Source organism: Phyllobates terribilis, unplaced genomic scaffold (assembly GCF_046119375.1).
Source record: "Phyllobates terribilis strain yellow unplaced genomic scaffold, ASM4611937v1 Scaffold_7__3_contigs__length_470593459, whole genome shotgun sequence".
NCBI lineage: Eukaryota > Metazoa > Chordata > Amphibia > Anura > Dendrobatidae > Phyllobates > Phyllobates terribilis.
This window is the reverse complement of record NW_027362767.1, coordinates 35,548,626-35,692,804: the sequence shown is the minus strand read 5'-3', so window position 1 is coordinate 35,692,804 and position 144,179 is coordinate 35,548,626.

Genomic DNA, 144,179 nt, shown 5'->3' with positions numbered 1-144,179 from the left:
TGTACAAGTTAAATCTCTTTATACTTTTGTTCTAATATTGCCCCTGTCACCTGCAGCCTTGAACTCACTAACATTAGTATATTACTTAACAGGTCACTTTCTGCCAACAAAATCAGTGTGCTGATTCTGCCAACAAAATCAGCACACTTTATTCTGGAGATCCTGATCCTACCACTATGTAACTTAAAATTTGTTTCTCCTCTTTCTAATATTGCCTCTGTCACATGACTTTACTCATTAACATTATTTCTGAAAAGGTCACTCCCCCCACATCCAAAACATCAGCACACTCTTCTTCTGGAGACCTTGGTCATACTACTACAACCCCTGGCAAAAATTATGGAATCACCGGGCTCGGAGGATGTTCATTCAGTTGTTTAATGTTGTTGAAAAAAAGCAGATCACAGACATGGCACAAAACTAAAGTCATTTCAAATGGCAACTTTAGGGCTTTAAGAAACACTAAAAGAAATCAAGAAAAAAAATGTGGTACTCAGTAAGGGTAATTTTTTTCAGACAAAGCAGAGGGAAAAAATTATGGAATCACTCAATTCTGAGGAAAAAATTATGGAATCACCCTGTAAATTTTAATTTCCAAAACTAACCCCTTCATCAAATTAGATCTGCTCGTCAGTCTTCATCTAAAAAGGAGTGATCACACCTTGGAGAGCTGTTGCACCAAGTGGACTGACATGAATCATGGCTCCAACACGAGAGATGTCAATTGAAACAAAGGAGAGGATTATCAAACTCTTAAAAGAAGGTAAATCATCACGCAATGTTGCCAAAGATGTTGGTTGTTCACAGTCAGCTGTGTCTAAAATCTGAACCAAACACAAACAACATGGGAAGGTTGTTAAAGGCAAACATGCTGGTAGACCAAGGAAGACATCAAAGCATCAAGACCGGAAACTTAAAGCAATATGTCTCCAAAACAGGAAATGCACAACAAAACAAATGAGGAACAAATGGGAGGAAACTGGAGTCAATGTCTGTGACCGAACTGTAAGAAACCGCCTAAAGGAAATGGGATTTACATACAGAAAACCTAAACAAAAGCCATCATTAACACCTAAACAGAAAAAAACAAGGTTACAATGGGCTAAGGAAAAGCAATCGTGGACTGTGGATAACTGGATGAAAGTCATATTCAGTGATGAATCGAGAATCTGCATTGGGCAAGGTGATGATGCTGGAACTTTTGTTTGTTGCCGTTCCAATGAGATTTATAAAGATGACTGCATGAAGAGAACATGCAAATTTCCACAGTCATTGATGATATGGGGCTGCATGTCAGGTAAAGGCACTGGGGAGATGGCTGTCATTACATCTTCAATAAATTCCCAGGTTTACATTGATATTTTGGACAGTTTTCTTATCCCATCAATTGTAAGGATGTTTGGGGATGATGACATCATTTTTCAAGATGATAATGCATCCTGCCATAGAGCAAAAACTGTGAAAACATTCCTTGAAAGAAGACACATAAGGTCAACGTCATGGCCTGCAAATAGTCCGGATCTCAATCCAATTGAAAATCTTTGGTGGAAGTTGAAGAAAATGGTCCATGACAAGGCTCCAACCTGCAAAGCTGATCTGGCAACAGCAATCAGAGAAAGTTGGAGCCAGATTGACGAAGAGTACTGTTTGTCACTCATTAAGTCCATGCCTCAGAGACTGCAAGCTGTTATTAAAGCCAGAGGTGGTGCGACAAAATACTAGTGATGTATTGGAGTGTTCTTTTGTGTGTTTGTTTTTCATGATTCCACAATTTTTTCCTCAGAATTGAGTGATTCCATAATTTTTTCCCTCTGCTTGGTCTGAAAAAAATTACCCTTACTGAGTACCACATTTTTAATCTTGATTTCTTTTAGTGTTTCTTAAAGCCCTAAAGTTGCCATTTGAAATGACTTTAGTTTTGTGCCATGTCTGTGATCTGCTTTTTTTCAACAACATTAAACAACTGAATGAACATCCTCCGAGCCCGGTGATTCCATAATTTTTGCCAGGGGTTGTATGTATAACTTAAAATCTGTTTCTCATCATGTTCTGACCTTGCCCCTGTTATGCTTAACATTTGACTGAATAACATTAAAATATTACATATTACTCTCTCCCAACAAAATCAGCAAGATACTCTTCTGCAGATCCTGCCCCTATGTAACTTAAAGTCATTTTCTACTCATGTTATGGCATTTTCCTTGTCACATGCAGCCCTGTACATACTAATATATTTATACTACTGAACAGATCACTTACCCCCAACATAATCAACACTAAATTTTCTTGGGAAACTCTGCTCCTTTCACTAAGTAATGTAATCTGTTTATTTCATGCAATGACACTTCCCTCCATCACATACCCTCTCCTTACTAGTATTCTCTAAACGATTAGGTCACTGCCCTCGAAAACCCCAGTCACTCAGTGCCGCTAGGATACCTTGCTATTCCCCTTGTGGTGTAGCTATTAAACTGTGACCTTCCACAAGATCAGGTCACTCCTCCTTGAAATCTTTTACTTTTCTTGAGGATGACTTATATTTTTTACTGGCTTTTAGCTGTGGAAAACCCATGTAATAAATGGTCAAATTCTGGCCACCATAGTTGGATCTGCTCTTTCTAATGACTCTCTGCTTTGGCTAAAAGAGAGATACTTACTTTCTAATGGTAAAAAGCACAGTGTTGTCCCTCATGGGCTCCTTGCCTCTCTACTCAGGATACTGCTCTGTCATGATGTCATGATAATCGTTGTAGAGGTAGAAGTGATAATAGTATTTACATTTCTAAATTGATGTCTATTGAAAAAGTTGCACCAGATTCAAATAGTTACACAATCCCCCTTCCCCAACAAAAAATACAAAAAAATCCACTTACGCAACACTTATAACCACCATGGCCAAAATTATCCAACACCTTAACTAGATGATAACTAGTACTCACAACACTCGTTTACCAAAATCTCATCACAGGCCTCGCCCTTTCACTTGTTCCAAGTCCACTTATCCCTTATATTCAATGGTCTTATTTAGACCAGCATGCAAAAAATAAAAAAAGGAGAGCGAGTACCAAACTCCCACCATGAAGACTTTCCACCAAGCATCAAATAGCACTCATATTTGGTGGAGACTTTGCTTAATTGCAACCCCAACTCCAATTCATCTTCAATTGGTAACGACTGGTAACAACATGGACTCCCAGTATTGCACAACTGATCAAAGTGTACTTACTCATTTCCCAGTCTCCAGAGAAGAATACATCAAAAACTGTAAAAAATCATTAAAACATACACATCAATCGATCAGCGCCCTCCAGGGATCTCCCCCTTCACCACAATGAAATGTTACACAACATTTTCTGACGTAGATAACTTTGTGGCCACAATCTATCTTTTTATCTTACTTACAAGTATTTTGATGCCAAACTCTTTTTTTTAAAAAGTTGAAACAAAAGTTGTAATGAAATAAAATTTCCAATGGGACAGTAAATCAGAGACTTTATTTAGATGATTGACAACAAAGCAAAAAAGAAAGATTTCTTATCAATCTTACAAATTCAAGAAGTTTTCTCTAAGTCACAGTATCATCATGTGATCATCACTACTTACCAGTAATTTGGATTCCCAGAATTTTCTTATAAAAGTGTAAACTGGTTGACTTTTGCATACTCCAGTTTCTCTCTTTATAAAGTTTCTTTACAGCATATTGATGCTCCGAATGTGAGATGTTGTCCCCAAGCCAGTGTATTATCATAGTAGCATCACTGATATTTAGTATTTTTGGTTCACACTATATTTTTTTGTAAAAGTGGAAATTTTTTATGGATTTTCTTTACACTGCATGGATGTTCTGAATACAAGAAGATTTCTCCAACTCACAGTGCCATCATCTGATCATCATCAATGTTTTGGGTTCTGAAAAACGTTTTGTGAAATTGGAAACGGTCTTTCATTAATTCATCTTTTCTCTTTGTGCCATTTCTTTACACCATATGGATGTTCTAAATGTGAATTATCTCAAAATCTCACAATCATCTTCTTGTCATCACTGGTTTCTTATAATATGGGATCTCTAAACCTTCTATGCAAGTGGAAACCCATCAATGGGTAATGAAAAAATGTCTGGACTAATGAAATAATATTACCAGCAACACAATAAACTTTCTGGACTTTATAAAAATTAACACAAGCAAAAAGAAAGATATTTAGCAATGTTCTAAGTTTTAGACGTCATCTCTAAGTCCCGGAGTGACAATGTTTTCATCGTCGTAGTATGTTTGGTACTCCAAACTATTTGCAAAAGTGGAAATGATCTTATGAGCGATCTTGCTTCTCTCTTTATGACATTTCTTTACATCACATAGATATTCCGAATGTGATTTGTCTCCATGTCACAGTTTCATCATTTATTCATCACTGATTTCTAGAATTTTGACTTCCCAAATCTTTTTGTGAAAATTAAATATGCCTTTTCAGGAATCTGGCTTTTCTCTTAATGACATTTTTTTGTATTATATGAATACACTTAATGTAAGAAATTGTCTAGAAGTCACAGCATCATCATGCTATCATCACTGGTTTCCACTATTTGGGGTTCCTCAAACTCGTAGAAAAAGTGTAAACTGCTTTTTGCGTAATGTAACTTCTCTCTTTATATGATTTTTGTACACCATATGGCTTCTCTGAATGTGAAATATATCAAAGTCACAATATTATTATCATATTATCCTCACTGGCTCATAGAATTTGACAAATTTAGAGTTCTACTAACTTTTTTGGAAAAGTGGAAACCTATCAATGTTTAACGAAAAATATCTCATAAGTAATGAAATAGCACTACCAATTTGTGACGTTATGATATTAACAACAAAGCAAAACAAAAGATTTTCATCGATGTTCCAAATGTAAGAAGTTGTCTCCAAGTCAAAGCATCATCATGTTATCATTACTGGATACCAGTAATTTAGGTTTTCAGATTTTTTTTGTAAAACTGCAAAACTGGTTGGCGTTTGAATATTCCAGCTTCTTAGGCTATGTGTCCACGATGCAGAAATGCTCCGGATTTTTCCTGAGTGTTTCTGCATCTCCCTGGCAGAAAAAACACATGTGGATTGTACATGCGGATTGTACATGCAGATTGTACATGCGGATTGTACATGTGGATTGTACATACGGATTGTACATGTCGATTGTACATGCGGATTGTACATGCGGATTGTACATGCGTTTTTCCTGCCAGGGACATGCGGATGTGAAGCGTTCTTCACATGCATTTCCGAATGCGGGTTGACAAGCGCTTTCCAAGCGATTTTAGCATCACTTGGAAAAGTACTTGACAACTTGGTCACACTATATAAATCCATGCAACCGGCATGTATTTATATAGTGTGACTGTAAAGAATGGTAAAAAATAAAAAACAAATCTATACTTACCTTCTGATGGCCCCCCGGAGTCTTTAAACGATGCGACCTGGCTTGCCGGCAGCTCGCGGTAAACTGAAGAACCTGCCGATGTCAGCGGTCGCGTGACCCGTCACATGACTAAATGATGTCATGGCAGGTCCTTTTCAGACCATCGCGAGCTGCTGGCAAGCCAAGACAAGCACACCGTGGGCCATCAGAAGGTAAGTATAATATATATATATTTTTTTTTTATTCTTTTTTTTTTACAGGTACTATGGTACCCGGGTACGGAGGAGACTCTCCTCTTCTCCAAACCCGGGTACCATCCGCACATTGAAACGCATGGATTCTGCATGTACAGATGCAGTGATGCGGATTACATGCGTTCCAATGCAAGTCAATGGCGAGGAAAACGCAGCGCTTACGCAAAATAATTGGTAGTGCTGCGGATTTTTCCGCAATGATAATCCGCAGCATGTGCACAGCACATGCGGATTATCATTGGGGAACATGGCAGACCTTCTACCAAGCGTTTTTAAGTGTTTCTGCAGCGGAAATGCCGCTGCGGAAACGCTAAAAAAATGCATAGTGGGCACACAGCCTTACTTTATGGAATTTCTTTATAGCATAAATATTGTAAAAAAGTGGAAATTGTTTTTTGGAGCAATCTACATTTTCTTTTACAGAATTTCTTTACACCATTTGGATTTTCCGAATGTAACAAGTTGTCTTCAATTTACAGTATCATCCTCTTTTCAGCACATGTATTTCGAATTTTCCAAATTTTTTGTAAATGTGGAAAAATTGCCTTGTGTGTGCCTTGCTTCTCTCTTCATGACATTTCTTTACAACACATGAATGTTCCAAATTTGGGAAGTTGTCTACAAGTCAAAGTATCATCATTATATCATCACTGGTTACCAGTTTTTTGAGTTATCCAAACTTTTGAAAAAATGGAAACTTTCAAATTGGTAATAAAATACCATATTATTTGGACCATAAGACGCACTTTTTTCCCCCAATATTTGGGAGGAAAATGGTGGATGCATCTTATGGTCCGAACGTTACCTGCTGTAGTGGTGAAGTGGGATCACAGGGCCCTCCAGGAACGTGGTGGTGGTAGCGGCGGTGGCGGTAGCGGCAGTGGCGTCAGAGGCAGCAGAGGTGAGGTACAGCGGCTGGGGCCGGGACCTGTGTCTGGGCGGTATTGGGGCTGGGGTCGGTGTCGGGCTATGAGCGGCGTCGGGCGGTGAAGCAGTGTGACCTGCGCAGGTTTCCGGTGGTAGCGGCCATCTTACTAGATGTTATGATCTGCAACAAGAACTAAGGAAAGATAGGGGAAAGCTGTCCCTACAGTAAGACTAAGCTGAATCCCTACGATGTAGCGGGCTGCCTGTTCCTACTGAACAGACCCACCTTCGTCCTCGGCTAGTCTGAACGAAGACCTATAGAATTAAGGGAGGGGTCCCTAATAGAACTAAGGACTGGGACAAAAATGGGACATCTCCTAAACAGAAATTGTTGTAGAACACAAACTGACAAACTGACAAAAAGTAATAGAGGTCCCAGAAGACCAAGCAAACTGATAGAGAAAGGCACCGAAGCACCAGGCTAGCAAAACAGTCAAACAACACTGAAGTCCAGCAAAGCCAGAAGGGCGGAGCTGGAATATATAGGCAAATGGTCACGTGACCGCAAAACACAAGATAGCAAAAACTAACAGGAGGGTTCTAACAGTACCCCCTCTTTTATGAGGATCCTCCGGATCCTCCAGGCCCAGGCCTATCCGGAAACCTCCTGTGGAAAGCTTTAACAAGCCTAGGAGCAGAGACATCATCCGTCCTCACCCAGGAGTTGTCTTCGGGACCGAAACCCTTCCAGGAGACAAGATACTGTAATCTCCCTCTATGACATCTAGAATTCAAGATACGCAAAATTTCAAATTCACCGTCTTCCACCACAGGGGGAACTGTGACAGTGGCATCCCTATCAGATACGTCAGCCTTTTTCAACAAGGAAGCATGAAACACAGGATAAATCTTCCAGGAAGTAGAAGCATCCAACCTAACAGCAGACGGGTTAACAACCTGAAGCACTTTAAATGGACCCACAAACTTAGGACCCAGCTTTTTAGAGGGAATCCTCAACCGCAGGTTCTTCGAGGACAACCAAACCATGTCACCCACAGTAAACAAAACCTTTTTACGTTTCCTGTCAAAATACTTCTTGGACTTCTTGTTAGCCTCTTGAAGGTTGCAACGTACATTAGTCCAAACTCTCTCCAAATCACCGGAAAAATTCTCCTCCTTCGGCACCGCCGACCCTAATTTGGAGAACGAACCAAAAGACGGATGTCTCCCAGTACAACAAAAAAAAGGAGAACACCCATCAGAGGAGGATGTATGATTGTTAAGAGCAAATTCTGCGAGAGGCAGAAATTCAGACCACACCTCTTGATTGTCCACCAGAAAACAACGCAAAAACTGTTCAACATCCTGGTTCTTTCTTTCAGTCTGTCCATTAGACTCAGGATGATAACCAAACGAAAATGACAAATGGACTCCCAACCTGTCACAAAAAGCACGCCAAAAGCGAGCCACAAACTGAGGTCCTCTATCAGAAACAATATCTGTGGGAACGCCATGGAGTTTGACAATCTCCTTAACAAACGCCTTAGCGAGTGTCTTGGCGCAGGGCAACTTAATGAACGGAACCAAGTGACACATCTTACTAAAACGGTCCACGACCACCCAGATGACAGTAAAACCCTCGGACAAAGGAAGATCAGTAATAAAATCCATTGTGAGATGCGTCCAAGGCGCACTAGGAACTTCCAGAGGGCAAAGCAACCCCGCAGCAGGAGTATGTGAAGCCTTTGACCTAGCACACACAGTACATTGATGCACCCACTTGATGACTTCCCTCTGCCATCCAGGCCACCAAAAACTGCGACTGATAAGTCTCAGTTTCCCAAATTCCTGGATGACCTGCCAACCGAGACTCATGACACTCCACAAACAAATCTCTCCTAAAGGCTCTAGGCATGAACAACCTCCCATGGGGAGTGTTAGATGGAGCATCATCTTGAGCTTTCAGAATCCCATTCTCCAAAACGGAGTCCAAAGCCGCCACCACAACTCCTTTCTGTAAAATGCTCTCCTCCTCCTCTGCACCGACCGTAGGAGAGAAGCTGCGAGATAAAGCATCGGCTTTAACATTCTTAGTACCAGGGATATAGGTAACAGAAAAATTAAACCGAGGAAAAAAAAGTGCCCACCAAGCTTGATGGGCATTCAAGCGCTTGGCAGCATTCAGATAAATCAAATTCTTATGATCTGTGAAAACCTGAATAGGAAATCTAGCGCCTTCCCAAAAATGACACCAATGTTCAAACGCAAGTTTAATAGCCAGCAACTCCCAATTTCCAACATCATAATTCCGTCCGGTTTCCGAAAATTTCCTCGAAAAGAAGGCACAAGGATGCACTCCACCCTTGTTCTCCTGAGACAAAACTGCTCCAACCCCCACCGATGAAGCATCGACCTCGACCAAAAAAGGCTTGGTCTCATCAGGCTGCATAAGGATAGGGGCTGAACTGAACCTCTCTTTGAGATACTCAAACGCTTCAATGGCCTCAGTAATCCACTGAGCCATATTCGCTCCTTTCTTGGTGAGAACGGTTAGAGGTTTAACAATTACAGAAAAATTCTTAATGAATGTCCTGTAATAATTGGCAAAACCCAAAAATCTCTGTATAGATTTCAAACCAATAGGCCTAGGTCATTCCTGCACAGCCTGAACCTTCACATGGTCCATCTCAAAGCCCTCGCTGGAGACAGTGTAGCCCAAAAAGCTAATTTTCTGCACAGCGAACTCACATTTCTCCAGTTTAGCAAAGAGTGAATTATCACTCAATAACTGCAAAACTTCACGTACACTCTGCCAATGGGACTCCAGATCTGGCGAATAAATCAAAATGTCATCCAAATACACAACCACATTCTTACCAATCAAAGGTCTCAGGACGTCGTTAATAAGGTTCTGAAAAAATGTAGGTGCATTGGTAAGACCAAAAGGCATCACCAGATTTTCAAAATGACCTACCGGAGTGTTAAAAGCAGTTTTCCATTCATCACCCTCCTTCACTCGTAACAAATTGTATGCCCCCCCGAGATCAATTTTGGAGAACCACTTGGCTCCCACTAACTGGTTAAACAAGTCAGGAATTAACAGCAATGGGTAGGAATTGCATACAGTAATCTTATTAATTTCACGAAAATCCAGACATGGACGTAAACCGCTGTCTTTTTTTAACAAAGAAGAATCCAACTGCCACAGGCGACTTAGAAGGTCTAATGTGACCAGCAGCCATTCTAGTCTCTATGTACTCCTCCAAAGCCTTTCTTTCAGGGATAGTCAGATTAAACAAGCGACTTTTTGGATGAGTAGCACCCGGAACAAACTCAATGGCGCCATTATAATCCCTATGAGGAGGTAAAACTTGCGACTCCTCCTCCGAAAAAAACTTTCAAAAATCCTGAATAGGTACAGGTAATTCGCATTTTTCCACAGTCGCGATGCGACCATTACAACATTTATCATAGCACTTCGGACTCCAAGACTTAATCACATTAGTAGACCAGTCCAATAAAGGATTGTGCAGTTTTAACCAAGGCAATCCTAGAACAACTGGAGAGGGCAAATTCTCCAAAACAGCCAAGTCCAAAATTTCTTGGTGAACTCCATTGATAGTGAGGGGAAAATGCAGCAGTCTTGTGAGTAATACATTTCAAAGGAGTGTTATCAATTGCAACCACAGAAATAGGTGATGACAAAGGTTTGGATTTCAATTTAAGGTTTTCCAAAAACCCTTTATCAATCACATTAAGTGTTGAACACAAATACCTGAAATTCAATCAAATCTCCCTGCAGAGTAGTACTCCCAGAAAGAAATACTCCTGCAGAGCGTAAACAAGCTATACGGGCGTAACTGACCTTTTTTTTTTCCTTTACTTAAACGACGCTCACAATACTTAATCAAATGATCAGCTTTACCATAATAAAGACATAAACCCTCGGTGAAGTTCCGGTCTCTTTCCTGAGAGCGGAGTGACATTGCCCCCACCTCCATTGGTTCTCCGCTGTCAGAGAAGAATTTCTGGGAACTAGGACCTGACGTTACAGGAGTTTTTACATCATAGACCCTGGACCTCAGTCTCCTGTCCACACGAACAGCTAACTGCATAGCTTCCTGCAGAGTCTCAGGTGCAGGGAATGCAATTAGCATATCCTTAACCCTTTCACTCAGACCAGCAAGAAATAAACATCTCAGCGCAGAATCATTCCATTTAACTTCTAAGGCCCATCTCCTGAAGTGTGTGCAAAAATTTTCAACATCATCTGACCCCTGATTCAAACGTCTAAGTTCTGATTCAGCAGATGAGATTCGATCAGGATCGTCATATAATAGCCCCATAGCAGAAAAAAATTCCTCAACAGAACTTAAACACGGATCATTAGGCTGGAGAGAAAAGGCCCAACCCTGTGGTTCTTTGTGCAAAAATGACATAATAAAACCAATGTGCTGTGATTCATTCCCAGTGGATCTTGGTCTCAAACAAAATATAATAAACAAGCATTTTTAAAGGAAAAAAAATCTTGCTGATTACCATAAAAAACATCAGGCAGTCCTACCTTCGGTTCGACAAAATGCGCTCCGGGACAGCTACTCACGAGTTGCTGAAGCTCGACCACCTCCAGAAACAATCCCTGCAGGCGTTGAGCCAAATCCTGGACGGAAACCATACTGATCCCCGAATTTCTTTCCTTTAAGTTTTTTGGGCTGGACTTACTGTTATGATCTGCAACAAGAACTAAGGAAAGATAGGGGAAAGCTGTCCCTACAGTAAGACTAAGCTGAATCCCTACGATGTAGTGGGCTGCCTGTTCCTACTGAACAGACCCGCCTTCGTCCTTGGCTAGTCTGAACGAAGACCTATAGAATTAAGGGAGGGGTCCCTAAAAGAACTAAGGACTGGGATAAAAATGGGACACCTCCTAAACAGAAATTGATGTAGAACGCAAAAGACAAACTGACAAAAAGTACTAGAGGTCCCAGAGGATCAAGTAAACTGACAGAGAAAGGCACCGAAGCACCAGGCTAGCAAAACAGTCAAACAACACTGAAGTCCAGCAAAGCCAGAAGGGCGGAGCTGGAATATATAGGCAGATGGTCACATGACCGCAAAACACAAGATAGAAAAAACTAACAGGAGGGTTCTAACACTAGAGCTGTGATCTACAGGAAAATGGCTGCCCGAGCCGGTGCATGAGCAGACCGGTAGCTCCGGCGGCCATTTTTCAGAAGATCACAGCTCTAGGAAGATGGCTGCGCAAACCGGAAACCTGCGCAGGCTGACCTGCTTTGCCGCCTGATGCCGCTCACAGCCCTGCCCCGGCCTCAGCCCGGTACAGGCCCCGGCCCCAGCCTGGTACAGGACCCAGCCCGAGGCCCTGGCGTCAGCCCAGTACAGGCCCCAGCCTCAGCCCAGTACAGGCCCCAGCTCGAGGCCCCAGCCAGAGGCCCTGGCCTCAGCCCTAGCCAGAGGCCCTGGCCTCAGCCCCAGCCAGAGGCCTCAACCCCAGCCAGAGGCCTCAGCCCCAGCCAGAGGCCTTGACCTCAGCCCCAGCCAGAGGCCCCGGCCTCAGCCCCAGCCAGAGGCCTCAACCCCAGCCAGAGGCCTCAGCCCCAACCGCAGGCCCCAGCACAGGAACCGGCCAGGCTAAGAACCTCAACCAGACACAGGTCCCGGCCCGGCACAGGCTCCACAGCATCTGACCTCTTCTGCTGCAGCCGCCGACTTCCTGAGGGACCCTGCCTCCTGTGCCCCTCACTCCACTGCCCCCCAGGTAAGATACCGTACCTATTCAGACTATAAGATGGACCCCTATCTTATAAAAAAAAAATTTTTCTATTTTCCACCCCAAAATTTGCGGTGTGTCTTATGGTCCGAAAAATATGGTAATATTTAATAACTAACTATTTTTTGGAATGGGTGGGAAAAACAACGAAGCTTCATTTACAGGATAAGCAACTAAGCAAAACAAAAGATTTTTATCAATTTTACAAATGCAGGCAGTTGTCTACAAGTCATAGTATCATCATGTCCAGTAATTTAGGTTCCCAGAAGTTTTTGAGAAAGTGGAGAGTATTTGAGTTTGAAGTATTTCAGCTTCTCGCTTTAAGTCATTCCTTGATAGAATATGGATGTTCCGATTGCCTCCAAGCCAGAGTATCATTAAGGTATCATCCCTGATGTATACAGTTTTGGGTTTCACAAACCTCTTGTAAAAATACAAATTGTTTTTTGAGCAATCTACATTCTCTTTTATGGAATTTCTTTACACTATTAGGAATTTTCAAATGCAAGAAGTTGTCTCCAAATCACACTATCATCATCTTATCATCACTGGTGAGTTTCCCAAACTTTTTGTAAATGTGGAAACTGTCTTCTGAGTAACCTGGCTTCTCTCTTTATGAAATTTCTTTACAACATATGGATGTTCCAAATTTCTGAAGTTGTCTACAAGTCACAGTATCATCATGTTATCATCACTGGTTTCCAGCACTTTGGGTTCTCTAAACTTTTTGAAAAAGTGTAAACTGCCTTTAGAGTAATGTGACTTCCCTCTTTATATGATTTTTGTACACCATATGGCTGTCCCAAATACAAATTGTCTCCCAAGTCACTGTATCGTGTTTTCTTCACTGAATACCAGTATTTTTTGTTTGCAGAATATTTTTTTTGTGAAAGTGGAAACTTGTCTCTTTATGGAATTTCTTTACAGAATATGGACGTTCCGAATGTGAGATGTTGTCTCCAACCAGTATATCATGGTATCATCGCTGATGTATAATGTTATGGGATCCCCAAAATTTTTTGTAACAGTTGAAATTGTTTTATGAGCAGTCTACATTCTGGATGTTCCAGATGTTAGAAGTTGCCTTCAAGTCACAGTATCATCATCTCATCATCACTGGCTACCAGTTTTTTGGGTTTCCTAAACTTTTTGAAAATATGAAAACTTTCCAATGGGTAATATAATAATATTTAATGACTAATGAAATAATATTTGTAATGGGACTGTAAAACTCTGAATCTTCATTTACAGGATTAACAACAAAGCAAAAAGAAAGATTTTTTTTTGTAGTTAAGGCACGAGCCGGGGCGGATGAAGACGCAATCGCGAGGCCATCTAATGTCAGACACGAGAAGAGACAGACTCAAACAAAATGATCAATTCCCAGCTACTATTTTATTAATCTTGAATTAACGGAACAAAGACGTCATTTACATATCAAATCTCGCACATGTTTGGGTCACTTTTTGAAGTTGTCCTTGCTTTTTATTTCAAATGCCAGAAATGCATAAAGGGGAAGAAAAAAAAAATGTTGATAGAAAGAAATCCTCAAACTGAAGCTGACGGAAATGGTGCAATTAATTTAATTACGCGTTTGATCTGCTCTGTATGGGTCATACTATATTTAAATATATTAGTATAAGAAAGGCTATACACTCCATCATCTCTCCTTTTAAGTTTTTTTTTTTATTATTTCCTAGTCTAGTATTTTTTTGAATTATTATTATTATTTTATTTTTTTATCACATTTATTTCACTGGGGATTCTAAATACATTTAAAGTTTTTATTTAATTATTTATTTATTTTTCACAGCCTGTCAATATAAATCTATTTTTTTGTCCACGGTTTTACGATATATGTAAAAAAACAGACATACAGAAGCAATTCTCCGCACGGTCAAGAAAATTGTTCGCCTTCATTTCTGGACATTCAATCAAACGTGTTACTATAGCTTGTTATGTTCGCTTTGGTTCTCTAAGGGACATACATCAAGAATGAGTTATTATTACACAAAAGGAAATAAATACAATTACTGGTTGCCAGCATGCTATACTGGTCCCTGCCATCCTAAAAATAATACAGCAGAAATAGTCTAAATGTTCCTGCTGATAACAGACAATTGTATTATTATTATTATTATTATTAAATGATTATAGTATAGCAATAATAGCAGATGTATATTGCAGGCTAGTAGATTAGAGTAGTTGAAGTAGTGCATATAATTATGGTAATAAAAGAGTTGTTCACCCCCAAAATTTCTTTTTCAAATGCACATAGAATGTATAAAAAAAATGTATACTATTACTCACCTTTCCAATCCCCTATTAATATCCATCGGTACCCTACATTGCATCAAGTTAGGAAGAGGGGGAGCAATGGGCTTGTAGAATGGTGCAACTTCCCTTCAGACAGCTCATGCCTCTTTCAGAGATTGATAGTGGCACTAACAGGGTTAACAGAAAGCAGTAACCATCGCTGCTGCTAGAGGCAGATGGAGACTTTATAACACACCCATCATCTGCGGGATATAATGCAGGCTCAGCTCCTGAGCCTGCATCATACACAGAGACTGCTACATAAGCCATAGCAGTACATCCAACATCAGGAAGGGTTTTTTATTATTATTATTATTATTATTATTATTATTATTGTCTTTGGAGTTGCTAAGTTCCAAAAATTGCATTATTATTATTATCAATATTGCTACTATTATATTATTGTGTTACTATTGTTGTTGTTATTATTATCATTATCATTAGTTATATTCTTATAGTATTATTGTGGTTGTTGTTGCCATTTGTTTTTTACTTATTATTACTATTATTATTAATATTATTACATTTTCTATTTTTTATTATTGTGGTTACTATATAATAATAATAATAATAATAATAATAATACTAATAATAATTATTTATCTTATTTATTTATTATTGTGGTTACTAAATAATAATAATAATAATAATAATAATTATTATTATTATTATTCTTATTTCTTTATTATTGTTCTTGTTACTATTTTTTTTTTTGCTTATTATTATTATTAGAAAGAAGGAAAAAGGTAATTCATTGGCACATCCACCTAGAAGATAAAAGTAAAATAATGTTTCTTAGTGACCGACTATCCCATGAATAAGAGTGAACTTGTACACCAGAAATGCATCAGGTCTGAGGTTTCGGTTTTAACCTTTTTGCATGTAACCAATAAACATTTTTTACTTATATCTTCTGGATGGATGTGCCGATGAATTGCCTTTTTCCTTCTTCCCCATATGGCCTCAATCACCGGCAGGTAAGGCACATCCCAGATGAACTCCTAACAGTACTGAAGTTACTGCTTCCAACGTGGTGAGCTCCAAAAAATCCTCCCTCCCCTTACTGTGATTCTTCTTCTTCTTCTTCTTCTTCTTATTATTATTATTATTATTATTAATAATAATAATTGTTATTATTATTTTTTATTATTGCTGCTATTATTTATTTTTTCTTATTTTTTGTTTTTTTTACTGTGCCTAGGATTAGGCTTGAACTCTTGTTAACATTAACAGTGAAGAAACAGTACATGGTGTTCTCAGCTATACCCCACATACACTATATAATCCATTATGGACGACCTACTTGTTACAGCTGAACAGTGAAAATCGTTTAAATCCGAGAGCAACGTTTTTTCCTTGTTATTTCTTTCTGAGTTTCCGTGTAGATAAGATAGAAAATTCCCCCATTCTGCCGAGATTGGATCACTGCGTGCCTTTGTTTCTCCTCTGTAACAATTCTCTGTCATTTCCAGGGACACAATAATATAAAATGTATCAAAGGACGGGAAATATTCCATCCCCAGGAAAGAATTCTGAAACAATGACATATAATACAACGTAGAGTTATTTTTATACATTGTTGCTATTTTTTCTACCTTTTGTTTTGCGCGGTAAGCTAATTTTAAGTTAATACTTTAGCATTTCAGACCTGTGAATCTCTCAACAATTTTCTAAATTCTGTACGTGACAAAGATCAAAATAGAACCCCACCTGGAACAGGTTCATAGGTCAGTTGGGCCCAAACCTCACACATCTTCCTTATTTCCAAATTATTTGGTCTCCCATGTGGGTAATATTGTGGTTCCTTTGAGACCTCCATCCTTGCTTTCTTGGGGTCAACTGTAGATCATCTCGATTTCGAGGTTCTAAGATCAAAGTTGTGATAGACAAGAAATAAAAGAGAATGGGGTGCAAATGGTGTATTTTATTGAGGAGCATTATACATTTTGGAGATGACCTAAATTTTTCATCAAGCAATGCTAATATTTTCGTAAAGTTTTTTAAGTAACTATGACCCCCAAAGTTTAGTGCTGAGGTCCTACCTGGACCTGTCATTGGTCAGTATTTACATCTAGAGCTATTGACTAAACTTCATGATGACACCATTTAAAGCCCGCCATGATAATGTTACATGAATCATAGTGCTCTCTGATAGGCAGATGTGATGTGACATAACATGACATCACAACGGATGCAACATCATTATACTGCACTATAAACACTGTCTCATGATGGGACATAACAGAGGCAGCACTAGTGGGAAAAAAAAAAAAATAAGACTTTGGTTAATAATGAAAGTGTTTTACCACATTTTTATGTTGATTTTGAATATGTTTTTCTTTCTCTTGTGTGCATTGTTAAAAGCTCCCCAAAAAATAATTTTGAATTTTTTTAATCTAAACTTTTGTAAAAATGTTTAATTATATATATATATATATATATATATATATATATATATATACATATATATATATATTATTTTGTATGTGAATGAATATGATGAGATGAGTGATTCAGTTTGAGGAAAAATTAATTTGTCTTTAATTAATAAAAATAATTAGATTCTCCATGTATCCAAATTTTTTGTCATTTCCTTTATCTCCAACCGGCAGTTTCCCTCCTTTAGCTCCATCCAGCGTCTTCCTTCCTTTTGCTCCATCTGGCGTCTTGCTTCCCTTAGTTCCATCCAGCATCTTCCTTTCTTCATGCGACGTCCTCTATGGGCGTCTTCATTCTATGCTGATGCTTCGACGCTGAGTATGCTTGTGATGTCGTGACAAACATTATAAACGGCTGAGGAGAAAAAATAGCGCAAACAATAGGGTCTTATGTGGTAATAATTATCAAGGATAATATTAAAACATACTGACCTGTTCCCAGGTTGTGCAGCTGCTGCAGATCCATGGGTGATTTCACCAGAGAAATATAAAAAAATGAAAGTTTGTGGTCTGTATCCGCACTGCCAACTGATGAAGTGACGTCAAATGCCAGAGATAATGTAAAAAAAAAGTTTCTTCTATTTTTCTACGCATTTCGAAGTGTAACCCACTTCTTCAGGTATAAAAACCATATATATTTGTCCTCCAAGTTGTGCAGACTAGTACAACGCAGGGGGCTGATGCAATAAACGTAAACAGCAGGCATTCCAAACATAATGTAAAAGATAATGTAAAAAAAGGTTTCTTTTATTTTTCTACGCATTGCAAAGTTTAACCAACTTCTTCTTCGGGAACAAAAACCATGTATATGGTTTTCATTTCACACCTCAGCAGGATAGAACATCCGGAGGATAGAACAAAAATAACTACATGTAGGTTGACAGAAGCAGTAAAGGAATGGTCAAGGTGACTGATAATCAACGTGATCTAAGGTTTACCAAAATCTTGATAGACTTGGTAAAAATTCATTGGGCATGAAGAAAAAGTATCATTCAGAGTGTTAAAGAGGTCAGAATATTTTTATTACCCCAAGTCATGTAAAACAAAAGGATGTACAACTTTGCAAATAGTCTATATTGAACACTCTCCTACCATATTTTGTATGCAACTCCTATGTAACCCTCTGTGTTGCCATGGTTTCAGACTACAAATGAACAATTTTTCAGAACTTTCCTCTGGATAACTTAGACAGAACTGAGTTGGAAATAATTTAATCATTTTGAGACAAAAGAGTTGGATTCTCTAAAATAGTGGCAGAACTGCTGCCATGTTGCCAGTTTGTAGAGGGGCGAGAAGAAAAAAGAATAAGGCTATGTGCCCATGATGCAGAAATGCTCCGGATTTTTTCCTGAGCATTTCTGCATCTCCCTGGCAGAAAAAACGCATGCGGATTGTACATGCGGATTGTACATGCGGATTGTACATGCGGATCGTGCATGCGGATTGTGCATGCGGATTGCACATGCGGATTGTGCATGCGGATTGTACATGTGGATTGTACATGCGGATTGTACATGCGGATTGTACATGCGGATTGTACATGCGGATCGTGCATGCGGATTGTGCATGCGGATTGTACATGTGGATTGTACATGCGGATTGTGCATGCGGATTGTACATGCGGATTGTACATGTGGATTGTACATGCATTTTTCCTGCCAGGGACAGGCGGATGTGAAGCGTTCTTCACATACATTTCCGCATGCGGGTTGTCAAGCGCTTTCCAAGCGATTTTAGCATCACTTGGAAAGTGCTTGTCAACTTGGTCACACTATATAAATCCATGCAAATGGCATGGACTTATATAGTGTGACCCCAAAGAATGGTTAAAAATAAAAAATAAATATATACTTACTGTACTTTCCGATGGCCCCCGCAGTCTTGCTTCCCTCCATCCTGGCTGCCGGCAGATCGCGGTACACTGAAGGACCTGCCGACGTCAGCGGTCGCGTGACCCGTCACATGACTATGACGTCAGCGCAGGTCCTTCAGTCCACCGCGATCTGCAGGCATTGGAGGACGAGCACAGCGGGGGCCGTCAGAAGGTAAATATAACATATATTTTTTATTTTATTCTTTTTTTACAGGTTCTATGGTACCCGGGTCCAGAGGAGAGTCTCCTCTCCTCCACACCCAGGTACCATCCGCACATTGGAACGCATGGAATGCGCATCTACATATACAGTGATGCGTAATCCATGCGTTCCAATGCAAGTCAATGGCGGCGAAAAAGCAGCGCTTCTGCAAAATAATTGGTAGTGCTGTTTTTTTTTCCGCAATGATAATCCGCAGCGGAAATTTCTGCAGCATGTGCACAGCACATGCGGATTATCATTGGGGAACATGGCAGGACTTCTACCATGCGCTTTTTAAACATTTCTGCAGCACTTTTGCCGCTGCGGAAACGCTTAAAAAATGCATCGTGGGCACACAGCCTAATAATCACCTTGCTTCTACAGTTGCTCTGCTGATGCAGCCCCCTGACCTGTTCTCTACAAAGCTTGATCCGACCACTTTTTCCTTCAGCACAGATAGTCCTCTTCCAACATCTTCTCTCTGTGCCGGTGGCTTCCTTAACATTAGAGGCTTATTCAGCACCAGAAGCGCAGTATGAGGATGACATGGAAGGACAACATGGCTAAACAGAGGAGAAAGTTGCTGAAGATTAGATGGGGGTGTGTGGTGGTGGGTAAGGTGAGGGGCAAAGTGATTATTATTATGTAATATGATTGTTGCACATGACTGGCTCAGGAGCTTAGCCCTCCCAAACACTCTGAAGGGAGGAGTACATGCATTGTGTCAATAACTACTTTATTGGTAAGGTTGGAATCAGAGGAATATAAAGAAATATGAAAAAGTTTTAGGCAGACATGTGTGACATGCAGAAATAGTGCTGTTGCAGAGTGTGGCATTGAGAAGTAGTGCTATTGCTTTGAGAGCATTCAGCAACTGTTGGAAGTGGCACAGGCACGAGAGACAGGAGGTGTTGTGCTCCAGAAGCATCCAGCAACTAGAGGGGTTAGCACAGTCACAGGAGAAGGGGAGTATTTTAGCAGAGCCCCAAAGGAATTGTGGGGAAGTTGTTTTCTGTCTGGCTGGAGCCGAAGAGAAAGGTGGTGTGTGTGTTCTGCATCTGACAGAAGCGCCCCTACAAGTGGAAAGGATTCAAACCAGGAGTGAAGCTAAGCACAGGTCAGGTAGAGTTCCTGAACTAGCAGTGCAGAGTATTGTCAAGCAGAAAGATAAGGACTGGAAGAAATGGTGTCACAGGGATCATCTCCCTCAGCAAACCCTCCCCCCCTCCTCCATCTCACTGTGCTGTAAGGAAAGCTGCTTTCATTAATGTGCCTTTGCATTAGAACTGTGCTGTTCTGTATTACTGGGAAGACTGTGAACTGCTGTGCTGCTAAGGAAACTGTACTGTTTGTCACTGGAGCCTGTTGCTCATAAGACTTAACTTACACTGGCTGTGCAGCTTCTTATTAAATGCTACTGTTTATGAGGACCTACGTGTCTGTGCATGAGAGTCAATACCCTTGTGTGTCTGAGAGAAGCTGCAGCACATGGTCTATAGTCGCCCTGAGTAACGGTTCCCCCAGGATTCCAAAGAATTCATGTAACCTGTCTCACCCCTAGCAGCGTGCATGTAACATATGGAAAAAATTCAGCAGAGAAAGAAGCTTTCAGAAATATAAGAGTTAATAGTTTATCTTTATCAATTAATAAAATACCAAGTGAGTGAAGAAAAGAGAAATGTAAGTTCCATCAGTATCTGGTGACCGCCCTTTGCCACCATCATCAGTATCCGGTGACCATCCGTTGCCTCCATCATCAGCATCTGATGACCACCCATCACCTCCATAATCAGAATCTAGTGACTGACCATCGCCTCCATCATCAGCATCATCAGTATTTTGTGATCGCCTGTCACCTCCATTATCAGTATCTTGTGATTGCCCATTGCCTCCTTCATCAGTATCTTGTGACCGCCCGTCACCTCCATCATCAGTATCTGCTGATCGCACATTGCCTTTATCATCAGCATCATCAGTATCTGGTGACCGTCCATCGCCTCCATCATCAGTATCTGGAGACCATCCATCGCCTCCATCATCAGTCTCTTGTGACCGCCCGTTGCTTCCATCATCAGTATCTGGGGACCGCCCATTGCCTCCATCCATTCAATTAGACTGCATATTTGTCTTCCAAGTTGTGTGGACTGGTACAAAGCAGAGGGCTGATGCAATACTTATACAGGAGGCATTAAAAAAAAGGGTCAACGGACAGACTCAAATGAAACAATGGTTCATGTTCCTTGACCTACTGAACAAAGGAACAGTACACACCAAATATTAATGGACAGGCACACATGAAACAATGGCTCATGTCCCTTGACTTACTTAAAAAAAGAACAATACATCTGGCAAATTAAGAATAATTCACCCCCGCACCAGTGGCCAGATTGACGCTGTGTTCCATCATCAGTATCTTGTGACCGCTCATCACCTCGATCATCATTATATGGTGACCCCATCATCAGTATCTGGTGACCAATATCACCTCCATCATCAGTATCTGGTGACCACCCATTGACTCCATCAACAGTATCTTGTGACCACCGGTCACCTCTATCATTAGTATCTGGTGATCATCCGATGCCTCCATCATCAGTATCTGGTTACCGCATGTGACCTTTATCACCAGTATCTGGTGACGGCCCATCGCTTCCATCATCAGTATCTGGTGACCGCTAGTGTTGAGCGAACATGCTCGACACTGCTCGGTACTCGCCCGAGCATCACGCTACTCGAGATGTTTGGCGAGCACCGAGCATTTCCGGGTTACTTGGGCGGGAGATCGGGTCTCCGCCCTGCATGTTTGGCGCTCTTTACAGAGCCAATAAACATGCAGGGATTGCCAGCCAGTCACTGTAATGCCGCAGCCATGTTGGTTGTGGGCATTACAGTGATTGGCTGGCCGCACAGCGTCACCTCAAGTATTTAAAACCGGGCGCCGCCATCTGGGACACAGTCGCTCCGGATCAGACAGTGTAGGGACAGCGCTGCTGATTTAGGGAGAGATATAAACTGCGAAATAGTTAGTGTAGGGTCTGTAAAGGCTGCCAGATCAAACAAACAGTCCTTCTCAGGACTAATATCCATCCCAGATATCAGGCAGGCAGGCTGTATAGGAGACGCAGTGGTTATACCAGCAAACGCTGCATTACAGTCCTGTGTGCTGCTCCTGTTGCTGAAATTGCTGGACTTAGCTCCAGGTCTCAGGGGACAGGAAAAATCTTTTTTTTTCATCTAAATCCTCTTTTTTTTTTCCTCCTTCACACTGTACAAATACCCGTCTTATTAACCTTTTGGTGTCCCCCCCCCCCAAAAAAAGCGTGTCTCTGATTTTTCAGACACAAATATATCTGTTGAAAATAGTCAGGTGTAGGCTAGAGAAACAGAAGTGTTGTTTTGCACTTCCACGGTTCAAACCTCTGTATTATCCACTTTTGGGCCATTTGTATCTAAAAAAAAAACTGTTTGAGTGTGTCGCTCACTGTTCAGCCGCAAATATATCTATTTAAAAAAGTCTGGTATACCCCAGTAAAAAATAACTGTGGTTTTGCCATCCCACGGTAAAAAATCTCTATTATTCAGGTTTTGGTATATTTTCCGTAAAGAAAAACAGTAGTGTCTCCTGACTGTTGTGACACAAAAATATATCTGTTGAAAATAGTCTGGTGTAGGCTCGACAAATCCCAGTGTGGTTTTGCAGTTCCACGGGTCAAATCTCTGTACTATCCAGTTTTGGGCCTTTGGTATCTAAAAATAAAACAGTTTGAGTGTGTCGCTCACTGTTCAGCTGCAAATCTATATATTTTAAAAAGTCTGGTATACTCTAGTAAACAATAACTGTGGTTTTGCCATCCCACGGTAAAAAATCTCTATTATTCAGGTTTTGGTATATTTCCGTAAAGAAAAACAATAGTGTCTCCTGACTGTTGTGACACAAAAATATATCTGTTGAAAATAGTCTGGTGTAGGCCCGACAAATCCCAGTGTGGTTTTGCAGTTCCATGGGTCAAATCTCTGTACTATTCAGTTTTGGGCCTTTGGTATCTAAAAAAACACAGTTTGAGTGTGTCGCTCACTGTTCAGCCGCAAATTTATATATTTAAAAAAGTCTGGTATACCCCAGTAAACAATAACTGTGGTTTTGCCATCCCACAGTAAAAAATCTCTATTATTCAGGTTTTGGTATATTTTCCGTAAAGAAAAACAGTAGTGTCTCCTGACTGTTGTGACACAAAAATATATCTGTTGAAAATAGTCTGGTGTAGGCTCGACAAATCCCAGTGTGGTTTTGCAGTTCCACGGGTCAAATCTCTGTACTATCCAGTTTTGGGCCTTTGGTATCTAAAAATAAAACAGTTTGAGTGTGTCGCTCACTGTTCAGCCGCAAATCTATATATTTTAAAAAGTCTGGTATACCCCAGTAAACAATAACTGTGGTTTTGCCATCCCACGGTAAAAAATCTCTATTATTCAGGTTTTGGTATATTTTCCATAAAGAAAAACAGTAGTGTCTCCTGACTGTTGTGACACAAAAATATATCTGTTGAAAATAGTCTGGTGTAGGCTCGACAAATCCCAGTGTGGTTTTGCAGTTCCACGGGTCAAATCTCTGTACTATCCAGTTTTGGGCCTTTGGTATCTAAAAAAAAAGCAGTTTGAGTGTGTCGCTCACTGTTCAGCCGCAAATCTATATATTTAAAAAAGTCTGGTATACCCCAGTAAACAATAACTGTGGTTTTGCCATCCCACGGTAAAAAATCTCTATTATTCAGGTTTTGGTATATTTCCGTAAAGAAAAACAATAGTGTCTCCTGACTGTTGTGACACAAAAATATATCTGTTGAAAATAGTCTGGTGTAGGCCCGACAAATCCCAGTGTGGTTTTCCAGTTCCATGCATCAAATCTCTGTACTATCCAGTTTTGGGCCGTTGGTATAAAAAAAAACACAGTTTGAGTGTGTCGCTCACTGTTCAGCCGCAAATTTATATATTTAAAAAAGTCTGGTATATCCCAGTAAACAATAACTGTGGTTTTGCCATCCCACAGTAAAAAATCTCTATTATTCAGGTTTTGGTATCTTTTCCGTAAAGAAAAACAGTAGTGTCTCCTGATTGTTGTGACACAAAACTATATCTGTTGAAAATAGTCTGGTGTAGGCCCGACAAATCCCAGTGTGGTTTTGCAGTTCCACGGGTCAAATCTCTGTACTATCCAGTTTTGGGCCTTTGGTATCTAAAAAACACAGTTTGAGTGTCTCGCTCACTGTTCAGCCGCAAAGCTATATATTTAAAAAAGTCTGGCATACCCCAGTAAACAATAACTGTGGTTTTGACATCCCACGGTAAAACATCTCTATTATTCAGGTTTTGTTATTTTTTACGTAAAGAAAAACAGTAATAGTTTCTCCCTGATTGTTCAGATTGCTTAAAAGAGTCGGGTGTAGGTCAGAGAAATAGAAGTGTGGTTTTCCTCTTCCACGGTTCTAATCTACTTTTTATTACCCTTTTTCCATTGATAGTGCAAGTGTAAGCTATTTTACTTCCTTTACAATGGGCAAGGCGCGTGGCAAGGGACGTGGAAGTGGACGTTCTGGTGATGGTTCGTGCAGAGGACGGGGCCGTGGCCAAGGTAAAAATGTGCCACAACCAACAGCCACATCTTCTCGCTCCCACTTCTTGACCAAATTACTAGGGAAGCACAGAACAACACCAGTATTGAGAACTGATCAGTGTGAACAGGTTATTAATTGGATAGCAGATAATTCTTCCAGTTACCTGGGCACCACCACCACACGGTCAACTCTTAGTAGCCGTGAGTCTCGACCGCATACTCCTCCTCACCCTGATGCTCCTTCCTCCAACCATGCCGAGTGTCGTCAGACAGCAATTGATCCCACACTTGGACACTCTGAAGAGCTGTTCACTGGTCTATTTCCATATTTGTGCCCCTTGCCTGATACGCTTGAAGTGGTGGAAGAGGAGATCCCATGTAGCGATGCCCAAATATTTGAACAGCCACGGCCACAGGAAGTCGACGCTGGCAATTTGTCACAAGAGGTGGACGATGACGAGACACAATTGCCAGGAAGTGAGGAGGAGCATCGTGGTGCGCAAGTGGAAGAGGAGGAGGTGGTGGATGATCTAGTAACTGACCCAACGTGGCAGGAGGACATGCAGAATGAGGCCAGCAGCACACAGGGGGAGGGAGGCAGAGTACCCCAACAGGCAGGAAGAAGCAGTGTGGTGGCCGCACACAGAAGGCGGGCAACAGTTCCCCGTAACACCAACAAGAGGTACGTTGCCAGTACAACCTGTAGGTCTTCCAGAGTCTGGAATTTTATTAAAGACTCTGCTGATAACCCCATAAAGGCCATATGTTCCACCTGCCATGCCAGCATCAGCAGGGGTGACAAAACTACCAGCCTGACCACCACCAGCATGATCAGGCACATGGCAGCAAAGCACCCGACTTTGTGGGGCGAAACCCAGGGTCCACGACCAGTGTCAGTGGGTGTCACCACTGCTTCTTCCACTGTTGTGCGTGCAATAGAACCCCCTGTTGTGTGTGCAAGGCAATCCCCTGTTCATACTGCATGTAATGATGCCCCCTCCTCTCAGTCTTCACTTGTTATGGCAGTTTCTCAAGAAACAGCATCAACGTCCACGTCCCACCGCAGCGTTCAATTGTCCATATCCCAGACCTTTGAATGAAAGCGGAAATTCGCAGCTAACGCCCCACAGGCCACAGTCCTAAATTCGCACATTTCACGACTGCTTGCGTTGGAAATGCTGCCTTTTAGGCTGCTGGAGACGGAATCCTTCCGCAATCTTATGGCGGTGGCCGTCCCTCGGTACTCGGTCCCCAGCCGACACTATTTTGCCCGGTGTGCCATCCCCGCACTACACAAGCACGTGTCCCAAAACATCTGCCGTGCCCTCAACAACGCAGTTACTGGGAGAGTCCACCTGAAAATGGACACGTGGACAATTGCTTGTGGCCAGAGACGGTACATCTCTCTGACGGCACACTGGGTAAACATAGTTGAAGCCGGGACCTAGTCGGACCTTGGGACGGAACACGTCCTCCGCACACCGAGGATTGCGGGCCCTATGTCAGTCACAGTTGCCCCCACAGTGTATAGCTCCTGCGCATCATCCTCCTCCTCCTCATGTTCAGCCTCCATCTCAGATATCACCACATCAGTTACAAGCTGGAAGCACTGCAGTACTGCCTCCGCCAAACGGCAACAGGCTGTGCTGAAACTCATAAGCTTAGGTGATAAACCTCACACTGCTTATGAGTTTTGGACAGCTGTGAAAGAGCAGGCAGATCTCTGGCTGAGACCACTGAACCTACATCCCGGCATGGTCGTGTGTGACAGTGGCCGTAACGTGGTGGCGGCTCTGAGGCGAGGCCAGATCTGCTCGGGAAAGTACGCCGCCTGTCAGCTCATTTTCGCAAGTCGGCTTCAGCTTCCGCCGCCCTTGCTGTGTTGCAGCAGCGTTTGCAGCTTCCGGCACACCGACTGGTGTGTGATGTCCCCACTAGAGATGAGCGGTGTTCGACTAGAACTGTTCGCCAATCTCAAATTCGAGCTGTTTTGGGCGGTGTTCAAGTTGTTCGACGAACCCGAACGATATGCAAAAAATTCGGCTGTTCGAGGCTATGTTCGATAACTGTTCGTGCACCAAAAGCGTGTCCTGCATGTCTGGTGCTATTTAGAGCACCAATCATGCAGGGATTGTCTGCCACTCACTGTAATGCCACAGCCATGGTGGTTGTGGCATTACAGTGATTGCCCAAATCGATGGGAACAGTGCCAACAGTGAAACATGAAAAGCCGGCAATTCAGCAGTGGCATACACCGGTACCCGACAATTTAGAACCGAAAGAATAGAGCTTCACACATAGATTAGATAGATATAAACATGTCAGCCACATATATACGAAGTACAGTGAAAGTGCTGCTTACTGTACTTGTCATTTAGCGTAAAGGATTTATCAAAAAAAATAATAGTGTTTTCATGCACCGTCTCTTTAAAAAAGCCGGCCGGCAATTCAGCAGCGGTACCCGACAATTTAGAATAGAAGGAATAGAGAATCACACATAGATTAGATAGATAGAAACATGTTAGTCACATATATATGAAGTACAGTGACAGTGTTGATTACTGTACTTGTCATTTAGTGTAAAGGATTTATCAAAAAAAATAATAGTGTTTTCATGCACCGTCTCTTTAAAAAAGCCGGCCGGCAATTCAGCATCTGTACCCAACAATTTAGAATAGAAGGAATAGAGAATCACACATAGATTAGATAGATAGAAACATGTCAGTCACATATATATGAAGTACAGTGACAGTGTTGCTTACTGTACTTGTCATTTAGTGTAAAGGATTTATTAAAAAAAATAATAGTGTTTTCATGCACCGTCTCTTTAAGAAAGCCGGCCGGCAATTCAGCATCTGTACCCGACAATTTATAACAGACAGAATAGAGCTTCACACATAGATTAGATAGATAGAAACATGTCAGTCACATATATATGAAGTACAGTGATAGTGTTGGTTACTGTACTTGTCATTTAGTATTAAAATAAAGGATTTATTATTAAAAAAAATTGGCGTGGGGTTCCCCTTAATTTTAGGCTCTAGCGGAGGTTAAGCAGACAGCTGGGGCAGATGTTTGAAGCCTCGGAAGGGGGTAATACCCACGGAGCTTCCCAGGCTACTAATATCAGCCCCCAGCTGAATGCATAGCCTTTACTAGCTATTAAAATGGGGGACCCCCCCAAAAAAATGACGTGGGGTCCCCCCTAATTTAATAGCTAGCAAAGGCTAGGCAGACAGCTGGGGGCTGATATTAATAGCCCAGGAAGGGAGCCATGAATATTGGCCCCCTCCCAGGCTAGAAACACCAGCCGTCAGCCGCCCCAGAAATGGCGCATCCATAGGATGCGCCAATTCTGGCACTTAGCCTCGCTCTTCCACGCTGCCCTGGTGCGGTGGCAGGGGGTAATAGGGCTGGGGTTGATGTCAGCTTATAATGAGAGCTGACATCAAGCCCAGGTTAGTAATGGAGAGGCGTCTATAAGACACCCCCATTACTAACCCCATAGTCAAAGTTAAAAAAAACACAAACACCCAGAATAAAGTCCTTTAATTGAAATAAAGACACAATTCTTTATTGTTCTAAATTAAACCATACTTACCGTCACGCCCATTCCAGCTGAAGCCAACGATCACCTGTAATAAAAATAAAATAATAAAGCAACCTCATCCTTACCTTTCCATGGTTCCCAGGACAGCTTCAGCTCTGCTACATCGAGATGACAGGCTGGAGCGCAGCAGAACGCTGCCATCCAGCCTGTCATCCCGCAGACACTGAGAAGAGCAGGCTTGCTTGCGCTCCACATTGTCTCTCTGTGACGGCATAAAGATGAGCCGAGGTCATGTCCAATGAACTCGGCTCACCTCATGCACGTCACTTACAGCGTGGGAGAATTCTCACGCTGAAGCGCTGAGTGCAGGAGAATTTTCCCACGCTGTCAGTGAGGTGCATGAGGTGAGCTGAGTTCATTGGACATGAGCTCACCTCATGCACGTCACTGACAGCGTGGGAGAATTCTCCTGCACTCAGCACTTCAGCGTGAGAATTTTCCCACGCTGTCAGTGACGTACATGAGGTGAGCCGAGTTCATTGGACATGACCTCGGCTCATCTGGATGCCGTCACAGCGAGACACTGAGGAGCGCAAGCATGCCTGCGCTTCTCAGTGTCTGCGGCATGACAGGCTGGATGGCAGCGTTCTGCTGCGGTCCAGCCTGTCATCTCGATGTAGCAGAGCTGAAGCTGTCGTGGGAACCATGGAAAGGTAAGGATGAGGTTGGTTTATTATTTTTCTTTTATTGCAGGAGATCGTTGGCTTCAGCTGGAATGGGCGTGATGGTAAGTATAGTTTAATTTAGAACAATAAAGAATTGTGTGTTTATTTCAATTAAAGGACTTTTTTCTGGGTGTTGTGTTTTTTTTAAATACTTTACTAGAAATTCATGGCGGTCATGTCTAATACTGGCGTGAACCCATGAATTTTGGGCTTGGGGCCAGCTGATAATACCAAGCTGGCCCTAACCCCTTTATTACCCAGTGAGCCACCGCACCAGGGCCCTGGATGAGTTGGGTACAGCGCCAGAAGATGGCGCTTCTATGAACGCGCCATTTTCCGGGGTGGCTGCGGACTGCAATTTGCAGCGGGGGGGGGGCCCAGAAAGCTTGGGCCTCCCTGCGCTGCAGATTCCAGCCCCCAGCTGCCTAGTTGTACCTGGCTGGACAGAAAAATAGGGCGAAGCCCCACGTATTTTTTTTTTAATTATTTCATGAAATTCATGAAATAATTTAAAAAAAATTGACGTGGGGCTTCGCACTATATTTGTGTCCAGTCAGGTGCAGCAGGCAGGAACGGGCTGCCCCCAACCACCAGCTGCCTATTTGTACCTGGCCAGACACAACAATATATGGAAGCCCTTTTTTTCTTAATTATTTCATGAAATAATTTAAAGAAAATTGACGTGGGGCTTCGCCCTGTTTTTGTGTCCAGCCAGGTACAACTAGGCAGCTGGGGGCTGGAATCCGCAGCGCAGGGAGGCCCAAGCTTTCTGGGCCACCCCCGCTGCAAATTGCAGTCCGCAGCCACCCCGGAAAATGGCGCGTTCATAGAAGCGCCATCTTCTGGCGCTGTACCCAACTCATCCAGGGCCCTGATGCGGTGGCTCACTGGGTAATAAAGGGGTTAGGGCCAGCTTGGCATTATCAGCTGGCCCTAAGCCCAAAATTCATGGGGTCACGCCAATATTAGACATGACCACCATGAATTTCTAGTAAAGTATTTAAAAAAAACACAACACCCAGAAAAAAGTCCTTTAATTGAAATAAACACACAATTCTTTATTGTTCTAAATTAAACCATACTTACCGTCACGCCCATTCCAGCTGAAGCCAACGATCTCCTGAAATAAAAGAAAAATAATAAAGCAACATCATCCTTACCTTTCCATGGTTCCCATGACAGCTTCAGCTCTGCTACATCGAGATGACAGGCTGGACCGCAGCAGAACGCTGCCATCCAGCCTGTCATCCCGCAGACACTGAGAAGCGCAGGCTTGCTTGCGCTCCACAGTGTCTCTCTGTGAGGGCATCCAGATGAGCCGAGTTAATGTCCAATGAACTCGGCTCACCTCATGCACGTCACTGACAGCGTGGGAAAATTCTCCTGCACTCAGCGCTTCAGCGTGGGAGAATTCTCACGCTGAAGCGCTGAGTGCAGGAGAATTCTCCCACGCTGTCAGTGATGTGCAGGAGGTGAGCTGAGTTCATTGGACATGAGCTCACCTTATGCACGTCACTGACAGCGTGGGAAAATTCTCCTGCACTCAGCGCTTCAGCGTGGGAGAATTCTCACGCTGAAGCGCTGAGTGCAGGAGAATTCTCCCACGCTGTCAGTGACGTGCAGGAGGTGAGCTGAGTTCATTGGACATGAGCTCACCTTATGCACGTCACTGACAGCGTGGGAGAATTCTCCTGCACTCAGCGCTTCAGCGTGAGAATTTTCCCACGCTGTCAGTGACGTGCATGAGGTGCGCCGAGTTCATTGGACATGAACTCGTCTCATCTTTATGCCGTCACAGCCAGACACTGCAGAGCGCAAGCATGCCTGCGCTTCTCAGTGTCTGCGGGATGACAGGCTGGATGGCAGTGTTCTGCTGCGGTCCAGCCTGTCATCTCGATGTAGCAGAGCTGAAGCTGTCGTGGGAACCATGGAAAGGTAAGGATGATGTTGCTTTATTATTTTTCTTTTATTGCAGGAGATCGTTGGCTTCAGCTGGAATGGGCGTGATGATAAGTATGGTTTAATTTAGAACAATAAAGGATTGTGTCTTTATTTCAATTAAAGGACTTTATTCTGGGTGTTTGTGTTTTCTTTTAACTTTGACTATGGGGTTAGTAATGGGGGTGTCTTATAGACGCCTCTCCATTACTAACCTGGGCTTGATGTCAGCTGGCATTATAAGCTGACATCAACCCCAGCCCTATTACCCCACTGCCACCGCTACAGGGCAGTGGGAAGAGCGAGGCTAAGTGCCAGAATTGGCGCATCCTATGAATGCGCCATTTCTGGGGCAGCTGACGGCTGGTGTTTCTAGACTGGGAGGGGGCCAATATTCATGGCTCCCTTCCTGGGCTATTAATATCAGCCCCCAGCTGTCTGCCTAGCTTTGCTAGCTATTAAATTAGGGGGGACCCCACGTCATTTTTTTGGGGGGGGGTCCCCATTTTAATAGCTAGTAAAGGCTAGGTATTCAGCTAGGGGCTGATATTAGTAGCCTGGGAAGCTCCGTGGGTATTACCCCCTTCCCAGGCTTCAAACATCTGCCCCAGCTGTCTGCTTAACCTCCGCTAGAGACTAAAATTAAGGGGAACCCCACGCCAATTTTTTTTTAATAATAAATCCTTTATTTTAATACTAAATGACAAGTACAGTAACCAACACTATCACTGTACTTCATATATATGTGACTGACATGTTTCTATCTATCTAATCTATGTGTGAAGCTCTATTCTGTCTGTTATAAATTGTCGGGTACAGATGCTGAATTGCCGGCCGGCTTTTTTAAAGAGACGGTGCATGAAAACACTATTATTTTTTTTAATAAATCCTTTACACTAAATGACAAGTACAGTAAGCAACATTGTCACTGTACTTCATATATATGTGACTGACATGTTTCTATCTATCTAATCTATGTGTGAAGCTCTATTCTGTCTGTTATAAATTGTCGGGTACAGATGCTGAATTGCCGGCCGGCTTTTTTAAAGAGACAGTGCATGAAAACACTATTATATTTTTTAATAAATCCTTTACACTAAATGACAAGTACAGTAAGCAACACTGTCACTGTACTTCATATATATGTGACTGACATGTTTCTATCTATCTAATGTATGTGTGAGGCTCTATTCCTTCTTGTCTAAATTGTCGGGTACCGGTGTATGCCGCTGCTGAATTGCCGGCCGGCTTTTTTAAAGAAAGCATCTTCTGAGCAGTTTGTCAGCTTTTGGACACCTTTGAAGGTGTTTTCTATGTGTTTCTATGTGTTTTTGTTTGCCTGCCATTGGTTTTAACGGTGTTCGACGGTGTTCTAAGGTGTTCGACGAACAGTTCGAAGAACAGTTCCTCGAACATCCCGGTGTTCGACGAACCGAACCGAACCCGAACACTACGGGGGTGGCTCAACACTAGTCCCCACACGTTGGAACTCTACCCTCCACATGTTGCAAAGGATTTCTGAGCAGAAGAGAGCAGTTTTGGAGTACCAGATACAACAAGGCCGTCGATATTCAGGTCAAACTCCACACATAAGACCTCAGGAGTGGACCTGGATGTCTGACATATGTACCCTCCTGACAAACTTTGAGGAGGCCACCAAGATGGTGAGTGGCGATGACGCCATCATTAGTGTCAGCATCCCACTTGTCTGTCTTTTGCAACGCTCTCTGCAGAGAATTAAAGAGGAGGCATTGCAGCCAGAGTATGATGAGATGGATCAAGAAGCCGTAGTGGGCGATTACACACAGCCCAGCCTCTTCTCATCCCAACGTGCATTGGGGGACAATGAGGGAGAGGAGGAGGAGGAAGAAAGGAGCTGCTATCATGCGCTGTAGACGGTAGTACCTGTACAAGTGTCATACCGTCGGTTCAGCGTGGGTTGCCTGAGGACAGGGGGGAGGAGGAGGAGGAGAGCATGGTCAGTCGTCATCTTGGTGAGGACACGGAAGTCTTGCCCGTTACCAGTCTGGTACGCATGGCTGACTTTATGTTATGCTGCCTTAACCGTGACCCTCGCGTTGTCAAAATGTTTGGTGACAGTCATTACTGGTTGGTGACACTTTTAGATCACCGCTACAAGGAGAACTTTCACTCTCTTATTCCTGAGGTGGAGAGGTCTACAAAAATGGGGCAGTACCAGAAGGCCCTTGCAGCAGAACTCTTAAAAAAATTCCCATCTGAACACGCTAGCGGCTGAGGTCACAGTTCGTTGCCCAACCAAGGCGTACAGGTGAGAGAGATGCAACTCCAATCAAGCAGAGGCAGGGGAACACTGTCAATGTTCTGGGACAGATTTCTGACACCCGCCCAGCTTACAGGCCCTGAGGCGCGGGGTACTCTCACAAGGAGTGGAAAGTTTCAAAAGATGGTGAGGGAGTACCTTGCCGACCGTACCAGCATCCTCCGTGATTCCTCTGTGCCTTTTAATTATTGGGTATTCAAGCTGGACACTTGGAATGAACTCGCTCTGAATGCCTTGGAGGTCCTGGCCTGCCCTGCCGCTAGCATGTTATCGGAGCGTGTTTTTAGTGCCGCTGGGGGAATTATAACTGATAAGCGCACTCGCCTGTCAACTGACAATGCTGACTAGCTGACCCTTATCAAAATGAACAAGGGCTGGATTGGGCCAGACTTCTCATCACCACCAAATGACAGCAGAGTAACATAAAGTCAAATCCACTGTGTTTTTTCGGGAGGAGTATTCACATGCACCGCTTCACACCCACACATGGGTATACGCTTCCTCATTTCGGCTGTGTTATGTTCTTCTCCTTATCCTCAGCCTCCACCACCACTATACCACAAGGATGCCAGCATTGCAAGTTCCTCCGTCCTTATTTTTGTCAGCTTTTGCTTGGAAGGCATAAGCAAATCCTATGGGAGACCCACTCCCCAATAATGGGACTTATGTTTGTAATATGCTGTACTGCATGGCTCTTGTAAGGGGCATTGCAAGTTGCTCCGTCCTAATTTTCGGAAGCTTTTGCTTGGAAGGCATAAGCAAATCCTATGGGGGACCCACTCCCCAATAATGGGACTTATGTTTCTAATATGCTGTACTGCATGGTTCTTGTAAGGGGCATTGCAAGTTGCTCCGTCCTAATTTTTGGAAGCTTTTGCTTGGAAGGCATAAGCAAATACTATGGGAGACCCACTCCCCAATAATGGGACTTATGTTTGTAATATGCTGTACTGCATGGCTCTTGTAAGGGGCATTGCAAGTTGCTCCGTCTTAATTTTTGGAAGCTTTTGCTTGGAAGGCATAAGCAAATCCTATGGGAGACCCGCTACCCAATAATGGGACTTATGTTTGTAATATGCTGTACTGCATGGCTCTTGTAAGGGGCATTGCAAGTTGCTCCGTCCTAATTTTTGGAAGCTTTTGCTTGGAAGGCATAAGCAAATTCTATGGGAGACCCACTCCCCAATAATGGGACTTATGTTTGTAATATGCTGTACTGCATGGCTCTTGTAAGGGGCATTGCAAGCTGCTCCGTCCTAATTTTTGGAAGCTTTTGCTTGGAAGGCATAAGCAAATCCTATGGGAGACTCACTCCCCAATAAGGGGACTTATGTTTGTAATATGCTGTACTGCATGGTTCTTGTAAGGGGCATTGCAAGTTGCTCCGTCATAATTTTTGGAAGCTTTTGCTTGGAAGGCATAAGCAAATCCTATGGGACACCCTCTCCCCATTAATGGGACTTATGTTTGTAATATGCTGTACTGCATGGCTCTTGTAAGGGGCATTGCAAGTTGCTCCGTCCTAATTTTCGGAAGCTTTTGCTTGGAAGGCATAAGCAAATGCTATGGGAGACCCACTCCCCAATAATGGGACTTATGTTTGTAATATGCTGTACTGCATGGCTCTTGTAAGGGGCATTGCAAGTTGCTCCGTCCTAATTTTCGGAAGCTTTTGCTTGGAAGGCATAAGCAAATCCTATGGGAGACCCACTCCCCAATAATGGGACTTATGTTTGTAATATGCTGTACTGCATGGTTCTTGTAAGGGGCATTGCAAGTTGCTCCGTCCTAATTTTTGGAAGCTTTTGCTTGGAAGCCATAAGCAAATCCTATGGGACACCCTCTCCCCAATAATGGGACTTATGTTTGTAATATGCTGTACTGCATGGCTCTTGTAAGGGGCATTGCAAGTTGCTCCGTCCTAATTTTCGGAAGCTTTTGCTTGGAAGGCATAAGCAAATCCTATGGGAGACCCACTCCCAAATAATGGGACTTATGTTTGTAATATGCTGTACTGCATGGCTCTTGTAAGGGGCATTGCAAGTTGCTCCGTCCTAATTTTTGGAAGCTTTTGCTTGGAAGGCATAAGCAAATTCTATGGGAGACCCACTCCCCAATAATGGGAATAATGTTTGTAATATGCTGTACTGCATGGCTCTTGTAAGGGGCATTGCAAGCTGCTCCGTCCTAATTTTTGGAAGCTTTTGCTTGGAAGGCATAAGCAAATGCTATGGGAGACCCACTCCCCAATAATGGGACTTATGTTTGTAATATGCTGTACTTCATGGCTCTTGTAAGGGGCATTGCAAGCTGCTCCGTCCTAATTTTTGGAAGCTTTTGCTTGGAAGGCATAAGCAAATCCTATGGGAGACCCACTCCCCAATAATGGGACTTATGTTTGTAATATGCTGCACTGCATGGCTCTTGTAAGGGGCATTGCAAGCTGCTCCGTCCTAATTTTTGGAAGCTTTTGCTTGGAAGGCATAAGCAAATGCTAAGGGAGACCCGCTACCCAATAATGGGACTTATGTTTGTAATATGCTGTACTTCATGGCTCTTGTAAGGGGCATTGCAGTTCCTCATATTTTTTAGAAAGCCTTCCATTCACTGCTTAGGCCAACAGTGCACAGGAGACCCAGTTGCTATAAATGGAAAAAAAGGTTTAGTTAAGGCCCTCTGACCTCCATGTCATTTCCAAGGGGCATTGGAGTGCCTCGAAAATTTTGGTAGGCATTGCACTCACTGTATGCCCTATAACTGTGTAGCCGAACCGTTCCTGTTGTTACAGAAACATATCCTACAAGACATATCTGGTTGACTGGCCTGATATTGATGTGAATGGTCCCTGTTCCTTCTGCTCTTTCTCCTTTGCCACTACCTCATCCATCATTTATCACCTGAAGCTTTGTTTTATCGGGAGTCATAGATCTTGGATAGTAGCTGGAAAACATCCAGCATTCCTCGGAGGAGGTAGGATATGTGCCAAAACGCTGACCACCTCAGGCCTAGCCGCTACTACATACATGCGCTTGCATTCCAATAAAACAAAGCAGATGCTAACTTCTATCATCCTCATCATGCTCCTCACCTTGGCACTCTCAACTCCCCTGATGGAGAAGCCAGGGCCCGCCGGAGGAGTCTGGTTGTCTGGTGGGTGACGCGCCCCCTGGGCCATGTTCAAGGGATACCCGGAGCCGGATCTGGATAGGGGTAGTAGTCCTTGTGGCGGTGACCCGGTCCGTGCCCAGGGTGTCAGACTAAGTGGCGGTATATTAGCAGTAGATGTAGGACGACTACGCCACCAGTTGAATGCAGCTATGGAGCTGCCGCTGCAGGGCAGACCGCTGAGGCCGGTGGAAGGATGGTGCAGCGTGTATGGTATAACCCCCAACGGGAGGGGTATGGCCTCAGGGCAGCCGACGTGGATGATGGGGGTAGTAGGAACCACTCAGAGACGATGCGGTGTAATTCAGGGTCTTTACTGGTGACAAAGATAGACCCTCCCGGAGTACTGGCTAGCGGTCGGGGCCTGGTCAGTCCTTGAGCAGATGGGATCCCCCTTGGCCAGGCGGAGTTGTAGGCCTCCCCAACTAATTGTACTCTTCTGGCTTCCTTGCTAGAGGCGGGTAAAGGTAGCCCACGTCCCTGAGTGTACCGTGTGGTGCTCACCCGTATGGCCGGTGACTCGGGGCCTTCTAGTGGCTTCCGCTCCACGACGGCGGTGCTGGTCCCACGCGTGTGACCGTGCCTTCGGGTTTCTTGGCCAGAGGACCTGAAATCCCCTGCCGGTCGGTTTCTGCTGCTGGGTCAAGGTTAATCCCCACAGCCTCGGACTCCGGGTCCGGTGGTAACTCTTCAATCAGGGCGAGCTCTTCAGCTGCCAGCCCCTGATTCCTTTTAGCACTGCTCCCACTGAGCTCCTGATCTTTCTTTCCTAAGCTGCTCCTCTCCAGACCAGACTATGTCTCTGTCTGGGACTCCTCTTCTTCTCTTCTCCCTAACCCTGCCTCAGCCCCAGCTTTATATAGGGGAAGTTCTTCCCCTCCCAGGACTGGGCAGGAGGTGTGGCATGCATAGGATTCCTGACCAAGAGACCTCCCACCTGCTCTCAGACATAACATTGCTATTACTGTGGAGACCAGACCCCTGGGGTGCCACATTCCCCCCTAGTGAAAGTTAGTACTCCGGGACTAAACATACTTTTGTAAACATAACAAGGTGCAAACAATAACATTCCGATAGAGACAACACATAAGGTGGTCATGGCGTGTCCGCAACCGGGTGTAACTTTTGAGGAAAACAAGGGTGTCCATTTCACCAACACAGGGAGACGTAACCAGGTAGGGGTCTGTCCTGCCCCGAGTCCTTAACAGTCTTTCAGTCCGTCCTGGGTTACGTTCCAACTATATGCACAAAGGATTCCCGGTAAATCCACCAAAGACTCCTATAAATAACTAGAAACACATAATTATACACAAGCAACAATAAACAGGTAAACATTAATAAAATAGTTTAAACATTTAGATCCTCCACCGTATGGGCAGCTGGCCTTTAGTGACCCTAGTGGACCTACGGGGCTGGTTGATTGGTCCTGAGCTACAGGGTATAGGAGCTGTCAAGGGTAAACTGGGCAGCCGTCTACGGACTCTTTGGCTCACTAGGGGTATGGCAGGCTCACTATAAGCAGAGGGTTGATTTTCCTGGTCTGCTTGTGTGGGGCCTTCTGCCTCCTGGACCGGCTGTTCTTCCAGTTCTACCTGTGTCTCCGTAGGCACTTGGGATGCTGGTTGGAGGAACGTGAGGACGGGTACCACAACAGCACCATTGACTTGAGTCCAAGACCGAGGGAAGTCTCCGAGCACAGTACTAACCATATCTTCCCTTTCCTCTACGGGTCGAGGGTCCTCTTGTTCCTCTTCAGGGTTCCGTAGCTGTTCGGGACACTTCTTTAGGTGATCCCGGGATACAATGGCTGTGGTTTCCCCTCCGTCTTTACTGATTGTACAGACCTTTGGGTTGTCGTGGCTTGAGGGCAGTACGGTGTACGGGTCCTTCTCCCATTGGTCGTCCAACTTGTGGAGCCGTCTTTTCCTCTTCAAGACCTGCTCTCCGGGCACCAGGGGAACAGCGGGAGCATACTGGTTGTAAGTTTTCTCTTGTCTTTCCCTAGCTTGACAGAGACTACGCTCCACGCTCTCCTGTACTTTTCGGTATTGCTGCTGCCTCTCTGTGTCCCAGTTGGCTTCTGGTGAAGTGTCCTCGGGTGTCAGGACTCCCATCTCCAGATCAACAGGAAGCTTACCAGGTCTTGCCCTCATTAGGTAAGCCGAGGTACAGTTGGTGGAACCTACAGGGATGTGGTTGTATAGGTCCCCCAGGTCGGGCAGCTTCTCAGGCCACAGACTGCGTTCCTCCAGGGGCAATGTTTTCAGGAGATCTATCACCACCTGGTTCATTTTGTCACAAAGTCCATTAGTTTGCGGGTGATAGGGTGTTGTTCTTATCTTCCGGCATCCATACAGGGTGCAGAACTCCTGGAAGACCTCCGCTTCAAAGGCAGGCCCCTGGTCCGTCAGCACCTGCTCCGGGTATCCATGCGGACGGCAGAAATGCTGCTGGAAGGCTCTAGCTGCTGTGTGAGCCGTTAAGTCCTTGACGGGGACGACAACCAAGAACCGGGTGTAGTGATCCACGATGGTTAACGCGTAGACGTAGCCACTTCTGCTTGGGGTCAGTTTTACATGATCCAAGGCTACCAGTTCCAACGGCTGTCGGGTGATGATGGACCGCAGGGGAGTCTTCTGGCTGGCACGGTCCCTCCTTCTTAAGTTGCATGGGCCACAGTCTCTGCACCTCCTCTCGATGGTTCCTCTCATGCCTACCCAATGGAACCGCCCGCGCAGCAGGAACTCCAGCTTCTTCCATCCGAAATGCCCAGCTCCGTCGTGGTATGCCTCCATCACCATAGCTGCGTCTCTTCTTGGCACCACTACTTGCCAGATTAGTTCATGCGTCCGGGAGTTAACCATTCTGCGGCACAACTTTCCCTTGTAAAGGAACAGTCGACTCTTCTCAGCCCACAGTTGTTTGGCTTCCTCCGGAGCGTCCGTGTCAAGGCGTGCATCAGGCCGAGTCAGCATCTCCTTTACCAGTCGGACGGCAGGGTCACTGTCTTGCGTCTCCACCCAGTTGTAATGAGGTAAGGGGTTGAACGTAGCGGTTTGCTTACTTCTTACACGGTGGGAATACTGGATAGTCCCATGACGGTGGAACGCGGGGAGCTCAACTTCTTCCAGTTCCTCTGAATCTTCCCCTACGTCCGGTAGGTTTGGCATCCTGGACAGGGCGTCTGCGTTGGTATTGGAGCGTCCTGCCCGGTATTTGATTGTAAACTCATAGTTGGACAAGCGGGCCATCCATCTCTGCTCTAGGGCACCGAGTCTTGCAGTGTCCAGGTGTGTCAACGGGTTGTTATCCGTGTACACGGTGAACCGGGAAGAAGCGAGGTAGTGCTTAAAGCGTTCGGTGACTGCCCACACCACTGCCAGGAACTCTAGCTTAAATGAGCTGTAATTCTCAGGGTTTCTTTCGGTGGGTCGCAGTTTTCGGCTGGCGTAAGCAATTACCCGTTCTTTCCCCTGCTGGATCTGGGATAGTACGGCTCCTAGCCCGATGTTACTGGCGTCGGCGTAGAGGATAAAGGGTTGGCTATAATCAGGGTACGCCAGGATTTCATCCCCCGTGAGGGCCATCTTCAGCTGGCGGAAGGACTCTTCTTCCAACTTCTCCCATCTGAAGGGCGGCTTCTGGTTCTTGGCCTTCCTGGACTGGCCTATCAGGAGGTCCTGCATAGGAGCTGCCTTTTTGGTGAAACCGGGAATGAACCTTCGGTAGTAGCCTACCAACCCGAGGAACTGCCTCACTTCCTTTACGCTAGAGGGGCTTGGCCATTCCTTAATTGCGGTGATCTTATCAGGGTCGGGAGCCACTCCGTCAGCACTCACCACGTGTCCCAGGTACTGCACCTTTGGCTTCAGGAGGTGACACTTGGAAGGTTTCACCTTTAGGCCGTAACTTGCCAGAGCTTCAAACACTTCCGCCAGGTGCTTCAGGTGGTCCTCGTAGGTCTTGGAGTAGACGATGACATCGTCCAGGTATAACAGGACCGTCTCAAAGTTCCGGTGTCCCAGACAGCACTCCATCAATCGCTGGAAGGTTCCTGGTGCGTTGCAGAGTCCAAACGGCATGCAGGTAAACTCGCTAAGTCCCATCGGGGTGGTGAATGCGGTCTTCTCCCGATCCGCCTCTGCTACAGGAACCTGCCAGTACCCGCTAGTGAGATCCAAGGTGGAGAAGAAGTTAGCAGATTTTAAAGCAGCCAAAGACTCCTCTATTCTTGGTAAGGGGTACGCATCCTTGTGTGTGATACGGTTAATTTTCCGGTAATCTACACACATTCTCATGGTGTTGTCTTTCTTTTTGACCAAGACTAGTGGAGCTGCCCAGGGGCTACAGCTTTCCCTGATTACCCCAGCCTCCTTCATGTCTCTAAGCATCCCCTTGGCGTGTTGGTAGTGTGCAGGGGGTACGGGTCGATACCTCTCTTTTATGGGAGGATGGTCTCCCGTGGGGATGTGATGTTCTACCCCCTTGACTCGCCCAAAGTCTAACGGGTGTTTACTAAACACTCTTTCGTACTCTTGAACCACCCGGTAGACTCCCTGTTTCTGGTGGGAGGGAGTGGAGTCAGTACCCAAATGTAGTTGCTGACACCAATCCTCCATTATTTTCTCAGAGCCGTTACCTTCCTCCGGATGAGATGGAGGCAAGGGTTCCACAGACTGTATAGAATTTTGGTTGATAGTATATAATTTGGCTAGCGTAGCATACCGGGGCAGGTATACTTCCCTTTTCCCAATATTTATTATGCGAACGGGTACCCTCCCATGGCGTACATCAACTACCCCCCGGGCTGTCAAAATGGTGGGCCTACTGTCTGAGTAGACTGGCTCTACCATGGCCTGGTAATCTCTACCTCTCAGACCAATAGCTGCCCGGCACCAAATCATCATTTCACTTTTCGGGGGTATGGCAATAGGGAAAGGGTCACACATTCTTACGCTACCAATCTCACCGCCGGAGAGTTCCACTTGTTGCCGTCGCATCAGTGCCCGGATCTCTTTCTGGAGCACTCGCTGCTGGCCGGAGCTGGCGTTCTTGGCAACCTGCTGTAAAATGAAAATCACCTCTGCAAGACAATTTTCAATCACATTAGTTCGTAGAGTTATCTTTGGGTGACTCTCGCGCTTGTCAATGTCCACAATGATCAGTCCCTGTGCTGCCAGTTCGACTCTACCGATTTTAATGGTCATCTCTTTAAATCCGATCTGCGGCACGGGTTGACCATTGCTGGCAACGATACTCAAGTCGTCGTCAGGGTAGCGGGTTATATCCGAGTCATTCCAGTACTGCTTGAAGAGCACGTACGGGATGGTGGTGACCTGTGACCCGGTGTCCAGTAGGGCACTCATAGGAATGCCATCCAGTACCACAGGCAAGACTGGACGTCCTCCCACATATTTGTCGCGCCAGTTCGATGGGCCTGGTGATCTTTTTCCTGGGGGTTGGCCCTCTACCCCAGGTTGTGCCAGTTTAAAGGACAGTACCTTGCCATATGTCCGGGTTGATTGCAGCGGCGGCAGATGGGTTGTCCGTCCTCGTTGTATCGGTCGCTGGGTCTTCCTCTGGCCGGTGGGGTCCTCCTTGGTCGACGCCACGGGATGTCCTCCGGTCCGGATGCCAGCTGGATCTTCCCTGGAGTGGAAACCTGTAAAGACTGCACAGTTCGAGTTAGCGCAGCAACGCTTTTAGCTAGCTCTTGGACCTGATGGTGCAGGTCTGGAGCCGGGTCATTGTTCAAAGCCTGCGCATCAGCCCCCACAGGCCCTGCCGACAAGGGCGCCGCCTCCTGGTGGTAAGTGATAGCTGGGCGCCTGTGGGTCACAACGCCACCCGGTGCCGGTTCTCGGAGCACCCGGATGGCTCTGTCCTTGAACTGTGCAAAGTCCAGATGAGGATCCTGTAAGGCTATGGCCCGCAACTGGGTTCGGTGGACATTGCAATATAGTCCCTCTATAAATTGTTCGGTCAACAGCCTGTCCTCGTTTCCCACGCTGTCGGGGTCGGTCTGCTTAATGGCTCTCAGGGCCTCTTGTAGGTTTAGTGCATAGTCCCTTATACTCTCATGTGCTCGCTGCTTGCACCCATAGAATTTAAGCTTAATCTCGGCTGAGGTGCGGGTATCAAAGGTGTCCCTCAGCCGGGTTAGTATCCCCGCGACAGTCCTCCTCCCAGGTGGCCAGGACTTTACCTCCCTTTGGGCTGCCCCGGTTAGTTGGGCCACCAGGATGCTCAGTTTTTGCTCTTCTGTGAGGGGGTACACCTGGAAGAGGCTATCCAGCTTTTCTCTAAAGTCATTCAGGGTATGTGACTCCCCTGAGTATTGGGGTAGCCAGGCTGCTCCCGGGATATAGGGCATGGTAAAAGGCATGACTGCAGCAGCGCTGGCGCTGGCGGGGGTTGAGGCAGTGAAGCTCTCCTCCGTATCCGACATCTTCCTCCCCCCTAGTGGACCGTGGCCTACCTTGCGATGATCCTCTTCCGTAGGCCGCGGCTCCGCAGTGGATCGTCAGGGTCGAGGACCTTCCGTCGCGCTCCTATGACGTCGGCGTCTGCTGGGCTCCTTCCAGGACCTTACGCAACGTCCGGACGTGAGGCGGGGCTTCAGTTCTCGCGGGCTTTTCGGAGTCCACGCCCCTTTTCTTCCCACGCGGCGTCTTCAAGATGGCGTCCAACGGCGGGAAAACTCCACGGAAGGCGGGAAGAAGGCTGAAAATGGCGCCGGATGGCGGGAATCTTCGCCACAGGTAAGTTTAAAAGTCTCTTTTTTTCAGGCACGCAGTACCCGGCGGTTGCGGGCACGTAATCCTGCCGACTACGCCAAAAGCTGACGCGCCCCCTGGGCCATGTTCAAGGGATACTCGGAGCTGGATCTGGATAGGGGTAGTAGTCCTTGTGGCGGTGACCCGGTCCGTGCCCAGGGTGTCAGACTAAGTGGCGGTATATTAGCAGTAGATGTAGGACGACTACGCCACCCGTTGAATGCAGCTATGGAGCTGCCGCTGCAGGGCAGACCGCTGAGGCCGGTGGAAGGATGGTGCAGCGTGTATGGTATAACCCCCAACGGGAGGGGTATGGCCTCAGGGCAGCGGACGTGGATGATGGGGGTAGTAGGAACCACTCAGAGACGATGCGGTGTAATTCAGGGTCTTTACTGGTGACAAAGATAGACCCTCCCGGAGTACTGGCTAGCGGTTGGGGCCTGGTCAGTCCTTGAGCAGATGGGATCCCCCTTGGCCAGGCGGAGTTGTAGGCCTCCCCAACTAATTGTACTCTTCTGGCTTCCTTGCTAGAGGCGGGTAAAGGTAGCCCACGTCCCTGAGTGTACCGTGTGGTGCTCACCCGTATGGCCGGTGACTCGGGGCCTTCTAGTGGCTTCCGCTCCACGACGGCGGTGCTGGTCCCACGCGTGTGACCGTGCCTTCGGGTTTCTTGGCCAGAGGACCTGAAATCCCCTGCCGGTCGGTTTCTGCTGCTGGGTCAAGGTTAATCTCCACAGCCTCGGACTCCGGGTCCGGTGGTAACTCTTCAATCAGGGCGAGCTCTTCAGCTGCCAGCCCCTGATTCCTTTTAGCACTGCTCCCACTGAGCTCCTGATCTTTCTTTCCTAAGCTGCTCCTCTCCAGACCAGACTATGTCTCTGTCTGGGACTCCTCTTCTTCTCTTCTCCCTAACCCTGCCTCAGCCCCAGCTTTATATAGGGGAAGTTCTTCCCCTCCCAGGACTGGGCAGGAGGTGTGGCATGCATAGGATTCCTGACCAAGAGACCTCCCACCTGCTCTCAGACATAACATTGCTATTACTGTGGAGACCAGACCCGTGGGGTGCCACATGGGCTCGGCCAATGCTGCCCTAAAGCAGGCCAGGCTAAGAAAAGTGTGGAAAAGGTTACCGGGACAAATAGGGGTGGCTGGGGACCGAGTATGGACACCCGGCCGCCCCCAGGAGGCTGGGGAGCAAGCGGGGACATCCGGCCACCGGGCGGCAGGGGACTGAGTATGGATACCAGGCCGCCGATGCAGCCATGGAGTGGTGGCCAGATTCCGCCTCCACATGCCTAAAAGGCCCAATTTAAAGTGCAAGCAAGCAAGCAGTATGGTATTAAAGCCTGGGGGTGGGTGGGTGGCAGGCTGCATACTTGCGCTTGCATTGCAAGGAATGGGAGAGGTACAATTGAACACTGCCCTGGGACAAGGACTTGAACGGGGATAGTTGCAAGTCTGCAACGACAGGTGCAGGGTGGGAGGCATCTTCGCATGTACCATGAACCGGGGTTTGGCATGCACACACTACAGCGGAATAGGCTCTCCTTCCCACTAAATGCACTGGGGAGGGCACAGGTAATGTTTTGGTATACGCGCTTAATCTTATGTATAAGGCACACCAGGACAAATAGGGGCGGCTGGGGACTGAGTATGGATACCTCGCTGCCGAAGCAGCATGAATCATAGAATCATAGAATCATAGAATGGTAGAGTTGGAAGGGACCTCCTGGGTCATCTGGTCCAACCCCCTGCTCAAAGCAGGATTCACTAGATCATCTCAGACAGATGTCTGTCCAGCCTCTGTTTGAAGACGTCCATTGAAGGGGAACTCACCACCTCTCGTGGCAGCCTGTTCCACTCATTAATCACCCTAACTGTCAAAAAGTTTTTTCTAACATCTAATCTGTGTCTCCTCCCATTTAGTTTCATCCCATTGCTTCTAGTCTTTCCTTGTGCAAATGAGAATAAAGATGATCCTTCTACAATGTGACAGCCCTTGACATATTTGTAGACAGCTATTAAGTCTCCTCTCAGTCTTCTTTTTTGCAAGCTAAACATTCCCAAATCCTGCAACCGTTCCTCATAGGACATGGTTTGCAGACCAGTCATGAGGTAGTGGCCAGCTTCGGCCTCCTCCAAACTAAAAGGCCCCATTTCAAGTGCAAGCTAGCAGTAAGGCATTGCAGTCTGGGGGTGGGTGGGTGGCAGGCTGCACACTTACACTTGCATTAAAAGAAAACATAGCAGATGCTAACTTCTGTCATCATCATCATGCTCCTCACCTTGGCACTCTCAACTCCCCTGATGGAGAAGCCAGGGCCCACCGGAAGAGTCTGGTTCTCTGGTGGGCTCGTCCAATGCTGCCCTAAAGCAGGCCGGGCTAAGAAAAGTGTGTGGGGGGATGTTCCAAGGAGAAATAGGGGCGGCTGGGGACTGTTTATGGACACCCGGCTGCCCCCAGGCGGCTGGGAATCATGTGTGGACACCCGGCCGCGGGGTGGCTGGGGACCGAGCATGGACACACTGCCGCCGGGCGGCTTGGGACTGAGTATGGATTCCAGGCCGCCAACGCAGCCATGACGTGGTGGCCAAATTCCGCCTCCACATGCCTAAAAGGCCCAATTTGAAGTGCAAGCAAGCAGTATAGTATTGCAGCCTGGGGATGGGTGGGTGGCAGGCTGCATACTTGCGCTTGTATTGCAAGGAATGGGGGAGGTACAATTGAACACTGCCCTGGGACTAGAACTTACACGGGGATAGTTGCAAGTCTGCATCTTCTGATGTGGCAAGGATCACTTCTGATGGGCACACTTTTAGACAGTGACCTGGGTGTCAGAGATGCTTCCAGGGGTCTTCCCCATGCTGTTACCATGTCTTTTCAGCACTTTATGCATGTGTCACACAGCACATGGCCAGATAAGGTTGTAAAATGTTAAAATGACATTTCCCGGTGAATGCATTTGTCACAGTTGAAAGCAATACAAAAGTGCAAAAACGCATAAAAAATGCTACTTGTGAACATAGCCCAAGGTGTGGAGGAGTATTTTTGTTTTTGGTTATTTATTTTACCTTATACACAAGTCTTTACCCTGGAAAAGAAATTCCTTAACATATTTCACAGGAAAAAAGTTTCAGTTTAGTTTTTGAACGTTTTATTGTGAGCCCGTAAAAGTGGCTTAATACCTCTGACCACGTTGTTGACAGCAGTGACCTGGGGGTCAGAAATGCTTCCTGGGGCGATCCCCATGCTGTCCCCATGTCTTTTGAGCACTGTCACTATCGTTTTGGGCACTTGTTAGGCTTTTAAAAGACTGCCGGGGGTGCCACCGCAAAAATGCTCGGGTCTCCCATAGACTAACATTGGGCTCGTTGCTCGGGTCGAGCACCCGAGTATCACAGCGAGCTCGGCCCGAGCTTCGAGCACCCGAGCATTTTAGTGCTCGATCAACACTCGTGACCACCCATTGCCTCCATCAACAGTATCTAATTACCACCCATCACCTCCATCATCAGCATCTGGTGACCACCCGATGACTCCATCATCAGTATCTGGTTACCGCCTGTCACCTTCATCATCAGTATCTGGTGACCGCCTGTACCCTCCATCATCAGTATCTGGTGTCCGCCTGTTACCTTCATCATCAGTATCTGGTGACCACCTGTCCATTTTATCAATAATATCTGGTGACTGCCGGTCACCTCCATCATCAGTATCTTGTGACCGCCGGTCGCCTCCATCACTTCTTCTTGTCTATTGTACACAGGTATAGAGGATCTCGGCAGGAGGTTGTTCCAACCATCTTGGAGACCTGACCCCAGATCTTCTGTGTATGAGGCTTGTGCGGATCCTTCATGTGATCCCAGAGAGACTGGATGATGTGAGATCAGGGCACTGCAGGTCCCGATCATCACCTCCAGATGTTCTTCTTAATTACATATGCTAGATATTTGGGGTTGTTGTCCGGCTGCAAAATAAATTTGGAGCCAAACGGATGCCTCTTGATGGTATTACATTATGGACAATTGTTTGCTTGTAGAACTTGGTAGTAGGTGAGGACCCTATTACACACTTTAGGGGGGACAATGTTAAATAGTATTTTACATGGGTGTAACTTCGTGTTCTGTATGAATACTTTCAGTAGTCAATCCTGTCTGAATACTTTCAGCAGTGAAGTCACATGATGCAACTCGTGTGAGATCTTCGTCTCCTCTGTAGTTCTCAGTTTTTGGTAACTGTCAATGTCGAGAGTAATTTATCTCGTCTTATAAGTGATAATTCTCCCAGGGTGACAGCTGGAGTTTACTAAATATTGCAGTAAACTGTAACCTTTCAGTGTTCCCATCGGGAACCCATCAAATCACACTTTTAGTGATTCGATACTTCTTCAATGCCTCACTGTACTCTACCATGCCCTATCCAACCACACGAGTTTCTATTCACTCCTAATCTTTAAGTGGTTGTTTAAATATAACAAATGGATTAAATTGCAAAGTGCTTGTAAAGTCCATTAAAAACAAGCTACTTTGCAATTAATTTCTTATTAAAGATTCTCTTTGTTCTCAATAATGGAAGGATTTTTAAATCTATAGTTTATTGCTCATCGCCTAGATCACGGGGCAGTTCTGCGGTCTATCAGCAGTGTCCCATAGTCAGCAATAAGTCTCTTAGGCAATAAGTGCAGCCCTTACATGCTGTTGTGTATAGAGCTTGTAAGCGCAGCTCTGAAGCTGGCCAGATGACTAGATTCCACCAGCTTCTGAAGCTGCAAAATCAAAGCTGCCCCTGTTAACAAAATTGGAGAGTATACAATTCGAACCAGTGAAGCGAACATGTCACTGGTCCGAACTGTCAAACATCAGGATCACAACGCCCTTGGTATGCTGGAAGTCAGGAAGCAGGGAATGTGCTACACACCAGTCCTGGATCCAAGCCATGCTTCCCTATCCCTGGTTCCCTGGAATTTTTTGTCCTCCACTTTGGCCCAACGTGATCCCATGTGAGCATCAGCTTGGGCCTATATAATGCTCACTAAGACACACTCTTGTGTCTTGGAATTGCATTAAGGTTTCTGTGTTGATGGACCTTGACTTGCTACTCAGTTTCTCTGGCACTCTGCCTGCCTGCCTGCAGTTTCCTGACATCCATTGCCTGTCTGTGGTTTATTGCAATCTGCCGGCCTGCTGTTTCCAGATGTCCTTTGCCTGCCTGCAGTTTCCTGCACTCCACCAACCTACCTGTGGTTTCTTGACGTCCTCCCCCTGCCTGCGGTTTCCCGCACTCCCCCTGCCTGACTGCAGTTTTCTGACATCCCCTGTCTGCCTGCGATTTCTTGCACTCCATCTGCCCGCCTGTGGTTTCCTGATGTCCTCTGCCTGTCTGCGGCTTCCTACACTCTGCTTGTGGTTTACTGACGTCCCCAGCCTGACTACGGTCTCCTGCACTCCGCCTACCTGCCTTTTGTCTCCTGTCCCTTGGCTGTCCATGTCCTGTGTGTAGTGATGAGCGAGCATGCTCGCTACTACTCAGTGCTCGCCCGAGCATCTCACTGCTCGAGATGCTCGGCGCTTGTCGAGTATTTCCGGGGTTGTTCGGCGGGAGCTCGGGTCTCCTCCCTGCATGTTTGGTGCTCTTTAGAGCACCAATGAACATGCAGGGATTGCCTGCCACTCACGGTAATGCCGTAGCCATGTTGTTTGTGGCATTACAGTGATTGTCTGGCCGCACAGCATCATCAGGTCTATATCAGACATGGCGCCGATGTGCTCGTCACAGTCACTCCGGATCAGACAGTGTAGGGAGAGGGGCTGCTGAGCTAGGGAGAGATTTGCTTGTTTCTAGTTAGTGTAGGTGTACCAATATAAATTAGAGACACATATCCATCTCAACTAACAGTCCTTCTGAGGACTAATCCACCTGCAGAGATATCAGGCAGGCAGTGTATACAGGCAGGCAGGCAGTGTATATAGCAGACTGCAGTGCATATATCACAAGAGGCTCCATTCCAGTTCTGTCTGCTGCTGCTGTTAGATATTTCTAGAAATAGGCCCAGGTCTCAGGGGCCAGGAATAATTTTTTTTGGATCTTAATCCTCATTATTTGCTTAAAAAGCAATCCAGAGAACATGGTTTTTCTGCGCCATTTGCTTGTTGGCACTGCAGAATACAGCCAGGTCCTTTCCAGATTACAGCGCTAAAAATCCAGCTATTTAAAACTGTGTTTTCTCCGTCACACGGATCACACATACGTTGTCAGAAAATACTGCCATTTCTGACTTCCATTAAAAATTTGTTTCAGTGTGTCAGTGAAGCAACTGACACCAGATTGCTGTTCAAAATAGTTATCTACAGGCCTGGTATTTAAAACTGTGGTTTGTCTGTCACACGGATCTGTGGCGCCCCTGAGGGTTCAGTCGCCACAAAGGTACTGCATCTCACCCAGAGGTGTGGTATCCCACTCTCAGGTAAGGATAGAGTGCTGCCCGGGACCCTAACACCTGCATCCAACATATCCACTTCAGTAGGGCAGGGCGAGATTGCTCCTACGGGAGAGCCCTGGTCCCTGGTCCCTGGCTGGAGTGGAGGGGAACCTTGTGAGGGGGAACCATGAAGTGGGTGTGGGTGGAGGACATAGATCAGGGGAGCACTTGTGAGGAAGTGATATAAAAGAGGGAACCATCTTAGAAAGACAAGCCAGTCAGAGGAGGAAAGTGAGGGGAGCAGAGGCTCTGTAGGAGCTCTGCTAAGGAGGCGGACCTAGTGAGAGGCCCTGGACTGAGAGGAGAGGGAGCAGGAGAAAGGTTCCAGGAACAGAAGGGATCCCAAGGGTACGGATAGTGCTGGAGGCCACCCGTACGCCCGATTCTGCCAGGCGGGGGAGGGATCGAGCCGCAGAGGGGACAGGCCCCTAAACTAGTGGAGAACTACAAGGCTCAGCTAGGAACCGGAGGCTGCTGTACTTGTAAGGTGCAGTGGCCACATCCGCAATTATATCGCTGAGAAGGTGGCCACAGAGTGTCCAGGGGACTGCAGGTCGCCCGACAAGACCTGAGGCTACCGGATTGGTACACTGATTGCGAGGCGCAGGGCAGGATGGCGAGAGCCAGCGCAGGAAGACGACTGAGGAAGGCACATAGGAAGGGGTCCTGTCAGGCACTCTTCAACCACCTGAGGGATTGCTGAACCCCTGCCTGGTGAACGCAGCACTATGTGGGAGGTTGTAGTCCGGAACCTGGAACCTGAGGAACTTAATAACTGTGAGTAAACTTGGAAGACTGAACCCCGCGGTCTCTGTGATTAATATCTGCGCCATCACCCCTGCACTACAACGCCCAGCATCACCTATATCAACTTATACCATATACACTGCCCTGGAGCTAAGCTCTACCTGTGGAGAGCCACACCAGCTTTGCTGTACTAACATCAGCTCTAGAAGACCTGCTCTGCAGTGGCGGCTCACTTTAGCCACATACCACAGGTGGCGTCACAAACTTTGTATATAAACTATAATCCCCTGTAAATATTCCCTCTTGAATGACCGCCCTGGGTCACGGACTGGGTCACCGCCACTGTGACATCTCCCTTAGCAACGACCGGCCCGGTACCGAGTACCCCACGGCCCAGGGGGCGCGTGAGATCACATATAAGTTAGCTCCAAATTCAGTCATTTGTAGTGAGCGTGGAAGATATTGTCCTACATTTAAAATGGGCAAGGCACGTGGCAAGGGACGGGGAACTGGACGTGATGGTGATGCTGCATGCAGAGGCCGAGGCCGTGGGCAAGCTGAAATTGTGCCACAACAAAAACCCACATCTTCTCGCTCGACCTTCCTGTCCCAATTAATAGGGGACCGCAGAACACCACTATTAAACACAAAGCAGTGTGAAAAGGTTATTGGTTGGATAGCAGATAATGCTTCCAGTCACTTACCACAACCACCACCAGCTTGTCTTCCACACGGTCAAGTCTCAGTAGCTGTGAGTCTGGACAGCATATTCCTCAACCTGAACGTCCTTCCTCCCACCATGCCGAGTGCCCAGAGACAACTGATCCCACACTGGACACTCCGAAGAGCGGTTCACTTTTCCATTTATAGATTCGGGCCTCTCGCCCAGTCCACTTGAAGCGTGGCAACTGGAGATCGCATGTAGCAATGCCCAAATATTTGAGCAGCCACGGTCACACGAAGGCGACGATGGGAAAGTGTCACAAGAGGTGGACGATGATGAGACACAATTGCCAGAAAGTCAGGAGGAGGACCAGAGTGCGGAAGTGGTAGACGAGGTGGTGGATGATATAGTAACTGACCCAACCTGGCAGGAGGACATGCAGAGCGAGGACAGCAGCACACAAGGGGAGGGAGGCAGAGCACCCCAACAGCCAGTAAGAAGCAGTATAGTGGCAGCAGAAAGAAGGCAGAAACCATTCCACGTAACACCAAAACGAAGGAAGTTGCCAGTACAACTGTTAGGTCTTCCCGAGTCTGGTTGTTTTTTTAAAGACTCTGCCGATAACCCCAAAAAGGCTATTTGCACCACCTGTCAGGCCAGCATCAGCAGGGGTGGCAAAACGACCAGCCTGACCACCACCAGCATAATCAGGCACATGGCAGCAAAGCACCCGACTTTGTGAGCCGAACCCCAGGGTCCAGGAACAGTGTCTGCAGGTGGCACCATTGCTTCTTCCGCTGTTGTGCATGCAAGCCAATCCCCTGTCCAAGGTACAGAAGATGCCTCCTGCCCTGCACCTGTCATTGCACACTCTCAAGTAGCAGCATCAGGAAGCACGTCCACATTCTTGTCCCAGCGCAGCGTTCAGTTTTCCATACCCCAGTCCTTGGAATGCAAGCGCAAATACGCAGCCAACATCCCACAGGCTACACTACTAAATTCCTACATTTCACGACTGCTTGCGCTCAAAATGTTGCCTTTTAGGCTCGTGGAGACAGAAGCATTTCACAACCTGATGGCGGCGGCCGTCAGTCAGTACTCGGTCCCCAGCCGCCACTATTTCTGCTGGTGTGCCTTCCCCGCATTACACAAGAACGTGTCCCAAAACATTAGCCGTGCCCTCAACAACGCAGTTACCGGGAAAGTTCACATAACCACAGAAACATGGACAAGTGCTTGTGGGCAGGGATGATACATCTCGCTGACGGCACACTGGGTTAACATAGTGGAAGCAGGGACCCATACGGACAGTGGGACGGAACACGTCCTCCCAACATCAAGGATTGCGGGCCCTAGGTCAATCAGGGTTGCCCCCACAGTCTACAGCTTCTGCACATCATCCTCCTCAGCCTCCTCCTTCTCTTCAGCCTCCATCTGCGAAATGACCACATCAGTCACAAGCTGGAATCACTGCTGCACTGCCTCGGCCAAGCGGCAACAGGCTGTGCTGAAGCTAATATGCTTAGGTGACAAACCGCACAATGATGAAGAATTGTGGACAGCTCTGAAAGAGCAGGCAGATCTATGGCTCACACCACTGAACCTACAGCCAGGCATGGTCATGTGTGACAATGGCCGGAACCTGGTCGCTGCTCTAAGGCGATGCGAGCTCACACACGTACCAGGTCTCGCCCATGTGCTTAACCTCGTGGTTCAGTGGTTTCTCAAATCCTACCCGGAGTTGACGGATCTGCTTGTTAAAGTACGCCGCCTATGTGCCCATTTTAGAAAGTCAGCTACAGCTTCCACCGCCCTTGCCGTGTTTCAGCAGTGTTTGCCTCTTTCGGCTCACAGACTGGTGTGTGATGTCCCCACTCATTGTAACTCTACACTGCAGATGTTGGGAAGGTTTTGTGAGCAGAAGAGGGCAGTTGTTGAGTACCAGCATCAACAAGGCCGTCGGTATTCAGTTCAGACTCCACACATAAGACCTCAGGAGTGGACATGGATATCAGACATATGTACCATCCGCCAAAACTTTGAGGACTCCACCAAGATGGTGAGCGGCGATGACGCCATAATTAGCATCACCATCCTGCTTCTCTGTCTTCTGAAATGCTCTCTGCTCACAATCAAAGAGGATGCATTGCAGGCGGAGCACGATGAGATGGAGCAAAGAACCATACAGGGTGAATACACACAGCCAAGCCTCATCTCATCCCAACGTGGATTGGGTGACAATGAGGAAGAGGAGCAGGAGGAAGGACAGGAGCTAGTTTCATGCACTATAGATGGAGCTACCTGCCCAGCTGTCATACCGTCTTTCAGCGTGAATGGCCAGAGGATAGAGAGGAGGAGGAGAGCATGGTCAGTCATCCTCTTGGCGAGGACATGGAAGTCTTGCCTGTTAGTAGTCTGGCACACATGGCTGAGTTTATGTTACGCTGCCTTTCCCATGACCCTCGCGTTCTCAAAATTTTGGGTGACAGTCATTAATGGTTGGTGACACTTCTAGACCCACGCTACAAGGTGAACTTTATATCTCTTATTCCTGAGGCGGAAAGGTCTACAAAAATGGGGCTGTACCAGAAGGCCCTTGTTGCGGAACTATTGAAAAAATTCCCATCTGAAAACGCTAGCGGCAGAGGGCATACTTCATTGGACAAACAAGAAGTACAGGCGAGAGAGACACAACTTCAATCCAGCAGAGGCAGAGGAACACTGTCAACGTTCTGGGAGAGTTTTCTCAGACCCTCCCATCGCACAGGCCTATGGCGCGGGGCACTCTCACAAGGAGTGCAATGTTTGGGAAGATGCTGAGGGAGTACCTTGCCGACCTTACCAAAGTCCTCGATGATTCCGCTGTGCCTTATAATTATTGGGTATCCAAGCTGGATACGTGGAATGAACTGGCTCTCTATGCCTTGGAGGTCCTGGCCTGCCCTGCCACCAGCGTTTTATCAGAGCGGGTTTTTAGTGCCGCTGGTGGAATTATAACTGATAAGTGCATCCACCTGTCAACTGAAAATGTTGACAGGATGACTCTTACAAAAAATGAACAAGGGCTGGATTGGGCCAGACTTCTCAACAACACTGAATGATAGCAGTGTAACATAAATTCAAATCCAGTGTCTTTTCTTGTGAGGTGTATTCCCATGCACCTCTTCACACCCACACATGGGTATACGCTTCCTGATTTTGGCTATTTGCTCTTGTCCTCCTCCTTCTCCTAATCCTCCACCACCATATCACCAGGGTGACCGTGGTCTGTGATGCAACACCCACATAATTTTTTTAAAGGGTGTTTATGATGTCTGTAAAAATTTTTTATACAATATGTTCATGTATACCCCCCAGGGGTAAATGTTTGTCAGCCCATACACTTAGTGCATGGGCATTACAAGTATAGAAGGCCCGCTCCTTTCTAGTAGGAACATTTTTTTATGAGGCCCTCCTCCACGTCTCTTCCAAGGGGCATTGAAGTGCCTCCAAATTTTTGGCAGCCCTTGCATTCACTGCATAAGCCAACACTATGGGAGACTCTCTCCTTTCTAATGGGAATTTGTCGTTACTGTGGCCCTGTTCTACGTCTCTTTAAATTGTTAGTGGGGTTTTTCCTAAATTTGGTCAGCCGTTAGACTCACTGCATACCCTATAACTGTATAACAGACTCTCTCCTTTCTAATGGGAACATGTCGTACCTTGTTACTGTGGCCCTGCTCTGTGTGTCTTTAAATTCTTAGTGGTGTTTTTCCTAAAATTGGTCAGCCGTTGGACTCACTGCATACAATATAACAGTATAGCAGACTCTCTCCTTTCTAATGGGAATTTGTCGTTACTGTGGCCCTGCTCTATGTGTCTTTAATTTCTTAGTGGGGTTTTTCCTAAATTTGGTCAGCCGTTGGACTCACTTCATACGCTTTAACTGTATAGCAGACCCTCTCCTTTCTAATGGGAACATGTCGTACCTTGTTACCGTGGCACTGCTCTATGTGTCTTTAAATTCTTAATGGGGTTTTTCCTACCGGGATGTTCGAGGAACTGTTCGTCGAGTACCTTAGAACACCGTCGAACACCGTCGAACACCGTTAAAACCAATGGCAGGCAAAGAAAAACACATAGAAACACATAGAAAACACCTTCAAAGGTGTCCAAAAGCTGACAAACTGCTCAGAAGACACTCTCTTTAAAAAAGCCGGCCGGCAATTCAGCAGCGGCATACACCGGTACCCGACAATTTAGACAAGAAGGAATAGAGCATCACACATAGATTAGATAGATAGAAACATGTCAGTCACATATATATGAAGTACAGTGACAGTGTTGCTTACTGTACTTGTCATTTAGCGCAAAGGATTTATTTAAAAAATAATAGTGTTTTCATGCACTGTCTCTTTAAAAAAGCCGTCCGGCAATTCAGCAGCGGTACCCGACAATTTATAGAAGAAAGAATAGAGCATCACACATAGATTAGATAGATAGAAACATGTCAGTCACATATATATGAAGTACAGTGACAGTGTTGCTTACTGTACTTGTCATTTAGTGTTAAAATAAAGGATTTATTAAAAAAAAAAATTGGCGTGGGGTTCCCCGTAATTTTAATCTCTAGCGGAGGTTAAGCAGACAGCTGGGGCAGATGTTTGAAGCCTGGGAAGGGGGTAATACCCACGGAGCTTCCCAGGCTACTAATATCAGCCCCCTGCTGAATTCCTAGCCTTTACTACCTATTAAAATGGGGGACCCCAAAAAAATGACATGGGGTCCCCCCTATTTTAATAGCTAGCAAAGGCTAGGCAGACAGCTGGGGGCTGATATTAATAGCCCAGGAAGGGTGCCATGAATATTGGCCCCCTCCCAGGCTAGAAACACCAGCCGTCAGCCGCCCCAGAAATGGCGCATTCATAGGATGCGCCAATTCTGGCACTTAGCCTCGCTCTTCCCACTGCCCTGTAGCGGTGGCAGTGGGGTAATAGGGCTGGGGTTGATGTCAGCTTATAATGCCAGCTCACAGCTGAGCGCTGCCATCCAGCTTGTCATCCTTCAGAGACACTGCAGAGCGCAAGCATGCCAGCGCTCTGCAGTGTTTATGAAGGTTGGCATGCTGGATGTTAGCGCTCAGCTGCGATCCAGCCTGTCATCTCAATGCCATCCCAGCGTGGGAGAATTGTCCTGCTCAAGCGCTGAGCGCTGAGAATTTTCCCATGCTGTCAGTGACGAGCATGAGGTGAGCTGAGTTCATTGGACATGAGCTCACCTCATGCACGTCACTGACAGCGTGGGAAAATTCTCCTGCACTCACCGCATGCAAAGTTGAAGTCAATCTTATAGTCTGTTGTTTTTTTTGCCATGCTTACGTACGTTGTTCAGATTTTGCACTGCCGACTATAGACATTGGTATCCCAAATTGATATCTACAGCATGACCACATGTATTTATGAGAAAAGGAACCCAGAGAAAATATCAAAATGGGCTACCTAGGATTATTTAATTGTCAGGACCCATGGGGTAAACTAATCACATTCCCCCTATGCAAAACCCCTGCAAATACTGATTTGTTTCCAAATGAAATATGGGAATTCTTGTAAGTAATTTGTTACATAGCAGCGAGCTCTCTTAGAAAATGAAGCCGATCAATAAGATAGTTCTGGTTAATCATGTTAATTTGGAGTTATTTAGCCGCAGTACTTATCAAGCTACTTTTTTTTCCCTACACTTTCCTCCAGCTTAAATTGATTTTTCTAAATGATTCAGAATGCAGCAAGCCTCTTCACAAAGGAAATTAAAAAAAAATTACAAACAAATCTAATTGTAGCAAAAAAAATTGTAATATATAATTTACTTCTTTTTTTTCAGATTGTTTTGCATTGTTGTCGGCTGACCTTTTCGGATATTTCTCCATTTCAGTATACATTACTCCTGACAAATGGATCTGGTATTTTAGATTTGAAATGTTCGGAGTCGCTGAATATGTATTCTCCATTTTTTATATTGTGAGAGTGAAAGTGCATGCAGAAATTAAAATGCGCTGAAGGCTTTCTCAAAGAAATGTCTCTATTGCTTGAAAAAACAACAAGAAAGTTCATTGAGAGAAGAGTTTACCTGCTCAAAGGTTTTTAGTATTTGGGATAAAATGAATGACTAATAATTGTGATGTCACTTTTTGAAAAACATTCAAACTTTTTGAAAGTTTTTATACATCAAATATAAGAATAAATGAGTTCATGAAGGAACCTTTCTCCTTTCTTACCAGTTAATTTTGCCAGGACTGGTAGACCATGTATATAGGGGGTTCTTAACTCTCAATCATCAGAAGATGTCAGAGTACCAAAGATTCGGGAATGTGAAGTTTCAACACCCAGCCCTCTTATCTTCCTAAGAGATAAGCCACCATGAGAGTGTAGATGTGTAGGGGGGAAATAATTACTTACTTTAAGATCCCCATACACATTGGACTAAAGTTGTCCAAATCCACCAATAATGGCTTCCAGTCCAATGTGTGTGGAGGTCTCCAAATCTCTCCTTACATGGGATGCCTGGATCTGCTCTTTGGAATTTCCTCAGCTGATCCTTTTTGTCCTGTATGGAGATAAGCCATAACTAGAGGAGTTTCCAATAAGAGGCTCTTCTATAGAGAACACGGGTGCTTTGCCAAGTATTGTTGTTTATGGATGGTATGGGAGACATAGCAGTTGGTTTGTTTGACCAATATATGTGTAGCGGCACTTTGGCTGACCACTAGAGATTGGAAAATTGATTCACAGGACTTCGGTCCATCGAGCAGGTCTGTAATCAGTGACCGGACCCATGTGAATTTCCTCTTACTTCTCGGCATCCCCAGCTATTCTGATTAGCCGGTCTAGTCGCACAGACGAGGTCACACCAGCCCGGCTAATCAAAAGTGGAGCTGGGGAAACTGAGAGGTAAGTGGACATTTACAGGACTCCCTTTCGGCAGTCACATATTATTGACCTGGTCACTGGACTAGAGTCCTAAGAATCAATTCTCACATCTCTGCTGGCAATAAATGTTATATAGCTGTTGACCAGACACTAATATGTCCAATAGTTGTCTATTTACACCCCCCACATATCCATGTATGCCTCACCAGCCGAGGCCACATCGGAAATCAACAGGGCTGACAAGATTGAATCTGCATTTTGATTCACTCCTTTGAACATATATAATGGGGAGTGTAATGAGGAGCCTGAAAGCTATAATAAAGGTGAGGCTTGGTTAGTTCATACTCCTAACCAAGCCCAACAATATTTTCCACTTATTATGATAGTGACAAGATCAACGCCTCGCTCTTCGGGGCTCTGATAAAGCTCCATGAGAAGCCTCATTGGAGAAGATTTTGCTCCAGAGTTTTTGCGACCATGTTAAACCATGGTGGGAGTTTTCGACCTTTAGTTCTAGTTATGAGGATGTCTTTGGTTAGCAGGTCGCCCTACACGGATGGAATTGTTCACAGACAATACTTTGATCCTTTTGCCTTTTCTTGCTTTTGCTTGTGGTAGTTATGACTTCTATAGTCACAACTCTGTGTTTATTAGGAGGTTGAAATGCCCACAAAGCTGCATTGACTGGAGGAACGAAGCGGACTTGGTGCTTCTTGGCAACTCGGCGCCTTCAGTGGTTATCCAGACTCAGTGGTACATGTGTATGGGAGCGCATGGAGAAAATTATTTGAAGCATAGAAGAGAGACTGTATCAAGATAAACATTGAATTGAATCTTGACTCCTTTTTTTTTAATTAGCACTTGACCCACTGGGGTAGTACCACTACAAAAGACTCATTAAAGGAATAATGTCACCAGGTTTACCCCATATGAGATACGACCACCACCTTTCAGCCCTCATATACAGTATACTAATATGCTGTGTATATGCTCCTGATCTGGCCTGCAACAAAAGAAAAACACCTTTTATTATACTCACCTGCAGGGCGGTCCTGTCCGAGGGACATCCCTGGTCCTGGTCCGGCACCTCCCTTCTTCTTTCGATGTCATCCTCCTTCTATGCTTCGAGTAGATAACGCTTCCCTATGTCATCCACAGAGCCTCCCCGGCATAGCGCTCCTGCGCAGGCGCACTTCTCTGCCCTGATAAGGACTGAATAAAGTACTGCAGTGCACATGCGTCGGGGCTCTTTGACCTTTCCTGGTGCATGCACACTGTAGTACTTTGCTCTGCCCTAAAAAGGGCAAAGTACAACTGCGCAGGAGCGCAATTCCAGGGAACACTGGCATTATACATTACATTAACATTAACATTATAGAATGCTGTATATAAGAGGGCTGAAAGGTGGTGGCAGTATCTCATATGCGGCAAACTCGGTGACAGGTTCCCTTTAATGGCTGATTAAATGGAAAGATATTCAATTCTCCAATCATCTTCATATTCTGAATTGAACTTACTGATAAAATAATATATATCTTTAACTTTTGTGGTCTTTTACTTGTTTAGATTAGATCTCCTCCAGAAGGCAGAAAACTGTCTCTCTTGCACCATCCAAGGTAGTTACCCTGTGAACCAGTTTCTGGCCCTTTAGAAAAAAAGCCTTACATGAGGTTCACTGGGCTCTTTCATGAGTAAGATATTGACTTATATTTTAGCAACCTATAGATGGCACTACACTGTGTTCCAAATTATTATGCAAATAATATTTTCTCAGATTTTCCAAAATTACCTATATGAATTGCAGTCATTGTAATTTTCCAGTCAAATAACTATTAGAGTACAATTGAAAGGTTTTTGTACAAACTGCCTATGATAACAGTATATTTAAAAAAAAATAGAAAACTCAAACTGCACTCAAAATGCATGTTCCAAATTATTATGCACAGCAGAGTTTTCAACCTTTTCATTTTAATAAAGAACAAAAAAATGGTCATTTTTGAAATTATAAGCATTAGCCGGTTATTACAAACTGAAATCAAACCGTTTTCAACTCAAAACTTTATTCTAGGTGATGTTACATTTTCACATAGGACCCCTTGTTCGAAAGGAGCTTCTGAACTCTCTCGTCCATTGATTTTGTCAGGTTTTGGATGGTTTCTGCTTCAATTGTTTTGCACGAGGATAGAATACCCTCCCAGAGCTGTTGCTTAGATGTGAACTGCCTCCCGCCATCATAGACACTCCTTTTGATGATGCTCCAGAGGTTCTCAATGGGGTTGAGGTCAGGCGAGCATGGGGGCCACACCTTAAGTTTGTCCCCTTTTATGCCCATAGCAGCCAGAGATGCAGATGTGTTATGTGCAGCATGAGACGGGGCATTATCATGCATGAAATGATCTCGATGGTCCAGATGGATGGAGTGGAGGATGGCTGGTTGATGGACACCCCATGCAAACACGGCTACGGCGCTAACAAGGAGGAGGTGGAGTAATGTTTTGGGCTGGAATCATGGGGAGAGAGATTGTCGGCCCCTTTAGGATCCCTGAAGGGGTAAAGATGAACTCCATAATGTATGTTGAGTTTCTCAAACAGCACTTCCTTCCATGGTTCAAGAAGAAGAACCGTGCATTCCACAGCAAGATCATTTTCATGCATGATAATGCCCCGTCTCATTTTTTTTATTTTTTTTAAATTATACTGTTATCATAGGCAGTTTGTACAAAAACCTTTCAATTGTACTCTAATAGTTATTTGACTGGAAAATTACAATGACTGCAATTCATATAGGTAATTTGGGAAAATCTGAGAAAATATTATTTGCATAATAATTTGGAACACAGTGTAGAGAGACAGTTTCCTCATTCTGGTGAAGAGCTAATCTGCCTATTTTTCCAAAGAAGCATTGCCTGTAATACTCTATATACAAGTTGGATCTCCACAAGGAGAATCCTGTACCCCTCAAATGGTCCTTTAAGATAATTTCCCAATTGTTTTCTTAAATAATAAGATTTCCAATAATCATCAACAACACATGGCTTTCCTCCGGGTTCCTGACGGGTCTCTACTTGTTTGAATAATGAAGCATATCATGTATATAGATGTGGTCATTTGAAAGATTTGATTTTCTAACATAACCTGATTTTGTGTGTTTTCACGAAGCACAGAGACCATGTTGCATAAAATCTGCTATAAATTTTTGGCATTCAGGAACAGGCAGCAGAACCCTGCACTGGAGTGCACAAGCCATGACACCAAGCCAAGCATGCAATTTTAACAAGATAAAATCTCTGAACAATTCCTCCGGGGAAACAATGTTGGTCTGCGGTGGATAAAGTGAATAATAAATAGTGGTGCACTTATAATAATGTAACAAAAATATAGTATTGGCCTGTAGCATGGATTTGTCCTAGGTATAATGTAAAAAAATATCATAATAGAATGAAGTATTATGTGATATATTACACTGAAACATAATATATTAAAATGTAACAATATTCTAGAAAAGCAGGAAACCATATATTACAGTGTTACAATATCATTCAATATATACTGTGAATAAGGCATACATGTAATTTCAGGTGCACATGAGAAATATCAGTATTTCTGGCCATTATATGACTTGCACCAATTTTCCCCTCAGCAGGTGCTATATCCAATTTTCAGTTGTCGCTGAGCTAGTGGGGAAGCTAGCTGTTATGATTAGGGATGAGTGGACCCGTGGAAGTCTGAGTTCGTCCGGTTCAGCCTAACTTTAATCTAAAGTTCGGTTCGGGTACCAGAATTGTACCCAATCTTGAACCTGAACCCCATAAAAATCATTGGGAACTCAAACGTTGGAGCTGGAAAATGTGTGTGTCTCTCTCCCGAACTGTAAAAGGGCTTACAGGAGAAGTCTGGGCTTGGAGTTCAGCACTGGACAATAGGTGTCCGGTATGAACCTCTAACTTTGCAGTTCAGGTTTGCTCATCTCTAGTTATGATGTCTCCAATACATGGCACGCAGACATCAGGGTTTGAGATGAACCACTAACTAGAAAAAAAGAGCAGTATGGATGACATTATACTGATTTACTGAGCAGTGTAACTGTGAATCCAGCTTTAGTGTGAGGTAAACACTCACTAGAAAGAAGTACAATGGATGACATTACACACCAGTACTGAGAAATGTAGCTTTAAATCTAGCAAAGGGCTGAAATAAAACACTCACTAGAAATCAGCAGTTTTGATGACATTATACAGCAGCGCTGAGCAGTGTAGCTGTGATCCAGCACTGGGGTGAGATAAATCACTCCCTGGAAAGAAGAACTATGGAGGACAATAGAGAGAAGTTGTAAGCAATGTGGCTGTGTATAAGGCTTTGGGATGAGATAAAACACTTATTAGAAAGGCACAGCACAGGTCTGTGTGTGCCTCACACTCTCTATGCTCCTCCCTTTCATTCTCCATTGAGGTTAATAGGTACTGTAACCTAATCCCTCAGTGAGCTGACAGTCCATCTTTCTTTGGCACAAAGGGGTTTTAGGAGTTTTTCAGACTGAATGATGAGTTTAAGAGGTGGGGTTTGATGAGGGAAGTGGCTCATAAGTGGAGAAAGAAGCACATTTCTATGATAAGCTTCATTACAAAGTTACTTACTTTGATTTGTACTATTGATTTATGCATAGTGGGCTGAAACAAAAGTAACAATTTATATTCTATCATATTATATTCATTAATTATTAGTGATGAGCGAGCACATTATAATACTCGGGTGCTCGACCCGAGCAACGAGCCCAATGTAAGTCTATGGGAAACTCGAGCATTTTTCAGGCGGCTCCCCCTGTCGGTCTGCAGAGGGCCTAAAAATTGCCCAAATCGATGGGAACAGTGCTCAAATGACATGGCAACAGCATGGGGAAGACCCCTGGAAGCATTTCTGACTCCCAGGTCACTTTTGTCAACAACATTGTCAGAGGTATTACGCCACTTTTATGGACTCACAATAAAACATACCAAAACAAAACCAAAATGGAATTTCCTGGGAAATATGTTAAGGAACATCCTTTTCAGGGTAATGCCTTGTATATAAAGCAAAATAATTTACCAAAAGCAAAAATGCTCCTCCCCAGCTTGGGCTATGTTCACACGTAGTGTTTTTGATGCGTTTTTTCACTTTTGCATTGCTTTCATCCGTGACAAATGCATTCACCAGGAAATGTAATTTTAACATTTTACAACCTTATCTGGCCATGTGGTGTTTGAGAAATCATCAGACACATCGTGTTTCATTTATGAAGGAGGGACTCTGAGAGTCACAAAGCCTATTTTTATAGGGCCATCAGGCGGCCTTTACTATTCTTAAAGGGCCAGCAGTCGGCCCTCACTGTTCTTAGAGAGCCATCAGCCAGCTATGCTTTATTGTTCCCATTACTAAAGAGTGGGTCTCCTATACTGTTATTGCGTATGCAGTGAGTGCCAGGGCTGCCCAAAATTTGGATGCACCCCAATACCACTTTGAAAATTTGGATGCACCCCAATACCCCTTTGAAGAGACTTAGAGGAGGGCCTCCTGAAAACAATATTCCCATTATTAGGAAGTAGGTCTCTCATTGTGTTTGCCTATGCAGTGAATGCAAGGGTTGCCAAAACTTTGGCGGCTCTTCAATGCCCCTTGGAAGAGATGAAGAGGTCAGAGCGCCTCCTAAAAACAATGTTCCCATTATTAGGAAGTGGGCCTCCCATAGTGCTGGCCTATGCAGTGTATGCAAGAGCTTCCAAAAATTGGGAGGCACTCCAATGCCCCTTGGAAGAGATGTGAAGGTCAGAGGGCCTCCTGAAAACAATGTTCCCATTATTAGGAAGTGGGTCTCCCATTGTGTTTGCCTATGCAGTGAATGCAAGAGTTGCCAAAAATTTGGAGGCACTCCAATGCCCCTTGGAAGAGACGTGGAGGTCAGAGGGCCTCCTGAAAACAATGTTCCCATTATTAGGAAGTGGGTCTCCCATTGTGTTTGCCTATGCAGTGAATGCAAGGGTTGCCAAAAATTTGGAGGCACTCCAATGCTCCTTGGAAGAGACGTAGAGGGCCTCATAAAAAAATATTCCCATTATTAGGAAGTGGGTCTCCCATTGTGTTTGCCTATGCAGTGAGTACAAGGACTGCCAAAAATTGGGAGGCACTCCAATGCCCCTTGGAAGAGACGTGGAGGAGGGCCTCATAAAAAAATGTTCCCATTAGAAAGGAGCGGGCCTCCTATACTTGTAATGCCCATGCACTAAGTGTATGGGCTGACAAAAGTTTACCCCTGGGGGGTATACATGAACATACTGTATAGAAATTTTTTTTACGGGCATCATAAACACCCTTTAAAAAAATGATGTGGTTCTTGCATCACGGACCACGGTCACCCTGGTTATATGGTGGTGGAGGATGAGGAGAAGGAGGAGGACAAGAGCAAATAGCAAAAATCAGGAAGCGTATGCCCATGTCTGGGTGTGAAAAGGTGCATGGGAATACACCTCCAAAGAAAAGACACTGGATTTGAGTTTATGTTACGCTGTTATCATTCGGTGGTGTTGAAAAGTCTGGCCCAATCCAGCCCTTGTTCATTTTTATAAGAGTTTGCCTGTCAGCATTTTCAGTTGACAGGCGGATGCGATTATCAGTTATAATTCCACCAACGGCACTAAAAACCCGCTCTGATAAAACACTGGCGGCAGGGCTGGCCAGGACCTCCAAGGCGTAGAGAGCCAGTTCATTCCACGTATCCAGATTGGGTACCCAATAATTATAAGGCACAGTGGTATCAAGGAGGACGTTAGTAAGGTCGGCAAGGTACTCCCTCAGTATCTTCCCAGACTTTGCACTCCTTATGAGAGTACCCCGTGCCTCAGGGCCTGTGCGATGGGAGGGTCTGAGAAAACTCTCCCAGAACTATTACAGTGTTCCCCTGCCTCTTCTGGATTGAAGTTGTGTCTCTCTCGGCTGTACTCCTTGGTTGTCCAACGAACTGTGCCCCCTGCCGCCAGCGTTTTCAGATGGGAATTTTTATAATAGTTCCGCAACAAGGGCCTTCTGGTACTGCCCCATTTTTGTAGACCTGTCCGCCTCAGGAATAAGAGATATAAAGTTCTCCTTGTAGCGTGGGACTAGAAGTGTCACCAACCAGTAATGACTGTCACCCAAAATTTTGAGAACGTGAGGGTCATGGGAAAGGCAGCGTAACATAAACTCAGCCATGCGTGCCAGACTACTAACAGGCAAGATTTCCGTATCCTCACCAAGAGGATGACTGACCATGCTCTCCTCCTCCTCCTTCCTTCAGTCCTCTGGCCATCCACACTGAACAGACGGTATGACAGCTGTGCAGGTAGTACCGTCTATAGCGCATGAAACTAGCTACTGTCCTTCCTCCTCCTCCTCCACTTCCTCATTATCACCCAATCAACGTTGGGATGAGATGAGGCCGGGCTGTGTGTAATCACCCTGTACGGTTCCTTGCTCCATCTCATCGTCCTCCGCCTGCAATGCATCCTCTTTGATTGTGAGCAGAGAGCGTTTCAGAAGACATAGAAGCGGGATGGTGATGCTAATTATGGCATCATCGCCGCTCACCATCTTGGTGGAGTCCTCAAAGTTTTGGAGGATGGTACACATGTCTGACATCCATGTCCACTCCTGAGGTCTTATGTGTGCAGTCTGAACTGAATACCGACGGTCTTGTTGATGCTGGTACTCAACAACTGCCCTCTTCTGCTCACATATCCTTCCAAACATCTGCAATGTAGAGTTCTAACGCGTGGGGACATCACACACCAGTCTGTGAGCCAGAAGATGCAAATGCTGCTGAAACATGGAAAGGGCGGCTGAAGCTGTAGGTGACTTTCTAAAATGGGCACACAGGCGGCGTACTTTAACAAGCAGATCCGGCAGCTCTGGGTAGGATTTGAGAAACCGCTGAACAACGAGGTTAAACACATGGGCCAGGCATGGTACATGTGTGAGCTCGCCTCGCCTCAGAGCCGCCACCAGGTTCCGGCCATTGTCACACACGACTATGCCTTGCTGTAGGTTCAGTGGTGTGAGCCACAGATGTGCCTGCTCTTTCAGAGCTGTCCACAACTCTTCAGCATGTTTGTCACCTAAGCATATTAGCTTCAGCACAGCCTGTTGCCGCTTGGCCGAGGCAGTGCAGCAGTGCTTCCAGCTTGTGACTGATGTGGTCATTTTGGAGATGGAGTCTGAAGATGAGGAGGAGGCTGAGGTGGATGGGGTGCAGGAGCTGTAGACCGAGGGGGAAACCCTGATTGACCTAGGCGTCAGGAGAATGTGTTCCATCACAAGGTCCGACTGGGTCCCGGCTTCCACTATGTTAACCCAGTGTGCTGTCAGCGAGATGTACCGTCCCTGCCCACAAGCACTTCTCCACGTTTCTGTGGTTAGGTGGACTTTCCCGGTAACGGCTTTGTTGAGGGCACGGCTAATGTTTTGGGACACGTGCTTGTGTAATGCGGGAACGGAACACCGGGAGAAATAGTGGCGGCTGGCGACCGAGTACCGAGGGAAGGCCGCCTCCATCAGGTTGCTGAATGCTTCTGTCACCATGAGCCTAAAAGGCAACATTTCGACTGCAAGCAGTCGTGAAATGTGAGTATTTAGTAGTGTGGCCTGTGGGGCGTTGGCTGCGTATTTGCGCTTGCGTTCCAAGGACTGGGTTTTGGACAACTGAACACTGCGCCGTGACAAGGACGTGGATGTGCTTCCCGATGCTGCTACTTGAGAGTGTGCAACGACAGGTGCAGGGCAGGAGGCATCTTCGCATGCACCATGGACAGGGGATTGGCTTGCATGCACGACAGCTGAAGAAGCAATGGTGCCACCCACAAACACTGTATCTCGACACTGGGTTTCGGCCCACAAAGTGGGGTCTTTGCTGCCATGTGCCTGATTATGCTGGCGGTGGCCAGGCTGGTCATTTTGCCACCCCTGCTGATGCTGGCCTGGCAGGTGGTGCAAATGGCCTTTTTGGGGTTACCGGCAGAGTCTTTAAAAAGCAACCAGACTCGGGAAGACCTAATAGTAGTCCTGGCAACTTCCTTCGTGTTGGTGCTACGGGGAACGTTTGCCTACCTATGGTCTGTGGCCACCACACTGCTTCTCCCTGCCTGTTGGGGTGCTCTGCCTCCCTCCCCCTGTGTGCTGCTGTCCTAGCTCTGCATGTCCTCCTGACAGGTTGGGTCAGTCACTATATCATCCACCTCCTCCTCTTCCACTTCCGCACCTTGGTCCTCCTCCTGACTTTCTGGCAATTGTGTCTCATCATCGTCCACCTCTTGTGACATTTTCCCACCGTTGCTTTCATGTGACTGTGGCTGCTGAAATATTTGGGCATCGCAACATGCGATCTCCTGTTGCCCCGCTTCAAGTGGACCGGGCAAGAGGCCCGAATCTATAAATGGAAAAGTGAACAGCTCTTCAGAGTATCCAAGTGTGGGATCATTTGTCTCCGGGGACTCGACATGGTGGGAGGAAGGAGGATCAGGGTGAGAAATATGCGGTCCAGACTGACGGCTACTGAGACTTGACCGTGTGGAAGACAGGGTGGTGGTGACTAAGTGACTGGAAGCATTATCTGCTATCCAACCAACAACCTTTTGACACTGCTCTGGGTTCAATAGTGGTGTGCTGTGATCCCCTAAGAATTGGGACAGGAAGGTCGGGCGAGAAGATGTGGGTGTTTGTTGTGGCACAATTTCAGCTTGCCCACGGCTTTGTCCTCGGCCTCTGCATGCACCATCACCATTACGTCAAGTTCCCCGTCCCTTGCCCCGTGCCTTACCCATTTTAGATGGAGGACAGTATCTTCCACGCTCACTACAAATGACTGAGTTTGGAGCGAACTTATATGTGATCCGTGTGACGGAGAAAACAGAGTTTTAAATACCTGGCCTGTAGGTAAATAGTTTGAACTGCAAACTGGTGTGAATTGCTTCACTGACACACTGAAACAAATTTTTAATGGAGGCCAGAAATGGCAGTATTTTCCGACAACGTATATGTGATCCGTTTGACGGAGAAAACAGAGTTTTAAATAGCTGGATTTCTAGCGCTCTAATATGGAAAGGACCTGGCTGTATTCTGCAGTGCCAACAAGCAAATGGCACAGAAAAAAATGGTGTTCTCTGGATTGCTTTTTAAGCAAATAATGAGGATTAAGATCCAAAAAAAAGGATTCCTGGCCCCTGAGACCTGGGCCTTTGTCTAGAAATATCTAACAGCAGCAGAAGGCAGAACTGGAATGGAGCCTCTTGTGCTATATGCACTACAGTCTGCTATATACACTGCCTGCCTATATACACTGTCTGCCTGATATCTCTGCAGATGGATTAGTCCTCAAAAGGACTGTTTGTTGAGATGGATATGTGTCTCTAATATAGTTTGGTATACCTACACTAACTAGAAACAAGCAAATCTCTCCCTGACACAGCAGCACCTCTCCCTACACTGTCTGATCCGGAGTGACTGTGATGAGCATGGCGGCGCCAGGTCTGATATAGACCTGATGACGCTGTGCGGCCAGCCAATCACTGTAATGCTACAACCAACATGGCTACGGCATTACAATGAGTGGCAGGCAATCCCTTCTAAAGAGCGCCAAACATGCAGGGAGGGGACCCGAGCATCCCCCCGAGCATCTCTCAAGTACTCGGCGAGCTCCGAGCATCTCGAGTACTGAGATGCTTGGGCGAGTACCGAGTACTTGCGAGTATGCTCACTCATCACTATTAACTATAAATCTATTGTAATCGTAAAATTGGCGCCAAAATAGATCCAATAGCCATGAAATCGTTTAAAGATCCCCTTCAGGGATACACACAAGGTTTACAACTTTGTTTTCTATAAGGCTTAATTTCATGGTAAATATGTATTATATAATTATGATTTTTTAAATGGTCACTATTGTTTCCATCAACTGTTGCATAAATCAATAGAACAAGCAAATATAAGAAACTTTCTAATATATCTTATCAGGGAAATGTGCTTTTTTTCTCCACTTATGAGCCTCTGAATCAGTTTACAGGGAGCTCCCCCTAGTTGCAGTTGCAGGAATCCAAAATTATATTTTTTATTACTTGTCTGTGTAAAAAAGTGGGGAACTCGAAATTCAATATCAGAATAAATGAGTGCTGACCACAATATATGAATATATATGAAGACATTTTTTTCTTGGTGTCTGTTACAAGCACGCCACTAGGTTCAGATAGGGGCGAGACCGGTTTCATGAATTCTTTGGAATCCTGGGGGAACCGTTACTCAGGGCAACCATAGAGCATGCACTGCAGATTCTCTCAGGCACACAGGGGTATTGACCCTCAGGCACAGACACGTAGATTGTTTTACTTGCTACCAGACACACTTGACAAGAGTCCTCATAAATGGTAGAACAGTAGCATTTAATAAGAAGCTGCACAGCCAGTGCAAGTTATGAGCAACATGCTCCAGTGACAAACAGTACAGTTTCCTTAGCAGCACAGCAGTTCACAGTCTTCCCAGTAGTACAGGACAGCACAGTTCTATTGCAAAGGCACATTAATGAACACAGCATTCTTTACAGCACAGTGAGATGGAGGAGGGGGAAGGGTTTTCTGAGGGAGATGATCCCTGTGACACTATTTCTTCCAGTCCTTATCTTTCTGCCTGACAATACTCTGCACTTCTAGTTCAGGAACTCTGCCTGACCTGTGCTTAGCTTCACTCCTGACTTGAATCCTTTTCACTTGCAGGGGCGCTTCTGTGAGATACAGAACACACACACCACCTTTCTCTTCCTTTCCAGCCAGACAGTAAACAACTTCCCCACAATCCCCCTGGGGCTCTGCTAAAACACTCCCCTTCTCCTGTGACTGTGTTAATCCCTCTAGTTGCTGGATGCTTTTAAAGCAACAGCACTACTTATGCATGTCACACTCTGCAAAAGCACTACTTCTGCATGTCACATGTCCAAGGAGTTAACCAAGTCCTTATCCTCCTCTGTTCTGCTCTCTTCCTGCAGCATGAGGATCCCCCCTCTGCCATATCTGCAGGAGGACATATGATTGCTAAGATGTAAGTGATCAGTATGAAAAAAGTTGCTGTGTTTTCTACATGACGGATGGTTTCAAGACCATGTAGAAAATCAGGCAGCGTAACAATCAATGCGGGTTACTATTTTGCTTGCTCATTTTGCACTTAAAATTAATGGATGCCTTTTGTTTTCAATGTAAGTTAAGGGACCCAAGTTATAGGACTTTTCTTTGTTAGTTCCCTCATAGGACATATACGTAGTGGTGGTCAATAGCAGAAATAGCATATTCTGTGTTTTTTTTGTTTCGCAGGATGGCGTATTTAAAATCTGGAAAGTATGAGATGCAGGTTCTGAGGCACGATGTGCATAATATAATCGTTACCCTCTCGAGTTATCTTGTTTGTTGAGTTGATTGTGCCTAAATGACAAGAGATAAAGTACGACAATGAGTTTTGAACGTCTTCCAAAACATCGCCGCGCCTCAACCTCATTTCGCATAATGCTTCTCGCATTTTAAAGAAAATTGCTAAAACAGGTTGAAGAGCATATATTCTTCAAGGAAATGAAAACTGGCATCATCAGACGATTCCGGAGCATTAACTTTGTGCAGCTCCGATCCTTCCCACTTGTAAAATACAGTAATTAGTCATAGGCTGAGATAAATGGAGCCGGCTCCTATATGACGATGGTAAATTGCTTTCTTTACGTGGATAAGGAGAGCGGCTTTCCACTTCACACGACCAAACTAATTCTTAATAAGCTGGTTAATTATGGAGCATCGATTATCGTTAATGACAAGGAGGTGTCGCAATATGAATCGAGGCACTTCACAAGTGTATTAGGTAAGGGAGCTCTACTTATTATATTCCCTTCCCTCTTCAGAGAGCCCACCAGGAGTCATAACCTGATTTCCATGATGATAATAAACTATGAGAAACTAAATCACCAATGAGAAATATGAGACCACCAAGGGACATAGTCAGAGAGGGAGAAATAAGTGAATTGATTTGATGCAAATGCAATTTGTGTCAAATATTAGGAAATTTGCTGAAACCAGTGAATTGAAACAATTTGGAATTCTATTTGTGCAAAAAAAATGGCTGTCCTTATATTGGACAAAGCAGAAGATTGCATTGGCCAGAGATGGTTCACAAGCTTCCATGACTCGCCCCCTGGGCCGTGGGAAACCCGGAACCGGGACTTCTAGTGTACGGTGCTGATGGGTGTAGTAGTGGCAACCCGGTCCCGTGGCTCAGGGTGGTCGGACCAAATGTTGTGGCAGTCTATTTATAGATTTAGGAATGTCGTCACCCGTGGATTGCGGTCAGAGATAACCGCCGCTGCAAGGCAGACCGCTGAGGCTGGTGTTGGTGTGCAGCACAGGGATGGGATAACTCCCCACGGGAAGAGTGTAGCCTCAGGGCAGTGTAATAGGATGCTGGGGGTGATGGTGCAGGCGCAGCATAAATCACACAGAGTCCAATGGTGCAGTTCAGGCCTTTTACTCACAGTTGTTATCCAAGTCACTTCCGTCGGCAAGGACTGCCTGAGCCGTGCTGCGTCCACCAGGTGAGGGGCTCGGTCAACCCCCAGGTAATTCAGGAGTATGGCACAGGACCCCCTTCTATCCTTTCTCTGGCCTCTCGTGCCCCACCAGTGACCACGCTTCTGTCCAGCTGCCTCGGGCCTTCTCTGGTAAAACTTGGCGCCAGTTTCCCTGACCCTATGTTGTGCCTTTGACGCGCCCCCTGGGCCAGTGTTGTTTGGGGGATACCCGGAGCTGGATCAGATGGGGGTTGTAGTCTCTGAGTGGCGGTGACCCGGTCCGTGCCCAGGGTGTCAAGCTCAGTGTGTGGCAGTCCTTATAGATGTTACTAGATGTTCTTTTATGTCGACTACGCCACCCGTTGAATTGCGGTCAATACGGCCGCCGCTGCAGCAGGGTCCACTGAGGCTGGTGATGTGTGTGCAGCTTAGGTAGTATAACCCCCAACGGGAGGGGTATAGCCTCAGGGGGTCAGGTGTAGAGGATGGTGGTTGTGGAGGTGCAGGGAGGATGGTAATGAGACTCAGAGTCGGGCTGTGCAGTTCAGGGTCTTTACTCACTGCTGTTATGCTGGTCACTCCGGCCTTGAGTGACCGCCCGAGCCGTGCTGCGTCCACCAGGTCCTGGACTCGGCCAACTCCCAAGTAATTCTGGAGCGTGATCCTGAGCTCCCTTTCTGACTTGTCCTTCTCTCTGGCCTTCCCCACCAGGGATCCACCTAAGTCCGGCTCCCTCGGGCCTCTTGTTGGTAAACCCTTGTCTCTGGGTTCCCTGACCCTATTCTTGGTTTGCCTTCCGGGTGGATTTAGTGGGTGGTCGTGGCAGATCCTGCCCACGACCTCCGGTCTCTGGCTAAGGATTAGGGCCCTCCACCAGCTTGGGATCCGGTACCCTTGTGCCAACTCTTCACCCTCTGATCTAATCTTGGGTTCTTGGAGTTCTCTCTTCTCCCCCCTCTGGGTCCTTCTTTCTCCTCTCTCTCTCTGGGCCTTGGAGCTGCTCTTCTCCTCTGCTCTCTTCCTCTGACTCACTCTACAAAAGACTGACTGACCCTGATCTAAGATGGTTCCCACCTTATATACTCCCTCTATGTGTGAGCTCAGGTGACCAGCACCCAATGAGCTCCTATCTTTACCCAGACTGCTCCCCCTATCTGCCCCTACACTACTGGGATGTTCCAACCCCCTCCCACTCCAGCCAGGGACAGACACTGTCGTACCTGCACATTTCTCTAGTGGGAGTACCATTGGTCTGTCCCCCGGAAATGGGATGTGTGTAGTGCATGCAGCCTACTGAGCTCAGTTCCACACTCCATCCTTACCCGGGAGTGGAATACCACACCTCTGGCTTGAGGTGTAATACCCCTGTAGCAGCCGAATCCTCAGGGTGCTACATTCCCCCCTGGTAAATCACAGCACGTCCTCGGGCTGTAAGATATAAAAACATCCAAAACATACAATTTTTTTTCATAAACATAAACATATAAAACATCATAGATATATCAGCAATAAAACGTTTTCATAAATAACATTCTTGTAAACACTCTTGCTCCTCCGGCCACGGTGCAACTTGTGACCGGGAAAAGCGCGACAGACTCTTAAAGAAAATGGTTTCCTATAAAACCAGTAGGGGGCGCTTTAAGAAGCGCAACTATTTACAAGGGGAGGTATGGCCGCTCTCAGTCCTCAGCCAGGTATTAGGAACTAGGGACACACGGGCATCAGTTCACTCTTTGTCCCAACGGGGAACATATTTTAATTAAGTAACAGTTCTTGGTACCCCGACGGGCAACTTTATACAGTCTCTCTCTACCGTACTTCAACGACGGCGTCCTCCTGCTCTTTCTTGTTGGTTGGTTCCAGTTTCAGACCCGTCCGGGCCCTCTTGCTCCTCCTCACACCGCAGCTCCTCCTCCGTCAGGCGATGCACATGGAGGGCGTAGGGTCCTTTGGCACACTTGTGCCGGGTGAAGGTGACCTCGTCCCCTACATACAGGTCACGACCTCTGTGTCCCTCCGGCAGATGGCTTTCTACGTCTCTGCGGGTCACAAAGACGTCGCCGGGGGTATGATGGTCTCTAATGAAGCCCCACCCATGCTGCATGTTGAATTTTATCACAGTCCCGGTGGAAGGGGGACCATGAGCTGCACGGGGATTCCTCCTGGTCCGGCTCTTCTGCTCCGCGCTTCTTATCTGCATCTGCTGTTCCCGGACCCGCCTCTCTCTCCGCTCCCTCTCGAAGACCTCGAGCTGCTGCCGGCAGCACTCTGCACGCTCCGCTGCGGCCGCCCGAGTCTCCTGAGTGAACCCCATGAGGTCTTCTCCAGTGGGGTCCCACTCAAACTGTGCCTCCTCCAGCGGGGGCGAGGTCCTCTTTACGGGCTTCGGAGCCGGAATCAGGGGCTCGCACATGGGCCTTGCTCTCTGGAGTTCCAGCTGAATGTACTCCTGGGGCCATATGAAGGGCTGCCCATCCGGGCACGTATGCTGGGCGAATAGATCTTCACCCAGGTGCGGCACTCTAGATGTTGAGGGCGCGTTGATGGTAGCGGCGCCCGGGTTAACCAGTCCTTGCGACCAGGCCTGGGGCACCTTAAAGGCAAAGGGCACCGTAAGAACGGCGGCGCCCTGGGTTATTCGGCCCTGCGACCAGGCCGGTGGCTCCGCGGAGGTAGGGGGCGCTGTTGGAATAGCGGCGCCCGGGGGTACTAGGCCTTGCGACCAGGCCGGTGGTATTTCCTGCTTGGCCACGCTCGAGGTCGAGGCGTGTGACGTCACAGGGGTCGCGGCCGCGGTTTCCGGTTGAGGCCTAGTCGGCGGCGGTGACGATGCAGCGACGGGCACGGCAGGGGGAACTTTGGGCTCTGCGACGGGGAGCTGGGGCAGGCACGCGGTTTCCCGGCTCGGGGTAGAGACGTCCCCTTTACCTGCCTCCATCCGTTCAGCTCCCTTCTCGGCGCCGTCTCCGGCCTTGAGTCCTCCTGCACCATCCTCAGAGGCGGTCTGTCTCCTCGTCTCGGGTGGCGTGCTCCGCTGACGGGTTCCGGTCTGCTGGGCCATCTCTCGGCTCCACTCCGCCAACGTCTCTCGCTGCACCCGGGCCATCCTCCGTGCGAGGCCCTCCAGCACAGTCTGTGCACACTCCCAGTCTCGGGGGAGCTGTGCTAGGATCTCCACTAAGCCTAGTGGGGTCGTTGCTTGCAGCAGGCTCCTGACCACTGGGTCGGTGCTGCCTGACTCTCCCTCCATCTCCGGGTAGGCTCTCTCTGGACTCCTCTCCAGACTTCTTGTCTCCGGGTGCGCTCTCTCCAGACTGCTCCAGGCGACACCCATCTTTGTTCTCTTGTTCTGTCTCCGCCCACATTGAGGGTGGTCCCGGGGCAACTTTGTGATTGTCAGTTCCAGGGGCAGTTCTCTTACGCTGATGGACACTTCCAGCATCACAATCTCTGTTGGTGTGCGCGGTTTCCGCTTTTGGCTCCATTCTTCGACCTGGCCCACGATGGGAGGTGACCTTTTGCCACCCACTGGCACGCCCATAATGGCGTCCGCTCTTCCAAGGTGGGAAATCTTTGGAAATGGCGGGAATCGTCTCCCAGTGGCGGGAAACTCCATGGATGGCGGGAAAAAGCTGCAAATGGCGGACAACCGGCGGGAAACGACCTGTGATGGGGTCCGTTGGCGGGGACCCTCCGGAACCGGCGGGAGACTTCTTTTTGAGGTAACGGTGAACTTTTCTTCAGGCACGCAGTACCCGGTTGTTGCGGGCACGTTATCCTGCCGACTACGCCAAAGTTGACGCGCCCCCTGGGCCAGTGTTGTTTGGGGGATACCCGGAGCCGGATCAGATGGGGGTTGTAGTCTCCGAGTGGCGGTGACCCGGTCCGTGCCCAGGGTGTCAAGCTCAGTGTGTGGCAGTCCTTATAGATGTTACTAGATGTTCTTTTATGTCGACTACGCCACCCGATGAATTGCGGTCAATACGGCCGCCGCTGCAGCAGGGTCCACTGAGGCTGGTGATGTGTGTGCAGCTTAGGTAGTATAACCCCCAACGGGAGGGGTATAGCCTCAGGGGGTCAGGTGTAGAGGATGGTGGTTGTGGAGGTGCAGGGAGGATGGTAATGAGACTCAGAGTCGGGCTGTGCAGTTCAGGGTCTTTACTCACTGCTGTTATGCTGGTCACTCCGGCCTTGAGTGACCGCCCGAGCCGTGCTGCGTCCACCAGGTCCTGGACTCGGCCAACTCCCAAGTAATTCTGGAGCGTGATCCTGAGCTCCCTTTCTGACTTGTCCTTCTCTCTGGCCTTCCCCACCAGGGATCCACCTAAGTCCGGCTCCCTCGGGCCTCTTGTTGGTAAACCCTTGTCTCTGGGTTCCCTGACCCTATTCTTGGTTTGCCTTCCGGGTGGATTTAGTGGGTGGTCGTGGCAGATCCTGCCCACGACCTCTGGTCTCTGGCTAAGGATTAGGGCCCTCCACCAGCTTGGGATCCGGTACCCTTGTGCCAACTCTTCACCCTCTGATCTAATCTTGGGTTCTTGGAGTTCTCTCTTCTCCCCCCTCTGGGTCCTTCTTTCTCCTCTCTCTCTCTGGGCCTTGGAGCTGCTCTTCTCCTCTGCTCTCTTCCTCTGACTCACTCTACAAAAGACTGACTAACCCTGATCTAAGATGGTTCCCACCTTATATACTCCCTCTATGTGTGAGCTCAGGTGACCAGCACCCAATGAGCTCCTATCTTTACCCAGACTGCTCCCCCTATCTGCCCCTACACTACTGGGATGTTCCAACCCCCTCCCACTCCAGCCAGGGACAGACACTGTCGTACCTGCACATTTCTCTAGTGGGAGTACCATTGGTCTGTCCCCCGGAAATGGGATGTGTGTAGTGCATGCAGCCTACTGAGCTCAGTTACACACTCCATCCTTACCCGGGAGTGGAATACCACACCTCTGGCTTGAGGTGTAATACCCCTGTAGCAGCCGAATCCTCAGGGTGCTACACCTTCCTAGCGGGTGTAGCAAGGGGTCGCACCAATAAAGGATCACGACCTCCGGTTCTTGGCTGAGGGATGATTTACCTCCACCAACCTGGGAATCCGGTACCCTTCCACGACCTGACCCTTCACCCAATATAACGCGGGCTTGCAACGGTTGCTGTCCGTTCTGCTCTCTTAGGGTCCCTTCTGCCTTCTTGCTTCTGGAGCCTTTCTACTCCTCTGTCTCTCCTCTTTCCTTCCTTCTCCTTCTTCTCTTCTCCTCTCTGGCCCCGGCCTTCTCCCTAGGCCTGCCTCGTGGAGCTGAGCCCAGGTTGAGCCGCAGCTCCCTGTCAGCTCTCTCTGGCTAAACTTCTTCTCTTTCTACTCCCTGACTTAAGATGGCTTCCACTTTTTATCTGCTTCTCTGTGTCTGAGCTCAGGTGACCTGCACCCAATGAGCTCCTTCCTATGCTCCAGAAACCGTCCCCTTCTGCTCCTACATCACTGGGTTCTCTCCTCCCTCCCCACTCCAGCCAGGGACATGGTCAGTTGTGCCTGCATAAATGGGAACACCGTCGAGCCTAGTCAGTCGTGCCTACATAAATGGTTGCACCGTCGAGCTGTCCCCCGAAATGGGGTGAATGTGTGTATGCAGCTAACTGAGCCCTGGTCCACACTCCATCCTTACCCGGGAGTGGAATATCACACCTCTGGTTGAGGTGCAATACCCCTGTAGCAACCGAACCCTCGGGGCGCTACATTCCCCCCTGGTAAACCACAGCACGTAATCGGGCTGGAACAAAGCAAAAGACAATTCAAAACTTGCAAGTTTTTAGAATGCATTCACATATAAGATTTTAAACCATTATAACTCATCCCTTTATGGGAGACAACTTTTCTCTTTTAACGTTACTGGCACATTTTTCTCTTTCAGCAGATATTATAAGACTTTCTTCACACATATAAAACATTATAAAACTCTTTTCATTTTTACAATCACATCTGTCACACATAAAACATTTTCTTATAAACACTCTTCATGTAAACTTTTGTTAACTGGTCACAGTACGCTTTGCGACCAGGTGTCCATCTTTATATAAAATACAAACTTGTAAACACAAACACGAGGGACCCGTTCGTAAACCCTCAACGTAGGCCCTGGGGTGGCTGCAGGGCGTAGCTGATCCAGCTGCTGGACCTCGTCTTCAGCCACCTCTAACGGGTTTTTGTTCTGAGGTCAGTTGTTATTGTGGTTTCTTATAAAACCAGTAGGGGGCACTTTAAGAAGTGCAATTATGTACAAGATTGACCGCTCCCAGTCCTCGGCCGGATAGTTCAATAATTTGGCTGCTCCCAGTCCTCAGCCGGTTTTAACTGATCCGATACCGGGTAACTTTATGCAACAGTTCCTTTCACCCTGACGGGCAACTATGTACATTGGTACGCTGCTACTCCTCAGTAGCGGTGTCCTCCATGTGCACCTTCCTCCTCCTCACCATACTCTTCAGACCCGTCCGGGTCCTCTCGGCAGCAATGCTCTTGATACTGCTCCTGCTCCACTCTCTGAACATTGAGGGCGTACCACCCTTTTAGGCCTCAATGCTGGGTGTATGTTACCCGATCTCCCGGGAACAACTCCCGCTTCGGGTGACCCGCTGGCAGGTGACCCTCTACATCTCTCCTGTCATGGATGTCAGTGGCCGTGGCAGAGTCCCGAATGAACACACACCCTTTCTCCTGGTGGAACTTCACCATGGTCCCAGCTGTTTTAGGACTGTGCGCTGCATGGGGGTTTCGGCGGGTGCGCATCTTCTCCTCCACGCTTCGGGCCTGCAGCTGCTCCCTCTTCCAGCGCCGTGCCCGCTCCTCCTTCGCAAGCTGCTCACAGATCTCCCGCCTGCGGACTGCGGCCGTCCTCGTCTCCTGGGCAAACCCCATCACATCCTCCCCTGTCTGGTCCCATCCTATCTGGACCTCTTCCTCTGGGAGCTGAGAGACGGCGACTGGCTGCAGTACAGGCAAGAGCGGAGCAAGCGGGGCCTCGGCCTCCGCGGACAGGTTTTCCTGCTGACTGGGGTGAACCCATCCTTCCGGTACGGGGATCGGCTCTCCATCCGGACCGGTCAGTTGGGCATACAGGTCTGCGCCCAGGGGTGGTGGTTTCGGGACCTGGGGCGCACGCGGTCGGGAGGCGCCCCGGGTGGTCAGGCGTTGCGACCGGGCCTGGAGCGGGCTGCTCTCTGTCACGCCTGGGGTCAGAGGGCACGACGGGGGGCGTGGTTCAGCGGCGGTGCTCGCGGCCTGAGGCCCAGGTGTAAGCGGCGGGAGCGTGGAAGCTGCAGCGGCTCCTGGGACTTCTGGCTCCGCGGAGGGATCCAGGGGTAAGGCTACGGCATCAGGACCCAGGGCAGGGGCGTCCGCCTTACCTGCCTCCACGGCAGCGCTGTTCTCGGCCTCCGGTCTCCTCTCTCCGTCTTCGGGGGCAGGCGCACTGCCGGGTGCTGGGCCATCTCCTCTCTCCATCCGGCGATGACTTCCCTCTGCGCCCGGACCATCCTCCGGTCCAGCTCCTTCAGCGCCGTCCGCAGGAACTCAGGGTCTTCTGCGGGGAGCTGAGCCATCAGCTCCGTGAGGCTGTATGGGAACACCTCAGCCTGCAGCAGGCAGCTTGCCAGGGTGCTGGAGTTGACGTTCCTCTCCATCTCCGGGTGTGATCTGGCGAGACTGATCCAAACCACACCCTGCCCCCCGGTTTTCTTCTCTTTCCGCCCACAGTGGGGGTGGTCCTGGGGCCACCTTCTGACAATCACTCTCAGGGGCAGCCCCCCCACGTTGATGGAAATCTCCACAGCCGCACTCATGGCTGTTGGGGGTGGGCTCCTTCTTTGGCGCCATTCTGGGACCTGGCCCACGATAGGAGGTGGCTTCTTGTTATCTTTTGGCGCACACATTATGGCGTCCGTTCTGCCGGGGCGGGCGCCATTTTCAATACAGTGAAACAGTCTCTTTTCAGGCACGCAATACCCGTTTGTGGCGGGTTGGTCACAATCCTGCCGACTACGCCAAAGCTGACTCGCCCCCTGGGCCGTGGGGCACCCGGGCCTTCTAGTGTACGGTGCTGATGGGGGTAGTAGTGGCAACCCAGTCCCGTGGCTCAGGGTGGTCATACCAAATGTTGTGGCAGTCTATTTATAGATTTAGGAATGTCCAACTACGCCACCCATGGATTGCGGTCAGAGATAACCGCTGCTGCAAGGCAGACCACTGAGGCTGGTGTTGGTGTGCAGCACAGGGATGGGATAACTCCCCACGGGAAGAGTGTAGCCTCAGAGCAGTGTAATAGGATGCTGGGGGTGATGGTGCAGGCGCAGCATAAATCACACAGAGTCCAATGGTGCAGTTCAGGCCTTTTACTCACAGTTGTTATCCAAGTCACTTCCGTCGGCAAGGACTGCCTGAGCCGTGCTGCGTCCACCAGGTGAGGGGCTCGGTCAACCCCCAGGCAATTCAGGAGTATGGCACAGGACCCCCTTCTATCCTTTCTCTGGCCTCTCGTGCCCCACCAGTGACCACGCTTCTGTCCAGCTGCCTCGGGCCTTCTCTGGTAAAACTTGGCGCCAGTTTCCCTGACCCTATGTGGTGCCTTCCTAGCGGGTGTAGCAAGGGGTCGCTCCAATAAAGGATCACGACCTCCGGTTCTTGGCTGAGGGATGATTTACCTCCACCAACTTGGGAATCCGGTACCCTTCCACGACCTGACCCTTCACCCGATATAACGCGGGCTTGCAACGGTTGCTGTCCATTCTGCTCTCTTAGGGTCCCTTCTGCCTTCTTGTTTCTGGAGCCTTTCTACTCCTCTGTCTCTCCTCTTTCCTTCCTTCTCCTTCTTCTCTTCTCCTCTCTGGCCCCGGCCTTCTCCCTAGGCCTGCCTCGTGGAGCTGAGCCCAGGCTGAGCCGCAGCTCCTTGTCAGCTCTCTCTGGCTGAACTTCTTCTCTTTCTACTCCCTGACTTAAGATGACTTCCTCTCCTTTTATCTGCTTCTCTGTGTCTGAGCTCAGGTGACCTGCACCCAATGAGCTCCTTCCTATGCTCCAGAAACCGTCCCCTTCTGCTCCTACATCACTGGGCTCTCTCTCCCCTCCCCACTCCAGCCAGGGACATGGTCAATTGTGCCTGCATAAATGGGAGCACCGTCGAGCCTAGTCAGTCGTGCCTGCATAAATGGGAGCACCGTCGAGCTGTCCCCCGGAAATGGGGTGAGTGTGTGTATGCAGCTAACTGAGCCCTGGTCCACACTCCATCCTTACCTGGGAGTGGAATATCACACCTCTGGTTGAGGTGCAATACCCCTGTAGCAACCGAACCCTCGGGGCGCTACATCCACATAATGCCTTGTAGCTATTATATCACATAATATACCATAGTCAATGAAGAGGGACTATCGCAGACTGTATAAAAGCTGAGGCAGGAAATGCGGCAGATAGGTTATGCTGAATCTGGATAGTAAGAGGACATTACAGCTCAAAGCTCAGCAATAGAAATAGCTAGAGAAAGTAATAAACACTGAATAAACATTACAGATAGTGTGTGACAGTGATAAACTCATAAAGAGATAAACTACAAGCATCCTTTTATCCATAGTCATATAAGATGAGGTCACTTTGAACTTATTTAGAGGCCTCATGTGCAATAGATAGCTAACCTGCTATCTGGGTGTGACTTTAGTAAAAAAAAGCATGGTTTACTTACATTTTTTAAGTTGTGTGTAGAGGAGGAGGATGAGTGGCACATGTGGCACTGCTGCCAACAGGGCTGGCGTCAGCACCCGATGCTCCCGGGCAAGTGCCGGGGCCCTAAGCAGGCAGGGGTGGGCCCCTCTCACCATCAGGCACCCTGGCGTGCTATGGGACCCGTGAGCGGTGCGGTGCCGGTGCCAGCACCTGCGCCCCCCCGCTTGCTCAGGGCCCCGGCAGCAAGCACAATATTTACCCCTCCCGTGCCTCCGCAGCAGCTCCGGTGTCTTCCGCGTCCTCTGACAGTAACTTCTCAGGTCAGAGGGTGCGGTGACGTCTTTACACCGCCCTCTGTCCTGAGCCATCACAGCGCAGAGTGGGAAGACGCCGACGACGCAGAGGAGTCCAAAGCAGCGGCAGCACCAGCAGGTTAGACGGGAGGTGAGTATTTTTTTTTTTTTTTTATATGCATGGAGGCATGGGGCATTATATGGGGGGGGGGACAAGTGACATCCTGCATGGAGCATTATATGGGGGGGAGTGACATCCTGCATGGGGCATTATATGGGGGGAAGTGACATCCTGCATGGGGCATTATATGGGGGGGGTGATGATGTGACACCCTAGGGGTCTGGTTGCCACAGTGATAGAGATATTACGTCTGAGAGCAGGTGGGAGGTCCTTTGGTCAGGGATCCTGTGCATGCCACACCTCCTGCCCAGTCTTGGGAGGGGAAGGACTTCCCCTATATAAACCCGGGGCTGAGGCAGGGTTAGTGAGAAAGAAGACAGAACAAGAGTAGAGAAGAGAAGCAGCATAGCAAGAAACATCAGGAGCTCTGTGGGGAGCAGTGTTACAACGAGTCAGGGGCTGGCAGCTGCAGAGCTCGCCCTGACTGAGAAGATTTCTTACCGGACCCGGAGTCCGAGGCTGTGGGGACTAACTCCCACCCAGCAGCAGAAACCGTCCGGCAGAGGATTTCAGGTCCTCTGGCCCAGAAGCCCGAAGGCACGGTCACACGCGTGGGACCAGCACCGCCATCGTGGAGCGGAAGCCATTAGAAGGCCCCGAGTCACCGGCCATACGGGTGAGCACCACACGGTACACTCAGGGACGTGGGCTACTTATTCCCGCCTCTAGCAAGGTAGCCAGAAGAGTACAGTTAGCTGGGAAGGCCTACAACTCCGCCTGGCCAGGGGAGATCCCATCTGCTCAAGGACTGACCAGGCCCCTATCACTAGCAAGTACTCCGGGAGGGTCTATCTTTGTCTCCAGTAAAGACCCTGAACTACACCGCACCGTCTCTGAGTGGTTCCTGCTACCCCCATCTTCCACGTCGGCTGCCCTGAGGCCATACCCCTCCCGTTGGGGGTTATACCATCCACGCTGCACCATCCTTCCACTGGCCTCAGCGGTCTGCCCTGCAGCGGCAGCTCCATAGCTGCATTCAACGGGTGGCGTAGTCACCAACCATCTACTGCTAGTACATCGCCGCTCAGTTTGACTCCCTGGGCACGGACCGGGTCGCCGCCACGAGACTACAACCCTCAAGAGATCCGGCTCCGGGTAAGCTCCCGCGTGCGCAACGCAGCGCGACACAGGCCCAGGGGCGCGTCAACTTTGGCGTAGTCGGCAGGATCTCGTGCCCGCAACCACCGGGTACTGCGTGCCTGAAAAGCAAAGACTGTTCAAACTTACCAGTGGTGAAGATTCCCGCCATCCGGCGCCATCTTCTACCTTCTTCCCGCCATCCGCGAAGTTTTCCCGCCATCCGGCGCCATCTTCGACCTTCTTCCCGCCATCCGTGGAGTTTTCCCGCCATTGGACGCCATCTTGAGGACGCCGCGCGGGAAGAAGAGGGGCGTGGACTCCGAAAGCGCGCGAGAACTGAAGCCCCGCCTCACGTCCGGACGTTGCGTAAGGTCCTGGAAGGAGCCCAGCAGACGCCGACGTCACCGGAGCGCGACGGAAGGTCCTCAACCCTGACGATCCACTGCGGAGCCGCGGCCTACGGAACAGGATCATCGCAAGGTAGGCCACGGTCCACTAGGGGGGAGGAAGATGTCGGATACGGAGGAGAGCTTCACTGCCTCAACCCCCGCCAGCGCCACCGCTGCTGCAGTTATGCCCTTCACCATGCCCTATATCCCGGGAGCAGCTTGGCTACCCCAGTACTCAGGGGAGTCACATACCCTGCATGACTTTAGAGAAAAGCTGGATAGCCTCTTCCAGGTGTACCCCCTCACAGAGGAGCAAAAAGTGAGCATCCTGGTGGCCCAACTAACTGGGGCAGCCAAAAGGGAAGTAAAATCCTGGCCACCTGGGAGGAAGACTGTCGCAGGGATACTAACCCGGCTGAAGGACACCTTTGATACCCGCACCTCAGCCGAGATTAAGCTTAGATTCTACGGGTGCAAGCAGCGAGCGCATGAGAGTATAAGGGACTATGCACTAAACCTACAAGAGGCCCTGAGGGCCATAAAGCAGACCGACCCTGATGGGGTGGGAAACGAGGACAGGCTGTTGACTGAACAATTTATAGAAGGTTTATATTGCAATGCCCACCGAACCCAGTTGCGGGCAATGGCCTTACAGGATCCCCATCTGGACTTTGCACAGTTCAAGGACAGAGCCATCCGGGTGCTCCGAGAACCGGCACCGGGTGGCGTTGTGACCCACAGGCGCCCAGCTATCACTTACCACCAGGAGGCGGCGCCCTTGTCGGCAGGGCCTGTGGGAGCTGATGCGCAGGCTTTGGACAATGACCCGGCTCCAGACCTACGCCATCAGGTCCAAGAGCTAGCTAAGAGCGTTGCCGCGCTAACCCGAACTGTGCAGTCTTTACAGGTTTCCACCCCAGGGAAGATCCAGCTGGCATCCGGACCGGAGGACATCCCGTGGCGTCGACCAAGGAGGACCCCACCGGCCAGAGGAAGACCCAGTGACCGATACAGCGAGGACGGACGACCCATCTGCCGCCGCTGCAATCAACCCGGACATATGGAAAGGTACTGTTCTTTAAACGGGCACAACCTGGGGTAGAGGGCCAACCCCCAGGAAAAAGATCACCAGGCCCATCGAACTGGCGCGACAGATATGTGGGAGGACGTCCAGTCTTGCCTGTGGTACTGGATGGCATTCCCATGAGTGCCCTACTGGACACCGGGTCACAGGTCACCACCATCCCGTACGTGCTCTTTAAGCAGTACTGGAATGACTCGGATATTACCCGCTACCCTGACGACGACTTGAGTATCATCGCCAGCAATGGCCAGCCCGTGCCACAGATCGGATTTAAAGAGGTGACCATCAAAATCGGTAGAGTCGAACTGGCAGCACAGGGACTGATCATTGTAGACATTGACAAACATGAGAGTCACCCAAAAATAACTCTAGGAACTAATGTAATTGAAAATTGTCTTGCAGAGGTGATTTTCCTTCTACAGCAGGTTGCCAAGAACGCCAGCTCCGGCGAGCAGCGAGTGCTCCAGAAAGAGATCCGGGCACTGATGCAACGGCAACAGGTGGAACTCTCCGGCGGTGAGATTGGTAGCGTAAGAATGTGTGACCCTTTCCCTATTGCCATGCCCCCAAAAAGTGAAATGATGATTTGGTGCCGGGCAGCTATTGGTCTGAGAGGTAGAGATTACCAGGCAATGGTAGAACCAGTTTACTCAGACAGTAGGCCCACCATTTTGACAGCACGGGGGGTGGTCAATGTACGCCATGGGAGGGTGCCCGTTCGCATAATCAATATCGGGGAGAGGGAAGTGTACCTGCCCCGGTACGCCACGCTAGCAAAATTATATACCATCAACCAAAACTCTATACAGTCTGTGGAACCCTTGCCTCCATCTCACCCGGAGGAAGGTAACGGCTCTAAGAAAGTAATGGAGGATTGGTGTCAGCAACTACACTTGGGAACTGACTCCACTCCCTCCCACCAGAAACAGGGAGTCTACCGGGTGGTTCAAGAGTATGAGAGACTGTTTAGTAAACACCCGTTAGACTTCGGGCGAGTCAAGGGGGTAGAACACCGCATCCCCACGGGAGATCATCCTCCCATAAAAGAGAGGTATCGACCCGTACCCCCTGCACATTATCAACACGCCAAGGGGATGCTTAGAGACATGAAGGAGGCTGGGGTAATCCGGGATAGCTGTAGCCCCTGGGCAGCCCCGCTAGTTTTAGTCAAAAAGAAAGACAACACCATGAGGATGTGTGTAGATTACCGGAAAATCAACCGTATCACACACAAGGATGCGTACCCCTTACCAAGGATAGAGGAGTCATTGGCTGCTTTAAGGTCTGCTAACTTCTTCTCTACCTTGGATCTCACTAGCGGGTACTGGCAGGTTCCTGTAGCAGAGGCGGACCGGGAGAAGACCGCATTCACCACCCCGATGGGACTTAGCGAGTTCACCTGCATGCCGTTCGGACTCTGCAACGCCCCAGGAACCTTCCAACGATTAATGGAGTGCTGTCTGGGCCACAGAAACTTCGAGACGGTCCTGTTGTACCTGGACGATGTCATCGTATACTCCAAAACTTATGAGGACCACCTGAAACACCTGGCGGAGGTGTTCGAAGCTCTGGCGAGTTACGGCCTAAAGGTGAAACCCTCCAAGTGTCACCTCCTGAAACCAAAGGTGCAGTACCTGGGACACGTGGTGAGCGCTGACGGAGTGGCTCCCGACCCCGATAAGATCACCGCAATTAAGGGATGGTCAAGCCCCTCCAGCGTAAAAGAAGTGCGGCAGTTCCTCGGGTTGGTAGGCTACTACCGAAGGTTTATTCCCGGTTTCACCAAAAAGGCAGCGCCTATGCAGGACCTCCTGATAGGCCAGTCCCGGAAGGCCAAGAACCAGAAGCCGCCCTTCAAATGGGAAGAGCTAGAAGAAGAGTCCTTCCGCCAGCTGAAGATGGCCCTCACGGGGGATGAAATCTTGGCGTACCCGGATTATAGCCAGCCCTTCATCCTCTACACCGACGCCAGTAACATCGGGCTAGGAGCCGTACTGTCCCAGATCCAGCAGGGGAAAGAACGAGTAATCGCCTATGCCAGCCGAAAACTGCGACCCACCGAAAGGAACCCCGAGAATTATAGCTCATTTAAGCTAGAGTTCCTGGCCGTGGTATGGGCAGTCACTGAGCGCTTTAAGCATTACCTTGCTTCTTCCCGGTTCACCGTGTACACGGATAACAACCCGTTGACACACCTGGACATGGCAAGACTCGGTGCCCTGGAGCAGAGGTGGATGGCCCGTCTGTCCAACTACGAGTTCATAATCAAATACCGGGCAGGGCGCTCCAATACTAACGCGGACGCCCTGTCCAGGATGCCCAACCTGCCGGACGAAGGAGAAGATCCGGAGGGATTGGAAGAGATTGAACTCCCTGCGTTCCACCGTCATGGGACTATCCAGTATTCCCACCGGGTAAGGAGTAAGCAGGCTGCTACGTTGAACCCCTTACCTCACTACAACTGGGCGGAAACGCAAGACAGCGACCCTGCCGTCCGACTGGTGAAGGAGATGCTGACTCGGCCGGAGGCTCGCCTTGAACCAGACGCTCCGGAGGAAGCCAAACAACTATGGGCAGAGAAGAGTCGACTGTTCCTTTACAAAGGGAAGTTGTGCCGCAGAATGGTTAACTCCCGGACGCATGAATTACTCTGGCAAGTAGTGGTGCCACGAAGAGACGCAGCCATGGTGATGGAGGCATACCACGACGGAGCTGGACACTTCGGGTGGAAGAAGCTGGAGTTCCTGCTGCGCGAGCGATTCCACTGGGTAGGCATGAGGGGAACCATTGAGAAGTGGTGCAGAGACTGTGGCCCGTGCAACCTGAGAAGGAGGGACCGCGCCAGCCAGAAGACTCCCCTGCAGTCCATCGTCACCCGGCAACCGTTGGAACTGGTAGCCTTGGATCATGTAAAACTGACCCCAAGCAGAAGTGGCTACGTCTACGCGTTAACCATAGTGGATCATTACTCCCGGTTTCTGGTTGTCGTCCCCGTCAAGGACTTAACGGCTCAAACAGCAGCTAGAGCCTTCCAGCTGCACTTTTGCCGTCCACACGGGTACCCGGACCAAGTGCTGACGGACCAGGGACCTGCCTTTGAAGCGGAGGTCTTCCAGGAATTCTGCAATCTGTATGGCTGCCGGAAGATAAGGACGACACCCTACCATCCGCAGACTAATGGACTTTGTGAAAAAATGAACCAGGTGGTAATGGATCTTCTAAAAACGTTGCCCCTGGAAGAACGCAGTCTGTGGCCTGAAAAGTTGCCCGATCTGGTGGACCTATACAACCACATCCCGGTAGGTTCCACCAACTGTACCCCGGCTTACCTAATGAGGGCAAGACCTGGTAAGTTACCTGTTGACCTGGAAATGGGAGTCCTGACACCCGAGGACACTTCACCAGAAACAGACTGGGACACAGAGAGGCAGCAGCAGTACCGGAGAGTACAGGAGAGCGTGGAGTGAAGTCTCTGTCAGGCTAGGGAAAGACAAGAGAAAACTTACAACCAGTATGCTCCCGCTGTTCCCCTGGTACCCGGAGAGCAGGTCTTGAAGAGGAAGAGACGGCTCCACAAGTTGGACGACCAGTGGGAGAAGGACCCGTACACCGTACTGCCCTCAAGCCACGAAAACCCGAAGGTCTGTACCATCAGTAAAGACGGAGGGGAAACCACAGCCATTGTATCCCGGGACCACCTGAAGAAGTGTCCCGAACAACTGAGGAACCCTGAAGAGGAACAAGAAGACCATCGACCCGTAGAGGAAAGGGAAGATATGGTTAGTACCGTGCTCGGGGACTTCCCTCGGTCTTGGACTCAAGTCAATGGTGCAGTTGTGGTACCCGTACTCACCTTCCTCCAACCATCATCCCAAGAACCTACGGAGCAATCGGTAGAGCTGGAAGAACAGCCGGTCCAGGAGGCAGAAGACTCTACACAAGCAGACCCGGAAAATCAACCCTCTGCTTGTAGTGAGCCTGCCATACCCCTAGTGAGCCAGAGGGCCCATAGACAGCTGCCCAGTTTACCCTTGACAGCTCCTACACCCTGTAGTTCAGGGCCAGACAGTCAGCTCCGTAGGTCCACTAGGGCCACTAGAGGCCAGCTACCCGCACGTTGGAGGATCTAAATGTTTAAGCTATCTTATAATGTTTACTTGTTTATAGTTGCTTGTGTATAATTTTGTGTTTCTAGTTCTTTTTAGGAGTCCTTGGTGGATTTACCGGGAATCCTTGTACATAGTTGGAGCGTAACCCAGGATGGACTAGAGACTGTTAAGGACTCGGGGTAGGACAGACCCCTACCTGGTTACGTCTCCCTGTTTTGGTGAAATGGACACCTTGCTTTTCAAAACTGCACCCGGTTGCGGACACGCCGTAACCATCTTATGTGTTTTTCTTATTGTATTGTTATTGTTATACCTTGTTATGTTTTTCTAAAAAAAAAAAAAAAAAATATGTTTAATCCCGGAGTACTAAATTTCACTAGGGGGGAATGTGACACCCCAGGGGTCTGGTTGCCACAGTGATAGAGATATTACGTCTGAGAGCAGGTGGGAGGTCCTTTGGTCAGGGATCCTGTGCATGCCACACCTCCTGCCCAGTCTTGGGAGGGGAAGGACTTCCCCTATATAAACCCGGGGCTGAGGCAGGGTTAGTGAGAAAGAAGACAGAACAAGAGTAGAGAAGAGAAGCAGCATAGCAAGAAACATCAGGAGCTCTGTGGGGAGCAGTGTTACAACGAGTCAGGGGCTGGCAGCTGCAGAGCTCGCCCTGACTGAGAAGATTTCTTACCGGACCCGGAGTCCGAGGCTGTGGGGACTAACTCCCACCCAGCAGCAGAAACCGTCCGGCAGAGGATTTCAGGTCCTCTGGCCCAGAAGCCCGAAGGCACGGTCACACGCGTGGGACCAGCACCGCCATCGTGGAGCGGAAGCCATTAGAAGGCCCCGAGTCACCGGCCATACGGGTGAGCACCACACGGTACACTCAGGGACGTGGGCTACTTATTCCCGCCTCTAGCAAGGTAGCCAGAAGAGTACAGTTAGCTGGGAAGGCCTACAACTCCGCCTGGCCAGGGGAGATCCCATCTGCTCAAGGACTGACCAGGCCCCTATCACTAGCAAGTACTCCGGGAGGGTCTATCTTTGTCTCCAGTAAAGACCCTGAACTACACCGCACCGTCTCTGAGTGGTTCCTGCTGCCCCCATCTTCCACGTCGGCTGCCCTGAGGCCATACCCCTCCCGTTGGGGGTTATACCATCCACGCTGCACCATCCTTCCACCGGCCTCAGCGGTCTGCCCTGCAGCGGCAGCTCCATAGCTGCATTCAACGGGTGGCGTAGTCACCAACCATCTACTGCTAGTACATCGCCGCTCAGTTTGACTCCCTGGGCACGGACCGGGTCGCCGCCACGAGACTACAACCCTCAAGAGATCCGGCTCCGGGTAAGCTCCCGCGTGCGCAATGCAGCGCGACACAGGCCCAGGGGCGCGTCAATGACATCCTGTATGGGGCATTATATGGGGGGAGTGATGACATCCTGCATCTGGCATTATATGGGGGGGAGTGACATCCTGCATGGGGCACTATATGGGGGGGAGAGGTGACATCCTGTATGGGGCATTATATGGGGGAGAGGTGCCATCCTGCATGGGGCATTATATGGGGGGAGTGACATCCTGCATGGAGCATTTTATTGGGGGGGAAGTGACATCCTGCATGTGGCATTATGTGGGGGCACAGCCTGCATGGGGCATTATGTGGGGGCCAGTATTCTCTATGGAGCATTATATGGGGGCCAGTATTCTGTATGGAGCATTATAAGGGGGCCAGTATCCTCTATGGAGCGTTATATGGGGGCCAGTTTCCTCTATGGAGTGTTATTTGGGGGCCAGTATCCTCTATGGAGTGTTATATGGGGGCCAGTATCCTGTATGGAGCATTATTTAGGGACCAGTATCCTGTATGGAGCGATATATGGGGACCAGTATCCTGTATGGAGCGTTATATGGGGACCAGTATCCTGTATGCAGAGTTATATGTGGTCCATTATTCTGTATGGAGCAATATATGGGGCCCATAATACTGTATGGAGGACTATGTGGGGCCATTACACTGTATGGAGGAGTATACTGTCCGGTCTGCACTGTGAGCTGCGAGGATTCGCCGGTTTCTGAACTTTTGTAGAATTTACTATAGATATCACTCATGTAATGGAAGAAGTGAAATCTTCGGCATTGTACTAAATATATGTTTCTCTGCGGTATCTATGCATCATGAATCGTGGTATGTGTTTAAGGGGCCTACTGAGACTCTTTCGCCCGGGGCCCACAAAAACCTGGAGCCGGCCCTGGCTGCCAATCACCATTTTTGAGGCCATTCACTTCTAAAGTGCAACTGGATGGCGGTATCAGCCTCCTGGTGCTGGAGACCTTCAGGAAACACGTATTTTACGGAGGTTTCCGAGGTAGTCAGGTGATAATCGGAAGATTTGTCAGCTCCAAAGCAAACCAGAAGGACTCCAAGAGCCTTTTGGATGTTTCAGGAGAGCTGGCATTTTTGAAAGCAGATGAAATTGAGGTTAGGGAAAACAGTAAAGACAAACAGGAAAAGCCAAAAACAACTAATTTTAATTTATTTAATTTTTTACTTTTGTGCCTTTAATGTCACACTTCCCTGATATCGTATATTGGCTTGTTATGCAGCACATATAAGTAGAGATGAAATGCTAAGCTGATCAGTACAGAAATATCTCTTCAAAGCAGCTGAATCTTTGAGATAGAACCAGTCATAATTTTTTCATCTTTACATATGTAGATTAATCCAGATTATCTTCTTGTAAAATTACCAGAAAAGTCTCTTTTATCTTGTTCTTGGAATATATTACACTTCTATGTGACACTGCACATTCGGTCAGAGAACTGTACAGGCTCGAAGTTTGCAATCTAGTTTTTATTAAACTTTTTAGGGTCTAGAGAAAATTTCAGAAGTGTAGATAAAATATGCTGATTTTAGTCTATTCAGGAAAGATAAATATATACATTGAACTTGTAATAAAAATCTTTGCAGTTGATCTTTTTCCAATAACAAATGTTTCCAGTTTGGCTGCAGGTTTGGAGCTTGGTGGGTATTCCCTGTAATGTTACTCGCTCTTCTTTTATCTCTCTTTTATATATTATGCATACTGCTCATAAAAACAATATATTGGATATAATGGTCACCGCATCTGTATAGAGAAAAACATAAATATAGTCCAAAGGAAAAAAAAAGGAGATGATCATAGCGTTAAACTTGCAGAAGAGAAGGAAATCTAAAAGCAACTGTGGCAAAACTTAAATAAATTCTGAATGAAAATCTCCTTCTGATATTTCAAGGAATTTTAGTTTAGGCATAAGAAATCTGCACTGGGAAGGTCCGGAGGCGACCCAGCTGTTCCCTAGATTGTAGGAATAAATAACACAGATTTTAGACAAGGCAAAGTAATATCTTTTGAGAGCTTTGCAAGAAAAAGGTTGAAATACTTCATTTGCATTACAATTACTGTGATTCTCTTTTATATATAAAAATATAACCATTACTATTACACTATAGTCTCTTTACTATAAAACTGCTCCCATTTTCAAAAATATAACTACTATGTTAATGCCCCATTCAACATGAATATAACTACTATAATACTGCTCCCTATGTACAAGAATACATCTACTATAATACTGCCCCCTATGTACAAGAATATAACTACTATAATACTGCTCCTATGTACAAGAATATAACTACTATAATACTGCCCCCTATGTACAAGAATATAACTACTATAATACTGCCCCTATGTACAAGAATATAACTACTATAATACTGTCCCCTATGTACAAGAATATAACTACTATAATACTGTCCCTAAGTACAAAAATATAACTACTATAATACTGCCGCTATGTACAAGAATATAACTACTATAATACTGTCCCTAAGTACAAAAATATAACTACTATAATACTGCCGCTATGTACAAGAATATAACTACTATAATATTACTCCTATGTACAAGAATATAACTACTATAATACTGCCCACTATGTACAAGAATATAGCTACTATAATACTGCTCCTATGTACAAGAATATAACTACTATAATACTGCCCCCATGTACAAGAATATAACTACTATAATACTGTTTCTATGTACAAGAATATAACTACTATAATACTGCTCCTATGTGCAAGAATATAACTACTATAATACAGTCCCTATGTACAAGAATATAACTACTATAATACTGCTCCTATGTTCAAGAATTTAACTACTATAATACTATCCCCTATGTACAAGAATATAGCTACTATAATACTGTCCCCTATGTACAAGAATATAACTACTATAATACTGCCCCTATGTACAACAATATAACTACTATAATACTGCCCGTATGTACAAGAATATAACTACTATAATACTGTCCCTATCTACAAGAGTATAACTACCATAATACTGTCCCTATGTACAAGAATATATCTACTATAATACTGTCTCTATGTACAAGAATATAACTACTATAATACTGCCCCTATGTACAAGAATATAACTACTATAATACTGCCCCTATGTACAAGAATATAACTACTATAATACTGTCCCTATCTACAAGAGTATAACTACTATAATACTGTCCCTATGTACAAGAATATACAGTTAGGTCCATATATATTTGGACAGGGACAACATTTTTCTAATTTTGGTTCTAGACATTACCACAATGAATTTTAAACAAAACAATTCAGATGCAGTTGAAGTTCAGACTTTCAGCTTTCATCTGAGGGTATCCACATTAAAATTGGATGAAGGGTTTTGGAGTTTCAGCTCCTTAACATGTGCCACCCTGTTTTTAAAGGGACCAAAAGTAATTTGACAATTGACTCCAAGGCTATTTCATGGACAGGTGTGGGCAATCCCTTCGTTATGTCATTCTCAATTAAGCAGATGAAAGGCCTGGAGTTGATTTGAGGTGTGGTGCTTGCATTTGGAAGGTTTTGCTATGAAGTAAACATGCGGTCAAAGGAGCTCTCCATGCAGGTGAAAGAAGCCATCCTTAAGCTGCAAAAACAGAAAAAACCCATCCGAGAAATTGCTACAATATTAGGAGTGGCAAAATCTACAGTTTGGTACATCCTGAGAAAGAAAGACTGTGGATGGTAAGCAGAGGAGAAATCCAGGGTGACATCCAGCAGTTTACAGGTAGCTCTCCAGAAGAGTGAGGTGAACTGAACCCCTCAATCCGACACGATGTGGAGGGGTAGGCCATGGAGACGAAAGATATGGTGAAAGAAGTCCTTAGCTAGCTCTGATGCAGAAGGGAGACCAGGCAGAGGAATGAAGTGGGCCATTTTAGAAAAGCGGTCCGCGACCACCCAAATGACTGTACAACCGGCAGAAACAGGGAGATCGGTAGCAAAGTCCATAGCAATGTGTTGCCACGGGGCCGCAGGTACAGGAAGAGGCAGGAGTTGACCGTCTGGTAAGTGAACAAGCTGAGACGAAGTCTACCACATCCTTACGCAGGGTAGGCCACCAGTAATGCCGGGTAATGAGCAGGAAGGTCTTCTTTTGGCCAGCATGGCCAGCTAGTTTAGAAGAATGACCCCAGCGAAGAACCCTCTCACGGTCTGGAACCGCTACAAACGTCTTACCGGGTGGAAGACGAGTCACATCCAAGGGGGCCACATTCATCACCTTGGAGGGGTCGATGATATGCATAGGCTCCTCCTCTTGATCGGAGGACAGGAAGGATCGGGACAAGGCATCGGCTTTGACATTCTTGTCCGCCGGTCGGAAATGTAGGATGAAGTCGAAGCGGGCAAAGAACAAAGACCACCGGGCCTGACGCGGATTGAGTCTTTGGGCGTTCTGGAGATATGCCAGATTTTTGTGATCCATATAGATGATCACTGGGTATAGAGCCCCTTCAAGCAGGTAGCGCCACTCCTCCAGCGCCAATTTGACGGCTAACAATTCTCGGTCTCCTATGGAGTAGTTGCGCTCAGAAGAGGAGAAGATTTTAGAGAAGAAGCCGCAGGTTACCATTCTCCCGGAAGAAGATTTTTGGGTGAGCACCACTCCTGCTCCGGAGGAAGAAGCATCAACCTCCAGGTAGAATTGTTTAGTGCAGTCCGGACGGTGCAGTACTGGGGCAGAGGAGAAGGCTTGCTTTAAGGAAAGGAAGGCCTCCTCGGCTTCGGGCGACCATACCTTGGGATTAGCCCCCTTACGTGTGAGCGCAGATATGGGAGCAGTTCGGGACGAGAAGTGTGGAATGAAGAGACGATAGTAATTGGCGAAACCCAGGAATCGCTGTATCACCTTCAACCCCTCCGGACGGGGCCACTTTAGGACAGCAGAGAGTTTCTCGGGGTCCATCCACAAGCCTGTCTGGGAGATAACATAGCCCAGAAATGGAAGAGAGGTCTGCTCGAAGAGGCACTTCTCGTATTTAGCATAGAGGTGGTTCTGCCTGAGCCTAAGCAGGACCTGACGAACATCCATACGGTGTGTGGGATGATCTGGAGAGAAGACCAAGATATCATCTAGGTATACCACCACGCAGGAGTAAAGAAGATCACAGAAGATGTCGTTGACCAGTTCCTGGAAGACGGCGGGAGCATTGCAGAGACCGAAGGGCATCACACGGTACTCATAGTGACCATCCCGGGTATTGATGCCGTCTTCCACTCATCTCCTTGACGGATACGGACCAGGTTAAATGCTCCACGAAGATCCAGCTTGGAAAAGATCCTGGCGCCTTTAAGGTGGTCAAACAACTCGGAGATGAGTGGCAGGGGGTATTTATTTTTTACCGTGATCTGATTGAGTCCTCTATAGTCAATACAGGGGCATAGCGAGCCGTCCTTTTTTTTGACAAAGAAGAATCCGGCTCCAGCCGGGGAGGTAGACTTCCGGATGAATCCCCTAGCCAGATTCTCTTCAATGTACTCAGACATGGCCCGGGTTTCGGCAGCAGACAATGGGTAAATACGCCCACGGGGAGGAGTGGCGCCAGGTACCAGGTCGATCGGGCAATCATATGGCCTATGAGGTGGCAAAGTCTCTGCTTCCTTTGTACTGAAGACGTCTGCATAGGGCCAGTAAGGAGCTGGAAGACCGGGTAACTTAGCTGGGGTAGGTGGAGGATGAACCGGGCGAACCGGAACTAGGCAGGTCTTATGGCAGTCCGGCCCCCACCGGAGTACTTCACCAGATTGCCAGTTCAACACAGGTTCATGTGTCTGTAGCCAAGGTAGGCCTAGCAATAGGGAGTGAGAGAGTCCGGGTAGCACATGGAAGGAGATTTTCTCAGAGTGCAGCATTCCCACCTGCAGGGTTATGGGTTCCGTGACGAGCAGATGGTCACCGGAAGGAGTCTTCCATCCACGGAGGCGACTGACAATGGTTCCGCCAGAGATTTGGTGGGAATACGATATTTCTCAGCCAGGGACTGTGAGATGAGGTTTCCAGCAGCTTCAGAATCCTGGTGGGCAAGTTCAAAGTGACGGTTCTCTCCCCAGGAGATAGAGACAGACAAAGTCAGGGATGGAGAGGGCTTACTTTTGTCTAGGGCGACCTCTCCGAGCGGACCTAGACATTGGAGTTTCCCGGCCTCTCCGGGCAGAAACGGATTAGGTGTTCCTTACTGCCACAATAGAAATGTAGCACCCCGAGGACTCGGCTGCTACAGGAGTATTGCACCTCAAACCAGAGGTGTGGTATTCCACTCCCGGGTAAGGATGGAGTGTGGGACAGAGCTCAGATAGCTGCATGCACTACACTCACCCCATTTCCGGGGGACAGAACAACGGTACTCCCACCAGATAGATGTGCAGGTACGACAGCGTCTGTCCCTGGCTGGAGTGGGGGGGGGGGGGAACATCCCAGTAGTGTAGGAGCAGAGAGGGGAGGGACTCTGGGCATAGGTAGGAGCCCATTGGGTGCTAGTCACCTGGGCTCGGGTGTCAGAGGGAGTATATAAGGTGGGCACCATCTTTAGACAGGGTCTGTTCAGCCTGGAGGAGTGGAGAGAGGAGCTCAGCCAGAGAGGGCTGAGGGGGAGCTGTGGCTCCGTCTGGGCCCAGCTCCAGAGCCAGGCCTGAAGCATAGAGAGGGAAGGAAGAAGAGGAACACAAGGAAAGGCCCAGAGACGCAAGCAGAAGGAACCCTGAGATCCCATGAGTGAACTAAAACGGGTGAAGGGTTGGCAGAGAAGGGTACCGGATCCCAAACTGTGTGGAGGTCAATCATCCTTAGCCAGGAACCGGAGGTCGTGGTCAAGCTTTGGCACGACCCCTCGCCACATCCACCAGGAAGGCACGCCACATAGGGTCAGGAAAGCCGGAGAGAGGTTTTGCCCCATAAGGCCCGAGGAAGCCGGACATAGGTGGGTCCCTGGTGAGGACGGCCAGTAGGAAGGAAGAGAGGGGAGCTCTGGACCACGCTCTGGAATCGCCTGGGAGTTGGCCGAGTCCCTGACCTGGTGGACGCAGCACGGCTCGGGTGGTCCTACTGTGCACAAGGATCTGATAAAGAACTGTGAGTAAAGCTTTTGAAACTGCACTTCCCGCCTCTGTGTTCCTGCCGTCACACCTGCACCCTCAGCACTGGGACACCCGCACCATCACTCCCATCATCATCTCTAACAGATCTGCCCTGAGGCCATACTCCTCCCGTGGGGAGTCATCTCATTCTCAGCTGCACAAACAACACCGGCCTCAGCGGACTGCCGTGCAGCGGCGGTTCCTTGACCGCAATCCACGGGTGGCGTAGTCGAACATTCTAACATCTACTGCTAAATACTGCCGCTCAGTTTGACTCCCTGGGCACGGACCGGGTCACCGCCACAAGACTACTACCCCCATCTGATCCGGCTCCGGGTAAGCCCCCGTGCGCGCGATGCCACGCGACACAGTAGGCCCAGGGGCGCGTCAACTTTGGCGTAGTCGGCAGGATTACGTGCCCGCAACCGACGGGTACTGCGTGCCTGAAGAAAAGTTCACATTTACCGTAAAAAGGAGTCTCCCGCCAATTCCAGAGGGTTCCCGCCATCGGACGCCATCTCGGGTCGTTTCCCGCCGTTTGCCCGCCATCTGCAGCCTTTTCCCGCCATCCACGGAGTTTCCCGCCATAAGGAGACTATTCCCGCCATCTGAGACGATTTCCCGCCCTGGCAGAGCGGACTCCATTATGGGCGTGCCAGAGGGTGGCAAGAGGCCACCTCCCATCGTGGGCCAGGTCCAGGAATGGCGCCAAAAGCGGAAACCGCCCCCACCAGCAGAGACTGCAATGATAGAGATGTCCATCAGTGTGAGGGGGCTGCCCCTGGAACTGACTGTCACCAAGTTGCCCCGGGACCACCCTCAAGGGGGGCGGATAGAGAACAAAACAGAGAAGATGGGTGCGGCCTGGAGGAGTCTGGACAGATCGCACCCGGAGATGGAGGAAGAGTCGAGCAGCACTGACCCTGTGGTCCGGAACCTGTTGCAGGCTGCCACCCCAGAAGGCCTGGTGGAGATCCTGGCACAGCTCCCCAGAGATTGGGAGCGTGCACAAACCGCGTTGGAGACCTTGGCCCGGAAGATGGCCCGGGTACAGCAGGAAGCGCTGGCCGAGTGGAGGAGAGAGATGGTCCAGCAGGCTGGAACCCGCCAGCAGAAGACGCCACCCGCAACGTGGAGCATGTCTGCCCCTGAGGATGGTGCAGGAGGAACGGAGGCAGGAGACGACGCCGCAGAGGGAGCCGCAGAGATGGAAGCAGGTAATGGGGACGTCATCACCCCGTGCCCAGTAGCCGCAAGCCTGCCTCAGCTCCCCGTCGCAGAACCCGAAGTTCCACTCACCGCGCCCGTTGCTGCACCGCCGCTGCTCCCGACTAGGCCTCGAGCGGCAGGAGCCGCGGTCGTGCCCTCTGTTACGCCACGCCCCTTGACCCTGAGTGCGGCAAAAGAGGAAGTGCCCCCGGCCTGGTCGCAGGGCCGAGTACCCCCGGGCGCCGCAGTCTCCACAGCGCCCTCTACCTCCACTGCGCCACCGGCCTGGTCGCAAGGCCTAGTGGATCGGGGCGCCGCTGCCCCTCCAGCGCCCTCTTTCCCAAAAGTGCCATACTTGAACCCAGACAGGATGCCTACGGCCTGGACGCAAGGCCGAGCGCCCCCGGGCGCCCCTGCCCCTACAGCGCCCTCTACCTCCACCGTGCCACCCCTGGGTGAAGATCTGTTTGCACAGCATACTAGCCCGGACGGGCTGCCTTTCGTTTGGCCACCGGAGTACGTCAACCCCCGACTCCGGAAGGAATGGCCTCTGTGTGAGCCTCTGATCCCGGCTCCGGCACCTGCCAAAATTGTTCCGCTCCCGCTGGAGGAGGCCCAATTTGCATGGGACCCCACCGGTGAAAACCTCATGGGGTTCACCCAGGAGACCCGGGCGGACGCAGCCCGGCGTGAGGAATGCTGCCGTCAGCAGTTAGAGGTCTTCGGGAGAGAACGGCGAGAGAGGCGGATCCGCGAGGAACGGCTGCAGGTCCAAAGCGCGGAGCAGAAACGCCGGGCCCGATGAAACCCCCGTACGGCCCATGGTCCCCGCGCCACTGGGACTGTGATAAAGTTTCAGTTGGAGAATGGCTGGGGCTTTATCCGGGATCACCGAACCCCCGGCGACGTCTTTGTCACCCGCAGGGATGTCGAGTCTCACCTGCCGGAGGGACACCGAGGACGTGACCTTTACTCAGGTGATGAGGTCACCTTCACCCGGCACCAGTGTGCCAAAGGACCATACGCCCTTCACGTGCACCGGTTGACGGAGAAGGAGATACGGGATGAGGAAGATCAAGAGGACCCGGACGGGTCTGAAGACTACCGTCAGGAAGGAGTAGGAGGACATCGCTACTAAAGGGGAGTAGCATAAGCAAAGTACTGTAAATAAGTTACCCGTATGGGTATTCGATATGCTAAGTGAAGTGTGGTCCCCGTTGGGACTAGTGTGGAACTGTTTAAAGGAACTGTTTCCTGTGTGCCCCTATCCCTTACCAGGCTGAGGACTGTGAGCAGCCATTTCCTTATTTCCCACTGGCCGAGGACTGAGAGCGGCCATACCCTGTAAATAGTTGCGCTTTTTCAGGCGCCCCCTACTTGTTTTATAAGGAACTGTTTTTTCTACTAGTGACTGTTGCACTTTACCCGGTCACAAGTTGCACCGTGGCCGGAAGAACAAGAACGTTTTATATAAAAGAGTTTTATATTGAAAGTTTATACTGCTAAAATGATAATATAAGAAGTTACCTGTAACGTTATATTTTCTGATAATGTTTTTTTTTATAATGTTTTATATGTTAGTGTGTACTTTAAAAATTTTTGTATGTTTTATAATGTTATGCTCTTTTCCAGCCCGAGGACGTGCTGTGGTTTACCAGGGGGGAATGTAGCACCCCGAGGACTCGGCTGCTACAGGAGTATTGCACCTCAAACCAGAGGTGTGGTATTCCACTCCCGGGTAAGGATGGAGTGTGGGACAGAGCTCAGATAGCTGCATGCACTACACTCACCCCATTTCCGGGGGACAGAACAACGGTACTCCCACCAGATAGATGTGCAGGTACGACAGCGTCTGTCCCTGGCTGGAGTGGGGGGGGGGAGGAACATCCCAGTAGTGTAGGAGCAGAGAGGGGAGGGACTCTGGGCATAGGTAGGAGCCCATTGGGTGCTAGTCACCTGGGCTCGGGTGTCAGAGGGAGTATATAAGGTGGGCACCATCTTTAGACAGGGTCTGTTCAGCCTGGAGGAGTGGAGAGAGGAGCTCAGCCAGAGAGGGCTGAGGGGGAGCTGTGGCTCCGTCTGGGCCCAGCTCCAGAGCCAGGCCTGAAGCATAGAGAGGGAAGGAAGAAGAGGAACACAAGGAAAGGCCCAGAGACGCAAGCAGAAGGAACCCTGAGATCCCATGAGTGAACTAAAACGGGTGAAGGGTTGGCAGAGAAGGGTACCGGATCCCAAACTGGTGGAGGTCAATCATCCTTAGCCAGGAACCGGAGGTCGTGGTCAAGCTTTGGCACGACCCCTCGCCACATCCACCAGGAAGGCACGCCACATAGGGTCAGGAAAGCCGGAGAGAGGTTTTGCCCCATAAGGCCCGAGGAAGCCGGACATAGGTGGGTCCCTGGTGAGGACGGCCAGTAGGAAGGAAGAGAGGGGAGCTCTGGACCACGCTCTGGAATCGCCTGGGAGTTGGCCGAGTCCCTGACCTGGTGGACGCAGCACGGCTCGGGTGGTCCTACTGTGCACAAGGATCTGATAAAGAACTGTGAGTAAAGCTTTTGAAACTGCACTTCCCGCCTCTGTGTTCCTGCCGTCACACCTGCACCCTCAGCACTGGGACACCCGCACCATCACTCCCATCATCATCTCTAACAGATCTGCCCTGAGGCCATACTCCTCCCGTGGGGAGTCATCTCATTCTCAGCTGCACAAACAACACCGGCCTCAGCGGACTGCCGTGCAGCGGCGGTTCCGTGACCGCAATCCACGGGTGGCGTAGTCGAACATTCTAACATCTACTGCTAAATACTGCCGCTCAGTTTGACTCCCTGGGCACGGACCGGGTCACCGCCACAAGACTACTACCCCCATCTGATCCGGCTCCGGGTAAGCCCCCGTGCGCGCGATGCCGCGCGACACAGCAGGCCCAGGGGCGCGTCAGAAACAGCTCCCCTCGGCTCGGCGTGACTCTTGGCGAGATTTGACCATCTTGGTCTGGTCGATCTGCATGGGCTCAGGTGAGTGCGCCCGGGGAGTGACAGATGAGGAGACAGGTCTCTGGAAAGTAGGAGCAAAGCGGGGAAACCTTCTCTCACGGGTGGTCTCTTTGGTGCGTTCTTGGAACCAGATGTCAATCCGGGTAGCTAGTGACACCAGGTCATCCTGGGTGGTAGGAATTTCCCGACCGGCTAGCTCATCTTTAATCCGACCGGAAAGGCCATCCCAGAAGATGGACACCAGGGCCTCGTTATCCCAGGCAAGATCAGAAGCAAAGGTGCGGAACCGTATGACATATTGGCCCACGGTGAGACTTCCCTGGCGGGGACGCAGCAGAGAGGAGGCTGATTACGTCTTTCGTCCCGGTTCATCGAAGACTTTCCGGAAAGCAGAGAGGAAAGATGACAGGTCGGACACCAGGGGATCCCCTCTCTCCCACAGGGGATTTAGCCAAGCCAGTGCCTCCCCAGTGAGATGGGATATGATGAATGCCACTTTGGCCCGGTCGGAGATAGACTGATGTGCCAAGAGTTCAAAGTGCAGGGTGCACTGGTTTATGAAACCTCGAGCCAAGGCGGGGTCTCCACCAAAACGAGGCGGTGCAGAAAGCCGGGGACCGGGTTGGATGCCATGGTATGGGTGGACAGCGGCGCTGCCGGAGCGGGAGTCGTACGACTCGCAGCAGACGCAGGTGGAACATTCAGTGTGTCCAGGCGGGAGTTGACATTCCACAAGTAGTTTAGGATGGTCTCCTGTTGGGATCTCTGACGGGACACCTCCTGGAATAGGTCAGAGAGCGAGGGAGCTTGGGTGCCACCGGGTTCCATGGCCCGAGCAAACTGTTTCGGGTCCGGGTGGTGGAACCTCTGTGCCGTGGTGCAAGGAGGGACCCAGAGGGGCGTGACTAAGTATCAACTCAGATCGACCCTGGTCGTACGGCGGCTAATGACTCCGTTACCAGGGAGGGACCGAGCCGAGGGACCAGGTGCTACTCTGGGGACGACCTTGTAAGAGAGCAGGTGGCTCCCACGGGTCAGATGATTGGGAATGACCGGTATAGCGGGTAGGCACGACAAGCAGGTAGAAGTCTCTGGGTTAGCAGACGGGTGGTCATGGCTAGTGACAGCAGGAGCCTCCAGGTAGGCTATCAGGTGGTCACGGCAAGTGACGGCCAAGCAGGCAGGAGTCTCTAGGTTTAGCCGACGGGTGGTCACGGCAAGTGACGGCAGAGCAGGCTGAAGTCACAGGTTAGCAGACGGGTGGTCACGGCAAGTGACGGCCAAGCAGGCAGGAGTCTCTAGGTTTAGCCGACGGGTGGTCACGGCACGTGACGGCAGAGCAGGCTGAAGTCTCAGGGTTAGCAGACGGGTGGTCACGGCAAGTGACAGCAGGAGCCTCCAGGTAGGCTAGCTGGTAACAGGCAGGTAACAGACGAGTGCTCCCAGGTGTGCATGCTCGCAGGCACGGTAGGTAGCAAGCAGGTAACTGGCAGGTGCTTCCTGGTAAGCAGGCAGGCTTGCCCATAGACAGACTGGCGGTTAGAGCAGAAGGCAGACTGTCGGGCTGGAGAGTAGTCAGGCTGGTGGACTGGAACAGTAGTCAGGCTGGCAACGGGACCTGAGGGCTGAAGCAGAGGTAATATACTGTGCAACAACTTTTGCTCGGGCACCTCCATTTTGGAAGAGGTGCCTTATATATGGGAGGTCCTCCGGCAATTGGCCAGGGACTCCTTAGGACAGCGCGCGTGGCCCCTTTAAGAGAGAGGGAGCGTGCGCGCGTGCGCCCTAAGCACAGTGCCCGGGAAGCTGCGCGCGCCGACAGCAGCAGGAAGAGGAGCGCGGGAGGACGCCGCGCAGGGAGCGGGGAGGTGAGAAGGACGGCGTCTCTGCCTGGCAGGGGGCAGAGACGCCGATGCTACAAACTACTATAATACTGTCCCTACCTACAAGAGTATAACTACTATAATACTGCTCCTATGTACAAGAACATAACTACTATAATACTACCCCTATGTACAAGAATATAACTAATATAATACTGCCCCCTATGTACAAGAATATAACTACTATAATACTGCCCCTATGTACAAGAACCTAACTACTATAACACTGCCCCTATATACAAGAATATAACTACTATAATACTGCTCCTATGTACAAGAATATAACTACTATAACACTGCCCCCTATATACAAGAATATAACTACTATAATACTGCCCCCTATGTACAAGAATATAACTACTATAATACTGCTCCTATGTACAAGAATATAACTACTATAATACCGCCCCCTATGTACAAGAATATAACTACTATAATACTACCCCTATGCAAAAGAATATAACTACTATAATACTGCCCCCTATGTACAAGAATATAACTACTATAATACTGCCCCCCCTATGTACAAGAATATAACTACTATAATACTGCTCGTATGTACAAGAATATAACTACTATAATACTGTCCCCTATGTACAAGAATATAACTACTATAATACTGCTCCTATGTACAGGAATATAACTACTACTAGATGGTGGCCCGATTCTAACGCATCGGGTATTCTAGAATATGTATGCGGCTGACCGGGCGCGACTATTCAGCGAAGCAGTATTTAAATGGGTTGTGCACTACTTTAAATTAACCCCCCAATGTATCCCCCCGGGGCCCCAAATGAATTTTGGAGGACCGTGGAGCGAGGCCGCCGGTCGGGGTACTTCTGCTGCGAGCAGCCGGGAGATGACCGGCTAGCACAGGGTGAGCGGGTGAGCATGTGAGGGTGAGCGTGTGAGGGTGAGCGTGTGAGGGTGTGCGTGTGAGGGTGAGCGTGTGGAAGTGTGTGTGTGAGCGTGTGAGGGTGAGCGTGTGAGGGTGTGAGGGTGAGCGTGTGAGGGTGTGCATGTGAGGGTGAGCGTGTGAGGGTGAGTGTGTGAGGGAGAGCATGTGAGGGTGAGGATAAGCGGGTGAGCATGTGAGGTGAGATTGTGAGGGTGAGCATGTGAGGGTGAGTGTGTGAGGGTGAGTGTGTGAGGATGAGGGTGAGCGTGAGAGGGTGAGTGTGTGGGGGTGAGCGTGTGAGGGTGAGCGTGTGGTCGTGAACGTGTGAGGGTGAGCGGGTGAGCGCGTGAGGGTGAGCATGTGAGGATGAGTGTGTGAGGGTGATGGTGTGAGCGTCTGAGGGTGTGCGGGTGAGGGTGTGAGGGCGAGCGTGTGAGAGTGTGAGCGTCTGTGGGTGTGCGTGTGAGCGGGTGAGGGTGAGCGTGTGAGGGTGAGCGTGTGAGCGTCTGAGGGTGTGCGTGTGAGCTGGTGATGGTGAGCGGGAGAGTGTGAGGGTGAGCGTGAGAGGGTGAGGGTGAGAGGGTGAGCGTGAGAGGATGACCGTGTGAGGGTGTACGTGTGAGGGTGTGCGTGTGAGTGTGTGTGTGTGAGCGTGTGAGGGTGAGCGTGTGAGGGTGAGCGTGAGCGTGATCATGTGAGGGTGTGCGTGTGAGGGTGTGCGTGTGAGGGTGAGCGTGTGAGGGTGTGCGGGTGAGGGCGAGCGTGTGAGGGTGATCGTGTGAGAGTGAGGGTGAGCGTGTGAGGGTGAGGGTGTGCGTGTGAGGGTGTGCATGTGAGTGTGAGCGTGTGAGGGTGAGCGTGTTAGGGTAAGCGTGAGCGTGTGAGGGTGATCGTCTGAAGGTGAGCGTGTGAGGGTGAGTGGGTAAGGGTGAGCGGGTGAGGGTGAGCGTGTGAGAGTGTGAGCGTCTGTGGGTGTGCGTGTGAGTGGGTGAGGGTGAGCGTGTGAGGGTGAGCGTGTGAGCTGGTGATGGTGAGCGGGAGAGTGTGAGGGTGAGCGTGAGAGGGTGAGGGTGAGAGGGTGAGCGTGAGAGGGTGACCGTGTGAGGGTGTGCATGTGAGGGTGTGCGTGTGAGGGTGTGCGTGTGAGGGTGTGCGTGTGAGGGTGAGCGTGTGAGCGTGTGAGGGTGAGCGTGAGAGTGTGAGGGTGATCATTTGAGGGTGTGCGTGTGAGGGTGTGCATGTGAGGGTGAGCGTGTGAGGGTGTGCGGGTGAGGGTGAGCGTGTGATGGTGAGCGTGTGAGAGTGAGGGTGAGCGTGTGAGTGTGAGCGTGTGAGGGTGATCGTGTGAGGGTGTGCGTGTGAGGGTGTGTGGTTGAGGGTGTGCATGTGAGGGTGAGCGTGTGAGGGTGAGCATGTTAGGGTGAGCGTGTGAGGGTGTGAGCGTGAGAGGGTGTGAGCGTGTGAGCGTGTGAGGGTGAGCGTGTGAGGGTGAGCATGTGAGGGTGAGCGTGTGCAGGTGTGAGTGTGAGGGTGAGCGTGTGAGGGTGTGAGGGTGAGCGTGTGAGGGTGAGCGTGGGAGCGTGTGAGGGTGAGCGTGGGAGCATGTGAGGGTGAGCGTCTGACGGTGAGCGTCTGAGGGTGAGCGTCTGACGGTGAGCGTCTGAGTTGAGCGTCTGAGGGTGAGCGTGTGTGGGTGAGCGTGTGCGGGTGAGCGTGTGCGGGTGAGCATGTGAGGGTGAGAGTAGGAGCGTGTGAGCGTGAGCGTGGGAGCGTGTGAGGGTGGGAGCCTCTGAGGGTGAGCATCTGAGGGTGAGCGTCTGAGGGTGAGCGTCTGAGGGTGAGCGTCTGAGCGTGAGCGTGTGAGGGTGAGCGTCTGAGGGTGAGCATTTGAGCGTCTGAGGGTGAGCGTCTGAGGTTGAGGGTGTGCGTGTGAGGGTGAGCGTGTTAGGGTGAGCATGTGAGGGTGTGAGCGTGTGATGGTCAGCATGTGAGGGTGAGCGTGTGAGGGTGAGTGTGTGAGGGTGAGCGGGTGAGGGTGAGCGGGTGAGCGTGTGAAGGTGAGCGTGTGAGGGTGAGCGTGTAAGGGTGAGCGTTTGAGGGTGAGCGGGTGAGCGTGTGAGGGTGAGTGTGTGAGGGTGACCGTGTGAGGGTGTGTGTGTGCGGGTGAGCGTGTGGAGGTGTGCGTGTGAGCGTGTGAGGGTGAGCATGTGAGCGTTTGAGGGTGAGCGTGTGTGGGTGTGAGGGTGTGCGTGTGAGGGTGTGTGTGTGAGTGTGAGGGTGTGCGTGTGATGGTGTGCGTGTGAGGGTGAGCGGGTGCGGGTGAGGGTGTGAGTGTGAGCGTGTGCGGGTGTGCATGTGAGGGTGAGCGTGGGAGCGTGTGAGGGTGAGCGTGGGAGCATGTGAGGATGAGCGTGGGAGCGTGTGAGGGTGAACGTTTGAGCGTGTGAGGGTGAGCGTCTGAGGGTGAGCATCTGAGGGTGAACGTTTGAGGGTGAGCGTCTGAGGTTGAGCGTCTGAGGGTGAGGGTAAGCGTGTGAGGGTGATCTCCCGGCTGCATCGCCGCTGACCTTCGTGCGGCAGATGAGCCGCTAACGGCCGCCATCTTGTTCTGAAATCCCGCGTCGCTGATTGGCCGCGGCTGGACCAATCAGCGACGTGGGATTTCCTGGACAGAAGGACAGACAGACGGGATAAGACAATTATATATATGAGATAATACTGTCCCTATCTACAAGAGTATAACTACTATAATGCTGCTCCTATGTACAGGAATATAACTACTATAATACTGCTCCCTATGTACAAGAATATAACTACAATAATACTGCCCCTATGTACAACAATATAACTACTATAATACTGCTCCGATGTACAAGAATATAACTACTATAATACTGTCTCCTATGTACAAGAATATAACTACTATAATACTGCTCCAATGTACAAGAATATAACTACTATAACACTGCCCCCTATGTATTAGAATATAACTACTATAATACTGCTCCTATGTACAAGAATATAACTACTATAATACTGCTCCCTATGTACAAGAATATAACTACAATAATACTGCCCCTATGTACAACAATATAACTACAATAATACTGCTCCGATGTACAAGAATATAACTACTATAATACTGCCTCCTATGTACAAGAATATAACTACTATAATACTGCTCCAATGTACAAGAATATAACTACTATAACACTGCCCCCTATGTATTAGAAAATAACTACTATAATACTGCTCCTATGTACAAGAATATAACTACTATAATACTGCCCCCTGTGTACAAGAATATAACTACTGTAATACTGCCCCTATGCATAAGAATATAACTACTATAATACTTCCCCCTGTGTACAAGAATATAACTACTATAATACTGCCCTTATGTACAAGAATATAACTTCTATAATACTGCCCCCTATGTACAAGAATATAGCTACTATAATACTGCCCCCTATGTACAGGAATATAACTACTATAATACTGCTCCTATGTACAAGAATATAACTACTATAATACTGCTCCTATGTACAAGAATATAACTACTATAATACTGCCCCTATGTACAAGATTATAACTACTATAATACTGCTCCAATGTGCAAGAATATAACTACTATAATACTGCCCCCTATGTACAAGAATATAACTTCTATAATACTGCACCTATGTACAAGATTATAACTACTATAATACTGCTCCAATGTACAAGAATATAACTACTTTAATACTGCCCCCTATGTATAAGAATATAACAACTATAATACTGCTCCTATGTACAAGAATATAACTACTATAACACTGCCCCCTATGCATAAGAATATAACTACTATAATACTGCCCCCTATGTACAAGAACATAATTACTATAATACTGCCCCTATGTACAAGAATATAACTACTATAATACTGCTCCTATGTACAAGAATATAACTACTATAATACTGCTCCTATGTACAAGAATATAACTACTATAATACTGCCCCCTATGTATAAGATTATAACTACTATAATACTGCTCCTATGTACAAGAATATAACTACTATAACACTGCCCCCTTTATACAAGAACATAATTTCTATAATACTGCCCCTATGTACAAGAATATAACTACTATAATACTGCCCCTATATACAAGAACATAATTACTATAATACTGCTCCTATGTACAAGAATATAACTTCTATAATACTGCCCCCTATGTACAAGAATATAACTGCTATAATACTGCCCCCTATGTACAAGAATATAACTACTATAATACTGTCCCCATGTACAAGAATATAACTACTATAATACTACCCCTATGTACAAGAATATAACTACTATAATACTGCTCCCTATGTACAAGAATATAACTACTATAATACTGCCCCCTATGTACAAGAATATAACTACTATAATACTGCTCCTATATACAAGAATATATCTACTATAATACTGCTCCTATGTACAAGAATATAACTACTATAATACTGTCCCCTATGTACAAGAATATAACTACTATAATACTGCCCCCTATGTGCAAGAATATAACTACTATAATACTGCCCCCTATGTACAAGAATATAACTACTATAATACTGCTCCTATGTACAAGAATATAACTACTATAATACTGTCCCCTATGTACAAGAATATAACTACTATAATACTGTCCCCTATGTACAAGAATATAACTACTATAATACTGCCCCCTATGTACAAGAATATAACTACTATAATACTGCCCCCTATGTACAAGAATATAACTACTATAATACTGCTCCTATGTACAAGAATATAACTACTATAATACTGCCGCTATGTACAAGAATATAACTACTATAATACTGCCCCCTATGTACAAGAATATAACTACTATAATACTGTCCCCTATGTACAAGAATATAACTACTATAATACTGTCCCCTATGTACAAGAATATAACTACTATAATACTGCCCCCTATGTACAAGAATATAACTACTATAATACTGCCCCCTATGTACAAGAATATAACTACTATAATACTGCTCCTATGTACAAGAATATAACTACTATAATACTGCTCCTATGTACACGAATATAACTGCTATAATAATGCTACTATGTACAAGAATATAACTACTATAATACTGCTCCTATGTACAAGAATATAACTACTATAATACTGCCCCCTATGTACAAGAATATAACTACTATAATATTGCCCCCTATGTACAAGAATATAACTACTATAATACTGCCCCCTATGTACAAGAATATAACTACTATAATACTGCCCCTATGTACAAGAATATAACTATTATAATAATGCCCACTATGTACAAGAATATAACTACGATAATACTGCCCCCTATGTACAAGAATATAACTACTATAATACTGCCCCCTATGTACAAGAATATAACTACTATAATACTGTCCCCTATGTACAAGAATATAACTACTATAATACTGCTCCTATGTACAAGAATATAACTACTATAATACTGCCCCCTATGTACAAGAATATAACTACTATAATACTGCCCCCTATGTACAAGAATATAACTACTATAATACTGCCCCCTATGTACAAGAATATAACTACTATAATACTGCTCCTATGTACAAGAATATAACTACTATAATACTGCCCCCTATGTACAAGAATATAACTACTATAATATTGCCCCCTATGTTCAATAATATAACTACTATAATACTGCTCCTATGTACAAGAATATAACTACTATAAAACTGCCCCCTATGTACAAGAATATAACTACTATAATACTGCCCCCTATGTACAAGAATATAACTACTATAATACTGTCCCCTATGTACAAGAATATATCTACTATAATACTGCTCCTATGTACAAGAATATAACTACTATAATACTGCCCCCTATGTTCAATAATATAACTACTATAATACTGCTCCTATGTACAAGAATATAACTACTATAATACTGCCCCCTATGTACAAGAATATAACTACTATAATACTGCTCCTATATACAAGAATATAACTACTATAATACTGCCCCCTATGTACAAGAATATAACTACTATAATACTGCTCCTATATACAAGAATATAACTATTATAATACTGCTCCCTATGTACAAGAATATAACTACTATAATACTGCCCCTATGTACAAGAATATAACTACAATAATACTGCCCCCTGTGTACAAGAATATAACTACTATAATACTGCCCCTATGTACAAGAATATAACTACTATAATACTGCCCCCTATGTACAAGAATATAACTACTATAACACTGCCCCTATGTACAAGAATATAACTACTATAATACTGCCCCCTATGTACAAGAATATAACTACTATAATACTGCCCCCTATGTACAAGAATATAACTACTATAATACTAACCCTGTGAAATAATTAGTAACTATAGGCAGGAAAGGTTTGTAAATATGTTATATTTCTGTATCTTGCTGTCTTTGATTATATTTTGTTCTGTACAGGAATAGTTGATGTTTCTCTATAATGATCGTGCTGTAAGATATAATGTCTGGATACATTTGCTGTGCGCTTCCTTTTCTCTGCTGGATATTTCAGGATATTTCCTCTTCTGTTTGTAAAAAGTGACAAGAATCAGACGTTGCCCAAGAGGCCCATTTATTTCCGTACTGTCCTAACTGTGATCATATAGTTAAGTGCAGTTGTCAAGTGTCCCGGATATCATGTTAACAATGACCTCAGTGGTATCTGCCTGGTGCAGCCGCACATCTCTCCTTTATCTCACCACAAGTGACATCACAATCAGCTTCCCGTGTGGTGAAAATCAATGATCGGAGAGCGATGCAGCCCTCACCCTGCACAGAGCAGCCTCATATCTCATTCCTCTGCAGGATGCGGCTGGACAAGTGGCAGCTGCTCGGCTGCGCCATTCCTGGCTCTTGTGGCCCTTCTGTTCATTTATTAGATCTGTCACACTGAAATATACATATATGTTCTAGATATGTGACGTGAGCGACATTGAGATTTAGAGCTGGCACTTTGCTGCCAGTTGCTGCCGTCTGTCTATTTATTTTATATCTGTCTTCCTTTTCTTTCTTTTTTTTATTTTATTCATCAGATCTTCTTTACTTCCCTTCTTTTTCTTTCCTTCTTTTTTTTTCTTTCTATCTTTCTTTCTTTCTATCTTTCTTTCTTTCTTTCTTTCCTTCTTTCATTTTCTTCCTTCCTGCCTTCCTTTTCCTTTCCTTCCTTCCTTCTTTACTTCCCTTCTTTTTCATTCCTTCTTTTTTTCTTTCTTTCGTTTTTTCTCTTTCCTTCTCTCTTTTTCTTCCTTCCTGCCTTCCTTTTCCTTTCCTTCCTTCTTTCCTTCCTTCCTTCCCTCATTCCTTCTTTCCTTCCTTTATCTTTCTTTCTCTCTTGTTTTTCCTTTCTTCCTTTCTGTCTCTCTCTTTCTCTCTGTTCCTTCATTTCTTTCTTCTTTTCTCTGTGTTTTCCCTTCCTTCCTTCTTTCCTTTCTCTTTTTATTCTATCTTTTCTGCCATCTTCTTTTTTTCTGCTCCTTCTTTACTCTATCGCTGTCTTTCTATCTGTTTCCTTTATTTTCTGCTTTTCTTTTCAGTTCTTCCTTTTCTTTTTCTTTCTTTTCCTTCATTCATGCTTACTTTACTCTTCTTTCCTCCCTTCCTACTTTCCTTCCTTTATATTTCCTTCTTTCTGTTTCTTTGTTCCTTCTTTTTGTTCTATTCTTCCCTCTCTTTCCCTTCCTTCTTTCTTTCCTTGCTTCTTCTTTCCTTCCTTCCTTTCTCCTTTTTGTTTTTTTCTTACTTTTTTTATTCCTTCTTTACTTTCTCACTCACTTTCTTTCTGTTTCCTTTGTTTTTTTATTTCTCTTCTATTCCTTTTTCTTTTCTGATTTTCCCTTTCTTCTTGCCTGTCTCCCTTCCTTCATTGCTTCTTTTCTCCCTCCCTCATTCTTTCCTTTGACCCTTCCTTCCCTCCTGCCCTTCATTCTCCTTCTTTCTTTGTTCTTTTTTTTGCTCTTTTTCCCTTTTTTCCTGCCTTACTTTCTTCCTGTCATCCTTCCATCCCTCCTTCCTTCCTTCTCTCCTTTCTTCCTTCCTTGTTTCTTTCTTTTCTCTTTCCTCTTTCCCTTTGTCTTTTCTTTTTTCCCTCCTCCCCATTCCTACTTTCTTTCCTTCCTCCCTCCCTTCCTTCCTTACCCCCATTCATTTCTTCCCTCTTTCCTTCCTTCTTTCCTTCCTTCCTTCCTTTCTTCCTGCCCCATTCATTCCTTTCCTCCTTCTTTTCTTCCCTCTTTCCTTCTTTCTTTTTTTTCTTTCTTTTCTCCCTCCCTTCCTCCCCCATTCATTCTTTTCCTCATTCCTGCCTTTTTTCCTTCCTTCATTCCCTCTTTTTTCTTTCCTTTTCTCCTTCATTCCCTCCTTCCTTCTTTACATCTCGCCTTCCTTCTTTCCTTCCTTCCTTCCTTTCCTCATCTGTAAAATGATGTATTTTGATTAGTGATGAGTTAGCACTAAAATGCTCAGCTGCTCGTTGCTCGGGTCAAGCACATTGGAATACTCGGGTGCTCGACCCGAGCAACGAGCCCAATGTAAGTCTATGGGAAACTCGAGCAATTTTTAGGCTGCTCCCCCCGGCGGTCAGCAGAGGGCCTAAAAATTGCCCAAATCGATGGGAACAGTGCTCAAATGACATGGGAACAGCATGGGGAAGACCACTGGAAGCATTTCTGACTCCCAGATCACTGCTGTCAGCAACGTGGTCAGAGTATTACGCCACTTTTACGGACTCACAATAAAACATGCAAAAACAAATCCAAAATGGATTTTCCTGGAAAATATGTTAAGGAACACCCTTTCCAGGGTAATGACTTGTATATGAGGCAAAATAAATAACCAAAAACAAAAATACTCCTCCACACCTTGGGCTATGTTCACACGTAGCGTTTTTGATGCATTTTTGCACTTTTGCATTGCTTTCAACCAAGACAAATGCATTCACCGGGAAATGTCATTTTAACATTTTATAACCTTATCTGGCCAGTGGCGTGTGACACATCATCAGACACATGCATACAGTGCTGAAAAGACATGGGAACAGCATGGGGAAGACCTCTGGAAGCATCTCTGACTTCCAGGTCACTGCCTAAAAGTGTGCCCATCAGAAGTAATCCTAGGCGCATGCGAAGATGCCTCCCGCCGTGAAGCTGTCATTGCAGACTTGCAACAATCACTGTCCACGTCCTTGTCTCAGTGCAGCGTTCAGTTGTCCCTACCCCATTCCATGGAATGCAAACACAAGTATGCAGCCAGCCACCCACCCACCCACAGGCTGCAATACTATACTGCCAAATTTTTGACAGCTGCTTACACTTGAAATGTGGCCTTTTAGGCTCGTGGAGGCGGAATCTTTTCATAACCTCATGCCGGCGGCGGCCGGGTGTCCATACTCGGTCCCCAGCCGCCACTATATTTCCCGGTATCGCCTCCGCCTTCCACAAGCACGGGTCCCACAACATTACCCGTGCCCTCCCCAGTGCACTTACTAGGAAGGACTGCCTAACCACAAACACGTGGACAGGTGAATGTGGCCAGGGACGGTACAGAGACAGTCCACAACTTGTTGTATTTAGCTCGGTGAAAGGACTGGCATAGAGGGAAACCGTAGCTACACTGCGTGTCATTTCTCCCAGGAAGTCCTCTAAAGCTGCTTGCACTTGAAATGTGGCCTGAACATTACTGCTGGTACTTTTCTGTGGGAATTTGCTTGCCTCCTACCAGCCTGGAATATTTCCATCAAACTATGGTACGACGCCATGGTATTAGCGCTGCCCCCAGTACCAGTAGCGAAGCCATCCCCAATTTCCTTCTCAGGAATTTTATTTGGTAGGCTGAGTGGCTGCCCAAATACATTTTCTCACAAAGGAGCTGAAGATAGAGTGGCAGTAGGTGCAAGTTTCTCCAGCCTGTTAGATATTAGAGGGTGAACAGCAGCACATTGGATCAGTGGTTAGCACTGAAGCCTTGCGGCGCTGGGATCCTGGGTTCAAATCCCAGCAAGGACAACATCTGCAAGGACTTTGTATGTGTTTGCGTGTGTTTCCTCCTCAGTAAAAATAGAGTGTCCAGGAACCTTCACACACACTTTTCTTAGCAAGGACTGCTTAGCGACAGGGTTGAATGGTCCCAACAGAGAATCCTCTGGTGTGCCTTGGCTTCTACCTCAGGAGAGTTCATGATAGTGCTAACTTTGCAGCTGCTATGGTGCTCTTGAGCGGGTGAGAAAGGTGAGCCCTCAGAATCAAATCCTCTGGTGGACACAATGTTTTTCAATCTGAAACGGCTTCTCAATGGGAGTTCTATCTCACCACAGCCATGATCTTTAGCTCGGTGAAAGGACTGGCATAGAGGGAAACCGTATCTACTCCGGCTGTCATTTCTACGTCACCAGGTTCCGCCTATTGTCACACATGACCATGCCTGACTGTATTTTCAGCGGTGAGAGCCACAGATCAGGCTGCTGTGTTACAGCTTTCAACAACTCGACAGCGCTGGGCGGTTTGTCAATTAAGCATTAAGCATGTTATCTTCAGCACAGCCTGTTGACGCTTAGCCGAGGCAGTGCTGCAGTGCTGTCAGCTTGTGACTGATGTAGTCATTTCGGAGATGGAGGAGGAGGTGCATGAGCTGAACAATGTGATTACGTTGAGGTTAAATAGGTGATGCTCTATTTTATACTAAAGAAAGACCCTATTGTTTTGTTTTTTTTTACGTTATTTTTTAAGATAAATGCATTCACCGGGAAATGTAATTTTAACATTTTACAACCTTATCTGGCAATGTGGTGTGTGACACATCATCAGACGCATCCTGTTTTATTTATGATGGAGGGACTCTGAAAGTCATAAAGCCTATTTTTATAGGGCCATCAAACGGCCCTTACTATTCTTAAAAGGCCAGCAGTCGGCCGTAGCTATTGTTAGAGAGCCATCAGCTGGCTATGCTTTGTTGTTCCCATTATTAACAAGTGGGTCTCCTATACTGTTATTGTGTATCCAGTGACTGCAAGGGCTGCCAAAATTTGAGAAAAACCCCACTAAGAATTTAAAGACACATAGAGCAGGACCACAGTAACGACAAATTCCATTTAGAAAGGAGAGGGTCTGCTATACAGTTATAGGGTATGCAGTGAGTCCAACGGCTGACCAATTTTAGGAAAAACCCCACTAAGAATTTAAAGACACACAGAGCAGGGCCACAGTAACAAGTACGACATGTTCCCTTTAGAAAGGAGAGGGTCTGCTATACAGTTATAGGGTGTGCAGTGAGTCCAACGGCTGACCAATTTTAGGAAAAACCCCACTAAGAATTTAAAGACACATAGAGCAGGGCCACAGTAATGACAAATTCCCATTAGAAAGGAGAGAGTCTCCCATAGTGTTGGCCTATGCAGTGAATGCAAGGGCTGCCAAAATTTGGAGGCACATCAATGACCCTTGGAAGACACGTGGAGGAGGGCCTCATAAAAAAATGTTCCCATTAGAAAGGAGCGGGCCTCCTATACTTGTAATGCCCATGCACTAAGTGTATGGGCTGAAAAACAGTTACACCTGGAGGGTATACAAGAACATACTGTATAAATTTTTTTTTTATGGGCATCCTTTAAAAAAATTATGTGTGTGTTGCATCACGGACCACAGTCTCCCTGGTGATATGGTGGTGGAGGATGAGGAGAAGGAGGAGGACAAGTGCAAATAGCCAAAATCAGGAAGCGTATATCCATGTGTGGGTGTGAAAAGGTGCCTGGGAATACACCTCCAAAGAAAAGACACTGGATTTGAGTTTATGTTATGCTGCTATCATTCAGTGGTGTTGAGAAGTCTGGCCCAATCCAGCCCTTGTTCATTTTTAGAAGAGTCAGCCTGTCAGCATTTTCAGTTGCTAGGCGGATGTTCTTATCAGTTATAATTCCATCAGCGGCACTAAAAACCCGCTCTGATAAAACGCTGGCGGCAGGGCAGGCCAGGACCTCCAAGGCATGGAGAGCCAGTTCATTCCACGTATCCAGCTTGGATACCCAATAATTATAAGGCACAGTGGAATCATGGAGGACGTTGGTACGGTCAGCAAGGTACCCTCCTCAGCATCTTCCCAAACTTTGCACTCCTTGTGAGAGTACCCCGCGCCTCAGGGCCTGTGCAATGGGAGGGTCTGAGAAAACTCTCCCAGAACTTTGACAGTGTTCCCCTGCCTCTGCTGGATTGAAGTTGTGTCTCTCTCGCCTGTACTCCTTGGTTGTCCAATGAAGTGTGCCCTCTGCCGCCAGCGTTTTCAGATGGGAATTTCTTTAATAGTTCTGCAACAAGGGCCTTATAGTACAGCCCCATTTTTGTAGACCTGGCCGCCTCAGGAATAAGAGATATAAAGTTCTCCTTGTAGCGTTGGTCTAGAAGTATCACCAACCAGTAATGACTGTTGCCCAAAATTTTGAGAACGTGAGGGTCATGGGAACGGCAGCGTAACATAAACTGAGCCATGCGTGCCCGACTACTAACAGGAAAGACTTCTGTGTCCTCACCAAGAGGATGACTGACCATGCTCTCCTCCTCCTCCTCCTCCTCCTCTCTGTCCTCTGGCCATCCACGCTGAACAGACGGTATGACAGCTGTGCAGGTAGTACCGTCTATAGTGCATGAAACTAGCTCCTGTCTTTCCTCCTTCTCCTCCTCTTCCTCATTGTCACCCAATCCACGTTGGGATGAGATGAGGCTGGGCTGTGTGTAATCACCCTGTTTGGTTCCTTGCTCCATCTCATCGTGCTCCGCCTGTAATGCATCCTCTTTGATTGTGAGCAGAGAGCGTTTCCGAAGACAGAGAAGCGGGATGGTGACGCTAATTATGGCATCATCACCGCTCACCATCTTGTTGGAGTCCTCAAAGTTTTGGAGGATGGTACATATGTCTGACATCTATGTCCACTCCTGAGGTCTTATTTGTGGAGTTTGAACTGAATACCGATGGCCTTGTTGATGCTGGTACTCAACAACTGCCCTCTTCTGCTCACAAATCCTTCCCAACATCTGCAATGTAGAGTTCCAACGCGTGGGGACATCACACACCAGTTTTTTAGCCGGAAGCTGCAAACGCTGCTGAAGGACGGCAAGGGCGGCGGAAGCTGTAGCTGACTTTCTAAAATGGGCACACAGGCGACGTACTTTAACAAGCAGATCCGGCAGCTCCGGGTAGGATTTGAGAAACCACTGAACCATGAGGTTAAGCACATGGGCCAGGCATGGTACATGTTTGAGCTCGCCTCAGAGCCGCCACCAGGTTCCGGTCATTGTCACACAAGACCATGCCTGGCTGTAGGTTCAGCGGTGTGAGCCACAGATCTGCCTGCTCTTTCAGAGCTGTCCAAAACTATTCAGCATTGTGCGGTTTTTAAGCTAAGCATATTAGCTTCTGCACAACCTGTTGCCGCTTGGCCGAGGCAGTGCTGCAGTGCTTCCAGCTTGTGACTGATGTGGTCATTTCGGAGATGGAGGCTGAAGAGGAGGAGGAGGCTGAGGAAGATGAGGTGCAGTAGCTGTAGACCATGGGGGCTACCCTGATTGACCTAGGGCCCGCAATCCTTGGCGTCGGGAGGACGTGTTCCGTCCCAAGGTCCGACTGGGTCCCGGCTTCCACTATGTTAACCCAGTGTGCCGTCAGCCAGATGTACTGTCCCTGTCCACAAGGACTTGTCCACGTGTCCGTGGTTAGGTGGACTTTACCGCTAACTGAGTTGTTGAGAGCACGGCTAATGTTTTGGGACACCTTCTTGTGTAATGCAGGGACGGCACACCGGGAGAAATAGTGGCGGCTGGGGACTGAGTGCTTCAGTTTCCATGAGCTTAAAAGGCAACATTTCGAGCGCAAGCAGTCGTGAAATGTGAGAATTAAGTAGTGTGGCCTGTGGGGCGTTGGCTGCATATTTGCGCTTGCGTTCCAAGGACTGGGGTATGGACAACTGAACGCTGCGCTGGGACAAGGACATGGCCGTGCTTCCTGATGCTGCTACTTGAGAGTGTGCAATGACAGGTGCAGGGCAGGAGGCGTCTTCGCATGCACCATGGACAGGGGTTTGACTTGCATGCACAACAGCGGAAGAAGCAATGTTGCCACCTGCAGACACTGATCCTGGACTCTGGGGTTTGGCCTACAAAGTCGGGTGCTTTGCTGCCATGTGCCTGATCATGCTGGTGGTGGTCAGGCTGGTCGTTTTGCCACCCCTGCTGATTCTGGCCTGGCAGGTGGTGCAAATGGCCTTTTTGGGGTTATCGGCAGAGTCTTTAAAAAACAACCAGAGTCGGGAAGACCTAACGGTTGTCCTGGCAACTTCCTTCGTGTTGGTGTTACGGGGAACGGTTGCCTGCCTTCTGTCTGCGGCCACCACACTGCTTCTTCCTGCCTGTTGGGGTGCTCTGCCTACTTTCCCCTGTGTGCTGCTGTCCTCGCTCTGCATGTCCTCCTGCCAGGTTGGGTCAGTTACTATATCATCCACCACCTCATCTTCCAATTCCGCACCCTGGTCCTCCTTCTGACTTTCTGGCAATTGTGTCTTATCATCATCCACCTCTTGTAACACTTTCCCACCGTCGCCTTTGTGTGACCATGGCTGCTCAAATATTTGGGCATCGCTACACGCGATCTCCTCTTGCCCCACTTCAAGTGGACCGGGCGAGAGGCCCGAATCTATAAATGGAAAAGTGAACAGCTCTTCAGAGTGTCCAAGTGTGGGATCAGTTTTCTCTGGGTACTCGGCATGGTGGGAAGATGTAGGATCAGGGTGAGGAATATGCGGTCCAGACTCACAGCTACTGAGACTTGACCGTGTGGAAGACAGGGTGGTGGTGGTGGTGGCTAAGTGACTGGAAGCATTATCCGCTATCCAACCAACAACCTTTTGACACTGCTCTGGATTCAATAGTGGTGTGCTGCAGTCCCCTTGAAATTGGGACAGGAAGGTCAGGAGAGAAGATGTGGATGTTTGTTGTGGCACAATTTCGGCTTGCCCACGGCCTTGTCCTCGGCCTCTGCATGCACCATTACCATCACTTACAGTTCTCCGTCCCTTGCCACGCGCCTTGCCCATTTTAAATGGAGGACAGTATCTTCAACGCTCGCTACAAATGACTGAGTTTGGAGCGAACTTATATGTGATCCGTGTGATGGAGAAAACACAGTTTTAAATACCTGGCCTGTAGGTAAGTAGTTTGAACAGCAAACAGCTGTGAATTGCTTCACTGACACACTGAAAGAAATTTTTAATGGAGGCCAGAAATGGCAGTATTTTCTGACAACGTATATGTGATCCGTTTGACGGAGAAAACACAGTCTTAAATAGGTGGATTTCTAGCTCTCTAATATGGAAAGGACCTGGCTGTATTCTGCAGTGCCAACAAGCAAATGGCGCAGAAAAACTGTGTTCTCTGGATTGCTTTTTAAGCAAATAATGATGATTAAGATCCAAAGAAAAGTATTCCTGGCCCCTGAGACCTGGGCCTTTGTATAGAAATCTCTAACAGCAGCAGAAGTCAGAACTGGAATGGAGCCTCTTGTGCTATATGCACTGCAGTCTGCTATATACACTCCCTGCCTATATATACTGCCTGCCTGATATCTCTGCAGATGGATTAGTCCTCAGAAGGACTGTTTGTTAAGATGGATATGTGTAATGTACGGTTTTTCTCCCTAAACTACCTAATACACAAGCAAATCTATCCCTGATGGAGCAGCGCCTATCCCTACACTGTCTGATCCGGAGTGACTGTGACGATCATGGCGGCGACAGGTCTGATATAGACCTGATGACACTGTGCGGCCAGCCAATCACTGTAATGCCACAGCCAACATGGCTACTGCATTACATTGCATGGCAGGCAATCCCTGAATGTTCATTGTCTCTCTAAAGAGCGCCAAACATGCAGGGAGGAGACCCGAGTTCCCGCCCGAGCAACCCCGGAAATACTCGACCACCGAGCAGTAGCGAGAATGCTCGCTCATCACTAATTTTGATGTGTCCGCACACAATGATTGTGGTACTTTCCTCTCGGAGCTGATGCTCTGCACATCCTGATCTTTTGGGTTCATGATCAATGTCACGATGTCAGTGCAGATTAGCACAGATTCATTGCAGGAGGAAATCATCCAATGCAGCGCTGCAGATTTATATACTATCTGGGTCTTTTTTTAAATAGCCTGACTTCATCTTGGGAGGCAGTAATAGAATCAATTAGCAGTTGTCAGTCTGTATATATTTGCAATGTGGAGTAAAATCGTCCAGAAATGGAGCAAATGCATAATAAACGTAGACGACGCCGGAGATTCCGGTATTTACTAATTTATGATGGAATGTTCTGTAACCAAATTTAGAGATGTCGACCTCATGAGAGCCAATCACTAGGCGATAAATGGATGGAGCGCAGCGCCAAAAATGGGATTAGCTTGCAGGAAAAGACATGATTACAAGTATATGACCCCTTATCAGCCCTACACCAGATCTGTACATTAACATTAGACCCCTAAATTAAGACGTACGTAACTCCAAACCAGACTGCCAAAATACATTCATGGCCTCACTAAAGAATCAGACATCTGATCAGTCCTCTTTATTTATATAAGACCCTCTTCTAGAACTCCAAATTTAGCTAAGACTCTCTTAACAAATTATTAAACCTTTGGTTAAGTCCTTGTCATAATATCACATTCTAAACCCTTAAATTAATGTCAGATGCCCGACCAGATTGTTACGTTTTAATCATACCCTGTAAATAAATACAGACCGCCCTATAATTGTATTGAACCTCAACCAGATCCCAATATTAATATCAGACCCCAAACCAGACCCTTAAATTAATATCATGGTCTGTTAATATCTTCAAACCCCCTATGATAGAATTAGCCCTTGACCAGACATAACCAATATTAGGATCAGACCCCAGATGTGACCCCTAAATTAATTTAAAAGCTCAGAGTATATGTGGCACCCCTGAGGGTTCAGTCGCCACAGGGTTCCTGCACCTCAGAAAGAGGTGTGGTATCTCCTCTCCAAGGTAAGGATGGAGTACCACACAGGACCCCAACCACACACTCAACACTACACCACTCCAGTTCTGAAGGGGGCCCAATGCACCATAGTGCTGCCCCGGTCCTGAATGGAGGAATTTGGGGGGAACCAAAGTTAGGGGGAACCAAGTAGTGAGTGAGGGTGGAGGAAGCACTTTACTTTAGCACTTAATAGAATCATATATAACAGGAGGCCATTTTAATAACCGGGTCTTTAGTCGTGAGTCTTTGGGATGGCAGGTCAGCACAAGGCTGCAGCCGCCTCAGTGTCCACGGTTCCCAGTCTCAGGCCTCGAGACGGGGAATTGGGTCAGAGTTATAACCGGCTCTGTCCTAGGTCAGAGTCCAACTAAGAAGGCCCAGCAGGGGAGCAGAGGAGAGAGGCTCCACAGGCAAAGGGATCTCAGGGGATGCGGACGGAGTGGAGTCCCCACCTGCATACCTTATTCTGGCTCAGCCAGAGAGACCCTGCTGCAAGAGGGGGTACAGGTCCCCGATTATCTGACTTTGCACTTCACGTCTCTGTCGGAGAAGTCCGGAGGCTTATGTGGATCCCAGGGGGATACGGACGGAGCGGAGTCGCCACCTGTATTCCCTAATCTGAGTTCATCCAGAGGGACCCGGCCTTGCACCAAGTTCTCACCACTACTAACCAAGAAGGGCACCCAGTCGGTCCGGGAGCTATACGCTACCCATCAAGGACATCGCAGTACCCGTACGGGACACAGTGGGGGACATGAGGCGAGAGAAGTACAGTAGGAGAGGAACACTTTAGAGCGGGGGTCCTGTCAAGCGCTCCTGAACTACCTGGAGTGTGCTGAACCCCACCCTGGCGGCCGCAGCTCGCCGTGTAACAGCAGAGAGAGAAGCTCTGAGCTGAGAAAACACTACCGTGAGTAAAAGACTTGGATGACTTCAACTACTGCCTCTGTCTGTTCTTTCCTCCGCGACTCTGCACCCGCCAACGCTCTATTCTTCACTCTCCCACTACACTGCCCTGAGGCCCTGCTCCACCTGTGGGGAGCAGCACCAACTAAGCTGTCAGAACACCGGCCTCAGAGGACTGTCGCAGTGCTGGTGATTCTCACCAGATACCACGGGTGGCGTCACGAACATTTCCCTATCCCATATAACCTTCCCCCATTGCTTGCTTTTAAGAGTGACCCCAGGGTACGGGCCCGGGAGCCGGCCACCGCGGCATCGCCCAACACCATCAACAAGGCCCGGGCGCCGAGTCGCCTCCCCCCATCATCCCCTGGGCGCGTCATATACTCATATATAAATTTAAGAAACCCCAAAATATATTGAGATCCTCTCTAATAATGTCAGATCTCAAACCAGACCACCTAAGTATATGCAGACCCTTTTTAATAATATTTAACCTAACCTACTTTTAAAATCAAGCCCCAGGCCAACCCCTCTAAATAAATTCAGGCCCCTATTATAATGGTAGACCTTCAACTAGACTCCTTTATTAATATGAGAGCCCAGACCAGACTCTCTAAGCATGTTCAGACTCCCCTATAATATTAGACCTCCAACCAGACCTGCTTAGTATATTCAAACCTCCTAAAATATTAGATATCCAACTTGACTCTTTCACATCAGCCCTCAGATCAGACTCCCCTAAAACCCACTACAATAGCTTCTTTTTGACTCTTTAATATCAGACCTCAGACTAGATACTTAAGTATATTTAAGTCTCCTATAATAATTAGTACACCTCCAATAATTTCCATTAATATTGGACTCCAGACTAGCCCCTTAAAATTACATTAGACCCCAGAACCTGTGACAATTCTCAGATCCCAGACCCTTCAGTGTACAAATCTAAACTATTGTTTCCCCTTTTTTTAGCTGTACATGCTCCGTATTTTCAGCCTCCTCTCTATCTGGGTGAAAAGTATATATTAAAGGGTAAGAGGGCTAAAAATAAAGTGGGTAAGTTGACACGTCTTCCAGTTTAAAAATCAGCTTGTGTAGTATTAGTGACTAGTGATGGGCGAGCACTAAAATGCTCGGGTGCTCGTTGCTCGGGTCGAGCACATTGGAATACTCGGGTGCTCGACCCGAACAACGAACCCAATGTAAGTCTATGGTAACCTCGAGCATTTTTCAGGCCGCTCTTCCCGGCGGTCTGCAGAGGGCCTAAAAATTGCCCAAATCGGCGGGAACAGTGCTCAAGTGACATGGGAACAGCATGGGGAAGACCCCTGGAAGCATTTCTGACTCCCAGATCACTGCTGTCGACAACGTTGTCAGAGGTATTACACCACTTTTACGGACTCACAATAAAACATACAAAAACGAATCCAAAATGGATTTTCCTGGGAAATATGTTAAGGAACATCCTTTCCAGGGTAATGCCTTGTATATAAGGCAAAATAATAACCAAAAACAAAAATACTCCTCCACACCTTGGGCTATGTTCACACGTAAAGTTTTTGATGCGTTTTTGATGCATTTTTCACTTTTGCATTGCTTTCAACTGTGACAAATGCATTCACCGGGAAATGTCATTTTAACATTTTACAATTTTATCTGGCCATGTTGTGTGATACATCATCAGACACATCCTGTTTCATTTATGATGGAGGGACTCTGAAAGTCACAAAACCTATTTTTATAGGGTCATCGGCGGTCCCTACTATTCTTAAAGGGCCAGCAGTTGGCCCTCACTATTGTTAGAAAGTAGTGTTGAGCGAGCATGCTCGACACTGCTCGGTACTCGCCCGAGCATCTCACTGCTCAGGATGTTTGGCGAGCACCGAGCATTTCCGGGTTACTCGGACGGGAGCTCGGGTCTCTGCCCTGCATGTTTGGCGCTCTTTACAGAGCCAATGAACATGCAGGGATTGCCAGCCAGTCACTGTAATGCCGCAGCCATGTTGGTTGTGGGCATTACAGTGATTGGCTGGCCGCACAGCGTCACCTCGAGTATTTAAAACCGGGCGCCGCCATCTTCGACACAGTCGCTCCGGATCAGACGGTGTAGGGAGGGTGCTGCTGAGCTAGGGAGAGATTTACACTGTGAAATAGGTAGTGTAGGGTCTCTAAAGCCTGCCAAATCAAACAGTCCTTCTCAGGACTAATATCCATCCCAGATATCAGGCAGGCAGGCAGGCTGTATAGGAAACGCAGTGGGTATACCAACAAACACTACATTACAGTCCTGTGTGCTGCTTCTCAAATTGCTAGACTTAGCCCCAGGTCTCAGGGGCCAGGAAAAATCCTTTTTTTGTCATCTAAATCCTCTTTTTTTTTTTTTTCCTCCGTCAGACTGTACAAACACCCGTCTTATTAACCTTTTAGTATTCCCCCCCCCCAAAAAAAAATTGAGTGTGTCTGTGAGTGTTCAGACACAAATATATCTGTTTAAAAGAGTCTGGTTTCGGCTAGATAACTAGAATTGTGGTTGTGCAGTTCCACGGTTCAAATCTCTGTATTATCCACTTTTTTGCCTTTTTTCCATAAAAAAAACAGTTTCAGTGTCTCGCTGACTGTTCAGACACAAATATATCTGTTTAAAAGATTCTCGTGTAGGCCAGAGAACTAGAACTGTGGTTTTCCTCTTCCACGGTTCTAATCTTCTTTTTATTACCCTTTTGCCATTGATAGTGTGAGTGTAAGCTATTTTACTTCATTTACAATGGGCAAGGCGCGTGGCAAGGGACGTGGAACTGGATGTTCTGGTGATGGCAGAGGACGGGGCCGTGGCCAAGGTGAAAATGTGCTACAACCAACAGCCACATCTTCTCGCTCCCAGTTCTTGACCGAATTACTAGAGAAGCACACAACACCACTATTGCGAACTGATCAGTGTGAACAGGTTATTAACTGGATAGCAGATAATACTTCCAGTCACCTGGGCACCACCACCTCCGGTCTGTCTTACACACGGTCAAGTGTTAGTAGCCGTGAGTCTCGACCGCATACTCCTCCTCACCCTGATGCTCCTTCCTCCCACCATGCCGAGTGTCGTCAGACAGCAACTGATCCCACAGTTTGACACTCTGAAGAGCTGTTCACTGGTCCACTTCCATATTTGTGCCCCTCGCCTGCTCTGATTGAAGTGGTGGAAGAGGAGATCCCATGTAGCTATGGCCAAATATTTGAACAGCCACGGCCACAGGAAGGCGATGCTGGCAATTTGTCACAAGAGGTGGACGATGACGAGACACAATAGCCACGAAGTGAGGAGGAGGACCGTGGTGCAGAAGTGGAAGAGGAGGAGGTGGTGGATGATCTAGTAACTGACCCAACATGGCAGGAGGACACGCAGAGCGAGGCCAGCAGCACACAGGGGGAGGAAGGCAGAGTACCCCAACAGGCAGGAAGAAGCAGTGCGGTGGCCCCAGACAGAAGGCGGGCAACCGCTCCCCGTAACACCAACACGAGGGACATTGCCAGTACAACCGGTAGGTCTTCCAGAGTCTGGAATTTTTTTAAAGACTCTGCTGATAACTCCAAAAGGTCATTTGTACCACCTGCCAAGACAGCATCAGCAGGGGTGACAAAACTACCAGCCTGACCACCACCAGCATGATCAGGCACATGTCAGCAAAGCACCCGACTTTGTGGGGCGAACCCCAGGGTCAACGACCAGTGTCAGCGGGTGTCACCACTGCTTCTTCCATTGTTTTGCGTGTAAGAGAACACCCTGTTGTGCGTGCAAGGCAATCCCCTGTCCATACTGCATGCAAAGATGCCCCCTCCTCTCAGTCTTCACTTGTTATGGCAGTTTCTCAAGAAACAGCATCAACGTCCACATCCCACCGCAGCATTCAATTGTCCATATACCAGACCTTTGAACGAAAGCGCAAATTCGCAGCCAACGCCCCACAGGCCACAGTCCTAAATTCGCACATTTCATGACTGCTGGCATTGGAAATGCTGCCTTTTAGGCTGGTGGAAACGGAATCCTTCCGCAACCTTATAGCGGTGGCCGTCCCTTGGTACTCGGTCCCCAGCCGACACTATTTTGCCCGGTGTGCCATCCCCGCACTACACAAGCACGAGTCCCAAAACATCTGCCGTGCCCTCAACAACGCAGTTACTGGGAGAGTCCACTTGACAACGGACACGTGGACAAGTGCTTGTGGCCAGGGACGGTACATCTCCCTGACGGCACACTGGGTAAACATAGGGGAAGCCGGGACCCAGTCAGACCTTGGGACGGAATACATCCTCCCCACACCGAGGATTGCGGGCCCTATATCAGTCAGAGTTGCCCCCACAGTGTACAGCTCCTGCGCATCATCCTCCTCCTCCTCATGTTCAGCCTCCATCTCCGATATCACCACTTCAGTTACAAGCTGGAAGCACTGCAGTACTGCCTCAGCCAAGCGGCAACAGGCTGTGCTGAAACTCATAAGCTTAGGTGATAAACCTCACACTGCTTGTGAGTTGTGGCCAGCTGTGAAAGAGCAGGCAGATCTGTGGCTGAGACCGCTGAACCTACATCCAGGCATGGTCGTGTGTGACAATGGCCGTAACCTGGTGGCGCCTCTGAGGCGACGCGAGATCACACACGTACCATGCCTGGCTCATGTGCTTAACCTCGTGGTTCACCGGTTTCTTAAATCGTACCCCAAGTTGCCAGATTTGCTCGTCAAAGTGCGCTGCCTGTCAGCTCATTTTCGGAAGTCGGCTACAGCTTCTGTCGCCCTTGCTGTGTTGCAGCAGCGTTTGCAGCTTCCCGCACACCGACTGGTGTGGGATGTCGCCACACGATGGAACTCTACCCTCCACATGTTGCAAAGGATTTGTGAGCAAAAGAGAGCAGTTGTGGAGTACCAGCTGCAACAAGGCCGTCGATATTCAGGTCAGACTCCACACATAAGACCTCAGGAGTGGACCTGGATGTCTGACATATGTACCATCCTGACAAACTTTGAGGAGTCCACCAAGATGGTGTGTGGCGATGACGCCATCATTAGCGTCAGCATCCCACTTGTCTGTCTTTTGCAACGCTCTCTGCAGAGAATTAAAGAGTAGGCATTGCAGCCAGAGTATTATGAGATGGATCAAGAAGCCACAGCGGGCGATTACACACAGCCCAGCCTCATCTCATCCCAACGTGCATTGGGGGTCAATGAGGGAGAAGAGGAGGAGGAGGAGGAAGAACAGGAGCTGGTATCATGCGCTGTAGATGGTAGTACCTGTACAACTGTCATACCGTCGGTTCAGCGTGGGTGGCCTGAAGACGGGGGGGGGGGAGGAGGAGGAGGATAGCATGGTCAGTTGTCATCTTGGTGAGGACATGGAAGTCTTGCCCGTTACCAGTCTGGCACGCATGGCTGACTTTGTTACGCTGCCTTAACCATGACCCTCGCGTTGTCAAAATGTTGGGTGACTGTCATTACTGGTTGTTGACACTTTTAGACCCCCGCTACAAGGAGAACTTTCACTCTCTTATTCCTGAGGTGGAGAGGTCTACAAAAATGGGGCAGTACCAGAAGGCCCTTGCTGCAGAACTGTTAAAAAAATTCCCATCTGAACACGCTAGTGGCAGAGGTCAAAGTTCGTTGCCCATCCAAGGCGTACAAGCGAGAGAGACGCAACTCCAATCCAGCAGAGGCAGGGGAACACTGTCAACGTTCTGGGACAGTTTTCTGAGACCCGCCCAGCTTACAGGCCCTGAGGCGCGGGGTACTCTCAAAAGGAGTAAAAAGTTTCAAAAGATGGTGAGGGAGTACCTTCCCGACCGTACCAGCATCCTCCATGATTCCTGTGTGCCTTTTAATTATTGGGTATCCAAGCTGGACACTTGGAATGAACTCGCTCTGTACGCCTTGGAGGTCCTGGCCTGCCCTGCCGCTAGCGTGTTATCGGAGCGTGTTTTTAGTGCCGCTGGGGGAATTATAACTGATAAGCGCACTCGCCTGTCAACTGACAATGCTGACAAGCTGATCCTTATCAAAATGAACAAGGTCTGGATTGGGCCAGACTTCTCATCACCACCAAATGACAGCAGAGTAACATAAAGTCAAATCCACTGTGTTATTTCGGGAGGTTTATTCCCATGCACCGCTTCACACCCACACATGGGTATACGCTTCCTCATTTCGGCTGTTTTTTGCTCTTCTCCTTATCCTCAGCCTCCACCACCACTATAACAAAAGGGTGACCGTGGTCCGTGTTGCCAGCATTGCACGTTCCTCCATCCTAATTTTTGGCAGCTTTTGCTTGGAAGGCATAGGCAAAGACTATGGGAGACCCACTCCCCAATAATGGGAATAATGTTTTTAATATGCTGTACTGCATGGCTCTTGTAAGGGGCATTGCAAGTTCCTCCGTTCTAATTTTTGGCAGCTTTTGCTTGGAAGGCATAGGCAAATACTATGTGAGACCCACTCCCCAATAATGGGAATAATGTTTTTAATATGCTGTACTGCATGGCTCTTGTAAGAGGCATTAAAATCGTCTTGTTAAGCTACTGTGACCTCCACGTCTCTTCCAAGGGTCATTGATATTTTCTTTTTATTCCACTGTGGCCTCCACCACTCTTCCAAGGGCCATTGATATTGTCTTTTTATTCCACTGCGACCTCCACCACTCTTCCAAGGGGCATTGATATTGTCTTTTTATTCCACTGGGACCTCCAATGTCTCTTCCAAGGGGCATTAAAACCGTCTTGTTAAACCACTCTGAACTCCACGTCTCCTCCAAGGGGCATTAAAACCGTCTTGTCAAACCACTCTGAACTCCACGTCTCTTCCAAGGGGCATTAAAACCGACTTGTTAAACCACTCTGAACTCCACTTCTCTTCCAAGGGGCATTAAAACCGTCTTGTTAAACCACTCTGAACTCCACGTCTATTCCAAGGGGCATTAAAACTGTCTTGTTAAGCTACTGTGACCTCCACGTCGCTTCCAAGGGGCATTAAAACCTTCTTGTTAAACCACTCTGAACTCCAAGTCTCTTCCAAGGGGCATTAAAACCGTCTTGTAAAGCTACTGTGACCTCCACGTCTCTTCCAAGGGGCATTAAAACCGACTTGTTAAACCACTCTGAACTCCACGTCTCCTCCAAGGGGCATTAAAACCGTCTTGTCAAACCACTCTGAACTCCACGTCTCTTCCAAGGGGCATTAAAACCGACTTGTTAAACCACTCTGAACTCCACTTCTCTTCCAAGGGGCATTAAAACCGTCTTGTTAAACCACTCTGAACTCCACGTCTTTTCCAAGGGGCATTAAAACTGTCTTGTTAAGCTACTGTGACCTCCACGTCGCTTCCAAGGGGCATTAAAACTGTCTTGTTAAACCACTCTGAACTCCAAGTCTCTTCCAAGGGGCATTAAAACCGTCTTGTAAAGCTACTGTGACCTCCACGTCTCTTCCAAGGGGCATTAAAACCGTCTTGTTAAACCACTCTGAACTCCACGTCTCTTCCAAGGGGCATTAAAAATGTCTTGTTAAGCTACTGTGACCTCCACGTCTCTTCCAAGGGGCATTAAAAACATCTTGTTAAGCTACTGTGACCTCCACGTCTCTTCCAAGGGGCATTGATATTGTCCTTTTATTCCACTGGGACCTCCACCACTCTTGCAAGGGGCATTGATATTGTCTTTTTATTCCACTGGTACCTCCACGTCTCTTACAAGGGGCATTGATATTGTCTTTTTATTCCACTGTAACCTCTACCACTCTTCCAAGGGGCATTGATATTGTCTTTTTATTCCACTGGGACCTCCACCACTATTCCAAGGGGCATTGATATTGTCTTTTTTTTCCACTGGGACCTCCACGTCTCTTCCAAGGGGCATTAAAATAATCTTGTTAAACCACTCTGAACTCCACGTTTCTTCCATGGGGCATTAAAACCGTCTTGTTAAACCACTCTGAACTCCACATCTCTTCCAAGGGGCATTGAAATGTTGTTTTAAATTAACTCTAACCTCCACGACTCTTCCAACGGGCATTGCATTTCCTCCTAATTTTAGTCAGCTTTTGCTTTACAATGCATAGGCGAACACTAAGGGAGACCCACTCCCCAATAATGTGTAGAAGGTTTTTAGTACGCTGTAATCCACGTCTGTTTCAAGGGGCATTGCAGTTCCTCATAATTTTTGCAAAGCCTTCCATTCACTGCTTAGGCCAACAGTGTACAGGAGACCCAGTTGCTATAAATGGAAAAAACGGTTTAGTTAAGGCCCTCTGACCTCCATGTCACTTCCAAGGGGCATTGGAGTGCCTCAACATTTTTGGTAGGCATTGCACTCATTGTATGCCCTATAACTGTCCAGCCGAACCGCTCCTTTTGTTACAGAAACATATCCTACAAGACATGTGTGGTTGACTGGCCTGATATTGATGTGAATGGTCCCTGTTCCTCCTGCTCTTTCTCCTTTGCCACCTCCTCATCCATCATTCATCACCTGAAGCTTTGTTTTAACGGGAGTCATAGAACTGGGATAGTAGCAGGAAAACATCCAGCAATCCTCGGAGCAGGTAGGATATGTGCCAAAATGCTGACCACCTCAGGCCTAGCCACTACTACATACATGCACTTGCATTCCAAGGAACAGAAAGCTAAGGAGAAGGATTGCCTCATAATCATGAATAATTTACTCATTGTGTAGGAGGCCGACCACTGCTGCTGTCTACCCTCTGAACTTTGTGTTGAAGCCTGATTGACCCAGGACCCGCAAACCTCTATGTCTGGAGGACGCGTTGCATCCCAGTGTCCAACTGTGTCCCGGCTTCCACAATATTAACCCAGTGTGAAGACGTCAGTGAGATGGACCATCCCTGGCCACATTCACTTGTCCACGTGTTTGTGGTTAGGCTGTCCTTCCCACTAAATGCACTGGGGAGGACACAGGTAATGTTTTGGTATGCGCGCTTATGTGTAAGGTGCACCGGGACAAATAGGGGCGGTTGGGGACCGGTTATGGACACCCGGCCGCCCCCAGGTGGCTGGGGACTGTGTGTGGGCACCCGGCCGCCCCCAGGTGGCTGGGGACCGTGTGTGGGCACCCGGCCGCGGGGCGGCTGGGGACCGAGTATGGACACCCGGCCGCCCCCTGGCGGCTGGGGACTCAGTATGGATACCAGGCCGCTGACGCAGCCATGTCGTAGTGGCCAGATTCCGCCTCCACATGCCTAAAGGGCCCAATTTCAAGTGCAAGCAAGCAGTATAGTATTGCAGCCTGGGGGTAGGTGGGTGGCAGGCTGCATACTTGCCCTTGCGTTGCAAGGAATGGGGGAGGTACAATTGAACACTGCCCTGGGACAAGGACTTGCACGGGGACAGTTGCTAGTCTGCATCTTCAGATGCAGCAAGGATCACTTCTGATGGGCACACTTTTAGGCAGTGACATGGGTGTCAGAGATGCTTCCAGGGGTCTTCCCCATGCTGTTCCCATGTCTTTTCAGCACTGTATGCATGTGTCACACAGCACATGGCCAGATATGGTTGTAAAATGTTAAAATGACATTTCACGGTGAATGCATTTGTCACGGTTGAAAGCAATACAAAAGTGCAAAAACGCATAAAAAATGCTACTTGTGAACATAGTCCAAGGTGTGGAGGAGTATTTTTGTTTTTGGTTATTTATTTTACCTTATACACAAGTCTTTACCCTGGAAAGGATGTTCCTTAACAAATTTCACAGGAAAACAGTTTCAGTTTCGTTTTTGAACGTTTTATTGTGAGCCCGTAAAAGTGGCTTAATACCTCTGACCACGTTGTTGACAGCAGTGACCTAGGGGTCAGAAATGCTTCCTGGGGCGATCCCCATGCTGTCCCCATGTCATGTCATTTGAGCACTGCCACTATCGTTTTGGGCACTTTTTAGGCTTTCTACAGACTGCCGGGGGTGCCACCGCAAAAATGCTCGGGTCTCCCATAGACTAACATTGGGCTCGTAGCTCGGGTATCACGGTGAGCTCGGCCCGAGCTTCAAGGACCCGAGCATTTTAGTGCTCGATCAACACTATTAGAAAGCCATCAGCCAGCTATGCTTTTTTGTTCCCATTATTAACGAGTGGGTCTTCTATACTGTTATTGCATATGCAATGACTGCAAGGGCTGCCAAAAATTTGGACGCAACCCAATATCCCTTTGAAGAGACATAGAGGAGGGTCTCAGTAAAAAAAATGTTCCCATTATAAAGGAGCGGGTCTCCTACAGTGATAATGCCCATGCTTTGACTGTAAGGGCTGACAAAATTTGGGAAAAACCCCATTAACAATTTAAAGACACATAGAGCAGGGCCACAGTAACGAGTACAACATGTTCCCATTAGAAAGGAGAGGGTCTGCTTTGCAGTTATAGGGTATGCAGTGAGTCCAACGGCTGCCAAAATTTAGGAAAAACCTCACTATCAATTTAAAGACACACAGAGCAGGGCCATAGTAACGACATATTCCCATTAGAAAGGAGAGAGTCTCCCATATTGTTGGCCTATGCAGTGAAGCAACGGCTGCCAAAAATTTTGAGGAACTCCAATGCCCCTTGCAAGAGACGTAGAGGTCAGAGAGCCTCCTAAACACAATGTTCCCATTATTAGGAAGTGGGTCTCCCATAGTGTTTTGAAGCAACGGCTGACAAAAATTTTGAGGAACTCCAATGCCCCTTGCAAGAGACGTAGAGGTCACAGAGCCTCCTAAAAACAATGTTCCCATTATTAGGAAGTGGGTCTCCCATAGTGTTTGCCTATGCAGTGAAGCGACGGCTGCCAAAAATTTGGAGGAACTTCAATGCCCCTTGCAAGAGACGCAGATATGTTGATATGGTACATATGGTGGTGATATGTTGATGGAGGATGAGGATGCGGAGAAGGAGGAGGACAAGAGCAAATAGACAAAATCAGGAAGTGTATACCCATGTCTGGCTGAGAAGACAAAGATGCATGGGAATAGAGTTAGACCTCCCCAAAAAAGACACTGTATTTGAGTTTATGTTACACTGCTATCATTCAGTGTTGTTGAAAAGTCTGGCCCAATCCAGTCCTTGTTCATTTTTATAAGAGTCAGCCTGTCAGCATTTTCAGTTGACAGGCGGATGCGCCTATCGGTTATAATTCCACCAGCCCCACTAAAATCCCGATCTGACAAAACGCTGGCGGCAGGGCAGGCCAGGACCTCCAAGGCATAGAGAGCCAGTTCATGCCACATGTCCAGCTTGGATACCCAATAATTATAAGGCACAAAGGAATCACGGAGGATGTTGGTACGGTCGGCAAGGTACTCCCTCACCATCTTCCGAAACTTTGCACTCTTTGTGAGTGTACCACCCGCCTCAGGACCTTTGCGATGGGAGGGTCTGAGAAAACTGTCCCAGAACTTTGACAGTGTTCCCCTGCCTCTGCTGGATTGCATTTGTGGCTCTCTAGCCTGTATTCCTTGGTTGTCCAACGAAGTGTGACCTCTGCCGCCAGCGTTTTCAGATGGGAATTTTTCACTAATTCCACAACAAGGGCCTTCTCGTAATGCCCCATTTTATTAGGCCTGTCCTGCAAAAGAACAGCAGACATAAAGTTCTCCCTGTAGCGTGGGTCTAGAAGAGTCACCAACCAGTAATGACTGTCACCCAAAATTTGGACAACGCGAGGGTAACGGGAAAGGCAGCGAAACATAAACAGCCATGTGTGCCAGACTGCAAAGAGGCAAGACTTGACTTCCATGTCCTCACCAAGAGGATGACTGACCATGCTCTCCTCCTCATCTTCCTCCTCTTCCTCCTCCTTCCTGTACTCAGTACATCCATGCTGAACAGACGATATGGCAGTTGTGCAGGTAGTACCATCTATAGAGCAGGAAACTAGCTCCTGTTCTTCCTCCTCCTCCTCTTCTTCATTGTCACCCAATCCACATTGGGATGAGATGAGGCTGGGCTGTGTGTAATCACCCTGTATGGTTTCTTGCTCCATCTCATCATGCTCCACCTGCAATGCATGCTCTTTAATTGAGAGCAGAGAAGACAGAGAAGCGGGATGGTGACGCTAATTATGGCGTCATCGCCGCTAACCATCTTGGTGGAGTCCTCAAAGTTTTGAAGGATAGTACATATGTTTGACATCCATGTCCACTCCTGAGGTTTTATGTGTAAAGTCTGACCTGAATACCAACGGCCTTGTTGATGCTGGTAGTCAACAACTGCCCTCTTCTGCTCACAAATACTTCCCAACATCTGCAATGTAGAGTTCCAAAGTGTGGGGACATCGCAGATCAGTTCGTGAGCTAGAAGCTGCAAACGCTGCTGAATCATGGCAAGAGCGGAGGAAGCTGTAGGTGATTTTCTAAAATGGGCACACAGGCGACGTACTTTCACAAGCAGATCCGACAGTTTCGGGTAGGTTTTGCCTCAGAACCGCCACCAGGTTCCGGCCATTGTCACACACGACCATGCCTTGCTGTAGATTCAGCGGTGTCAGCCACAGATCTGCCTACTCTTTCAGAGCTGTCCACAACTCTTCAGCGTTGTGTGGTTTGTCACCTAAGCATATTAGCTTCAGCACCGACTGTTGCCGCTTGGCCGAGGCAGTGCTGCAGTTATTCCAGATAGCGACTTATGTGGTCATTTCGGAGATGGATGCTGAAGAGGAGGAGGATGAGATGCAGGAGCTGTAGAATGTGGGGGCAACCCTGATTGACCCAGGGCCCGCAATCTTCGGCATCGGGAGGACGTGTTCCGTCCCAAGGTCCGACTGGGTCCCGGCTTCCACTATGTTAACCCAGTGTGCCATCAGTGAGATGTACCATCCCTGCCCACAAGCACTTGTCCACGTGTCCAACGTGGTTAGGTGGAATTTCCCAGTAAGTGCATTGTTGAGGGCACGGCTAATGTTGTTGGACACGTGCTTGTGCAATGCGGGGAAGGCACACCGGGAGAAATAGTGGTGGCTGGGGACCGAGTACCGAGGGCCGGCCGCCGTCATCAGGTTGCGGAAAGCTTCCATCTCCATGAGCCTAAAAGGCAACATTTGGAGCGCAAGCAATCGCGAAATGTGTGAATTTAGTAGTGTGGCCTGTGGGGTATTAGCTGCGTATTTGCCATTGCGTTTCAAGGACTGGGGTAGAGACAACTGAACGCTGCGCTGGGACAAGGACGTGGACGTGCTCGCTGATGGTGCTAGTTGAGAGTGTTTAACGACAGGTGCAGGGTGGGAGGCATCTTGGCATGTGAGATGGAGAGGCGATTGGCGTGCACACACCACAGCGGAACAAGCAGTGGTGTGACCCGCAGACACTGTTCCTGGACCCTGGGGTTCGGCCCACTTAGTCAGGTGCTTTGCTGCCATGTGCCTGATCATGCTGGTGGTCAGGCTGGTAGTGTTTCTACCCCTCCTGATGCTGGCCTGGCAGGTGGTACAAATGGCCTTTTTGGGGTTATCGGCAGAGTCTTTAAAAAACAACCAGACTTGGGAATACCTAACAGTTGTACTGGCAACTTCCGTCGTGTTGATTTTACGGGGAATGGTTGCCTGCCTTCTGTCTCGGGCCACCACACTGCTTCTTCCTGCCTGTTTGGGTGCTCTGCCTCCCTCCCTCTGTGTGCTGCTGTCCTCGCTCTGCATGTCACCTTGCCAGGCTGGGTCACTGACTTCATCGTCCACCACCTCATCTTCCACATTCGCACCCTGGTCCTCCTCCTGACTTTCTGGAAATTGTGTCTCATCATCGTCCACCTCTTGTGACAGTTTCCCACCCATGCCTTTGTGTGACCGTGGCTACTCAAATATTTGGGCATCGCTACATGCGTTCTCCTCTTCCCCCTCTTCAAGTGGACCAGGCGAGAGGCCCGAATCTATAAATGGAAAAGTGAACAGCACTTCAGAGTGTCCAAGTGTGGGATCAGTTGTCTCTGGGTGCTCGGCAAGGAAGGAGGATCAGGCTGAGGAATATGCAGTCCAGACTCACGGCTACTGAGACTTGACCGTGTGGAAAACAGGGTGATTGTGGTGGCTAAGTGACTGGAAGCATTATCTGCTATCCAACAAATAACCTTTTCACACTGCTCTGTGTTCATTAGTGGTGTTCTGCGGTTCCCTATTAATCGGGACAGGAAGGTCGAGCGACAAGATGTGGGTGTTTGCTGTGGCACAATTTCAGCTTGCCCATGGCCTTGGCCTTGTCCTCTGCATGCACCATCGCCATCACGTCCACTTCCCCATCCCTCGCCATGTGCCTTGCCCATTTTAAATGGAGGACAATATTTTCTACGTTCACTACAAATGGCTGGATTTGAACCAAAGTGATATGTGATACGTGTGACGGAAAACTACAGTTTTAAACAGCTGGCCTGTAGGCTACTATTTTTCACAGCGACATCGTGTCAATAACTTCACTAACACACTGCAACAAAATTTAAATGGAGGTCAATCTTTTTTACGTTCACTACAAATTTTGGGATTTTTATCTCTGTAATATGGAAAGGATCTGGCTGTATTCTGCTGTGGCAACCAACAAATGGAGCAGAAAAACGGTGTTCTCTGGATTGCTTTTTAAGCAAATAATCAGGATTAAGATCAAAAAAGTAATTATCCCTGGCCCCTGATACCTGGGGCTATATCTAGAAATATCTGTAACAGCAGCAGCAGACAGAACTGGAATGAAGCCTCTTGTGCTGTATTATACACTGCAGCCTGCCACATACACTGCCTGCCTGCCTAACTCCTACTATCACCTTCACCACTTAAAATATGCAGCTGGATTAGTCCTCAGAAGGACTGTTAGTTCAGATGGCTAGTTACAGATGTTGTAGTATACCTATGTGACGCCTCTACTCAGAGAAGCCCGTGTTTTACCCTGGGTGATGGGGGACTCGGTGTCAGGCCCTGTGATGGAGAGATGGGATGCAGCCGTGGCCCGGGCCCGACCCGTGCTCAGGGCCGTCACATTAGAAAGAGATGGTGTGGGCTTGTCCGGGTTGAGTGGCTTATTTTTAACGACTACGCCACCTGTGGTGCCTGGTGAAGGGTCACCAGCGCCGCTACAGTCCGCTGAGGCCCGGTGTCATGGCGGCTAAAGTTCTCACTGCTCCCCACAGGCGGAGCAGGCCTCAGGGCAGGCAAACAGGAAAGAGAGGGGGTAGCAGTGCGGGGAGTACAGGCACCGCGTCGCATGGTATGGCGCGTAATGAACAGTCCGGAGGCTATAGGGGTGAACTTCCAAGGCTTTACTCACTTAGAGATGTCAGCGGGAAGGCGACTCCCTGCGCCCCGCGGAGTCCTGCGGCCACCAGGGACGGGGGTCCGACTATCTCCGAGAAAGTCCAGTGTTCGGTAGCGACCCTACACCAGAGTGTTCCTGCACTACAGACTTCACCCTTTCCCGTCTGTGCGTGTGTAGATAGGCTGGGTCTCCCTCTGAGCTCCTCTCAGGACTAGGGCACGGGTGGCAATTCCTCTGCATCCGATGCCCGGTGGGATCCTCAGGGCCTAACCAGGCTTTCCCGTCCAGGACATAGAGTACAAGGTCAGGTGTCGGGGGCCGGTACCCCTCTTGCAGCCGGAATCCCTCTGAATAGATCAGGTAGGCGAGGACAGGTGGCGAGCTCCGCTCCGTCTGCATCCTCCCCGGGACCCATTTGCTAGGGAGCCACACTCTAAAGCTCCCGGGGCCTTCTTGGTCCTGGTCCTTGGCCGGGTTGAGACATTCCTTGTCTGCAACCTACCTTTCATCCCAAGGCCAGGGTACGAGGGCTGTGTCCCTTACCGGGGCAGGCCCACACAGGATCTGCGCTCTCGGAGGGAGGTCACATTACACACAGTATTTTGACAGCACACAGCAACCAAGGCCGACTAGCCAGGTTGTGCCAAGATGCACCAAAGACCGCTTGACAGACAGACTGCCAGCAGACTAGCAAGGGCTAGACAAAAGACCAGAAGAACCAAGGACCAAGATGGCTTTTTATTAAATATGAAATCTAAAGTGTAACTTACTGGTAAGTCCTCCACCCTCACCCACTAACTGGTTCCTACCACTTTGTGTTCCCCAGTCTCCCTGTAACCAGGGGAGCAGCACCTAGTGCATACTAGCTCCCTCTGGTGGAGAAGTGTGGTGTTGGATGCAAAAGGTTAGGTCACAACCATCGCACTGGGCTTACCTCAGAGGAGGAACACTACACTCCATTAGAGAAGTGCAGCATCCCTGTGGCGGTCGAACCCTCAGGGGCGCCACATTCCCCCCTGATAAAATACAGCACGTCCACGGGCTGCAAAGGAAGCAACACCCAGGAAATTTTCTTTTTATCATAACACAACTATCTTCCCTTTATGGGAGGCACATTTCTTAAATGTTGCATAACAGGTATAAAAATACAAAAGTTTAAAATTATAAAATTATAAAAGTGCTAGCATTTTCCAGAGACGTTATTGCAGGCAAACAGACAGGTTAAGGTGCAAAGACGCAGAGTCAGTTCAGAAGTGCGAGGGACCTGTCCTAAACCCCCAACGTTGGCCCTAGGGTGGCTGCAGGACATGAAGATCCCGAGTTGGACCTCCCGGAGAGCCACCCTGACAGGTTTTTCTTCTGAGGTTTTGAGGTAGAGAATATCCGCGGTTTCGTATAAAACCAATATGGAGCACCTAAAGAGATGCAAACTATATACAAGGGGAAAGAGTCTGTCTGCTAGTCCGCAGGGACACGTGTCTCTAGAAACCAGGTAGAAATCAAACAATAATAGAAGAAAGTCAACTTTTCAAACTTGCAAACAAACGGTAACAGCCGGGGGCTGCTTTAGACCTCGGGCTATCTTCTTGGAAATGGCTCATTCCTCCCGATGGAGGCTAGCCGGTCCCCTGAGCCTGAGCGCGGGGTGGCTTCGCTCCCGGACACCTTGTGTACGTCCAGGGCGTACCACCCACGCTCCCCCTGGTGGCGAGTGAAAGTCACTGTGTCACCCGGGAAGAGGTTCCGACCGGGGTGTCCCTTCTTGAGGCGCTGCTCGACATCCCGCCGGCTGACTAACACATCGTCCTGGAACTGGGGACACCGGATGAACCCCCACCAAGGCTTATGATGAAAACGGACGACTTAGCCTTCGTACCGGGGACTAGGATAGGTGGCCTCCTCCTGACGTGCCCGAGTCTTTGCAGCAATGGTCCGGGCCTCGAGGCGCTCGCAGCGTTGCTCCCGCCGACGCTGCTCCCATGCAAGCTGGAATATCTGGTCGCTGCACCACTGGCTCCTCCTCCGCGCTTCAGCCCGGGTCTCCCGGGGGAAGCCCATCAGGTCGCCCCCCTGGTTTTCCCAGGCCCACTCCTCAGCCTCGGGCCAGGTTACTGCCGGTGCAGGTAGCGGGGTTAGAACGGGTTGCTGCGAGTCCTCTGTAGACGCGGACCAATCCGGGTTGGAGCTGGTAGTTTCCTCCGCAGCTTCAGGCACCTCCGTATCAGGGTTTGGGCGGCATCGCAGGTCCCCACCCACGGCTGCCGATTGCAGCTCTGGAGCCAACGCTTGCTCCCAGGTGACCGCGTGGGGAATTAGGTACTCGGTCATGAGGTCCAGGATAGTCACAGTAGGCTCTGCTGCCGGGGCAGGGGTTACACACTCACCCGCCTCTGGGCTGCTTTCGACCTCTGTCACCGAGTCGACTTGTCCTGGAACCCCAACTCCATGGCGGCGGTCCCAGATACGCAGCAGCATCTCCTCCCGCCACACAGCCGTCGCCGCCTCCTGGGCCTCTTTCTGCCTTCTTAAGAGTTCCGGAGCTTCCTGCTGGAGAAATGCAATATCTCCCGGGGTCAGTACGCTGCCGCCTTGCTCTCTGCCGGGTGAAGGGCCGGAACCGGGTTCAGTAGACGCGTGGTCTTGCTCCCCAGAGGCATCCATGTCTGCCTCTGTTGACTGCCAAGCTCCGACTGCAATGGCCGCACCTTGTTGCTTTTCTTCTTCCTCCCCTTTTGGGGCGGTTCCTGGGCGGAATGCTGACAGGCCCGCCTTCGTTCAGCCCATCCAGTTTGACGGGCATTACCCCGCGGACAGTCTCTGATGGAAGGGGCAGTCCACATTTTTGGCTCCAAGCGGGAGCCCAGCCCACGATGGGAGGCATTCAAAGACAGTCTTTTTACAGCGTTATGGCATCTGTTCTTCTTGGGCGGGTGCCATTTTAAGTGTAAAACAACAGTTCAAGGTGTAAGGCACACAGTACCCGGTAGCAATGGGCACTTCTTCCTTTGCTGCGGGCACGCGATCCTGCCGACTACGCCAGGTTGTGACGTCTCTACTCAGAGAAGCCCGTGTTTTACCCTGGGTGATGGGGGACTCGGTGTCATGCTCAGGGCCGTCACATTAGAAAGAGATGGTGTGGGCTTGTCCGGGTGAGTGGCTTATTTTTAACGACTACGCCACCTGTGGTGCCTGGTGAAGGGTCACCAGCGCCGCTACAGTCTGCTGAGGTCCGGTGTCATGGCGGCTAAAGTTCTCACTGCTCCCCACAGGCGGAGCAGGCCTCAGGGCAGGCAAACAGGAAAGAGAGGGGTTAGCAGTGCGGGGAGTACGGGCACCGCGTCGCATGGTATGGCGCGTAATGAACAGTCCGGAGGCCATAGGGGTGAACTTCCAAGGCTTTACTCACTTAGAGATGTCAGCGGGAAGGCGACTCCCTGCTCCCCGCGGAGTCTTGCGGCCACCAGGGACGGGGGTCCCACTACCTCCGAGAAAGTCCAGTGTTCGGTAGCGACCCTACACCAGAGTGTTCCTGCACTACAGACTTCACCCTTTCCCGGCTGTGCGTGTGTAGATAGGCCGGGTCTCCCTCTGAGCTCCTCTCAGGACTAGGGCACGGGTGGCAATTCCTCTTCATTCGATGCCCGGTGGGATCCTCAGGGCCTAACCGGGCTTTCCCGTCCAGGACATAGAGTACAAGGTTGGGTGTCGGGGGCCGGTACCCCTCTTGCAGCCGGAATCCCTCTGAATAGATCAGGTAGGCGAGGACAGGTGGCGAGCTCCGCTCCGTCTGCATCCTCCCTGGGACCCATTTGCTAGGGAGCCACACTCTAAAGCTCCCGGGGCCTTCTTGGTCCTGGTCCTTGGCCGGGTTGAGACATTCCTTGTCTGCAACCTACCTCTCATCCCAAGGCCAGGGTACGAGGGCTGTGTCCCTTACCGGCGCAGGCCCACACAGGATCTGCGCTCCCGGAGGGAGGTCACATTACACACAGTATTTTGACAGCACACAGCAACCAAGGCCGACTAGCCAGGTTGTGCCAAGATGCACCAAAGACCGCTTGACAGACAGACTACCAGCAGACTAGCAAGGGCTAGGCAAAAGACCAGAAGAACCAAGGACCAAGATGGCTTTTTATTAAATATGAAATCTAAAGTGTAACTTACTGGTAAGTCCTCCACCCTCACCCACTAACTGGTTCCTACCACTTTGTGTTCCCCAGTCTCCCTGTACCCAGGGGAGCAGCACCTAGTGCATACTAGTTCCCTCTGGTGGAGAAGTGTGGTGTTGGATGCAAAAGGTTAGGTCACAACCATCGCACTGGGCTTACCTCAGAGGAGGAACACTACACTCCATTAGAGAAGTCCAGCATCCCTGTGGCGGTCGAACCCTCAGGGGCGCCACATTCACACTAACTAATAAACAACCAAATCTCTCCCTAGCTCAGCAGCATCTCTCCCTACTCTGCCTTTTTCCGGGGTAGACTGTGACGAGCATGGCGGCGCCAGGTCTGATATAGAGCCAGCCAATCACTGTAATGCAACAACCAACATGGCTACGGCATTACAGTGCGTGGCAGACAATCCCTGCATGTTCATTAGCTCTCTAAAGAGGGCCAAACATGCAAGGAGGGGACCCGAGCTCCTGCTTGAGCAACCTGGAAATACTCGGCGAGCTCCGAAAATCTCGAGCAGTGAGCTGATCGGGCGAGTACCGAGCAGTGGCGAGCACTCTCGCTCATCACTATTACTGACATATTGCCCCTTAAAGCCATTGTAGTTCTCCTAATTACTACTCTAGTCCTAAAATCTCATAAATAGAGATGAACTGATCACTTTGAGGTGAGTAGAATTTGCTTCAAATTTCCCCCCAAAAAAAACAGAATTCGGCAAAAAATCTTTTTGATTTGTGCCATTTTGCTGATTTAAAAAAGGGATTAATAAAATAAGAAAGTAATAATAATAATAATATTCACCTAGCCCATGTGGCTGTCTTCTTCAGTTTGGTCACTGTCGTGGTCTGCACTGGGCCATCTTCAGTGTTTCCTGGAGCTGGCATCTTTATCGGTTCCTGCGCTGACTATGCTGAAATGCTGACTATGCAACATCATGATACGCGTCACAGGAAGTTGTAACATCGTAGCTTAATTAGTGCAGTAATTGGCAAATATGCTGAGGGCCATCAGACCTCAAAGATGAAGAATGCAGGAAGAAGCCAAAGATGGCCCAGTGAAGACCCTGAACCAAAGAAGATGACCGGCCCAGATCAGCGCTACCCAGTAGAACACATAAAGTTCAATTAAGAAGAATTTTTTTATGTTTAATATGCTCTGGGGAATCAAATTTCCGGGCCAAATTCAAGCAAATTTCCAAATTTGAATTTTGGCAGATTTGCTTATCATTACTTAAAATCTCCTTAGCATTTGCAGTCTGAAAAGTAACCTGGCCCTTGCCCCTGTCATCATCATCCTCAGCTTTTAGTTCTATGTTGTTTTCAGTTTGAGCAATTTCTCAGAGGCGATGAGAGAAAGCAGGGCAGCTCATTAAAATGAAAAAAAAAAAAGAAGAACCTCTCTGCCCGCCCGCGGCTGTGTGAGTAGGTAGCAGAAGATGAACAATCACTCTCAATCAGCGCAAGAGACAATTTATCATTAGCCGCAACTGCACGTCCCCCTCCCCCGAACCATATTCCTTATAATGACCCTCCAAAAAATATATAAAAAAACCCAAAATGTTATGTATTGACATCACATCTTTAACAGAACGGCTGAACTTTGATCTATTTCCGCTCCTGGATATAAAAGTCCAATTTCTGAGCCAAGCACTTTTCCCAGCCGGAGCGAGGGGATAGCAGGATCCTCATATAATGAGTGATTCACTTGCTGCCTGCACGATTAGATTTTCCTTTTTGTCTTCCTCCAGCAACATCTATCAGATGAAACCCAAGTTCATTTAGTCAACTTTGTACTAACGATGCGATGCCCGGGGTGAGGAATCGAGTCTTCTGGAAATAAAAAAAAACACACAAAAAAACATAGTTAATATTAACCCAAGCAAGTGCGCATGTAAGAAAACATTATTTCTCTTAAGGCAAAATGAGGACAGGATCCCTGACCTGCATGATGAGGGTGTGATAAAAGATGATACAACATGCCAGAAAAGACAAAAGAAAAAAGAAAGTCATGGAAAGAGCTGAGTCAGTGTGAAGTAGCAGAGCTGGGGCAGTGTGATGTAGCAGAGCTGGGGCAGTGTGATGTAGCAGAGCTGGGGCAGTCTGATGTAGCAGAGCTGGGGCAGTGTGATGTAGCAGAGCTGGGACAGTCTGATGTAGCAGAGCTAGGACAGTCTGATGTAGCAGAGCTGGGGCAGTGTGATGTAGCAGAGCTGGGACAGTCTGATGTAGCAGAGCTAGGACAGTCTGATGTAGCAGAGCTGGGGCAGTCTGATGTAGCAGAGCTGGGACAGTCTGATGTAGCAGAGCTGGGACAGTCTGATGTAGCAGTGCCCTGAATCTGTGTATTGCAGCAAAGCTGGATCTATGTGCTGTAAGCAGAGCTGGGTCCATGTGATGAAGCAGAGTTGGATCAGTTTGATATAGCAGAGTTGGGTCAGTGTTATATAGCACAGCTGGGTCTGTGTAATGTAACAGAGCTGAGACAATGTGATGTAGCATAGCTGGATCTGCATGATATTGCAGGGCTGGGTCAGTGTGATGTAGCAAAGTTGAATCATTGTGATGCAGCAGATATGAATCAGTGTCATGTAGCAGAGGTAGGTCAGTATGAAGTAGTAGATCTGGATTAGTAGGATATAGCAGACTTTACATTTGCACTGCAGTGGCTTTAAAAACATCGATAACTCATTTTAGGATTTCTAAGCACTTTAAGCTTTCAAATTCTCTAACTGTTGTTGAATGAATGGATGGAAAGACAGACAGATGGATAGATAGATGATAGATAGATAATAGATAGATAGATAATAGATAGATGATAGATAGATAGATGATAGATAGATAATAGATAGATAGATAGATAATAGATAGATGATAGATAGATGATAGATAG